Raw genomic sequence first — 144179 nt, 5'->3', positions numbered from 1 at the left:
GCCCCTTCACAATTTCTCATGTCTCAGCTTTATAGAAACCCCCAAATACCATAGTGGCTGGATGTTTATAAAATAACAGTGTGATATAGCACTGAGTGGACCAGATGTTCCAGATAATGTGTTGACAGCAAAATTTTCATCCTTGAAGAAAATTTTCTGAGTGGTCATGACCCACTTGGTCATGGCAAGATTTTTTTTAAAAAAATTGTTAATTGTTGTTGTTTTTGCTTCTGGCAAGGTACTACATGCCCTAAGACAACTCTTCATATTTGGCTAAGAATCTGCTTCAGAGTCTGTTTGACGCAGCAATACTGCCACTCCTCACAATTTATATGTCAATTATGTGCAGGAATTCAGATAGGAACATTTTTTTCTTTAGTTTCTTCCTCACTGAGAAACTTAGTTAAGACACTGTAGTGAACAATGAGGTGTCATTTTTGAGCCATTTGTGAAGCATCTGCTCAAAACAACTAATCACTAATTACAAAATGTCTGGTCCGTTACATCTGAGACAGCCACGACGTTGAGAAAGACTGAAATACAGATTCCCCCATTCACAAAGCAGGCATGTTTTGAATCAGTGAATGTCTATTCTAAAGTACAGCAGAGCCTCTTAGAGTCCATTTTTGTAGTCTTAACTCTGTTAGACTGACAAATGTTTTCCCTGTGTAGTGATATCTTGCCTACGAGAGAAAAAAAGACGCAATAATTGACTCCATATTTAATCTCTTATTTTATGGCCTTGAGGACAGATCAACCTAACTTCCTGATGTTGAACTTCCAAATGCCTGCAGAATTTACTGTTTGCACCTGTCTAGGACACTATAATCAATACTTGTTTTGACCCTGTGTTCTGAAATGTTTAATTTCTCAAAATTCCAATTTGGGGTGGGTGGGTGGCATTGTGGGAAAGGGGGGGGGAGGCTGCTTTCAGTCACTCACTGTTAATTGTATTGTTGCTATGACTACCAAAGCTCATGAGTAGAAGATTGTATTACCTATATTGATTTATTAAATCATATGTCTTTCCATCACAAATGGCATTCAGAGTAGCTATCCATGACAAATCTAGGCTCCTTAAATGCAACATTTTATAGAAGTATACAGGTAAATCAATTTTAAAAACCCGTATATGAAGATCACTTGTTGATTAAGCAGCAGTCCATTAGTTTTCTGTCTTAGTTTTACTATGACTTGACTTTATACTATTTAATTTTTTTAAAAAATAATCACTCTGCCTCATTACAATGCAAGACTTAAGGTGCACTTGTGAATGGTTAACATAACTTATTTCCAAAAAGTCATCCATTGTAGATAAACTATTTTATCATTGCTATTTGTTTCCTCACCTTGTCAAGGTGGCAATTAATCCCATTCTGCTTTTGGGTAATTGCACCTTGATTAGAGAATGGATCGTGACCTTTCCTTGAAGTATACTTTAAGAAAATAAACCTGAAGATATATTCTAATAAATACATTTTATTATAAAGAAGTAAAAACATCTTACTAGCTATTAATTACATCTTGGCAGCGTTCCTGCTGGACCTCTCTTGGCCGGAGAACAAAGAAAGATAGAATAAGGTGAAGGAATGCGGACATGCGCAGTTAGCTTAGAGATAAGAACTTGGCAAGCTACGGTAAGTCTGAAAGTTCAAAAATAAGAGCTCATCTGGTAAATACAAAAATGCAGTGACACGCCTATCCCAGGAGTGTCAAAGTCAAGGCCCATGGGCCAGATCTGACCCGTGGGGTGCTTAGATCTGGCCCACGAAGCTGCCCTGGGAAAGGGCAAAGGACTGGCCCACAGTGCCTCTGCCAGCAAAAACGGAGCTCAGGAGGGCTGCGTGCGGCCCTCCCAAGCTCCATTTTCACTGTCAGAGCATTCGAGCCACCACAGGTGCCCCAACATAAGTGATGTCAAGCTGGCCATGCCCCCTGGCTACACCTCCCCTTCCAAGGTCAAACACAACCCTGATGCAGCCCTCAATGAAATCAAGTTTGATACCCCTGGCCTATCCTATTGTTTCCTATGTGCCAATGTGGTTTTTATTGGCTGTCAAAAGACTTAGGTAATAAACAGAATCAGTAAAGGGCACAGCATGAACATGCAAGAGGTGGAGATTAGAGATTCTAGGAAAATTAATATTTTAGTAAAAGCTTTCTAATTCCCTTTATAGCCTGTAGAGTTGGAGGTAACTTTTGCCTGCCAAACAAGGACGATCTGGCCAGCTTTTGAAAGGTAGCTAATTGGAAAGAAACTATGCCAAAGAATAACAGTCTTATTTTGATCAGGAGCAACTGACACGTAGATATTTTAGAGCGTGTGGAAGTTTTGCCTTATTGATGCCATATGGCAAGTCTGATCAATGTCCAATTTTCCTATAATGAGTATCGCAGATGTCTGCATGCATGGTGATGCTTTCCAACCACAACTCTTTCTGAGCTATATAAAATGAAAGGATTGTTAATATACTACTCAGTTATCTACATTATACCTTTTCATGTTCAACTTCTGAGAGCCAACAGAGCACTAGGCATATTTTGTTTAGAAATATATGACCACTTTCTAGCCTGGTCATATTAATCTTGATGACTCATGTTCTCCTCCACAATACTTCACTCTATTACTCCTCCCACCCACTCTTCTGCTTTCAGTGACTACTGAGCTTGTTCAGTTTGAATTATATGGCATGTTGAAATTTCCATTCCCTTAGGATTTTTCTGCTAAAGAGTTTTGGCTATTGGATAACTTTGGAGTTTCTCCAACTCTGGTTTACCTCCCACCTCTGGTGGTGTTTTGACTTTATAATCAATTATAGCACTTATATCTTCACTGCAGAAATAGAGAGAATGATTAGAATTTTGCAAGCACAATCCAGTGGTCAAATTCCTGTTGTCATATGGGAGATACCCACTGATTTATTTCTGGGAAAGCCGGGATGGGTGCTTTTATTTAGAAGGTGTACAAATAGGGATCAAGTTAGAAGTCAGAAATAAGGATTCTGTCCAGGGGTGGGCTTCAAAAATTTTAGCAAAGGGTTCTCTGCCCAGCTGCTGGGTGGACATGGCCATGGTGGGCGTGGCCTAGTCGGCCTCCTGCACCACGGCCGGGAGGGGAGAGGTATTTTTTTTGCCCTCCCTGGGCTCCAGAGGTTTTCCTCAAGCCTCTGGGAGAGCGAAAACAGCCTCTCCAGGCTCCAGGCCCGTTTCCGGCCTTCCCGAAGTTCCGGTAGGCCCCTTTTTTGCCCTCCACGAGCCTCCCCGTGTGCACTTACCTGCATCCAAAACTGGCCACGTGGGGACTCCTGGGAGGGGCGGGGCGGAGTGGGTGGGACCAGACAGGAGTGGGATTTGAGGGTTCTCTGAACTGCACAGAATTTTAGCTAGAGGTTCTCCCAAACCCCTGCGAACCCCCAGCAGCCCACCCCTGATTCTGTCCCTCTCCATGGACCTTCCCATTTGTGAAATTCTGGGCTCTGTTTAGAATTTCCATTATTGTTCAAAATATTTTTCAGGCAGTAATATATGCTCCAGAGTCCACTGAAGTTGAGCAGCCATTAAATACTAATAATAATGCAGAGAATTGTAGAATGGTTTTACCCAGGGATGGGATCTCTCTCTCTCTCTCTCTCTCTCTCTCTCTCTCTCTCTCTCTCTCTCTCTCTCTCTCTTTTGTGACCACCTCAGGCCTTAACTGCTAAAACTCACTGCCATGAAATTTTGCTACAGTATCATAAACGCTAAAATAGATTTGAGAGGTTTTTTAAAAAATAAGATTTCCTCCCCCTCCCCCAATTAGGCTTACTACCTATTATGATTAGGTTTGCAAATTGCCATAAGACCAATTGTGTTTATCTTAATCATGGTTTGTTGAATAAGTCAGAAGAGATGAGTGCACACATAACACTAAAGCACAAATTATAATAGCTGGGCTTAAAGAATGCTCATTCATTCTTCATTCATTCTTCATTCATTCATTCATTCTATACTCACCTATCTCACATATATGATGTAAAACAAACCGAGCAAAGCATATTTTTCCTTCATATGACATTTAAAATTAGCTATTATCTAAGATATTTCTTTGGATATTTTTTTACAGCCTTCCCCAATCTAGCTTCCTGTGGTTGAATTTAACTTATATTTTTAGCCTGTATTTTTTGCAGTCATCATAAAAAATGTAAAGAAGGAACAACAATCTTGCTACCAATCTGCCTTCCATTGAGAGGACCTGTATACTCAAAAAGAGGGCTGTGAAAATATCTACAAGCCTCACATCCTGGACATAAATTGTTTCAACTTCTGCCCTCAGAACAGTGCTATAAGGCACTGCACATCAGAACAACTAGACACAAGGACAGTTTTTTCCCGAATGTCATCACTCTGCTTAACAACTAATTCCCACAACACTGTCAAATAATTTACTAAGACTGTATTACTATTCTTCTTCTCTTCCTTCCTAGTATCTATCTCTTCCCAATTATGACTATAACCATGTTGCTTTTATCTTTCAATTTATATTGTTTTATTTGTTTACTAGTACGATTTGAGAGCTTATTAGTAACCTTGACTATCACTAAGTGTTGTATCTTTTTATTCTTGATGAATGTATTTTATTCTCCTTATGTACACTGAGAGCATATACACCAAAGACAAATCCCATGTGCGTCCAATCACACTTGGCCAATAAAGAATTCTATCTATCTATCTATCTACAAGAAAAATAAGTTATTTTTCTCAGTTCTCTGATATAGGATGATTACGCCTTTAGAAAAGTGTTGGATGCTGTATGTTTCTCTCCCCTTCCCCATTTCAAACCAGAAAAAAAAGGATACCATTGGCCAATCAGAGTAATTGTTAAGGGAAGCAGGTTGAACCCGGTATATGGTTTAATAATTGCTTGTTAGACCTTAAGACAGAGGAGCTAGGAAAGGGTGAGGGTGCCTGGGGCTTGAAGCCAATACTGTACTTTAGGAGGGAAGTTTTGGCTGCAGAAAACTAGTTCAACTCCGTTTCAACACTTTGTTGGAAAATGTCTGTTTATCTTTGACAGAACTGAAACCAAATGAAAAGAAGCTTTAAAAAAAAACTTTTTCATTTAAAACCTAGCCTTTGGGAATGTGTGCTTGTGTGTAAAAAAATGTATGTCTATGATCTGCAAAACTAGACAAGATGTACTGGATTTTCTTAACATCTTTTCCCAAAGCAGTTACAACTGATGCTGAGCAGTAAATCAAATGGTACTCAAAGGCTCACCAAAGGATGCACTGATCCTATCATTTGACTTTGCTTGACTTCATTGAGACTTTCCCAAATAACCCAAAAGGACAGATTCATCCCCAAACCCTGAAGGCTATCAATCTAGGTCACAATACATTTGTATTAATTTGAGAATAGTAAAATGAAAACTGAAGCCTGCTCTGAAGGAAGGCGGGGAAAGCAGTGTACTCTTAAGATAGTTCATTATAGCTGTATTATAATTTCTTAGTTGACTGCAGTTGATACCAAAGTGGCATCTTTTTTATTTGTTCCAGTTTCCTTGGTTGCTGGACTACAACTCCTGTCATCTTCAGCCACCATCAGATAAGGATAGACTGAATTTAATAAGTGATAAGTCTCACCTGGCGATTGGCTGTATGGAAGCACTTTCAAAATGTATATCTAAAAGTCACATTAAACATAACTAGTTTAGAATCATTCTGGGGCAAAATATGAATCATTCTTAATTTTCTCATATCCAGATTACAACATGATCTTTACTGGTTCATATGCCTGGTTGTTCTTGTCTGGGCTTTGAAGCAAAGCAAGTTTGGACCAAAGGAATTCAGGGCTATCGACTAACCTGGAAAAATGAAAAAAGGTATTCTGGGAGACAGAATAGCAAATAGCAAAGAACTTCCATACTCTTGCCAAGAAAACTTGATTGCAGAAAATACGACTTCAGCAATAGAGTAGTAAATGTCTGGAACACGTTACCCGATCCTATTGTTAGTTTCTCTAACCCCCATACCTTTTACCTTAAACTGTCTACCATGGACCTTACACGTTTCTTAAGAGGTCCCTAAGGGGGCATGCACCAGCGTACCTACTGTCCCTGTCCTACTGTCCCCATTTACGGAATGGGACTTTTCGGCTCGGTCTCTTCGCTTTGCCTGTTTTGCCTTGAGGTTTTTGCCTCTGGGTTATTAGCCACAAACTTTTCTCCTCGGCTGGCCCTCCGCCAGTCTTTCGCCCCAGCACAATGGCCACGGCCACTCCCTCGAAAAAAAAGGCAGAGGTGGAAGTCCCCTCCCTCCTTCTCCCTCCCATTTCATAAGGCTGTTCCTTCCTTCCTTTCCCCTCTAGGACAACACCTCCTTCTGTGTATGGGCTGCAGTGAAGCGCCTGGGAGGGAGTGGCTGTGGCCATTGTGCCATTGTGCCAGCCAAGGAGAAAAGTTTGTGGCTAATAACCCAGAGGCAAAAACCTCAAGGCAAAACAGGCAAGGCGAAGAGACTGAGCCGAAAAGTCCTAGACCCCCCCCCCCCATTTATATGTAATCATTTTATGTGTTTATGGCTATGTTTTGCCTATTTATATCCATTTATTTGTGCCATTTTTTTTTCATGTGTCCATGTCTATGTCTATACTGATACTTGTTTCTTTGTACTTGTTGGCAAACAATTAAATAAATAAATAAATAAATAAATAAATAAATAAATAAATAAATACAATAAAATAAAACGATACAATATGATTATATCGATACAGTCATTAGCAGTCACACTCAATTTGAGAGTGCACTTAAAGTGCACTTAAAGTGCAATTAAACTTTACTGAAGGAAGGCAGTAGCCATGGCAACTTTGGGATTAGAGATTTTTGAATTTTAATACTTCTTTTAAGGTTGCTTTTAAAAAATGGGCTGCTTTCTAGCTCTGGCCATATTTTCTTCTAGGCCATATTTCATTCCTTGCCATATACACAATGAAAAGGCAATGACTGTATTGGTTGAACATCTCTATAACTGGAATCGAATAAATGAGGGATGGAAAAACCAGTGCTAGATTATTTCTCCTACTAAGGCAGGCATTTTACTGCTGAACAATTCTTTCTTGTCCAAAGCCACAAAAGATCTGAAGTGAGAGCCAGGATTAGAACCCAGGAGTTGCTGGCTCCTTCTGTTCTATTTAGACAAAGAGAACATGCTGCAGTAAAACAACATTTTCCAAACATTAATAAGAACCATTTGAAATGACCTGAGTAAATCATTATTTGTTGCTAAGATACCTTTGGTGGTTTGGACCAGCCTCATGGATCTGCAAGAGCTCATGGGAACGTATCTTCTCATCCATCAGCAGTTCTTTATTTTGATTGTTTTAAAGGGCAGAGCTTATAAAACCATGACACAGTCATACCTTATTTCATCTAGTAATTCTAAAACTATTGACTCTTGCAATGGCAAGCATCCCATTTAGCTGTTAAAATGCCAATGGTGACTTATGAATTTGAGGAAGAAAGGTTGGCAGTCATCATGTGTGCAAAACAGAAAAAATGCACTATATAGGCTTGGCTTTTAGTCTCACCTCAGTTTGGAACTATTACTTATACATCGACAAAAGCAGGGGTGAAATGCTCTGAAGTCTGCTACCAGTTCACTTTGCTACTGGTTCGCTTTGCGTGTGCATGCGTGGTGCACACCAAATGTGCACTTCGCATGAATGCGCACCGCCGCGCTGAAAAAAGAGGATTAATTTCCCCTCCTCTCCCTTTCTTCCTCTCCTTTTCCCTTTCTTCTGTTCTGAGTGGAGGAAAGGAAGGGGAAGGAGAGGAGGGGAAGGAGAGGAGGAAAGAAGAAAGTAGAAGAGGATAGAAGAAGGGAGGGAAGGGAAAGAGAGGAGAAGGAAAAGAAGGATTGCTGTAAAATAAGGGAGATGAATGGTAGAAGAGCAACCCCGAGTAGACTCAAATTTTTAGGATGAAGAATGAACTAATATGAAAGTTAAAGAGAATATGTATGATTAACAATGGATAAGAGACTGTATGTTTAAGACATGTTTACGAGAAATAAAAATTCAAAAAAAAAATTAAAAAAAAGAAAAAGGAGGATTAAGAAACCTTTTCTGAGTCTGCAAAGGTAAGTAGAATTGCGAGGGTGGGGGAACAGCTGTGCCCCGCTAGAAAGCAGGATTTCCTGCTTTCTAGCGAATATAAATTGCGCAGCATGGCTGATCATCGGAAATACCGGTTCACCTGAACCGGTAGCAATTTTTTTTACTACTGGTTCACCTGAACTGGTAGCATATTTTACTACCGGTTTGGGTGAACTGGTCCGAACTGGTACCATTTCACCCCTAGATGAAAGACAAGTAAATAAGGCATAATCTGTTCAAATGGGATGAAACATATTTGGGTTTCTTTATCTATGTCAATGTGCTGCATCAGAACCCAAGGAATTTTCATGTATGCTTTGGTTGTTATGGTTGGTTGCAAAGTCAGCTAGATGTTAGACTGGATTTGGCATTATATCCACCTATTGAATCTTTCCCAGAAGCTGGGATAGGCAGATGTTACTGTTTGATGGTGTTAAAGGTATTGTTGCACAGGATGTAAGCTGTTCCAATTACAGCAGCTTTTTACTACTGACCGATGGTCTTCCTATCCAGGGCTTTTATTTTAATTTTTTTAAAATTATTTTTTATTTTTATTTCATCAATAATTTTATGTACTATGCTTAGGTCGGACCGAAGACAGTGAAGTTCTAAGTTGTCTAAGCCCAAAATTAAGGGCTCGCTTCGCTCGCATGCGTGCCAAACTTGCACTCCACGCAAGCGTGTTGCGAATCAGTCTAGCTGAGGTGTGGCAATCCACTCTGCCGCACCTCTCAGCTGGGCAAAAAAAGATGAAATAAAAGGTAGGAATACCGCGGGGGTGGGCGGGACGGCCCAGCTCCCGAAGAAAAGGAACCGGTTTGGTGAAGTAATAACGTCACCGCTACCAGCTCAGCTGAACCGGGCCGAACCGGGAGGAACCCACCACTGGTTACCACACATCTAAACAAGAGGAAGAACACTACCCTGCTAAACTTTCTTTTCCTTTGGAAAAAAAATTCTAAAACAAATTATTCTTCATCAAGATGAATGGAAATTGGTAGGCAATTCAGGGGTATTTCTCTGCTGAGAGTAATATGAAATGAATGTTCATCAAGCTAGAATAGATTCCATCAGCCTTTGCACAATCGTAGGGGCTTTAGGAGTAAATCTATAAATATGAAAAATTTTCTGAAACCGGAAATGCTGAAAGCTGCCAATCTCAACCATGTGATTATTTTCCATTAAACAGAAAGTTCTGAAAGCAATACTATTAAACAAAACTGCAACATTCTCTGAAGCTCAATGAAGCGAAATCTTCAATGAAGTTGTGATTGTTCATCTCAAACTGTATCCAGGCAAAGATCTCTATGGAAGGCTGCCCATTCATTATCTACTCACTACTCACCCAACAGAAGGGAACTCCTCCACTGAGGGCAGGTTTAAGAATAGTAGCTCATGTAAAAAAAGAGTCTTATTTCAGACAGTTGAGGGTGAGTTAAGGACATCTTTTCTAACCTCAGCTATAAATTTCTAGCTTTTGTGGGCTTTAAGCTATCCTCTTAATGTTGTCTGAATATTTTTCAGTGTGGTTGTATACTAGAATTTGTTCTTTTGTAACAAAAGGATTTATCCTGGCTTTTTTTTTTTTTTTTTTGCAATACAACTCAAATCTGGAAGCAGTCTCAGGAGTGTGTGGGCTTTTTTTTCCCTTAAAGATTTTAAATGTGCAGCCACCATTTCTGAGCAAGTTTGGAGTCGCAGTGACAATATTCATAAGTAAAACGTGTGCATTAATCTGAAAGATGCTAATTTTGTGGATTGCACAAATCACCCATTATACAATGACTGAAGAAATATTATTGTCAGGGTTCCAAGTAATACACCCATAGCAAACAGAACTCCGAGCCAAGCAGTTTCCTCAAAGAACAAATGTATTGGATATATCATATTGGCACAGGCTGGTGAAAACCGACTCTAAAAGTTCCCACGGTTTTCACCAAATTAAAATTAAAAGTTCCACCCCCCTTTCCCAAACAATCAGTCACATGGTCCAATCAAGGTGCTGTCCGGTTGCTTGGAAACCTATCGGAATGTTCTTAGATCTCAGGGGAAGCTACTTTGTTTTGGCTACAAAACCCCAGCTATCTCTATTCCACCCCCCTCCCTATCCCTCAGCACCATTGTGGCAACACTGAAACCTCAAAGATGGCCTTGGTCAGGCCAGCTTCAGAGTTGACAATTATTTTGTGTGTGTGTGTTTTATAATATGATCAGATTATGATTTGTACATACATCTACAGTATACACAGAGATGCATAGTTTGCATACTGGAAATATTAATTTTTTAAAAATAAGTCATTTCAAAGTATTTTCTTCTCCTAACTAACTTTATTGTACAATCTAAAAAACAGCACCTCTATGGTGTCTGAATTGTTACCAAGGTTACGGAGTACTACTTTTTTCATAAAGATATGAGTATGAGACAGTGGTGAAATGTAAAATTTGTTACTACCGGTTCTGTGGGCATGACCTGATTGGGGGGGGGGTGTAATGTCACTGGGTGGGTGTGGCCAATTTTTTTTTTTTTTACTTTTAAAACCATTTTTTCTACAACCTCTTCGGCCAAAGAGGTTGTAAAACAAAATGCTTTTAAAAGCCTCTGACGATACCTGCTGAGTTGCCTGATCGTCAGAGGCTTTTTTTTCTTTTAAAAACATTTTTTTTACAACCTCTTTGGCTGAAAAAAAATTGCTTTTAAAAGCATCTGATGATCCCAGCTGAGCCGCGTGATCATCAGAGGCCTTTTTTTTTACTTTTAAAAGCATTTTTTCGGCCGAAGAAGTTGTAGAAAAAAATGCTTTTAAAAATAAAATAAAAAAGCCTCTGATGATTGCATGGTTCAGCTGGTCATGGGGGGGTGGGCAGTGATTTTTGCTACCAGTTCTCCAAACCACCCGCCGCCATCGCTACTAGATCAGGCAATCCAGTCCGAACCGGGAGCATTCTACCCCTGCTATGAGACTTTTTAATCAACAGCCTTTATAATATTGGCTGGACTAATGTCACACTGAGCCAAAATGTAGGGGTTTTTTTTATTTTTTATTTTGGCTTAGAATGATGTGTGATCTAGCTATTATGGATCTAACCCATTATTTATGGCTTAGCATTATGGGCAAAACTAGCCATTGTGGTGTAGTTAACTGTCTATGGCTGAAACAATAAACAAAAGCTTAGTATGATGCATAAATCCAGCTGTTATAAGGCAGACGTCTCTAACCTGATACTCTCCAGATGTGGTAAACCAACTTTTTGAATCTCTAACTAATGTAACTGGGGGTTGACTTCTGGAGGCTTTGACATGGAAAAAAAGGTGTAAGTGATTCTGAGACATGCATCTTTAAATGAATATATTTTGATGTTAATGAACTCCTGAAAATGTTTTCTACTGAATTGGAGTAATCTAGAATACTCTGCATCTTCCTTCCCTAACCTAGATTCTAGAAACCTTTAGATTCTTTTTAGAACATAGAACATCAGTGGCTATTCAGTCTCTTCTTAAAAGCCTCCAGCGATGGGGTACCCACAACTTCTGAAGGCAAGCTGTTCCAATGGTTGATTGTTCATACTGTTGGGAAATTAAAGATTACAATTAGAAAACATAAAACTAATACAAACTAAAAAAAATAAGAATAAAAAGAAAAAAAGAAAAAGTGAAGAAAAGAAAAGAAGAAACCATATAAAGAAGCAACTTTCCCCTTCATAAGAAATACAAATATGTTTCTCTGTGTATGTTTATCACCAGCTCTTAAAATACAACAAATATTCTGTTCATCCCATATCTCATCTCTTTATTATAAGCAAAATCCAAAAGCCTAGTCATTCAGTCCTTATCAGTAAAAGTCCATTAAGGATTACCATAAGTAACTACAAATCTGTTTTAACTTTGATCATATAAGCCAACTCTTAAGTTGCAACCATAAACTAAAACATAAATATATAATTGTGCCTATAAATGCTGTAAAGCTATTTCTTTGTAATTTTTTTCATCTTTTCTATTTTTCTTTTGCTGTACTTTTAGCTTTCTCTTTGATTTCTTTCTTTTTCTTTTTTCTTACTTTATGTAAGTTTATATTAGCTTTTATCCTCCTTAAATTTTTTAAATAAAAATTATATATTAAAAATGTATATTCGGGTCCAGCCATATATAGGTAGGACAGGATTTGTACTGATCACGTTGAAACAATACAAATATTGCATTATGTTTTGGATAAAAATGAAAGCAGCAGTATAAAAATCAAATGATTTATAAACTTTATCCAATGTACTTATTTCTTCATATTTCCACTCCAAGGATGTTCCAACATTCCAGTGATACTCTTTATAGGACACACTTACAACTGCTAAATTGTGATTCTTTTCTGGAATACAACAAAGAAAGTTTAGCAACAAAGCATCCACCACAAAAATACCCTGGTTTGTCAGAGTAGCTTAATTACATGCACAAATTATAATGACACCCTACTTGCATTGCACACTCTCTTTCTTTCTCTCACACACATGTATTGAAAAATTCATACAGATATTTACAACTGCTTCCATGTGGATGGAATTATGCCTCTTGGACATTTGCGCAACTGAAAATCATATAATCTGTGCCAACCATGGGGACGTTTTCATATCACCACCTCTACTCCCATTTTTGGCACTGCTTGTCTAATTTGAGAATTTCCTACATGAGTCATCTCTCAAATTTGCTCCAGCTATCAAATATTTCTTAGATATGTGACAGTAACTAAAGAACTTCTTATGCCATACTAATAAATCATGTTCTGAAGAAAATTAGTACAGGCAGGTGATAAAAAAAAGAAAGAAAGGAGATGGTTAGCAGATTTTTAAATAAATCTGGAAAACGGAAGGTAGAGAAAATTAAAGCCAAGTGAGTAAGGATTTAATATTGTTGGAGCAATAAGTTGACATAAGTGTCACTTATACCAGAAACTCTCAGATCCTTGATAGTAGCTGTAGTATTTATGTGGTCCACACATGGTCTGCTTCAGAGTAACAGCAGAACGAGTTATTACTTAGTGTAGGTGTAGAGGAATATAGACATGGCCTTGAAGAAGGAATTCAACAACCATTAGTAACCATTGGTTTAGCCACAGGAAGGAGAATGAAGTAAAAAGAAACTCAAGATTTCCCCTCCTTGATTCTCTTTGGTATAAGAGTAGGGAGAGATAGTCTGGTTTTCAACTCTGTTGTACACCAATAAATTAAAGTTCCAATGGTTCTTACAGTGCCTGCTTCCTGATCTGGCTTACCTCAAAGGGCTGACATGAAGTTACAGAAAAATATAACTAGTGAAAAATTGTAGAAAGAACACAGTAGCTCCATCATATTTGCAGTAATTCGGTATGTATATAAACCTTCATTACAATTCCAATGTATGAAACTCTGGGCTGGATGCAGTGGTGAAATTCAAAAATTTTCCCTACCGGTTCTGTGGGCATGGCTTGGTGGTCATGTGACTGGGTGGGTGTGGCTTTGTGGCCATATGACAGGGTGGGCATGGCTGCACAACTGACACACACACAATGCAAAGGCAACTGGACTTCACACAAAATGGCCCCTGCAACAAGCAGGAACCTCACAGAGTCACAAAGAGCTCAAAAACCAAGTATCACACTTTACACAAAAGTAACAAAAGCTACAAAAAATTGAAAATGATTTGACAAACATTCAAGACAATAGCCCAGAAGAAAAACCTAAAATGGAGGTTGAACAAAAGTTTTGTAATGCAGAAAATTTACAACAATGGATTGAAAGAGAGGTCCTAATGGTGCATTACAATTTTACAGAATATGCGATCAGACTCAGAGGTTTGCAGGAAAATAACAGAGATGATTTAAGGAAAATATCTTCTGAAATTCTGGCTGGGATTTTAAAGGTTCAACCTGAGGAAGTGTTTTGTAGGATCGACAGAGTCTACAGAATAAACTCCTGGATTGCAAAGCAAAGGCAATTGCCTAGAGATGTGGTGATTTATTTTACAGATAAAGAAATTAGGAATAATATCGTGCAAAATTCCTTCAATTCTACTTTGCAATTGTATGGAAGAAAGATATGGATCTACAAAGAGCTCCCCCCCAAGATGTTAATGGAAAGGAAGAAATTTGGTTTTCTGGTGACTGAGCTAAAATACAGAAATATTCCATTTAGGTGGGATGCCCCAGTTGGCATAATATTGAGATATCAAGGAGAAAGATACCAATTAGATACGGTTGAAAAAGCGGAAGAATTTTATCAAAAAATTTTGAAAATGAACTTAACATCTATAGGCACAATACAGGATAAGCAGAAGGAGTTGGAAATAAAGGGAAAACATCGAATTACAGAGGTTGCGGTAGACAAATTGCCTTTGGATTCTCTCGATACCCCAGCTGGATTACCTACAAATATGAGAGAAGCGGCATCTGATTTCAACGTGATGATTCACCAAGTTAAAGATAAGTATGGAAATCAATTAGCTGATATACAATTGGCAAAAAAGAAATATGAGATACAAAAACAAAACCAACAAGATCAACTTATAAAGCAGAATGAAAACCGATCAGTTGATATACAACTTGTAGAAAGGAAAACAGGATGGAAATTAAACCCACAAAAAGAAAAGAAAAAAAGAAATAGGTCTCATAAAAACAGAAATTTCTAAATTAAGCAACGGTGAAGCCAGTGATTTTAAAAAAATGAATGAATATGTGCCTTAAGAGGTAGAAATAGCTATCTGGGTCTCCCAGGAAGCAACACAGAGTTGCAGTTTGGCAGCAGAATGGGTCTCCCAGGAAGCAACACAGAGTTGCAGTTTGGCAGCAGAAAAAGGGCCCAAGAACTTGTGAATGAGATTTCACAGAACCTAGGGCTGAAGAACAACTAAGTTTACATAGGTAAAACCTGGCTAGAAAGAATATGCACATAAAAGCCTATGAAAAAAGAAAAAAGATACATTATGCCTTTTACAGGGAGGATAATTGGGAAGTGGGTGTGGCCCACTGATGACGCCTTAAGAGGTAGAAATAGCTATCTGGGTCTCCCAGGAAGCAACACAGAGTTGCAGTTTGGCAGCAGAATGGGTCTCCCAGGAAGCAACACAGAGTTGCAGTTTGGCAGCAGAAAAAGGGCCCAAGAACTTGTGAATGAGATTTCACAGAACCTAGGGCTGAAGAACAACTAAGTTTACATAGGTAAAACCTGGCTAGAAAGAATATGCACATAAAAGCCTATGAAAAAAGAAAAAAGATACATTATGCCTTTTACAGGGAGGATAATTGGGAAGTGGGTGTGGCCCACTGATGACGCCTTAAGAGGTAGAAATAGCTATCTGGGTCTCCCAGGAAGCAACACAGAGTTGCAGTTTGGCAGCAGAATGGGTCTCCCAGGAAGCAACACAGAGTTGCAGTTTGGCAGCAGAAAAAGGGCCCAAGAACTTGTGAATGAGATTTCACAGAACCTAGGGCTGAAGAACAACTAAGTTTACATAGGTAAAACCTAGCTAGAAAGAATATGCACATAAAAGCCTATGAAAAAAGAAAAAAGATACATTATGCCTTTTACAGGGAGGATAATTGGGAAGTGGGTGTGGCCCACTGATGACGCCTTAAGAGGTAGAAATAGCTATCTGGGTCTCCCAGGAAGCAACACAGAGTTGCAGTTTGGCAGCAGAATGGGTCTCCCAGGAAGCAACACAGAGTTGCAGTTTGGCAGCAGAAAAAGGGCCCAAGAACTTGTGAATGAGATTTCACAGAACCTAGGGCTGAAGAACAACTAAGTTTACATAGGTAAAACCTGGCTAGAAAGAATATGCACATAAAAGCCTATGAAAAAAGAAAAAAGATACATTATGCCTTTTACAGGGAGGATAATTGGGAAGTGGGTGTGGCCCACTGATGACGCCTTAAGAGGTAGAAATAGCTATCTGGGTCTCCCAGGAAGCAACACAGAGTTGCAGTTTGGCAGCAGAATGGGTCTCCCAGGAAGCAACACAGAGTTGCAGTTTGGCAGCAGAAAAAGGGCCCAAGAACTTGTGAATGAGATTTCACAGAACCTAGGGCTGAAGAACAACTAAGTTTACATAGGTAAAACCTGGCTAGAAAGAATATGCACATAAAAGCCTATGAAAAAAGAAAAAAGATACATTATGCCTTTTACAGGGAGGATAATTGGGAAGTGGGTGTGGCCCACTGATGACGCCTTAAGAGGTAGAAATAGCTATCTGGGTCTCCCAGGAAGCAACACAGAGTTGCAGTTTGGCAGCAGAATGGGTCCCCCAGGAAGCAACACAGAGTTGCAGTTTGGCAGCAGAAAAAGGGCCCAAGAACTTGTGAATGAGATTTCACAGAACCTAGGGCTGAAGAACAACTAAGTTTACATAGGTAAAACCTGGCTAGAAAGAATATGCACATAAAAGCCTATGAAAAAAGAAAAAAGATACATTATGCCTTTTACAGGGAGGATAATTGGGAAGTGGGTGTGGCCCACTGATGACGCCTTAAGAGGTAGAAATAGCTATCTGGGTCTCCCAGGAAGCAACACAGAGTTGCAGTTTGGCAGCAGAATGGGTCTCCCAGGAAGCAACACAGAGTTGCAGTTTGGCAGCAGAAAAAGGGCCCAAGAACTTGTGAATGAGATTTCACAGAACCTAGGGCTGAAGAACAACTAAGTTTACATAGGTAAAACCTGGCTAGAAAGAATATGCATATATATATATATATATATATATATATATATATATATATATATATATATATATATATATTCTAGCAGAGTGGGCAGTGGATTAAAGATATCAAGAATTGTTGTGCATGGTAATTTTGTAGGAAAGTGGGTGGAAATATGTTAGTCTACTGATTGATTAGTTTAAGAAAAGGGATGTTTAAGTGACATATTTAGGGCAGTGGAGGAAATGGATAGAGTTGAATAAATGTTAAATTAGGATTTATGGGGAAGGCTGCTTTGAAATGTTATATTAATATATATAAAGAATAAATGTTAAAGTAGGATTTATTATATAGTCTTAAAGTGGAAGGTTGCTTTGAAATGTTGTAATAATATATAGATATAAGTTTTGGGGAGGACAAAAAGGGCAGATTATTGCTAAATTGGGAGTTATAATAATATTATGCTAAACTAGAAGTTATCATACAATGTTATAGCAGACTGCTTTTTTTTTTGAAAAGTATGGTAAAAGGGGAAAGTAACAATACTAATAATATATTTAGTAAGTAAGGGTCAGTATATAGAGGAGGGAGTAAGGCGATGGTAAAATATTATGTAATCTGTTATGAATTAGGTTTTTGGTGTGAAGAAGTCACGGGGGGATGGGTGGCGAGGGGGGGTTAGGGAGGAGGGGGGGAAGGAAAAAAGGGGGAAAAATTTGTATTTGAAAACTTTTTCAATAAAAAAAAAAAAAGTAACAAAAGCTACACAACTGATTCACACACAATGCAAAAGCAGCTTGACTTCATGCAAAATGGCCCCTGAAACAAGCAGGAACCTCACAGACAATCAGGCATAGCTGATTGTCGCATAGCTGATGGTCGGAACTTTTTTTTACTTTTTAAAGCATTTTTTTACTACTGGTTCTGGCCAATAGGTAGTAAAAATGCTATAAAAAAGTAAAAAAAATGTTCCAACGATCATGCGGCACAGCTGATTGTCGTACTTTTTACTACCGGTTCAGGCGAACAGTAGCAATTATTACTACCGGTTCAGGCAAACTGGCCTGAACCGATAGCATTTCACCCCTGGCTGGATGTCATCAAGCTTTTCTTTTTAGCCCTTGTCAATTCATGCTATCATGTTGCCGGACAAAGGCATGACTTCTAGAATACACATACATACCATAAAATATAAAATCCCAGCCTTATCCATTTTTTATCATGTCTGTACATATAATCTTGCTCTCATTCTTCTACACTGCTGAAGCCAGCCACCAAACCCTGACATGAAGATAGTCCATCTGATTCCTGCTTCTGTGATGGAGGGAAAGTAAACCGTTGTTTGAATTTGTATATTTGTGTGCCTAGGCAAGATCTTAAAGTTTAAACTAAAATGTCAAGGTGTTCATATTATCAATGGAAAATATTAATCTTTGCTAGGATCCCCTGAAAAGCATGGTTTTAAACAAAATGTTCTGGAAGTGTACAGTTATAGATATTTCAATTACCAGAGCAAATGGAGAGAGTGGTAACAGGAAGAATGACTTGAAAACAACGGAAAACATATGTCACTTTGTCATTGGCAACTTAAAGTGTATTTATAACATCACTCAAGTGATACAAAGACATTACTGTTACATTGACACAATAGTGGTTGGATGTCTATGGAGAGATTCTCAGTCATCCAGGTCATGGTTGTCCCAACGGTGCTTTTCCAAAAGGCAATTGGACTTTTTTTTTCCCTTGAAGATGTTTCGCGTCTCATCCAAGAAGCTTCTTCAGTTGTGAACAATCACATTGGATGAACTGGAGAAGCTTCTTGGATGAGAAGCAAAACATCTTCAAGGAAAAACAAAGAAAGTCCAGTTGCTTTTTGAAAAAGCACCTTTGGGATACTGATTGGATGATTCTACAAGACAGCTAAAACTATCAGTAGTGTTGAAAGTAAAAGAAGGAGGAGATACAACCAGAAACAAATAGAGGTTTATAACAGAATCATTCTTTATTTCATTCCAAACTTAGGATCATGCAATGAAAGTAATTGGTAGGAAGCTAAAAACAAATGATGTCATTTGATAAGGAATATATGGAAATCATAATTATTGTTATGAATTAATAACAATAATACATTAATACAATCAAGTGAGTCCACAGATATTTCACGAGAATAGTCCTCCACTCCTCTGCTCACAACGGAATACCTTATGCCACCAGGCTTGAAATTTTGGGCTTAGACAATTTAGAACTACTCTGCCTTTGGTCTGACCTAAACATAGTACACAAAATTATCTGCTACAACGTCCTACCTGTCAACGACTTCTTCAGCTTCAACTGCAACAATACACAAGCACATAGTAGATACAAACTTAAGGTAAACTGCTCCAAACTCAATTGCAGAAAATACGATTTCAGCAACAGAGTGGTCAATGCTTGGAATGCACTACCTGACTCTGTGGTTTCATCCCCCAAACCCCAAAACTTTAACCTTAGACTGTCTACTGTTGACCTCACCCCATTCCTACGAGGTCTGTAAGGGGCGTGCATAAGCGCACCAACGTGCCTACCATCCAGTGGTGAAATCCAAATTTTTTTACTACTGGTTCTGTGAGCATGGCTTGGTGGGCGTGGCTTGGTGGGCATGGCAGGGGAAGGATACTGCAAAATCTCCATTACTACCCCACTCTGGGGCCAGCCAGAGATGGTATTTGCCGGTTCTCCGAACTACTCAAAATTTCCACTACTGGTTCTCCGAACTGCTCACAATTTCTGCTATCGGTTCTCCAGAACCTCAGAACCTGCTGGATTTCACCCCTGCTACCATCCCTGTCCTACTGTCCCCATTTATCTGTATCCATTTCCTGTATTCATAATCGTGTTTCTACTTATATCTGTTATCTTATACATGCTTGACAAATAAATAAAATAAATAAATAAAAATAAAAATTGTACAGATGCATTGGTGGATTGTGCAACTATAATTGAGATGACTCTTGAAACACAAGACTCCATCTTTGAGATTAGCATCTCTTGGACTTCAGTACTGTTAAGCATGTAAGCAGAGATGAGGAAAATATCATTGAATATCTATGTGGATTATCTAAGAATGGAGGTTCTATTTTGTATGTTTATTCAAGCTTTCACAACCTTGGATCCCCAGTGCTATCATCCCTAGCTAGAAGACATGATAGCAGATGGAATTGGGGTAGAAAAAAAATTCAACAATCCCTTGAGGCTGGCAAAGACTGACGCATCCTTTTTGTTCTAATTAAGTAGTTGATTCAGAGTTAAAGGAAAAATAAACCCGAGTTGCATTACAACAATGGAAAAACTATGGCTTGTGTTTCAGTTGAGGTGGGGAGAATGTGACTTTCCACATAAATGGGAAGCTACCTGGCTCGTGTGTGTGTATATGGGTTGGAAAATCCCATCCATTTATGACAAGAAGCTTAAAAAGAAAAATATTTAGAATATTGTTATAGCACATGCTATTTTTGCCTAGTGCTGATATAACACAGAACTACTCTGTAATCCAAAAACTGAAATTGGCGGCATCGCTCCTCCTAAACCACCAAATCAATCACTAGATTTCTTTAGCATAAATTAAAAGTAGTACTGTTCATCCCATTCTTACTTACTATAAACCTTGGGGATCCAGAACAACGTAGGTTTATTGCTGTTATACTTCAAGAAAGTAATAGGATACCAAGGTGAGTTCTTAAAATAAGCAAGGCTTATTATTCATGTGGTCTCTTGGATTCAGAAGAGCTCCGTGCAAGTCCAATCTGACAAGAACCCTTAACTCAAGGAGGTATAAGAATAATAAAAGTAAACTTTTATCATAGTTTTAAAAAACTGGTATTCCCAATGATTAAATCATTTTAAATCTGGAGCAGCATTAAAAAGTTATTTTAAATAATCACCTAATCATCTAATTTTCTAGAATCATAGCACTAGAAGTGGGCATTGAGGCCAATCTTCGTTTCAAATTAAAATATTGCAGCCAAATGATTATTTACTTCCACTTAATGCATATTTAAATAAAAAACACCTACCTTTTTTCCATCCTGTAGTAATATATATAACTCCCAATAAAAGGGAGCTATCATCTTTTCAGGTATCGGTAATTTGTCTCCTTCAAACTTCTAACTGGCCTAATATGAATTTTAAATGGGTGTATGCGTGTTTTAAATTGAAGGCCAAATTTTATATATCTAATTTTAATTGGTTTAAAATTTTATAAATTCATGTGTTTTAATATGGCTGTACACCGCCCTGAGTCCCTCGGGAGAAGGGCAGTATAGAAATTTAATAAAACTTAAACTTAAACTTAAAACTTAATTTAAATTATTCAATTTAGACATTGTCTGATTTCAACCAACTCTGGGTGGCTTTACAGTAAGAGACACAACATAAAAACAGAATACAAGTTATTATAAAACAATAAAAGAGGCTAAACGTATCCAGTGCTTTCAATATTTCTTCATAAGGTTTAGTTTCTGATCCTATCTCCCAATTTCTCTAATTTCTTTTTAAACTGTGGGGCTCAGAATTCGTCCAGAATGTCTGGAATCATATAGATTCAAAAGGGCAAATATATAATACATTACTAAAACCTTAATTTTATCTTAATTTCCTTATATTGTAAATAAGTGTTTTCTAATCTTGTTAATTTTTAAGATGTGTGGACTTCAACTCCCAGAATATGCTGGCTGAGGAAACATCTTAAAGATGACAACGTTAAGAAGATAATGAATTTTATGACTCCGTATCCTTTCTGTATTTTTTTCTTTCGGTGTTTCAAAACATTCCAACTTTCAGCAATAAGAAAGTCCTCATCTGAAGTCCTTACATCTGTTACAGGATTAATTTTAAAGCCCACCTAATGAATTTCTCAATGCTTCAGCTAAGTCCATTTTTATTAGTCCTTATGAAGGCCAATTACCTCATGTCACAGCCCATCATCTCGGTGACTCAGACCAGGAGCTCAGAAAATTAAATTTGTCTTATTGAAATCATTTGTAAAGCCAGCATTGACTTAAAGTGTTCTTGTTTCTCTTTCTGATTTTCTTCTGCTCTCTAAAAGAATGGATAAGAATATCACTTGTGCAGTCAGGGCCCTGTGCTGTCTTCTGATATTTTGATATTACTGTTATATTGGTTCTCTGCAATATTATTCGTCCTGTGTATTAGCAAAAACGGGATAATTATTGCTGGACAGGATAAGCTGTTTTGTCTCATACTTGGTTCTTGGGCTTTGACGCAACATATTTCACAGCTTGATGGCTTTGATTAACATATCCATGTTTCAAGTTTGGTAATGCTGAAAAATTCTCTTTGTCTTCTTAGAGGACATAGCAATGGCAACAGCATTTAGACTTATATTCTATTTCACAATGCTTTACAGCCCTTTTTAAGCAGTTTACAGAGTCAGCATATTGTCCTCAACAATCTGAGTCCTCATTTTACTGAGTTTGGAAAGATGGAAGGCTGAGTCAACCTTGAGCCGGTCAAGATTGAAGTGCTGGCAGCCTGCAATACTGCATTCTAATCTAATCACTGCACCAATATGACTTATTGACATAAGTGCTCTCACTCTCTGCCATTTTCACCATCCTGTTTGCCATTCTACAATGCTCTTTTTCTCTCCCTGAATACTCTTGGCCTGCAATCTGTTTCTGAGTTCTAGCATTGCAGAACACCATTGACATTTCTGGCCTTAGTTACAGTGCATTTGCTCCTTTGTTTGCCTGTCTTTGTTGTAGAAAATAATTCTCCCACTCTCTATTTCTGTTTTCAAAGCCTCATCTGTTCTCATCAACAGAAACACGGCCACATGCTGCTCTGATCCTTCGGTGTTTTCTTCAAATACTCCTGTGGTATTGCATTTGCTGCAAACATAAGCCTGGGTATTTTTTAGAAAGGAAGACAAGCATGCAATAAACATTATAGACCACAATTGCAAAAGCCTATCTATTTTCACTTCTCTTCTTAGAACACCAGCTTTTACTCAGGGGTGGGCTTCAAAATTTTAGCAAGGGGTTCTCTGCCCGTTTGCTGGGTGGGTGTGGCCATGGTGGGCATGGCCTAGTCGGCTCCTGTACCACGGGCAGGAGTTTTTGCCCTCCTTGGGCTCTGGAGGCTTTCCTCGAGCCTCCAGGATGGCGATAACGGCTTCCTCAAGCTTCGGAGGCCCTCTGGAGTTCTTCCCAAACTTCCAGTAGGCCCGTTTTTTGCCCTCCCTGCACTTATCTGCATCCAAAATGGGCCGCGTGGGGACTCCTGGGAGGGGCAGGGTGGGGTGGGCGGGGCCAGCCAGGAGTGGGATTTGGGGGTTCTCTGAACTGCACAGAATCTTAGCTAGAGGTTCTCCCAAACCCCTGCGAACCCCCAGCAGCCCACCCCTGCTTTTACTCCTTTCCTGATTTTGAAAGGAAGTTTGTTAGGAATTCCCTCCTTAAAGTTCCCCACTGAAATCTACTGAAAAAAAAATCCTGTTTCTGATTGCTCTACTATTCATAAGCTCAATTCTAACTCTAACAGACTGGTTTTTATTTCTCTTACAACCTTGGTTTACTCAGCAGGAATTGGTCACCCAACAGTCCCACAATGGACAATCAAGAGGTCTCAAGACATATCCATTGCTATCAGCAGTTGTTAGGAACATGGCATTTTAATCCCCCTAGTTCAGGGATGTCAAACTTGTGGTGTCACATTGTTGTCACATGATGTATTGCAACTTTCCCCCCCTTCGTTAAACCGGAGGTGAGAGTAGCCAGCACATGACGCATCCGGCCTGTGGCCCGTGAGTTTGACTCCCCTGGTCTAGTTCAACAAACAGCCTCTCAGAACATACAGCTTCCCAGGTCACTCTTCTCTCTTCCACCTGTTCAATTCCCCAGGCAAAATCCTAGCGCTTGCTCAGTATGACTTTTTCCCTTCTAAAAGCAATCCAGAATCTTTCATATATTTTCTGAAGAAGCGATTCTCATGTCTCGCATTTTAGTAACTACAGAAAGGATTCCACTGTGAAATTATGTGACTTTTAGTGCAGCTAAAATCTAAAATAGGCAAGATTCAATGAAGGAGAATATTTGTAGCTCAGGGTTGGAGTGAGGTGTCTTTGGTGCTCTCTGAATTTGCTTGTTTTCTTACAGACATTACATTACCCAAACTAGGTAACACCATCAGTGTTAATCCTAGTTTGAATAATGAAACATTATCCAAAGCAAGCTCTGAGAGTACCAAAGACCCCACATAGGCAAGTTTAGTTTAGCAGTTCAGAAAAGAGGTATTAATGTTTACTTCATTTTTTCCCTCTTTAATTATGTTCTGGCTCCAAGAATGGTGTATTTTTTTGTTTTTGTTTACTAATCTAGAAATATTTTTGAGGTAGGGGTTTGCATCTTATGAATATAAAGCAGTGATGTGCCATATTTTATGGGCTGAATGTAGATGTTCAGGACAAAGATTAAATTTGCTTTCATCTCCATACATGTGCATTTAACAAAAAAACAAAAAACAAATCTAGTTAAGATAACAACTGTATTTTCTCTCCAGTCTACATAATTTGGTGTCTGTTAAAGTCTGTATGTTTTGTTGCCCTGGAAACTTAAGATGAATCTCTTCAAATAAAAACATTTCCGACTCTCTTTTCCTTCTCCAATGTTATACAAATGAGAGATTGGGATTGGAATGGATAATCAAATGTAGATATCCCTGTCTAACGCCCCTTCCTTCCTTCCTTCTTTGTATGTTTCATTGATATTTTGTCATGCATAGCATTTCTTTTAGAGATTGTAATAATAAATAGCATCAACAAATATGTTGTTGAAAGGAATATATTCAAGCAAACATGACATTGTTAAACTTTGGTTATATCTGGCAATAAAGTCTGAATGAGATAAACAAAAAATGAATTAAACAGAGATCATTATGAGAGATATTGCTTTATTGATATGCAAAGGAACTAATGGAGAAATAGAATGCATCATTTAAGGAAAAAGTATACTTCTGAGTACGGTATACTTTAAAGTTGTGAATCACACTACAAAAACATGAAAAGTGCAGATTTTCATTTCCCTGTAGATTTAAAAAGTACAAATGTGATAAATATAGCTAGAACAATAGAATTTCTCAGCATTTCCTAATATCACTTCTTTGAGATATAAGATGCACTTATGCATCTTATATCTCAAACCAAAAAGCGTTCATGAAAGCTAGTTCTGGTCTACTATTCTGAATCCTAAATATGAAACATAGATGCTAGGGGAGGGCAAAAGGTTTAATTTAATTTAATTTAAATTAATTGTTTTGTTTTAAACCAGAATATTTGTGTGTGTGAGAAACAGCCAGCAAGCAAATTCAATCTGGCCGCTAAGAATAAACAGGTGATGAAGCGGTAAATTCTGGCAGCAGACGGAAAATACTTTGGAACTTGCAATGCTGACATGCCATTGAATATGATCTTAAACAAAAGCAGTGGGAGCATCAGACTGGGTCACTGAAGGGGAGCTCAAACTTCAGAAGAAAGGCTGAGACTGAAACATCTGCAAGCAGCACCAGTGAAGAGAAGCAGGAGAAACCCACCCGCCCAGCCTTGCCAAACAGTCTGCACTGAAAGCCAGAATTCCCCCCCCTCCATCCTTCTTATTCCATTCTCCCCCTCATCCTCCCTAATGCTTCCTTCTCCTGCTTCAGATCAAAAAGACAGCAACAGCAAAGCAGTTTGCCAAGGCAAAGATCCTGGAGCATCTGTTCTAAGGAGCCACTTTAAAAAAATAATAATAATTGCATGATCGCAATGGGGAAAACATCTGGTCAGCGTGCAAAGGACCACCAGTAACACAGGGGTGGAAGATGGGATAGGAAAGAGGAGGGAAAGGAGAAAGCCAGAATTGGGGATGGTGGGAGGGAGATAGCAGAAGAGAGCAAGATGCCCTGTGGGGTGGCATGACCTTAAGAGAGGAACTGCTTATTTGGTGTCTTCAATTTTGAATCCTACACCAAAGGGAGAGAGATTTCTCGCCTGCTGAGCTGTGTATATTGGCAGGTATTAGCCAACATGTGTGACTTTGAAAAATCCCTAAGGAAGATTGCCTTCCAAACTATGTAACAAAAAGGGTTTTGACTAAACTTGGATTCTACTTCCCACCAATACATTACAGGCGGGAGTGAATTTGAGAAAGTCCACCATGATGGAGAGAATATTTAGGAGTAAGAAAGCAGACTGCCATTATCAATGCACTAGTCAGAATTGCATTGGGTTTCTAGATGATCCATGCTAGCCAGATAAGGGAGTTGACAAATTCACAAGCAGAGGCTGCTTCAATCTGTCTATACTTGTAGGCAAAATGAAGCAGTTCCTTCAGGTAGTATATCCAAGACGAATGGTAGATAGGGCAAAGCCAGTGGTGAAATGTAAAATTTGTTACTACCGGTTCTGTGGGCGTGGCTTGGTGGTGGTGGTGGTAATATGACTGAGTGGGCGTGGCCAACTTTTTTTTTTTACTTTTAAAACCATTTTTTCTACAACCTCTTTAGCTGAAGAGGTTTTTAAAAAAATGCTTTTAAAGCCTCTGACGATCCCAGCTGACTTGCTTGATTGGCAGAGGCTTTCTTTTTTTTTTAAAAGCCTCTGACGATCCCAGCTGACTTGCCTGATCAGCAGAGGCTTTTTTTCTTTTTAAAAACATTTTTTCTATAACCTCTTCGGCCGAAGATGTTGTAGAAAAAATGCTTTTAAAAGCCTCTGATGATCCCAACTGAGCAACATGATCATCAGAGGCTTTTTTTTTTTTTACTTTTAAAAGCATTTTTCAGCCAAAGAGGTTGTAGAAAAAATGCTTTTAAAAATAAAAAGAAAGCCTCTGATGATTGTGCGGCTCAGCTGGGCAATGGGGGGTGGGGGCAGGGATTTTTGCTACCGGTTCTCTGAACCACCCGCTGTTCTGTCCCCTCCCACAAGTGCCTTGCAGAGGCTCAAATAGCCCAGCAGTAACAAACTGCCTGGATAGCTCAGCAGACTAATGCATTGTAATTTAACTCCAGCTGTCTGCAATTAGTAAGTTCGAATCTTGCCAGGCTCAAGGTTGACTCAGCCTTCCATCCTTTCTAAGGTAGGTAAATTGAGGACCCAGTTTGTGGGGGCAATAAGCTGACTTTGTAAAAATATACAAAAGTATGAAGACTATTGCTTAACGCATTGTAAGCCGCCCTGAGTCTCCAGAGAAGGGCGGCATATAAATCAAATTAAAACAAAAAACAAAAAACGCAGGCTAGAGAGACTGAAGCTGGCCCTTTAATAAATAGTTCTCTTCCAAAACGTATATCAGTCCAATAGTTACCGGGCAATGTTCCAAAGGTCTTGGCAGACCGCCAGCAGGCTAAGGCAGGAATGCAGACTCTTGTCAAAAAAACACCAAACTAACAGTAAATCCACTGCATCCAAAATGCCAACAAATTGTTCACCATGCCTTTCCAGCCCAGTCACACCCCTCTTATACTTTGCAGGGTGTGGCCCTACATCTCCTGACCACACCTCTTGGGACGTGGCAATAGCTGTTCTCCACGACGTCTCCTACGTCTCTCTCTTGCATCCAATAGGGGCTCCCCCTTGTCGTTACTGTCCTCTGTTTCCTCCTCAATTTGGCTGGGGTCCAGAGGCACGACAGCAACTGTCAGTTCTTGCTGACTCACCAGTGAAGACGGCCCCTCCGGCACATAGCTCGTGACAGCTTCCTCCTCCTCCAGATCACCCTCCTCCTCAGCACGCAAAGATAAATCAGCCTCCGGGGCCGGGGTCACAACACCACCTCCATCGCTACTGGATCGGGTGATCCAGTCTGAACCGGGAGCATTTCACCCCTGGGCAAAGCTTGCAGCAATGACTTGATTGCAGTAAAATATACAGCATTTCCCAGCAGTGGTGGGTTTCTACCAGTTCTCCACCACCCGCCCGGATTTCATCACAGATGCTCTGCGCATGTGCAGACGCACCACGTGCAAGCTCACAGTTCTGAACCGGTAGCGAAGGTAAGTGGAACCCACTACTGTTTCCTAGTCATTGGCTTGATACAATTATAGTTCAAATAATTTTATCAATTGAGGCACATGAGCTATCTGGCTATAGGGAGTAGCAGCTGAGGATAGACATCAGGAATAGCAATAGGAATAGCACTTAGACTTATATATCACTTCACAGTGCTTTTACAGCCCTCTCTAAGCAGTTTACAGAGACAGCATATTGCCCCCAACAATCTGCGTCCTCGGAAGGATGGAAGGCTGAGTCAACCTTGAGCCTTGGTGAGATTCAATCTGCCAAATTGTAGGCAGCCGGCAGTCAGCAGAAGTAGCCTGCAGTACTGCATTCTAACCACTGCATCACCTCGGCTCAATAGAATGGCAGGTCTGCATTTGCAAGTTGTAGCCTTTGCTTACACTTTATAATGTTTCCTCCAAAATAGGGAATTGTTATCATTGTAATGTGCCATATTCCTGGACCTTCCATGGATATTTAAAGGAACAAAATGCTGAAACTGGAATGATTTGAGCACTACCGTTCATATAGTTTACATAAATTAACATTTTAAAATCTTCTTCATGAATCTGATCATTTTCATTGATCCAAACATTTTCAGTGACTAAATGCAATATGCATCTTATTAAAAAACAGAATACAAAATAATAGAGTTGGAAGGGACTTTGGAAGTCTTCTAGTCCAGCCCCCTGTTCAGGCAGGAGACCTTATATCAGGGGTGTCAAACTCGTGGCCCACAGCCCAAGTACATCACGCACTGGCCACACTCACCCCCATGAGTTTGACACCCCTGCCTATATCATTCCAGACAAATGATTATCCAATCTCTTCTTAAAAATCTCCAGGAGCACCCACAACTTCTGAAGACAAGCCATTTTATTGGTTTATTGTTTTCACTGTCAGGAAATTTCTCCTGAGTCCCAGGTTGCTTTTCTCCTTCATTAGTTTCTTGTCTTGCCTTCTGGTGCTTTAGAAAATAAGTTGACACTCCCCCTTTTTTCTGGCAGCCCCTCAAATATTGGAACTATTGATTGCAGTATTAATCAATCAGTAAAACAAACTATTCTATCTCTTACTTTCTTTTTGTTCTAACAAAAGTTTTTGCTAGTTTTTTTGCAGGTGTCCATTTAAAAACCCAGTGTCAGTCCTGGAGGCCATCTTTTCTTTGGAACTTCAGGGCTGCCACATTTTAGTGCCTGGAAAAATGGGAGGGGGGATTTGTAAGGAGTTGGTGAAGATATATAGCCATAACAACATTCTTTTCTCTGAGAGTCAAGGATGTTCAGCCTGCACCTGGGTAGGAGTGACTGGGGGTTGTCTCCAGTTCGGACGGTGGATTGATTGGATCATGTGTCAGACATGTGGGTGCAGGGGATAGGTCTTTTACTTTCTTTTGAGTGGGGAAAACCCGAGAATTTTCAGATTCAGGTTTTCCCAGATGTGCCAATATGACATCTCTAATAAAATGGATCTTTGAGGAATTGCTAGGCTCGGAGTGTTCTTTAGTTGGGCATATTACTTGGAACCCTGACACCCAAATGAATTTGGGGTATTTTTGAACAACCCAAATGAAATTTTACCCTTCTCTGATAATCATATTCTTTTTTTCTTGCCCAATCTTCAAGAAGAGAGACTCTTCTTGAAGTATCTCATGACTTTTGAGGAGAATTTCTTAAAATCAGAGGCTAATCAGATTAATGATGCTATGTATGCATTTTTTGCTTGCCAGTAAATATATTTTGTGGTGGCTGGTTCTTAGAAAGATGGCGGGGGGGGGGAATGGCATGTTTGAAAAATACAATAATTGCAACTCTAAACAGTGGTGCTCTAGAGTGCAAAATATTGCAGTTTCCATTTGTGTAAAGAAATACCCACAACTTAAAAATGAAGTCATTTACATTTAATGATTATTGAATTATGCAGTAAGGCCATCTGGCTAAGCAGACTTTTTCAGGTGAATATTTTTTTCTGGCTGATTCTTATTTTATTTAAATCATTTCCTGAAAATTGTTTCATGTGATTGCTGTCCCCATCCAGACAGAAAACTTGTTCTTTTGCTGTTTGGTTTTGAAGAGAGATAAGTTGAAGGTCTGAGGGGCCTTTTTTGTAGCTAATGCTGAGAATGACAATCCAAAGAGGGACTCAATAAGAGGTATGACTTCAGTACAGTATACAAGCACCAATATTATGAGGTAGAAGAGACATCTTGGAAAAAGAGAATCTTTTTCTTAGAGCAGTAATAAACCTCTATTACTCTTTTATCAACAGGTTACCATGGCAATGCAGACAATAAGACCACTTATGTCCAGCCAGCATTGCAAGCTAATTTGAGCATCATGCTGGATTTTGTGTAGGGCTCGATACCATTACATTTGAAGCAGTCACCTTTGTCAGATCTGTGACCTTCTGCAAATATACAGTATCACATAGGAAAATAGGAGCAAATTTAAGTAAACTATGGAATATTAATTTTGCAGGGAAGGATTTCTTCCAAGTGTCCAAGTTACATCATTCATGGTAATGTATGTCATTTGCATAATAATATCATTTTGCAAATGATATAAATTGTCATGAATGGTATAATTATGCCAATGAAGTAAATTTCTACGAATGATGTAAAATTAATGTAAATTTAACTGCCTTGTCCAAATTATTTTGATGAAATACAGACCACTGTATCCACAGTCTGTTAAATGGATGTCCACTAAAATCAAGTTTTCACTGTGTTTATTCTACCTGCTGATTATCAGTTTTATTTCCAAAGCCAACATACTTGCAATATAGTTTGTAAAGTGAATTGCCATGCCTCTGATGGCAGAAGGGATGGAGACAATCTTGACCCAATTCCTTTTGACAGCAGAAGATCATAAGAGATCGAATCTATAGAGTTGAAAAGTTAAAAAAAAGGAAAGCAATGAAGCATTTTCTCAAATCACTTTCACTGAATCTTAAATAAAACAGGTATCTCAGGATTGGCCAATAATCTGAGGAACATAATGACTTTTTCCCTATGTTCCTATACAGAGGCATACTTATCATATTACCATGCAGGAATTCCACAGGAATTACAAACTATTTGTTATATGTGTGCCCCAAAAACTAAATGTGACCTGAATTATCTTGACTATGGCCAAGCCGTGACAACTGACAAACCAGGCTCTTTGTTGGCATTGGCAGCCATTTTGAAACCAACCTCAGAAGGATTGAAGGCTGAGTCAACTTTGAGCCAATCAGGATTGAACACCTGGCTGTGGGCATAGTTAGCCTGCAATACTGTCTGTAACTGTTGCACCACCACAACATCAAGTTGTAGTTTAATGTCAGAGTTTGTCCCCCCCTCTCTCTTTCTCTCCCTCCCTCCCTCCCTCTCTCTCTTCCCCCTCTCTCTGTGTTGTTTTGAACCTAATGATTACATAGACAGTTATATATACATAAGAATTTTAAAAAATATTCCAAGAAATATAAGAAATATTAATAAATGGCTTGATGCTTGCAGTAGTATAATCACAACTGGTCATTTGGAGGTCATCTCTTAGCATCTGACAGGGAAGGGAATTTCTGGCCAAATGAAGGTGTCCATTGCTGTTTTGAACCCTGTAAAGTTAACATTCTGCAGGCCTGAACTAGGGTCAAAGGAATTGAAAAATGTTAAAGGAGTTACCCTTCCCAGAAATAATCTAAATACATTTAGCATAATATTTTCCAACACTGCATCAGGACCAAGGCATAACTATTTTTTATTTTATTTTATTAAATAAATTCTAGTAGTATAATTAATCCCATTGTATCTCACTTTTTTCCCCTTTCTATCCCATTAAACTAAAACATTTGGAGGAGTTCTGGGGCTATATATCTAAATATCTTGGAACTGTAGCTCTTACTTTTTCTTCCCCATCTTCTATTTTCATTTTTTTCCCCATGTATTTTTAAGTTATCAGCATGCGTGCAAGCACTGTCCATTTTGTATTGTTCTCTAGTGCCTTCTGGAAGCCTTCTGGATTGCAGATCAAGTTTTTTTGTCTTAAAACAAGAAGCAAGAAAAAAATTAATCAACATTAAAAGATGATTGCCCCAACCTTGCTTGCATTATTCTGCTGCAGAAGAAAAGCAAATAGGCATCCTTGTTAATCAGTTGCTGAATCTCTTCCGAATTAATGCTTTAATTTTTTGTCTTATTCTTTTAGTTATAGATGATTGACTGATGTTGGAAGAGAACCAAGACAAGGTCTTGTTTGATTTGGACATTATATTTTAAATTATACTTCCTCATTGCATAACAGCCATTAACACTGACCCTGGGAATGTTGCTGAATCCAGCTAGGTGATTTTGGACAGAAAAAGTCATCTAACAAACTCTCTTCATGATTACTAAGGAAATCTCACAACAATTCTGGAAGTTTTCTGTTTGGAATATAATTGATTTTATGGGAAACTTTCAGTGCCACAGTTGTCTATTTCCTCTCACAGGGCTGGCCAGAGCAGCTATGGATTCCTCTAATACCCAGGTAAGTAAAAACCAGCACCGGATAAAAAAATAATTAAGAAATAAATAATATTCCACCCAAAAAACAAGGAAGAAACAATGCCTCAATCCAGGCCAGTGAGACAAGTTATCATATGTCGACCAGCAGAAAAATCCATTGTCCCGTGAGCTTGTCGATTGAAAGGTCGGCAGTTCAGCAGTTCGAATCCCTAGTGCTGCATAATTCCCGTTACTTGTCCCAGCTTCTGCCAACCTAGCAGTTCAAAAGCATGTAAAAAATGCAAGTAGAAAAATAGGGACCACCTTTGGTGGGAAGGTAACAGTGTTCTGTGCTCCTTTGGGGTTTAGTCATGCTGGCCACATGACCACAGAGACGTCTTTGGACAGCGCTGGCTCTTTGGCTTTGAAACAGAGATGACCACCACCCCCTAGAGTCAGGAACGACTAGCACATATGTGCAAGGGGAATATTTACCTTTACCTTTAACTGAAATGTCTGACAAAAAGAGAAACAAGCTCAGAGAACACCAAAAACCCTCCTTTAGCATACATCTTTCTGCAAACATTCCTTGGTGAAATTCACCAGGAGTTTTGCCTGCAACATTGGCAGGTGCTGTTAAGTAGGTAAAGGGAAAAGCTTTCCTTGTCCCGTCATGTCTGAGTCAAGGGTTTGGTGGTTATTTCCATTTCTAGGTCAAGGGAGCCAGTGTTGTCCAAAGACATTTTCTGTGATCATGTAGCCAGCATGGCTATATGCCAAAGGCTGTTGTGGCCCGCCAGTGGCCTGCACGGATCGTGGCTGATCCCGACGACGAGGAGGGTGGTGTGGGGTTGCGCCAGCAGCCTGCGCAGCTGGTGCTCATGTCGGACAGTGAGGAGGCTGAAGAGGATGTGGTGCCAGAGGCAGAGACTCAGCCAGGGCCTTCAGAACCTCCAGAGGCTCCTTCAAGTGGAGAGAGCGAAGTGGAGGAGCCTCTCCTCAATGCTCGAGCACGCAGGGCTGCCAAAAGGGCTACTCAGGAGGAGGAGGTCTCCTTGAGAGTAAGGCTTGAGGATAATTGGCCACTCCCTTAGCCTATTTAAGTCCCACTCAGTTAGTAATTTCTTTCTAGAAACAACTTGAAATTATCATCAGAGCATTTTTGGAAAAGTCTTATTGTATCTTGTTTTCTGGGCTGGTTGCCAACCTTTGCCAGACTTTGGTTTATTCTTGCTACTTAATAAATTTGATAAGGACCTTTGGTGTGTGTCAATATCCTCGGGAATCCAGAGCTGGGGCAGAACAAAGACGCACAGAATTGTTCTGATTTAGGCTTCCCCAAAAAGCACGAAGCAGAATCTGGTCCCAACAAAACCCCTTTTATTAAACAAACAGTCAATTCCTCTCATTCACCTTCAGCAAAGTCTTTCAAGGGTGAATTTACAGTCACAGACCTTCTCTGGCTTAGAGAGCTGCCAGGCCGATATCTTCAAAACTTGGCAAAGAGTCTCAGAGAGTCACAAACCAATTAGGTGAACTAATTGTCTCCTGCAAACTCCACTCCCCTTTCGCTCCTCTTTTATTCCCTCTGGGTGGGGGAATGGTGGGGCCATTCATCGTCCTCCTGTGGCCTTACTCCAAAGTCGACCCTTGTTCTTTAGCTGCTCCCTTCGTCTGGCAACTCTGCGCATGCGCACTCTGGGAACAAGCTCCAGTTGTTCATCTGCCTCACTGATGTCTGACTCTGAAGGCAGCTGATAACTGGCATCTGGCCCTGGCCTCCTCTCTGCCTCTGATGCAGAGGCCTCATCAGAGCCTTCCCCAGACTCCAGGACTAGCCCATGTTCCTCCCCAACCTCCTCACTGTCCAAATCTACTGCCAGCTCCACTGGCGGACCACAACAAGAATGTTACCTTCCCATCATCGTGGTACCTGTTCATCTACTCACATTTGCATGCTTTCAGGTGGGAAGGAGCTGGAGCAGGAACAGGAGCTCACCCCATTGCGCGGCACTCAGGTTTCAAACCCGGGCTGTCAGCTTTCCAGCTGACAACTCAGCACCTTTGACTGTTGAACCATGCGTCCCCTGCTTTTAAGTAGGACAACACAAAAAAGAAAGAAGCAAAGAAAGAAGCAAAGAAAGAAGTTCCTGAAAAATACAGCTGCTGCTGTTGCTGCTGCTATAGAATTTGTTGATAGAACTGGAATGGAGAATGAGATTTTTAATTTAATTGATCTAATTATTCTCTAACAGTTGATCATATCTTATTTTCCCATTGTGGCAAATGTTTAAAAAGGAATGCTGGAAAAAAATAAGGTGGCAAATTATGTAGAACTACATCTCAGTTGGGCTTTTTTTTAAGTAGACATCTCTAGGGCTTTGTTATCAAAATATCCAGACTAATCAGATAAAGATCTGGGGGCATAATTCAGTCATCCTTATCTATATCTATTTGAAGTTTAAAAAGGAAAAAGTACCTTTTTAGCATAATGACATCTATGCCTCTTTCAGACAAAGGATAATAGATTTTTAAATATCCACATCAGTTAACTTTGAATCTGGCAGAACACCAATTAGTTTGGGATATTTGGCAAAATTTTCTGGGAAGAGCAGAGATAAATGACATATAGGACAAACAAATTCCAAGACTATAGTCCAAACAATTTCACAAGACATTATCTCCTGGAAAGTGACACATTTTTAACCATTGTTCAAAAAGTGCTATGCAGTCTCTATTTTGTGAGCCATTTTGTGAGCTATTTTGTGAGCGATCCACAATTTTTTTCACTTCCTAATATGCTTATTGCAAATTACCAACTTATTACTGGTGTAATACAATTGGATCAGAAAAATCAATAAACTCAAAGTATTTCCAGGTTCTGCTTCTAACTTTCTTGTCTTCTTCATCCTGAAAGCATCAGATTTTGCCAGGCTCCTGGTACATTATTTTCCCTGGACCTTGGCCCTAACTCATAAGCTTCTACCCGGCCTTTGTTTCCTGGCCTGCACCCAAAGGAACAGCATTCCGGAACAAAAAAGTTGGCAATCCAACCAATATAAAAATCATTAAATTAGTGGCTCCTTCTGGAGCTAGTTATCTAAGAAACTCCAATAGATAATTCTTTGACGAAGAACATTTTGCTCAGAACATAGCTGGTGTCTCTGAAGCAATGGTACTTCTATGTCTTTTGCCACCCACACCACACTATGTTGCTCTACAGTTGCCCTAACCCTCACTCATCGTCTAAATTCTAGACAGGAATCTTGTAATCCACCAAATGTTGCTGTTAAACTACATTTCCCAGCATTCTCCGCAAACAGCATAGCTGATTGAGGAGAATGCCCAAGAGTTCTGATTTGGCAACCTTATTAATTATATATGTTTCATCTGGCTTTCCAGAAGGCTATTCTGGAGGCTAAATACAGGGTATCCAAAATATTTGGAGAGTTGAAAAATGTATCTGTAGTTAGAATAGAATAGAAATTTTATTGATTTAGTCATTTGACTAGAACTGTAGTTAATTCTAAAAGTTACAGGTGAGCAAAATACTCTGGTTTTAGCCATTAATGCCTGTACTGAATTTTTCCCATAATCTTTGCTTGATAAAATGAAATGTTGGTGAGATACCTCTGGAGAATAAATAATCAGGATCCATACCACTCTGACTAATCTTTTGAGTTACCTGTTCAAACCATATATCTACTGTAGGAAGTTAGCACCCACCCCTTTCCTAGAAGAATGAAATATTTTAGGAAATATTAAAAAGGCAGAATATTATGTTTCCCTGGTTGAGAAATGGGGAAACATGTTTTAAAGACAAAGCAACTCCCACCTTCCTATCTCCCCCCCCCCACTTTGTTAATGGGCCAGAGGCAGAAACTCAATCTTTGTCAATGGACCTTCATCTGCAACACAATGGGACCCATCTAGCAGCAGAAACTCACCACATGGCACCTGGGAAGATTACATCAGCCAGCAAGGCTAGCCAAGACCCCCACCCCCTGGGACAACCAATCAGGATACTCTTTCAGGGCCCCAGGAAGGTCAAAGCCAGGGAGAGCATAAAAACCTGGGGACTCGCTGTATCTCGTCCCTTTTTCTGTTCAGGAACTCAAGCCATGTGATCCTGTCCACCGTTAAACCATCTTTCCAAGCAGTCTCCATGTTTCCAGTGTCTTTTTCCCCACTTGGAGCTGAACCCAGAAGGATATTTCTTCCAACACTACAAAGCATTAATTTGGGATTTTCTGAAGCACTCCTTCTTTACAAAATCTACTATGTCAGCCTTTCTTCAATATTTTTACTGAAAAGGAGGAAGATTTGTTCCTATCAGGCGCAAATAACCAGGAACAGGAGTTTAGTTCAAAAACACTTCAAGTTTATTACATGCTATCTATACACAAAAATCCACTAATGATCAAAGGCAAATTGGTGATAGATAAGAGTCAACAGAAGTTGGGGTATGGGCTGCACTTAGGCTTCTTGTGGGAGCTAAATAAGCTTAGTCTTGGGTATTTGTTGAAGGAGAAGCCACCAGGAAACCCAACAGGTGTGGGATGGACTGAGAAATGCACTTTGACTTTAATATAACAGAAAGAATAAAAAGCTAATTATGTAACTAGAGAGCATTCACGTTAATGGTATTTTATTCTACTTACTGTATTTTTCGGATTATAAGACACACCTAGCTTTTGGGGAGGAAAACCAGAAAAACAAATCTGCCTCTGCCTCTGCCTCTATCTCCCAGCAATTTGTCTCCTTGCAGCAAACAGCAAACAGCCCGGTCAGCTTCAGCACAGCCTGATTTAGCACGAGCAGCTGATTGGTGGTTGGATCTGCCTCCTGGAATACCACCTATCAGTTGTTCCAGGCTGTGAGAACCCTAACCCTATCACCGTCTCCACGCGCCCCATTTTCAGCCTCCATGAGTCCTGTTTTCAGCTGGTTCCAGATGGCAGGGATCGCCACTGACGCCTATCCCCACTGCCTGGAATGGGCCGAAAATGGGGTGCATGGAGGCAGCAATAGGTGGCAGTGGCGATCCCCGCAGCCTGGAACAGCTGATTGGCAGTATTCTGGGAGGCAGATCCAACCGCCAATCAGCTGCTAGTGCTAAATCAGGCTGTGCTGAAGCTGACCAAGCTGTTTGCTGCTGCAAGGATGCAAATTGCTGGGAGGCAGAGGCTGAAGTGTGGGTGCCGGCGGGTGGATGGGACTTCAGGAACATTCGCTCTATAAGATGCACGGACATTTTCACCCACATTTTTGGGTGGGAAAAGTGTGTCTTATACACCGAAAAATATGGTAAATGTAAATGAACGAAGTACAGGTAGTCTTTGACTTACAATAGTTCATTTAATGATCGTTCAAAGTTACAAAGACACTCGAAAAAGTGATTTATGACCATTTTTCACATTTACGGCCTTTGTAGCATCCCCATGATCATGTGATCAAAATTCAGATGCTTGGCAACTGGCTCATATTTATGACTGTTGCTGTGTCCCAAGGATTCAAACCGCTGAACTGCTGACCTTTTGATCAACAAGCTCAGCGTCTTAGCCACTGAGCCACCACGTCCCTTTTTATTTATTTTATTTATTTTTAAGACATGTATAAAATATTTTTATACATGGAGGTTAATGACAAACATGATGAAGGAAAGGTTCTTCCTGCCCTGACTTTTTTGGGATGGGTTGGAAATGACAGAATGACATAATAGAACAGAATAGCAAAAATAAATAAAAAAAAATAAAAAAAAATTGCTATCAGAAAGGTAGAGTTACTGAGATAAATGAGTTCTCAAAACAATCTGTCCTGAACAAGCAAACCAAACTAACCTTGAACCAGTATATACAAAATGTACTTGGTTTCTATCCAAGATGAAACTATGAGAATTTTCTAAAATATACACTCATCTGATTTTTCCAAAATCTGGAAGACTGGTCTAGCTGGTTGGGTGCCATTTTCCATGCTTTATTGCCTATAGTAAAAACTCCAATTCCCCATGCTTTATTTGCAATAAACTTAGCATGGCAATGATTTTGTGCCAGTTCTACTACTAGTGTAGCAATTTTTTCACATCATATGTATGCATGTATCTGTACATATATACTTATATACTGTGTAAAGAAAGAAATGCCGCATTCATACACCAAGGAGAATATGTGTTGGTATTAAATTTGAATTTGCTAATAGAAAAAGTCATGAGTTCTTTAAGTTCTGGGAAAACAGCATCCAGATGATTCTTACCAATGTTTTGTTTACTGTTGTTTCTATTCGTTCCAGTGGTTTTATCTTTATATCAGACTTCGAATGAATTACCTTTAAAATACAGGAATATCTTTTGTTAGGACAGACAGTAAGTCTGAGAATAAATAGAGAAACAGAGGCAACACCCCCCCACACACACCAATTTCTGATTTTCCAACTATCCAAGCACAGGGAAATTAGTTTTATTTATAGGAGCAACCTGTGTAAATAATAAATTCTATTACTTGCCCCAAATCATCTGTGTGAGGTTGATAAACAGATATATTTACACTTTTGTAAGTGTACCTGAGATGAAAAACAATTTATCCCCTAAAGGAAACCAATAGAATGTTTCTTAAATCTCTTTACTATTCTCTATTTTTCCTTCGCATCTCCTCATCACATTGGTCAATTGCTGTGTCTCCTAGAAATCATTCCAGACTGTTTACAATCATTGGTAATGATTCAAACTTCCAGCCACCCATTATTCTGTCACTCTATTATTCTGATTTTGTGTGTTTGTGTGTGTGTGTGTGTGTGTGTGTGTGTGTATGTGTGTGTATGGGTTTTCTATCGAAACAACCTGGTCTGCCCAAGTATGGGAAGGAGCCAGGGGTGAAATGCTCCCGGTTCGGACCGGATCAGCCAATCCAGTAGCGATAGTGACAGGTGGTTCGGAGAACCGGTAGCAAAAATCCCTGCCCCCCCCCAATCACCCGGTCGCCTGCTTGCTGCTTCTTTTAAAAAATGCTTTCAAAAGCTTTTTAAAAAGGCTCTGAAGATTCCAGCTGAGCTGCTTGATCGTCAGAGCCTTTTTTTTTTACTTTTAAAAGCATTTTTTAACAACCTATTCTGCCAAATAAGTTGTAAAAAAAAATGCTTTTAAAAGTAAAAAAAAATCATGTGCCACAGCTGATCACCCCCCCACCCATGCACACTGTTCTACTTACCCCATTTGGCATGCATGGTGTACACTGCACATGCGCGCACGCAGTGCACATGTTCAACCAGCGAACCGGTAGTAAACCGGTTCAGATTTGACCACTGGAAGGAGCATACTGCTTCATTTCGCCTTTCAGCCCCAATCCAGGAGCCCTCAGGCAATCACTTTCATGACAAACTATTTTGTGTTAAATTTATATTTACTGACAAAGAAATAAAGGGGAGACTAATATAGATCTGTTTCAAGCTATTTAGCTCTCATCAGCTAGCCATACCCTTCTGGGATATGAACCTGGGCTTGCTTGTCTTATATATTTTTAAACCTTGAAATAAGCACTTGGCCTTATTGCCATGCACTCAAAAGCCTGATTGGGTTTATTATCAGGGGATGTCTTATTTTGGGGGAAACAGGGTATACAACATTTAGTGTTTCTGAAAATAAGTCTTCAGTGATTTCCTAAATGTCTTAAGATGGTACTATAGGTTCATCTATTATTTTCAGCCATCTTTCTTGGTGTAGTAGCATTCCCTTCTCTGACTGAACTTATGCATTGGTTCATTTTGATGCTGTAGGTGTGCCATCGAATCAGTAGTGATTACGTAAATAGATCTTCTCCAGGATTATGTGTACTCAGCTTGGTCCTTCAAGTGTTCCAGGAGTACACCCACTGGTATTATAATCAAGTCCATCTACCTTGCTTGTCCTCTTCTTGTCTTTCCTTCCATCTTTCTCAACATCAAAGTGTTCTCCAGAGAGCTAAATCTTCACATAACATGTACAAAGTATGATAATATGAACCTGGTCATTTGCACCCAAAGTAAAAACTCTGAGTTGATTTGTTTGATAATCCATTTGTTTAGTTTCTTGACTGTCTATGGTATTCTCAGAAGTTTTCTTCAACACCAATGTTCAAAAATATCAATATTCTTCCTATCCAGTTTTAATGTCACGTGTTTGTGGAAAGGTGGTCCATAAATCCTGGAAATATTTGTTTGCCTGGTAGAAATACCCTTCCCACATTTCCATTTTCTGTTTAATTTTTTTTTTCAAAATTCAGTGGCACAAACCACTGGCAATATTTCTGTTCTAACCAGTCCCTTAGTGGGAAATTAAAGTAATTGGGTTGAATTCAGAGACCCTCTCCCAGTAGAGGAAGCATGTCCAAATGAGCATCCCAAGTAGGGAAGACGAGGCAAATGATGCCCAAATGATGCCCAAATAATCATGACATCATTGCACACATTGTGTGAAGTGTAATGATATGGTGATACTGCTCGTGATATCATTCTAATGGATGTCTATGCATATCTCTTGGGGAAACTGGGTCTGCATCTAATTCATATATGGAATGAAATAAGACAACTTGAGCCCAACAAAAACAGTCACTTCATTTCTCCAATGAGCACTTTAAAATGCCTGAAAGTATCCCAGCCCAGTGAAGCACTTTTTAAAATAATAGAACAGAGGGATGTAACATGAGCTTAATCATTTCCAAATGGATCTTGAAAAATGTTTGGAAATTTACCATTACACAAAATCACAGCATTGCTACTAGAAAGTTACAACAGTTTCCAATGAACTTGAACTTTTAAGTTTCCTCCATGTGGTCAGTTTCAGAACATCCAGTTCTCCTCTTTATTATATGTAAAACTTAGTTATTTCTTTCAAAGTCTTTTTTAAAATATTGGTATTTATCAGAGTGTTGAAACTGGCATTCAAATACAAATTATGTACAAATGTTCCACCTCTGAAAACTCATTGCTAGATGTAAGAGGATTATAGATGCCAAAGCTAGTTTAAGATGCTCTTTTTCTAAAAGGCCACTTGACAATCCATGTTACCAAATCATGACCCAGTCAAAGCTGTTCATGTAAAACTCCTTATTTTCTCTACCAATATGGAAATATTAGGGAAAAGGCCAGTTATGAAGCTGAGCTGGTGTCATTGCTGGAGATTTCCTTCTTGCAGAAAGATTTAGTATCCTTTCATGAAAACCGTCTGTTCTCCATTGGCTGACCACTGTGACTTTACATTGGCAATAAATATACTGCTAGTACAGAAATCCATTGCTGGATTGCAAAAGGAAACTGAGAGGGATGGTCCTGTGCGGCAGGCAAAAAGAGTCCTGAAATTCAACTTAAATGTAGTACTAGAATAACCTGAGAGGCAGAAGGATCTACAGAGACCAGAAATTCTGAATTTCTTGACTGGGCAAAGACTGTGTAAAGCTTAATCACTTATGTGTGGAAAGAAAGTTCTGCAAAAGCATTCATCAGAATGTGTGGCAGTTAGGACAATGTCTGCAGAAGCCCCCTTTTTCCCCCCCGCCTCCACTGATTTACTGGAATATTTGCACAAAAGTGGCAAACTTCCAGCCACTTTCCTTGTAAGAGCCCAAGAAAACAGATAAAGGAGTTGCAGTCATAAATTGTCTATGTGGAGGTGCTTCAAGTACTCATTGGAATTCTTGTGTGGTTGCTACTTTAACCTTCCTTCTAATAAATATTACTAATCTGAGTCTGTGATTTGATTTTTGGATTAAGTATTGTTGGTCCAGGTTGTTAGGAGTAAAATCTAACATTTATTGCAGTTGTGGATTGTTACTCAGCAGTGCTTTATAAAGTGTCTGGAAAAACTTATAGCAGGCTGCTGTGAAAAGGTCACCAAGCACTTTGTATGTAAAATCTCCTATATTTTCCCAGAACTGGGAAAATTGAATTGAGAAAAGTCCTGTGAGGCCTCATCAGATAGACTAGACCAGGAAATCAATTCCACAGGAAGACTAAAATTATTTTTACTGAGATTGGTTATAATATTAGAATATTGCAAATCTGATTATTTACATTACATTTATTTATTGATTAACCTAGTTAGTATAAGCCATATCAATGTACAAGGTTCAAACATATATTACCAATAAAATCCTATAGAAACAATTTAAAATAAGAGTAGGTTAAAATACAATAATTTAATACGTAAATATGTAAAATAGAATAAAATGACATAAAATTAAATAATTATATTAAATATAATAAAATTATATAATGTTATGGCACTTTATTCTAGTTTACATATTTATGTATTAAATTATTGTATTTTATTCCATAACTATTGTATTTTACCCTAATCTTATTTTAAATTATTTGTATAGGTTTTTATTGCTAATACGTGTTTGAACCTTGTACATTGATATGGCCTATAGGCTAATCAATCAATAAATGTAATGATTATATTGCACTTCCTCCTTATAGGTGAGTGAACTAGGAAGGCATCTACTTGAGCTAGTTCCTTGTTTGTTGGCAAAACAAGTCCCAAACTGAATTCTAACTTCATACAAAAGCAATTACAAATTGCTTCATTACCCCGGGATTAGGCCAAATTACCACTTTGGGAATAATTACTCCCAGTTCAAGAATCCCTGGTCTACAGTCTCCTTATCGTTCTGCACATGAGTTGTGAATGTTGGCAAAGGAAATCCTTCAAATGATATGAATAGAATAACAGAGTTAGAAGGGACCTTGGAGGTCTTCTAGTCCAACCCCCTGCCCAGACAGGAAACCCTACACCACTTCAGACAAATGGTTATCCAACATCTTCTTAAAAATTTCTAGTGTTGGGGCATTCACAACTTCTGCAGGCAAGTTATTATTATTGTTATTATTATTAATAATAATTGTTATTATTAATTGTTCTAACTGTCAGAAAATTTCTCCTTAGTTCTAAATCGCTTCTCTCCTTGATTAGTTTCCACCCATTGCTTCTTGTTCTACCCTCAGGTGCTTTGAAGAATAGTTTGACTCCCTCTTCTTTGTGGCAACCCCTGAGATATTGAAACACTGCTATCATGTCTCCCCTAGTCCTTCTCTTCATCAGACTAGACATACCCAGTTCCTGCAACCCTTCTTCATATGTTTTAGCCTCCAGTCCTCTAATCATCTTTGATGCTCTTCTCTGCCTTCTTTCTAGAGTCTCAACATCATTTTGGTAGACAAGTCCCTGAAAACCAACATATCCAAAATTTGCTTGGAAATGTTCTTATAACCTTGGTGTGTTTCTTACAACTGAGAATCTATAGACCAATGCACAGTTTCTTAGCATCAGCAATTTTAAGATTGAACTTCCAGAATTCCCCAACCAGCATGAGAGTTGACGTCCACACATCTTAAACCTGCTGATGTTGAGAAACGCTGCTTTAGTCAATACATTCCTTAATTTGGCTTTGCTTTCATCCAGCCTTGTTTGTTGGAGAACTCTTTGCTTCTCCCAAGTCAGATTTAAAAGTTTGAAAGTGTGCATATTTGGGAGCACGTTCATTTAATGCATAGCACTAAAGTGCCTGGGGATGTATAATTTTTCCTAATATGTGCATTTTTGTACATAAATTTTGTCACAAAAATCCAGAAAAGTGCAGATCTGAAGAAGTGCTATGTTAAACACACATCACTGCACTTGGAATCTAGGTTGCTTACAGCTGAAGCTTGAGCTGGTCTATTTGTTTAACTTTTGGCTTAAATTATTGTTTGCTCCTGCTGGTTTGGCCCATCCAACTTCTCTGGACAGTTTTCAATCTGTCTGGAAGAAGCCATTATCTAAAAAGCCTAGTCATATATGGATTTTCACTGAGATTTTTGGTTTCATTGGGATCTTATAGAATGAAAACAATTCTTGGCTTGCGTGCTTGGATACCAATACACAAAGTTTTAAGGAAAAGTTTTCCTTACTAAGGTTAGATGTTTAGCATTTTAACCAAAAGAGTGGAGGACCTTTATAATGTGGTATCTAGAGAGCTGCTTGAGGGAAGGTGTTGTAGCACCCATTTGCAGGTATTGAAGAAATTTTAGTCTGGAGGCTGCAACTGATTATAGCTTTGAGAAAAAAATAATATGCAATGTAATATGTAATATACATATGTGGCTAATTTGTATGCTATTTAATGACTTCATTTTCTTAGCTATTTAGGTGGATATCAATCAAATTTTGTTACAGAAAATGTTAAGTTTATACTTTGGTCCTGGTGGATGAAATCTTTTTGGCCATTGCTTGCTGATGATGACGTCTTAAATTACAGCATATCACGCTGGGAAGAATCATTTATCTAAAAGAGATTTGTTATCTTTTTTTTTTTTTAAAGAATTGGCAACATTGCTGAAACATGGGTGGAATTTGGCACTTACTTACTGTAGACTAAGAAGTATGCAGAGGATTCAAGCAACATAAGATTGAGAATGCTTTGTTAAAGAGCAGTGGCAAAAGGCAGGAAAGATATTGCTCAGGCTTCTAAGCTATGAGTTTGATTTGCTGACATTGAATTTGGAGAGTCCCTGTGTTTGCATGTTTTTCTACAGACAAAAGAAGACTATTCTGGCCAGCTAGAATGATTATAGAATTTCCATCCTACTGTTAAATCTTCAACTCCATCAATAGATCATATGTGAAAAACAGATTACATGTTAGTCTTTGGATGCATATGGGAACAATCAATCAAAACTGGAAAAAAAAACAACCCTATATGTTAAACACTTCAGATTCAAATTCTAGTATCTTAAGTTTAAAATATCCCACAATTAATGGCATTTGAGAATTACAATGATCTTTGGAGATTATGTAGTCCAATTCTATTCATCTGCTCAAGGAAGAAATCTGCAAGCTCCAGTGACCAAATGGATTAATTACAACTATTTCAAAATGCAGAAGGTACAATTAATATTTTCAGATGCCTCTAAAATCTTTAGACAGAGATACCAGGGTTTTTTCTATGCAAAGCATCTGCTCTTCAACTGAGCTACGTTTCATGTCATTTGAGTAAGGCAAACCTAATCTAAGAACAGCTTTCATCCTTAAAATGTAAATTTTCAAAACTTCAAGAGCGGGACAAGGAAAATGTGTGGCTAGACCCAGCCTTTCCTGGGTTTTATGCAGGGGTGAAATCTAGCAGGTTCTGACAGGTTCTGGAGAACCGGTAGCGAACATTTTGAGTAGTTCGGAGAACCGGCAAATACCACCTCTGGCTGGCCCCAGAGTGGGGTGGGAATGGGGATTTTGCAATATCCTTCCCCCAGGAATGAGGAGGGAATGGGGATTTTGCAGTATCCTTCCCCCAGGAGTAGGGAGGAAATGGGGATTTTGCAGTATCTTTTCCCTGCAATGCCCACCAAGCCACGCCCACAGAACGGTAGTAAAAAAAAAATTGGATTTCACCACTGGTTTTATGCATTTTTAGTATTATTTTAAATTTCCATCCCTGGGTTATTTTGATTAATCTTTCTCCCAACAGCACACTCTTTTTATATTGTTGCTCTACCATTGTTCAATCCAGATGGATTTCATCATGAACACATCTGATGTATTCATGATGAAATCTCCTACACCTTTATTTCAGATTCCCTTTCCCCCTCATTCAATATAGCCTGTATGATAATACATGAAGCACTAAATATGCACTATTTAGTGAATTTAGTGAATGCAATATTCACTAAATGTGAAAATATATCTTTTTAAAAATAGTAGAGGTGCGTGTGAAGGAAGGAATGAAAGAAGGAAGGAGGGAAGGAAGGAAGAAAGGAAGGAAAGAAGAAAGGGTTTTCAATATTTTTTGAGATTTATTTTAAAATTATAGTAAACCAGCAATTATAAAAAGATCAAGAATATAAGAATGAAATTAAGCTGTACTGGCCAGCCACAGACAACGTGAATTTCAACAAAGACAAGATGCAGACATGAATGCACAAGGGAGTTTTGATAACAAAGGCGGCATTTAAGAGTGCCAGTGTGGTTTTGACCAGAGTTTTTAATGTCGGCAAATAAAGTACATTTCAATACCCTTATAACAGTCTCTGTTTATATGGTTTTGTGCCAGGAGTGGGGCTAATAATAACTGGCTATGGAGATACTTTGGAAGACATCTGCTAAAGTTATTTTTCTTCATCATTGGATCATCCTTCTTTACATTAATAAACCAACTTTGTCAGTTGCTCGATTGATTTCAAGATAACCAAAGAAAGAAATATAGGAACAAAGGAACTTTATAAAGCAGTAGGATTCTCTTTCAAACCTAAAATAGTAGAAATGTTGCTCTTTCTGAATTGACTAAAGCAGAGCAATGCAACAGGAGGGAAATGCTCAGTAATCACAATAGAGATGAAAATAGCAGAACCTGGATATTTCAAACATAAAAAAAAAAATCACACAGTTTGGATGTAGGCAATGAAAGATGAAAGGAAAGTCTCAAGAAGTGAATGAATTTTGTGTATCCACAGATATAAATATTAATACAAACATTAATATTTAATGGGACAAGTACACAGATCAATGTTCGCAAGAAAAAGGGAAAGCAAACTATAATTCCATATTTTTTTTATTTGTTGGTGGGAGATCACAGTGATCTTTAAATGTTATTTCCTGATGATCCTGATTAAGATACACTGCAGAATAATCTGATGATTATTCTAATGGGCAGGGCAAAAAAGGACGTGGCTCTGTGATTGTCCTGTTGCATTTCCTTGTTCATGAATGACACACAACATCTACTATCTTGCCTTCTTCTTCTTCCTCCCACATGTTCCTTAGTTTGGTTTTAATCGTATACTCCAATGAAAATCTGTGAGAGGTTTTTGAAATAAATCTTGCATCTTTATATTGTAACCAGTGTATGCCTAAATCATGAGTACTAGTATTTTGGTATCCCTGCCTACTAAGAACCTGACCTTTGACAGGGAAAAGTAGTAAGGACACTATTTATGCCTTCAGTTCCTACATTTTCTAACCCTGGACTTGTCTTTGAAATTCCATTCAATGCTTCCTCTCGCTGATTCCCATTTGGCATTTTAGAATAATACTGGGTTTAATGATTTCTGGCAGTATCTTTTGTCGTGGCTTGAATACTGACTAGCAATAGCACTTAGACTTATATACCACTTCATAGTACTTTACAGCCCTCTATAAGCGGTTTAAAGAGTCAGCATATTGCCTCCAACAATCTGGGTCCTCATTTTACTAACCTTGGAAGGATGGAAGGATGAGTCAACCTTGAGCCAGTCAGGATCGAACTGCTAGCAGCCCACAGACAGCAGAAGTAGCCTGTTGTACTGTGCCATGACTACCTAAAATGATAGTCTAGTTTGCATATACTTGCCTCCTTCTTAGTAGGGAGTCTCCAACCTCCACTGCATGACTCTTTCTCCAAGAGTCATCCAAGAGCATGGGATGGTCTCAGTGGTAGAATTCAATTTTTTTTACTACTGGTTCTGTGGGCGTGGCTTGGAGGGCATGGTGTGACTTGCTGGGCATGGCAGGGGAAGGATACTGCAAAATCTCCATTCCCACCCCACTCCAGGGAAAGGATACTGCAAAATCTCCATTCCCACCCCACTTTGGGGCCAGCCAGAGGTGGTATTTGCCGGTTCTTCAAACTACCCAAAATTTCCGCTAGTAGTTCTCCAGAACTTGTCAGAACCTGCTGAATAGCACCCCTGGATGGTCTCATCTGCAGATGTCCCCAAATCACTCTCAAAAATAATAGCCTAGCATTTATAAGAGTATACATTGTGTAATTCTACAGTCACAGAATGATTTCTTGATGTTGTTAGACCAGTGGGGAAAGTTCTACTTGCCTGTCTTTTGTCTATCAACATTAAGACAAATCCCAGGCAAGATGCATCTCTAGGCATCCCAGGCGTAGGTACAGGCACAGCAGCCTTCTTGGTGTCTCTGTTTTCTGTAAGATACATTTACCTAACCAAAACCTGTTGCAGCTCTTTCAGCTTCTGCCACTGGGATGGATCACTGCAAAAACTGGCTTCAACTTTAAGTGTAACAGAAACCCAGGAACTCTTCTGTATGTGCTGGCCACTGTTTCTGCTTTTCCAGCCAGGACATTTATGCTTTGGCATTTGCATACACATCACAGCTGTCCAGCTGATACTGACGCACTCTGGGTGGCCCATTTGCCTCCTGAGATTTCACAACTGCTGCTGTTGCTGCTGAGAAGTGAACCTGAAGATTTCCAAACTCTCCTACAAGCAGATGAACTCGCACACAAACCGAGTGTCGATTTCTCAGCACTTCCACAGAATATTATTATTATTTTCTTCAACTATTGCTCCATCGGCTGCTTAATTAGACAATTAGACTGCTAACAGTCCAATCTGACCCAAGGCCTCCTTGCATGAACGTATGTCTGTAGAGATAATCTTCTCATAAAGGTATAACTGTTTGCCAAGATCTTCAGTGTGTGTTCTAAACCACATTCTCATATTCATCTTTATTGTGTGGGATTTATATTTTGGTAACTATTCTTTTCTGGGGGATTGAAAGACCTAATAAGAAAATTCACAACTGGAAGCTAAAGGCTTCATTGAAACTCTGGAGAAGTTTCCAGCTGGTATGACTATTACTCAAATTGAAAGCTTGCTTTCCCCTAGGATGCAGAAATAACTTCCATAGTTGATTATACCCAAAATCTCGAACACCTCCAAGTAGCAAAAACTAGGGCTGGGTCTCTCCCCCTCCCATTTCCTCGAGAAGAATTAAACATTCAGATAACTAGATAAGACTGCCCCCCAGTCATCTCCAAAGAACCACCCAAGCTGGAGTTCCACTTCAAGTGGATTTAAGTCACTTTGTCCACCAGATGCTAGGTATAGCACAATCCTCACAATGACCCTGCTAGTAATCCACCAACTCCTTCATTCTTGGAGAAATCAAATCATGGCAAGGTGACTGGGAAACTATCTGTGGACACCTTAAAGCAAAGAAATAAGCATGTTTTGCTGCCTTTATTACCACAAGCTACTCCTCAATGAAAGCTCTTATTAGTGCTCAGTTGGACATATGCTTTGTCTTCTAGGCATCTCTTGCAGCCACTTCATTTCCTCATGATATCCACATGATACAATTAAAAAGATTTGTTTATCCCTGAATCTTTCTGACATGTATATGAAACCAGTAGGAATAGTAATCTTGGAATCAATGAGTAACAGAAGAAATAAAGCTGTTCTATGGTCATCTGATGATGGCCACAGTGGACAGATATGTAATCAGATGATCATCATATAGAAACAAAAAATGAAGAAGTTTCTTACAGCTCTGAATATACAGTATAACCCTGATCAATTGCTCACCACAATGTAAAGTGACATTCCTCTATCTAGTTACACTATGTTTAATTTATTTTTCCTGTGAAAGAGGCAGGATGCCTGTTTTATTCAATTTTTTTTACTACCAATTCTGTGGGCATGGCTCGGTGGGCGTGGTGTGACTTTTTTTTTTTAATTTGATTTATATGCCGCCCTTCTCCGGAGACTCAGGGCGGCTTACAATGTGTTAAGCAATAGCCTTCATACTTTTGTATATTTATACAAAGTCAGCTTATTGCCCCCACAAACTGGGTCCTCAATTTACCCACCTTAGAAAGGATGGAAGGCTGAGTCGACCTTGAGCCTGGGGAGAATTGAACTCGCAGTAATTGCAGGCAGCTGGATGTTAAATGCTGCCTTAGGAGGCATTAGCCTCCTACGCCACTCAGGCTCCTTGGTGGGCATGGCAGGGGAAGGATATTGCAAAATCTCCATTCCCACCCCACTCTGGGACCAGCCAGAGGTGGTATTTGCCGGTTCTCTGAACTACTCAAAATTTCCGCTACCGGTTCTCCAAATTACTTAAAAAGTTCCGCTACCGGTTCTCTGAACTACTCAAAATTTCCGCTACCGGTTCTCTAGAATCTGTTAGAACCTGCTGGATTTCACCCCTGGCATACATATGCAAGTGATAATAACTCTCATGAATGTTGACACCAGTTTGGGCCAATATTCTAAATACAGGTAGTTCTTATTTATTTATTAGTTCAATTTATATGCCGCCCTTCTCCGTAGACTCAGGGCGACTTACAATGCATTATAGCAATAGCCTGCATACTTTTTTTGAATATACCTGTTTATTAGGGCTTTCGCCCCCCCCCCAAAGCGGTGTTGTTCTATACAAAGTTGGCTTATTGCCCCCACAATCCGGGTCCTCAATTTACCTACCTCAAAAGGATGGAAGGCTGAGTCAGCCTTGAGCCTGGTGAGATTCAAACTTGCACTAATTGCAGGCAGCTGGCAGCTAAGTGCTAGCACTTAATAGCACTTTAGTCTGCTGCACCACCGAGGCTCTATTGATTCTTGATTTATAGCAAAAAGAATTGTTTAGTGACCATTCAAAGTTACAATGGCACTGAAAAAAGTGACTTATGACCGTTTTCCACAGTTATATTGCAGCATCCCTATGGTCAAAATTCAGAGGCTTGGCAACTGGTTCATACTTACGATCGTTGCTACCGTATGTCTGGGGGTCAGAAGATTTTGTGACCTTCCAATAAGCGAAGTCAATGAGAAAGCCAGGTTCATTTAACAACCGTGTCATTAACTTAACAACTGCAGTGATTCACATAACAACAGTGGCAAGAAAGGTCATAAAATGAGGCAAACTCGCTTAACAAATGTTTCACTTAACAACTTGGGCTCAATTGGGGTCGTAACTCGAGGACTACCTGTACCTCTTTTGCCTACATGGTATCTAAATCACTCGGGCTGCAGAATAACTATTTTTTTCCCCTAAAGTCAGTAAGGGGATCACACTGAAATGCAGCCTTGATAAAAAAATGTCCAGAAATTTGGTGTTTTCTGTTCATTTCTCTATTTGGAATTTAACCATTTAAAAATATATATATATTTTAACTTCTGGTTTTAATGATCCATTCTGGATACACAAACCTCTATGTATACAGAAAAAGAGAATAGAATGTCCTAATCAAGCAAGCAGGCAAAGAACACAGGAGGAGATTTCACTGAAATTAGTGTAAATATAAGAAGGCTTAGAGTATAAATTTAGTTCATTGATTGATTTTTGTTTGTCAAGTTCTTTTTTAAGTATATGCTTTCTTCTAAAATCAAGGTATCTAATAACAGATGTGCACATATATGTAGATTTACTCAGGGGTGGGCTTCAAAAATTTTAGCAAGGGGTTCTCTGCCCAGTTGCTGGGTGGGCATGGCCATGGTGGGCGTGGCGCAGTTGGCCTCCTGCACCACAGCGGGGGTGGGGTGTCTTTGCCCTCCCCAGGCTCCGGAGGCTTTCCCTGCACCTCCAGGAGGGCGAAAACTTCCGGTAGGCCCGTTATTTGCCTTTCCCGAGCCTCCAGGCACACCCTGCACTTATCTGCATCCAAAATGGGCCACGTGGGGACTCCTGGGAGGAGAGGGATAGACAGGGCCAGCCAGGAGTGGGGTTTGAGGGTTCTCCGAACTGCACAGAATCTTAGCTATAGGTTCTTCCACACCCCTGAGAACCCCCAGTTGCCCATCCCTGGGTTTACTCAATTATTCAACTGATTAATTAATTGATGAATGCAATCAAATGGCAAAAAAAAATGATGATAAATCTTCAACTGTAGTAGTAATGTTTTGGTCCATTTTTATTTCCTTACAGCTGAGAGTGGAAGCTCTTAAGGAAAGGACTAATTGATGGTAATATTCAAGAGCAGGGCCTGACTTCAGAAAGCATAGGGCCAAGATTTAACTGAGTGCCTACTTAAAAATACACTTGACTCAGACCTTTCCATGAGAATTTAATTCTCAGGAATTGCTGAGAACTGGGTGCTGATTTGAGCAAGCCTCTTACATTACTGGAGGTGATGACAACAGCTTACTAAAGAAATGAACAGCACTTTAATTTTAATTTCCCATAATGCTTGTGGGTTACGTTATTTACTCTTGAATGTCACCCTGGCACTCAGCAGGGAAAACATGATCTACCTCCTAAGTTCCAAGAGGAAATGAGGACATTATCTTTCTGTTTGGTAACAATACTTGGCTTGAGGTTAACTTTTTGGCTAATAAGCAAGGCCAAAATCTGAAATATAAACAAATTGGTTTGCTTGGAAAGTGCTTTTTGTTTATTCACAACTCATTGCCAGACTGTTCCTTATAAAGTAAAGGATATTTCCACGAAAAGGACCTCTGTTGTGGAGGTGACACCACCCAGAGTCACCCTTTCAGGGCGATTTATATATATATAAATATATATATTGCGTATGTGTATGCATGTACATGTGTAGGGGTCTGTCTGTCTATCTATCTATCTATCTATCTATCTATCTATCTATCTATCTATCTATTAACAGATTAACAAAGTTGGAAGGGACCTTCTGAATAGTTTTTATCTCAGAGCTATAATTGCACTCAACAATGAACTAAAGGGCCACCATCAGTGAGCTGTTGGACAGTATTACTTGGTCTGTTGTGTGGATGTTTGGGTGGCTTAGGGGAGGGGAATTGTGGTGGGTGGGAGTATGTTTGGGGATTATTATGTGTGTTGGACCTGGTCTTTGGGTGTTAAGTGAATTTCGTTGTGTGGGTATACTGTGTATACACGTACTATGACAATAAAGTTATTATTCATTCATTCATTCATTCATTCATTCATTCATTCATTCATTCATTTATTTATTTGTTTATTTATAGGTCATCTAGTCCAACCCCCCACTCAAGCAGGAGACCCTATACCATTTCTGACAAATGGCAGTCCAATCTCTTCTTGAAAATCTCCAGTGATGAAGCTCTCACAACTTCCGAAGGCAAGCTGTTCCATTGGTTGATTGTTCTCACTGTCAGCAAATTTCTCCTTATTTCCAGGTTAAATCTCTCCTTGTTCAGTTTCCATCCATTGTTCCTTGTCTGGCCTTCAGGTGCTTTGGAAAATAGTTTGACCCCCTCCTCTCTGTGACAGCCCCTCAAATATTGGAAGACTGCTATAATGTCTCCCCTGGTCCTTCTCTTCACTAAACTAGCCATGCCCAGTTCCTGTAACTGTTCTTCATATGTTTTAGTCTCCAGTCCCCTAATCATCCTGGTTGCTCTTCTCTGCACTTTTTTTAGAATCTCAACATCTTTTTTTATAGTGTGGTGACCAAAACTGGATGCAGTACTCTAGGTGTAGTCTTACTAGGGCTTTATAGAGTGGTATTAGTACTTCACTTGATCTTGATTGTATCCCTCTGTTAATGCAATTTAAGATTGCATTGGCTTTTAAAGCTGCCGCTGCACACTGCTGGCTCGTATTTAGCTGATTGTCCGCTAAGACTTCAAGATCGCTCTCACAGTCACTGCTTTTAAGCCTGGTTTCCCCCCTGTTTATATGTGTGCTTTTCGTTTTTCTTACCTAAGTGTAAGACTTTACTTTTCTCTACATTGAATTTCATTTTGTTAGATAGGGCCCAGTGTTCAAGTCTGTCAAGATCCATCTGGATCTTGAGCCTATCTTCTAGAGTGTTAGCTATTCCTGCCAGCTTAGTATCATCTGCAAATTTGGTGAGTTCCCCTTCTATTCCCTCATCTAAGTCATTTATGAAGATATTGAAGAGTACTGGGCCTAAGACAGAACCTTGTGGCACCCCACTGCTTACTTCTCTCCATGTAGACTTAGACCCATTAAGGACTACTCGTTGAGTATGGTTTGTCAGCCAGTTGCGAATCCATCTGGTGGTGAAGCTATCTATCCCACTTTTTTCTAGCTTACAAAGAAGTAGGTTGTAGTCTACTTTGTTGAATGCCTTGCTGAAGTTTAAGTATATTATGTAGACAGTATTTCGCTGGTCTACTAATTTAGTCATTATGTTGAAGAATGAAATAAGATTGGTTTGGCATGATCTGTTTTTAACAAACCCGTGCTGACTGCTAGGTATTACTTTACTTGTTTCTAGGTGTTGGCAGATCTGTTTTTTTATTATCTTTTCCAGTATCTTCTCAGGTATTGATGTTAGACTGATTGGTCTGTAGTTTCCTGGGTCTGTTTTTTCCCCCTTTTTTGAAAATGGGAACCACATCATCATGTGATATCATCATGTGATATTGGAATGAACTTATTTTGGCTAAAAGAGTACTGAAATATTTTCTTTGTAATTCTGATCTTACATACAAATACAACCGAGAGGGTATTGTATGAATGCAACCAATTGTGATTCAGTCAACAAACCATCAGAGGTGGTTTTTCAGCTGGTTTGTACCAATTCGGCCGAATTGGTAGCAGAGATCGTGGGTGGGCCCAGCCACCCGGCCACACACCCTGGCTCTATGCTATCCTATTTAGGCACGGTTTTGAGGCTGAGCACATGCGCGGAAGATGCACACGTGAGCAAAGCACATGCACGGAAGGCCGGCCCATGTGCAGAAAGCTGGGTGCATGTGTGGAAGGTGCATACGTGCAGTGAACCAGTAGCAACAAAATGTGAAACCCACTGCTGCAAATCATGATTTAAAATGGTGGCCAAAAACAGAATGGCAGTCTTCACTTTTATTAAACTCCCTCTCAGGTTTGTGTATTTTAAATTTCATCTCCAACCTGATTTCCTGCAGATGTGAGGCTTTATGACTTCCATCATCTTACATTAGCCTGCACAGAGATCATAATCATAACCATAAGTTTATTTGTCAAGCATATATAAGATAACAGGTAAAAGTATAAACATAATTTGAATACATGTAAAGAGTAAGTAAAAAAGGAATATTAGGACAGGGATGGTAGGCACGCTGGTGCACTTATGCACACCCCTTACAGACCTCTTAGGTGAGGACAACAGTAGACAGTTTAAGGTTAAAGTTTTGGGGGTTTGGGGAAGAAACTACAGAGTCAGGTAGTGCATTCCAGGCATTGACCACTCTGTTACTTCTTAAGAAAGGCTACCCTAACAACTTCTCTTCATGGCTGTTTTCATCCACAAGGCAATTCTTTGCCCTATCTTAGTTCTTCTTCTTTCTCTACCATCAGAGTACAGAGAACAGATTCCTTTTTCTAACACTTTGACTGGAATTACAGCAGATCTTCAAAGGCACTAACTGTTCATTTTTCTTTGTTCCCATTAAAGATGAAAATCCCCTGCCAAAGTAACAAGGATTCCCATTTAATTCTGAGAGTTGGACCTGAGTTAGACAAAAACCACCCAAAGGTAAATGGAATAAAGGCAGCAGAGGGTGGTTTGTGGGTTGTTTTTTTTTTTTTTTTTTTTTTTTGCTCTGTGGGTCAGTGACTCCTAAATCTTTCTTTGGCAGGCAAATCAAAAACCTCTTTCCAAAGTCAATCTGTGTTGAGGATGATTATGAGCTAATTTTGGACAGCAAAATTAAGCATTGCTGATGCTGTGTTCAGGAGAGGATTTTGAAAACTTGATCAAATATACATCCCAATAATATCTTTAAGTCCAGCCTCTAAAAGGTAAAGATTCCCCTCGCACATATGTCCTAGTCATTCCCGACTCTAGGGGGCGGTGCTCATCTCCGTTTCAAAGCCAAAGAGCCAGCACTGTCCGAAGACGTCTCTGTGGTCATGTGGCCGGCATGACTAAATGCCAAAGGTGCACGGAACGCTGTTACCTTCCCATCAAAGGTGGTCCCTATTTTTCTACTTGCTTTTTTTACGTGCTTTCGAACTGCTAGGTTGGCAGAAGCTGACACCAGTAATGGGAGCTCACAGTTTGTGCAATACTTTCATCTGTTTTATTTTGTCAGTGTATTTCTTGGTCTGTCTTTCCAGCCTGGCAGTGTTGTAAACCTTACATAGATCTACCATATAGAGCAGGGGTCTCCAACCTTGGCAACTTTAAGACTTGTGGACTTCAATTCCCAGAATTCCTCAGCCAGCAAAGCTGAGTTGAAATCCCCAAGTCTTAAAGTTGCCAAGGTTGGAGACCCCTGATATAAAATATCAGATTGCCATATAGAATCACACTATTCTAAATTAACCGTATCACTTAGGGATCTCCACCAATGAGATCAAGGTGAGTCCTTGGAATCCATGCTCTTTCAAAGCTTTCCCCCTCCTTCTGAGATCTTTTGCTTTTTATAAAACAAAATGCAAAAATCAGCCAATATCAAGTCTGTGAAATTTTCCCATTCACTAAGGGTTAATTTTGAAAAATATATATTCTGTCCATTTATGTTGCAAGTAGTTGCATTCAAAAAAATAGTTATTTTACAGGTGTAAAAAGATGCCCACATAGTTTTTTATTTGTAATTCATTCTACAATACTGTCCACATCTACTCAGAACTACCTATAATTATATTTAATGAAACTCATTGTGTACAGCAGTCTGTTCCACTCTTGTGCCTTGAGCAACATTCAATTGTCTGAGAATTCAAAAGTTATATCCAACATATCAGGAAGATAGAAAGTTGGCAAGAAAGCCATATTCAGATTACTTCAATATATAGTTTGTTCAAAGAGCATTAAGATAATTAAAATATCATAGAAATGCCTATGATGAAAACATGGGCGACATGTTGATTTATGAGACCGTCAAGCACATTTACCAAAAGAATGCCAGATGTTGGGATTCCTTATCTACCAGAATTTTCAACTGTGTCACCAGAACTTATTGTTAGCAGGGTAAACCTTCCATTTTATGATGTTTTTAAACTGTATTCAGTTGCATGAATTCCTTTCCCTCTACTTTGCTTCTTTTCTTTCTTATCCTACCAGCAAGCAAGCAAGCAAACAAAAAAACAAAAAAAATAAAAAATAAAAATGCCCCGAATGTATCCATTTCCTTTTTTGGTGATATGAACGTGTGTTTGCTGTGGAACCAACAAAACACTAAGTAATATATTTAACATGTTTTGACATTTACCCTGTTGTTACTGTTGTTATTTTAATTTATGTAGTATGAAAATCTCCCATTTGAGGAAGTTCCACAACATTAATTGTTAATTGTTAATTAATTAATTAATTGTTGAACCAACAACATCTAGTTGATTTTTGGTGTCTTGGAGTCAGTGTTGGCTCCTGGCAACTGCCTGGACAAGTCCCTGAAGTTTTCTTGCCAAGGTTTTTTTTGGAAGTGGTTTGTCATTACCTGTTTCTTGGGGTTCAGACGATTTGACCAGCCCAAGGTCACCCAGCTGGCTTTGTGCCTAAGCAGGGCTAGAAGTTATGGTCTCCCAGCTTCTACTCTGATGTCTTAACTGTAACAGTATGTCAAATGTTAAATTGAATAATTCAATTTAATTTCACTTCCTCTGCTAAGCACATTGGTCTACAAATGTACTCCACAGTTGAATATTGGGCTGCAATAATTAGCAAATTATTATGGTTCTTAAAACTTGCTTTTTTAATTAAAAAAAATCAGAAAGCAAAGATCTGTGTTAGGGTGATACTATCGAATTTGACTTAAAGGTAAGCAAGAACTGGTCAAGTTTGCACATGATACTATACAGACTAGCAAAAAAGGTGATATTATTCAGGGTAGTAAAAACCATACCAAATATGGAGTGTCTGTTAAGTATCACTCAAATAGTAAATTCAGTTTAACTAATGTACATTAAGGCAAAAACCCTTTACTTCAGATACACATTGAGCTCTCTGAAACTAATACATTTTTAAAAAATCCTTGGAGACATAATGAATCAGACAATAAAGATGTCAGTTCAGTGCAGAGCTACTGTAAAAAAAAAAAGGCAAATTCTATGTTGTAAATCTTTAGGAAGAGAGCTGGAAATAAAAATGAATTTGTTTATACAATCTCAGGATCTGAGATATTCAGAAGTGGGTTTCAGCAGGTTATGACCAATTCTGGAGAACCGGTATGGAAATTTTGAGTAGTTTGGAGAACCAGTAAATACCACCTCTGACTGGCCACACCCCCATCTATTCTTTGCCTCCAGAGTCCCAGCTGATTGGGAGGAAATGGGGATTTTGCAGTAACTTTCCCCTGGAGTGGGGAGGGAATGGAGATTTTACAGTATCCTTCCCCTGCCACGCCCACCAAGCCACACCCACAGAACTGGTAGTAAAAAAAATTGAAACCCACCACTGGAGAGATTGCATACAGTTCTGATTCTTGTGCTTTAAAGGTTTAAAACAGAGCTGGAAAAACTGCAGAATGGAGCCCACCAAATTGATCAAGGAGCTTGAACATCTTCCTGTGGTGAGAATCACGTATCTTATGACTGCTGAAGTTTCAAATATATGAGAATGTAGTTTTACAGGCTTTGTTCCTCCATCTCATCAATCAATCATTTGTAAATGAAACAAAGCTCATTTCTTTTGGCTTTGTACTACAGTAGACTATAAGCTCTTTTTCAATATGCAAGGAATATGAAAACTAAAGTAAACCAAGGTCATAATGGGACTGACCTCACAATCATTAAAGTGGCTTTTTGTCTGTTCCCTTTCTTTCTGTAGTGTCCTATAGAAGTTGTGCAAAAGTTTTATAGTTTGTTATTGGGAATTAACACTAAAGAAAAGTGTTTTCTTTGAAAGAAAAGAATGCCAAGGTGAAATGGAGGTGGTGGAAAATATCGATGTAATGCTGTCATCTAGTGGACAAAGAAAAATTATTATTGCAATACTAAAATATTACACAGTTGCAACCACTTGCCTTAATTAAGGTTGTTTGCAGATGCACCCACCACCATAGGTGCCATTCAGGATATTATGATCAGAGTAATACCACTACTTGTGGTCTCACAACACATTAAGGCAGAGGTCTTCAAACTTGACAACTTTAAGACTTGTGGACTTCAACTCCCAGAATTCTCCAACCAGCTTAGCTAAACTGGCTGGAAAATTCTGGGTGTTGAAGTCCACAAGTCTTAAAGCTGCCAAGTTTGAAGACCTCTGTATTAAGGTATGGTTTGTACTCATATAATACACTTGTAACTCACATAATATACTTGTAGTAAAGCATGCTTCAGAAACCACACTGGCTGAGCTCGCACATCTTAAGCCAAAATACTGTATAGTCTTGTTAAGTTTTCAACTTTGAATATAGTGCCAATTCAGCCTTTTGGTTTGGTTTGGGTTTCAATCCATATATTCCGAGTAACAAAGTTTCCTATGCACAGTAGAGTTTCTGTCCTTTGACATCATTATTCTACCAAATGTTCTTCTTCTTTTTTTTTTTAAAAAAAAATCATGAACAGAAAAAAAAATGTGTTTAACAGAGCATACGAAAACAATTACATATTTGATCCAGTTAATAAATGTGTTTTTTTTATTTTACTGATAATGTAAACTTTAAAGTTGATTTTTAAAAATCATTTTATTAGATGTTGAGACTACAGAATAGATATAAACCCAGGTGGAGCCCGAAAACACTTCTGTGGATCTCAGCATAACAAACATTTCTTAGAAGAGAAGCAGCAGGCAAACAGCAGGAATTATTGGAAAATCCTCAAGGGGAATATAATATTAAATCAAGAGATTTAACAGCAGAAGGATACAGTTGTCAAATGGTCTTCCTATTTACAGTCAACAGAATGAGTCATAATAGATTTTTTAAAACCCCTTATGGAACAAAATAAGTCATAGTTTGACGTACAATATGCACCTATAATGAACATCTAATTGCTAAACTATTTAAACTTTTGCTGATATTTTAAACAGAGGAAGAACAGTTTAAAGAATGTATGATAAAATGGGCCAAGAATTTTAGTTGTACTATACAGATGGATCAGTGGGAAAACATGCAGTTAAAAGGGTTGAAATTTACATTATGTTGTGATCTTAAAAATAATGCAACTTGGACTTTAATAATAATGCAGTTCTGGGTGATGTATTTATTTACTGTCAGACATTTATTTACAATAAAAAATAAATAACCATGCAGTGTTACTAGACAAACTGGCAAGACAAATCACCCTGGTTTAGAAACCAACTGACTAGACAACTAATCTCAACAAAAGAATGGATAACTAGGTAGATACAATGAATTTGGCTTGCAGCTAGAAGACACTATTCCAGAAAAGAGAAAAGATAATCAGAGCTACTTTAATTATCCACTATTGAATTAATGGAGTATAATAACTGAGTCAGGTACAGATGAATCAGATAAATTCATGAAGGACAGTTTTGCCAATCATTATATAGTCATGAACTGTCAAGTTCAGAAAGCCTTTTTCTTGGTGGCAAATTTTAATAAACACGATTATTTAATCGTTTGTGCTTTCCCATTTTACTGTGGCATTTTATATAAAATATTCATGTTTACAATGATATATTCTTCTTGTTTTAAAACTTTGTCACCTAAAATCTCTCCAGAGATCCCTATTGTTCTTTGCAGGATGTAAAGGATGATGATATTAATAATAACACTGGTAAAAAAAACAAGATATAAATCCTAAGAAGGAGTCTTCTTCTTAACCCAATTCCTGAAGAACATTGATTTGTGGACATTGCACAGACATTTAACACTCAGTGATTGAGGGCCTTTGATCTAGTCAGGAAGATCAAAAAATCAAGACAATAAAGAAAAATAAATGACTTGTTTACAAGGAGTAAACTTGTTTTCCAAGAAAATGTAATGCAAGAATCGTTCTTGTATTACAATAAAGAATACAAGAATGCAAACAAATTGACATTGAACATTCCCCCCCCCCCCAAAAAAAATGTTTGATTTGCAATTCACAAGTCATCTTGTTCTTGTTTGGCAAAACTTTTCATTGATTTTCTACATTTAAATGGACTGATTGCCTATTCATTTTTTTCTCCAGCGTTGCAGACAACTTACTTAAATAAGGAAAGATCCTCACTGTAATGATTATCTTCTACCTACTATAAATTAGGACCATTATTTTACAAATGCTTTTCCAAAACACGGCAGAGAGTGGTCAGTTCCTCTTTCAAGTGAGTGGCAATTTCCGATACTTTCTGTGGTGAATCAAGAACTTCCATGCTGCAGGTAATAGGATTGTAGTGAAGAGGGAAAGTCTTCTTGATTGTAAGAGCATATTTCCTACAGAGCAAGGAACAAAGGATGTATCTCTGGTCTGAAGAGAAAAATAGTCTTTCCCAATTGCATGACAAGATAATAGCACTTAGTACCGCTTCACAGCCCTCTCTAAGCGGTTTACAGAGTCAGCATATTGCCCCCAACAATCTGGGTCCTCACTTTACCCACCTCGGAAGGATGGAAGGCTGAGTTAACCTCGAGCCTGGTGAGATTCGATCTGCCAAACTGCTGACAGCTGGTGATCAGCAGAAGTAGCCTGCAGTGCTGCACTCTAACCACTGCGCCACCGCAGCTCTTGTACCATTACCGCTAACACTAAAGCAATATTGGCTTTAACAATTACCATGAATCTACTCCTTGTGAGTTTGGTTTGTTTGAAGATGGGTATGCTATCCAAAATATGAGTGGAACCTCATATTTCTTCCCCTACCTTTGATCCATGTACAGATACATCATTAGAGTTTTTAATAACAATCTTCAAATATTTTTTAAAAAATATGGGAAGGCCCTAGTATAACCTTTATTCCCAAGAAGACATCAGGGACCCCTTTCTTGGAAAATAAAATAGATGAGTAGCTGCACCCCAGTATGTCTAATTGCCCAGAAAAGGGACATGTAAACATAGATAGCACAGAATTTTCGAAGGGAACGAGTGGCTAGTACAATTGTCATAAGTGCTTTGTAAGTGGCTATGTCCACCATGGGAATCATTCTCTCAATGGGTCTCACCCAGGGGTGAGCTGCTGGGGGTTTGCAGAGGTTCGGGAGAATCTCTAGCTACGATTCTGTGCAGTTGGGTGAATCCCCAAATCCCACTCCTGGCTGGCTCCACCCATCCTGCCCCTTCCTTCCAAGGTGTCCCCACGCAGCCCATTTTGGATGCAGATAAGTGCAGGGCATTTGCGGAGGCTCAGTGAGGTGAAAAACAGGCCTACTGGAAGTTTAGGAGGGCCTCCGGAGCCTGGGGAAGCTGTTTTTGTCGTCCCAGAGGCTCGATGAAAACCTCCAGAGCCTGGGGAGGACAAAAACATGGTGCAGGAGGCCAACTAGGCCATGCCCACCATGGCCACACCCACCCAGCAACCGGGCAGAGAACCCCTTGCTAAAATTTTTGAAGCCCATCCCTGGTCTCACCAGTAAATAATTTATAATTGCATCCTTAGTATGTGTACACACTCTAAAGGTACTAATGTCAACTGCCTATAAAGACCAGGAATCCCTGCTAATGTTAATGAAAGAAGTTCTAAACCAAGATTGCCCAACTTTTTAAACTTTGAAAGTCTTCCCCCGGATTGAAAATCATAACTCAGCATTAGCTTCACAAGAACTCTACAGAACACATTTGATCATGGACATCTAGAGATTGCAACTTTTGGACTTCTGATATAAATCCAGATCAACCTAATCTGGTGATATAAATTTACCATCTTTATACTTACTGTAGTTGAGACTTTGCATCTTCAAAACAGTCTGCTACGAAGTAAATGGGCTGGAAGGTCTGGTCATGATAAGGTTGGACCACCATCACATTTGGATCAAAGGCTTTATATTCTGGCTTTTCTGATAAAGCATACTTTTAGTGAAGAACAACAGAAGAAGTGATTTTAGATTGAAGTCAACTCAGTTGACAACACAATAGATAATTGGGAGCATCCAAGGAGCTGAAATGAATGGATGGATGGATGGATGGATAGGATGGTAGAGTGAAATTTCTATTAAATCCATGGAGCTTCAAGAAAAGATTTTAAATTTTGCTTTCCCACATCATAGAAATAGTTTTCTGTGCAAACCATTTAATTCAGCTTTTTCTGAATTCAGCTTTATTTGATTTGCACATTTCTAATTTTTTGTACATTTTTAAAGGCAGGTGAGATGGAGTAAGGTTAAGCAAAACCTATTTCTCATCAAAACTGTAAAGTGTTCAGTTTTAATTTTTAAACTCTACATGGAACTATTTAAACTGTGAATTGGAAATCCTATTACATTTGTGTTTGTTTTTTGGGGGGGGGGGGGGTTGGTCCATTCTAGTCAGTTTTGACTCCTGGTGACAGCCTGGATGAATCCCTGCAGTTTTCTTGGCAAAATTGGTTTGCTATTGCTGCTTTCCAAGAACTGGAGAGAGTGACTGGCCCAAGGTCACCCAGCTGCCTGCATGCCTAAAGAGAGACTAGAACTCACAGTCTCTGGGATTCTAACTGATGTTTTAAGAACTACACCAAACTGCCTGTTACACTAACCATCATGATGAAGAATCAAACAATATCTATTCCCAACCAGCTATTCAACTAATCAACTCATAAAACAAATACATTTTTAGTCTTGCATACAGAAATGTCGTGGCTGCTTTAATTGATAGTAGAGAGGTGCTATCTCATGCCCAGGTATTTTCAAAGGACATGTTTCCAGCAAAGTATGTTGGCCAGGCTATTTGGTACCTGGAGCACTGTTGTTACTGTATTATTACTTTTTAATAATAACTTTATGAAAGTTTATAAGTACAAAGATAAAAGACTAATATGAACTAAGAAAAATATAAAAAGCAAAGTAAAGAAAAAGAGAAGTGCAAAGACACTTTAAAAAGGAAAAAAGAAAAAAGAAAAATTGCTAAAAGATAACTTCCCTTCTCTCCAGTCACTTCTCCAGGTGTTAAAACATAACACCTTCTCTAATATTTTTTTAAAAACTCTTCCTCCGATATCTCATCCCCAAATCAAATTGTAAAAAGTCATCACTTGATATTAATCAACAAAAATTTATAAAAGCTATTAGAATTAGTAAAACACCCCATACACGCTAACACCGTGATGGCGAACCTATGGCATGCGTGCCACAGGTAGCATACGTAACCATATCAGTGGGCATGCCAGCTCAGCTCTGGCGCACATGCGCGCACCAGCCAGTTAATTTTGGGCCTTCTGGGCCCAGCAGAAGTAGTGAAACAGGCTGTTTCCTGCCTCCGGAGGGTCTGTGGGGAGTGGGAGGTGGGGAAGACCCATTTTTCTTTCTCACCTGGCTCCAGATCCTCTCTATGCATCTGGGAAGGGTGAAAACAGCCTTTCTCACCCCCTTGGAGGCCCTCCAGAGGCCTAAAATGGCCCATTTCCCAACTCCCGGTGGGACAGGAAGTGACGTTTTTTGCTGTCCCCAGTCTCCAGAGACTCCCGGAGGGCCTCCGAGGGAGTGGGAAAGGGTTTATTCGCCCTTCCCAGATGCATAGAGAGGATCTGGAGCCAGGTGACAAAGAAAAACAGGCCTACCAGGCGATCGCGTGCCAGGAGCGGGGGGGGGAGGGGGGTTGCGCGTGCATGCGCAGGGCAGGGTGCATAGAATTATGGGTGTGGGCACACACACATGCGAAACTGCCCCCATCCTGGCATGCGATGGCAAAAAGGTTAGCCACCACTGCACTAACACATTAACTTTAATCAAATAAATCCACTATATAAACTGATCACTTTCTTTAAGAAATAAAACAAAATAAATATCTCCCCACTTATAAACAGATCTTTAAAGTTTCATTGTTCAGTTTTAGTAAAAAAAAAAGAAAATCCATTTATAGCTATCACAAACTGGTATATATTATTTGGTCTTGGTCAAATAAGTATACTTTATAATCCCTCTGTTTACTTTTTTAAAGTTTGATTTTTAATCCTTTAAAATAACATCCCACAGGTTGATTTCTTATCATTTTTTCTTTGTCTCCTTTCAGGAATCATTTCAGTAGTTTAATACATCCCTTTTGTAAAGCCAAAATAAAAAAGTTTTCAAAACAATTGTTCTGAGTTATTATTCGTAATTATTCTTACTTATTAAGATATCAACTGGTTTTCTTTGTAAATCCATTGTAAATCCATGTCATATTCTGACATTTTAAAATTTATTTTCAGACCCACAGTGTCTTTTTTCCATGTCACTTTTGTAATCTTACATTTTTTTAAAAAAAAGTCCAAATCCACATTCCATCAGTCTCGTTCTCTTTGTTACCCAATAAAATCTGTGATTCTTCTATATCCTCTGTTATAGCATCAGTGTACAGTGTTCGGAGTAATAATATCGGAGTACAGTGTTCCCTAACAGCCTTAATTTCTTCTATAGTCAAATAGTATTGCTCCATTGGATCTTTTTTCCTTTAATTATACTTAATTTTTTCAAATTCCCTCTAGTCAATCTTCAAAATCCCCTATCATCTGTTTATTTTCCAGTCAGCAAACCTTTCTGTTTTCCAAAAAGTAAAATTTTTCTTTTTAATTCTTAAACTTACATGGAACTTCTTTCATCCAGAGCAGAAGGAGAATCTCTCAGTATAATAAATCATATGCTTTAGAACAGTAGTGGGATTAAAATAATTTAATAACCAGTTCTCTGCCCTAATGACTGGCTGGGTGGGCGTGGTCATGGTGGGCGTGGCTGGGGTGTGTGACAGGCAGCATTCAGCCTCCTGCACCCCCCAGGAGCAAAAACAGGCCACGGGGGGTGCACCACCACCCCACACCCCATTTTGGGCCTAGTAGGACTCCCTGCAGCCTCCTGAGCAAAAATGGGCCACGGGGGCCCCGTGCCACACCCCCATGCCCCATTTTGGGCCTAGTAGGCCTCCCTGCAGCCTCCTGGGAGCAAAATTGGGGTGTGTGGGGACTCCTGGAAGGGGCAGGGAGGGGAGGGGACAGGCCAGTCAACAATTTAACAACCAGTTAGTCTAAACTGGCCTGAACCAGCACGAACCTGCTAAATCCCACCACTGCTTTGGAAGGTTCTTAACTTCTAGTAAATTAATAATGAGCAACTTCCTAGATTACTTAAGAGAGGAAGTAGGCGAACCCAATGTCTCTTTGAAGATGCTTGCCCATGCCTTAGGCAAGATGGCTTTCTCCCTGGCTTCCAGAACTATCAAATCTGCTGGAGGTGGCTATTTTATTATCTCTTCGTTGGGAGATTCTGCATGGTGTGAATGTGTGGGTGATCATTGTTCTCTCCTTGATCCAGAGAAGAGTTCCAAGAAGCTGATCAATTCACCATTTCCTCTATTCAAGACTGTTGTTGACTCCACAAAAGTAGAGCTGTCGTCAGTCTGCCATTACAACTATGGTAGTCCTTGCTACTGTATTTCTTAATTTCCAAAAAGAGTGGGGAAAAGAGCCTTCAAAACAGTTTTACCCAGCCTTGGCACTCTCCAGATATATGAGTTTTCAGTTCCCAGGAGTCTCAGGCAGAATAACTATTGCTGAGATTTGATTTTGGCAGCTGACATCCATGAATCTGGATGGTGTCCAGGTTATGAAAAGCTGTTCCAGAGATACATCCCTGCCTTTGTCCTCATATTATGACTCTTATTGGAAGTGTCACAAAAAGAAAGAAAGAAAGAAGGAAGGAAGGAAGGAAGGAAGGAAGGAAGGAAGGAAGGAAGGAAGGAAGGAAGGGGATGTCTTTCCAGAAATGTTGATGGCATTGTAATATGACTCAACAAAGCCCAAATTCAGTTTTTGTTGTGTCAAAACTGTTGGTTTCTAATTTGACCCCTGCCTAATCTTTTCCATGCTCAAAAGTTATTCAGAATCAGATCTAACTGAAGCTGGATGGATATCGCTAAGAAATTCCAAAAGGGTAAATTAAACTGGGAAATTAAAAAAAATATATTCCCTAATGAAGGCAATGGGAGGCTGCTGCCAAGAAGCCCTGCCTTTGGTCATGTATAGCAATCACAAGGAGTTAAACTAGCCCGAGGACATCTCTATCTTTTGAAACTTATAATATCTCCCAAAGTCGGCGAAAAAGCAGCCTTAATTCTCTTCCAAATGTTGAATTTTAGCTCAATTATTTCATTTGCAATTGCATGATGTTGAGTCAATTCTCCCTGTGAATATTCCTTAAATTTAAACCAGATCCACTTGTAATAATATACAGATATATAATGCTCAAGGCTTACGAATACATGCTGAAAAGTTTTTATAATCTCAGACCCAGCTTTTCTTTCTGAACCTTTCATTCGTGCAGTGGGAAGATATGCTTAAAAGTGCTTGATGACCCCACATAACCTTTCACAATGAAGGGAGGTTTGTTTTTCAGCAAACGAAGCATGCAGAGGAAAAACGCCTGCCAGCTGGGAACTATGGGCCATTAAATTTTATTGTACATGGGCTCAACTCCAGCCTGGGTGTTAACATAAAATTCATTGTATATAATGCAGAACAGCTGAACATACAGTAAAAACATATAGCGCAAAACTGAGTGTGTTGGTCAGTTTTTTAAAGTTCAAGAGACATCGCATTCACTGGCATGGTAAGTGATGGGTTCAGATCAGAGGTGGGTTTCAGCCGGTTCTGACCATTTCTGGAGATCCAGTAGCAGAAATATTGAGTAGTTCGGAGAACCGGTAAATACCACCTCTGACTGGCCCCATCCTCATCTATTCTCTGCCTCCTGAGTCCCAGCTGATCGGGAGGAAATGGGAATTTTGCAGTAACCTTCCCCTGCCATACCCACTAAGCCACACCCACCAAGCCATGCCATGCCCACCAAGCCACACCCACAGAACTGGTAGTAAAAATATTTGAAACCTACCACTCGTTCAGATAGAGTATGTTTAAATGTCACCTCCCATTTGAAGGGCAAAACCGAGTTTCTAGGGAAAATGAACTCTAAAATTGGCCTTCTTTTAAAAACACTGGCTATCCATTGCTTTATAAACAGATAGTATATTTAACAGCAATGTTACAACTGGAATCATTTCGGATAACTTCAGCTAAGGCAGCCAAGTGAACCCAAAGTGGTGCCTTAAAGATACGTTGGACTACATCTTCCGTAATTCTCAGCTATGATAGCTGGCATAGCATCCAGCAATGGCCAGCAGTATATGCATTTCACGCACTTTATGTCTCTGTAAAAATACATCGAATTTAAAACAGGTCCAATAAAAACAACAGGATTTAAAATAGGCATGACTTACTGTAAATCTCATCTATTCAATTGAATTACTGTAAGTTTTGCTAATTTGGGGAAAGTTTGTTTTGTTTGTTTTTGTTTTATTTGATTTGTATACCGCCCTACTCCCGAAGGACTCAGGGCGGTGAACAGCCAAGCAATAAAATACATAAATACAAAAATTTAAAAAACCAGTTAAAATCAAATTAAATCATTTTGACCCAGACAAATTAAAACACCCCAATAATTTAAGAACAGATTTAAAATGTATATATTAAAAGAGGGAGGAGATTAGGCCAAGCCTGCTTGATGGAATAAAAGAGTCTTCACAGCGCGGCGGAAGGTGCGCAGGTCAGTTTAACCTCAGTATGCCTGTATGCTAAGTCCCCTAATAACAGTTAAATCACAACTAACTTAATTCGAGGGCATCCATGGGGTGGGACAGAGGGACATCAAAGAAATCAAGATGACAACTGAGGTCCCACTCCTTTCTCCTGGTGTTGCATATTTTTATGCATATCTATATAAATAAAAATGTAAATGTCCGTTTGTACATAACCGCACATCTCTGAAAGTTCTTCACCAATTGCTTTCAAATTTTGACACAACGTTGCATTCGACTACAGGTGTGTTTATATATACCTATATTATATATATGTCACACCTGTGACAGGTAAAAACATGAAAAACATTGGAAAACATTGAAAGACATTGACAAACATTGAAAAACAGAGCCATCTGCTGGACCTAAAACCAACATGGCAGCCTCCCAGCCCTGATTACACTCAACAGATTTCTGCTCCTTATATTTAGACTCTCCATATTGCTTCCAAGAAACTGCGCATTTGGAAGGCAGAGACGCCCGAGGGCCATATCCTGCCACCAGGCTCAGCAGGTAGGCAGCCGGCTCCCCGCCGGGAAGCCCTTGCAGCTGGCGCTTCTATGGCTGGGTGGGGCCCGCCTGACCCTGGCTCTGACCTCCCCCTCCCCCGGCCTCCCCGCAAACTAGCCTCGCCCGCCACTGCTGCCCATCCCCCTCACCAGCCACTCTCGGGGCTCCCTCCAAAGAACACCTGACAACAAGGCTGCCTGGGTCCGCCGAGCGGGAACCCTCTGTCCCTCACCTAGCCTGAATCGTGCCTGGCCCAGCGCTGCCATGGGCCCCGAGGTCAGAAAGACCAGCCACTAACCGGCGCTATGCGAATCCGGTCAGTGAGCAGGAGATGGAGGCAACTGGAGCCTCGGGGTCACCTTTGACCACCGCCGCCTTTGATTCCCAGGTGGGCGCTCTGGCAGTTTACGGAGCCTACACAAAAATTTTGGCCTCTGGCAGAAAAGGGGCTCCGGGGAGGCTCCAAGGGGTGGAAACGGCCAGGAGGGAGGATGGCCGGCCCTCCTTTGTTTCGCCTGGAAGAGCAGGGGATTTAATCATTCCCCTGCCCTTGGCAGGCGGGGGAGGAGAACTGCGCAGCAGGGATCCAGTGGGGTGTGTGTGGCTCCTGGCTTTGGCACTTTCTTCCTTCAGGCGGGAAGCCCCAAATCAGCCTCGAACCCCCACCGCACCCCCTCCCTCCCTCCCTTCCCTTCCCTTCCCTGCTATGCGTCTCCCCGTCGAGCCCCCAGAGAACATCTGTGTAGGGAGGACGGAGGGGGGCCCCGAATTTCTGCTGTGGTGCGGAGAGCTGTGAAGGCCTGGCCTGAAAAGGTAAGGACAATGGCGGGGGATGCAGAAGAGGCCAGGCCAGAGACAGAGATAAACAGAGAGAGAGGGAGAGAGAGACATAGAGAAATACAGAGGATGGGGTGGGGGAGAGAGACACATACAGAGATACAGAGAGAGAGGGTGGGAGAGAGAGAGTGATACAGAGATGGAAGGGGGAGAGAGAGAGAGAGAGAGAGAGAGATACAGAGAGGGAAGGGGAGAGAGAGACATAGAGATACAGAGAGGGGGGAGAGAGACACATAGAGAGATACAGAGGGGGGGAGAGAGAGACATATAGAGATACGGAGGGGGAGAGAGACATAGAGAGATACAGAGAGAGGGGGAGAGAGAGACATAGAGAGATACAGAGGGGGGAGAGAGAGACAGAGAGAGATACAGAGAGAGGGGGAGAGAGAGACATAGAGATACAGAGAGAGGGGGAGAGAAAGACACATAGAGAGATACAGAGGAGGGAGAGAGAGAGACATAGAGAGACATAGAGAGATACAGACAGGGGAGAGAGAGAGAGAGACATAGAGAGATACAAAGAGAGAGGGGGAGACAGAGAGGGAGGTTCCCATTGTTTTTTAGCAACCGGTTCTCTGCCCTAATCACCAGCTGGCTAGGCATGGCTCGGGGGCTGTCATGTGACTGATGAAAGTGAATGACGTCGAGTTGGCCACGCCCACCAAATGTTTGTGGAGAGTTTGGAACTTCAGCCTCGCTCTTTTAGCCCAGCGGAAACACCAGACTGGGCCACAGCAATGCGTGGCCGGGTACAGCTAGTTGTAAATAAAAAAGGTTGTCATAAAAACACTCCACTGGATACTTCTGGTTCCCTTTATTTTAATGGATCTATTCCACTTATGACTAGGTTTGAATCCAAGCCACACATTTTAAATACAGATAGTCCTTGGTTTATGACTACAATTGAGCCCCAAATTTTCCATTGCTAAGCAAGACACTGGTTAAATAATTTTGCCACATTTTATAACCTTTCTTGCCACAGTTGTTAAGCGAATCACTGCATTAGTGAGGCTAATAACACGGTTGTTAAATGAATCTGGCTTCTCCCTTGACTTTGCTTATCAGAAGGGGATCACATGACCACATGACCCCCACATGACACTGCAACCATCATAAATACAAGCCAGTTCCCAAACATCTGAATTTTGATCATGTGACCACAGAGATGTTACAATAGTAATGGTGGGTTTCTACCAGTTCGGGACGGTTCGGGCGAGCCGATAGGAGTGATGGTGAGCTGAGAGCAAACTGGTTCTCTCTGACAGTTAGCTTGGCCCTCCCACCCGCCCCTGTGTTATACATACCTTATATTCTGTCATTTTTAGCCCAGCTGAAAGGCGTGGCAGAGCGGATTGCTGCGTCTCAGCTGTTACATAATACACTGCACTTGCGCGGAGCACAAGTTTGGCGTGCATGCACGAAGCACATGCATGAAACAAACCGGTGGTAACACCAGTTGAAACCCACCATTGTACAATAGTCATAAGTATGAATACTAGTCATAAGTCATGCTTTTTGCTCTTGTAACTTTGAATGGTCAACTAAACAAATGAGTCTAAGTCAAGGGTTACTTATATTTAAAACAATGACCAATCTGAGTTTTCATTACAGTGGGTTGATGAGAAGTATCTTGTTCATCATTAAGACCCTGTGAAGAGTTTTATTTCATGTTAAAATACCATATTTTTTGGAGTATAAGTCGCTCTGGAGTATAAGACGCACATTAAATTATGGGGAGGGGAAAAAATTGCCTCTATCGGTATTCACCTGGCTAGCATCCTTGTAACAAATAGCAAACAGCCTGGTCAGCTTCAGCATATTATCGCAGCCTGATTCAGCAGGAGCAGCTGATTGGCGGGTGGATTGGCCACCCAGAATACCCCCAATCAGCTGTTCCAGGCTGCAGGGATTGCCACAGACCATGGCGTCGTGTTTTCGGCCTCCGCGCATCGCATTTTCTGCCTCCACATGCCCCATTTTTGGCCTCTGTGTGTCGCATTTTCGGGCAGTTCCAGGCAATGGGGATCGCCCCGCCACTGATCCCTGCCAGCTGGAATAAAACGCAACGTGTGGAGGCCAAAAACAGCCAAAGGGTGGGGTCTGGCGGGTGCGCAGGGCTACATTCGGTATATAAAATGCACCCAAATTTTCATGCTCTTTTGGGGGGGGAGTGCATCTTATACTCCAAAAAGTACGATAAATCTATAAACATTTGCCTCTGCGTTACCTTCCAGTGTTCCCTGCTGGTAATGCCCATCTGTTGCTAAATATTGCAGATTCCTAAGTTGTTGATGTTTCTAGGGAAGACATATATCAGACAAAAATATTTTTGAAAACTTACTATCAGTTCTCCATAGGAAGAGAGGAGGCCTGCTCCATAGGCTTTGATAGATTCATTTTGTTTGCAGAGGCCAAACTCAACTGTAAACCAATAGAACTAAGAAGAAGAGAAGGGGGAAAAATAGATTATGAGAACTCATCTGGAGTAAAAAAAAAAACCTTTCCAATTCTTAATCCAGCATTTGTTCATCTCCCTTGATACTTGATACTTCTTTTTGTTGGGATGAGAGAGTATAGTGTTGAAAATAGTGTTTTCTCACTGTATCTCTACTTGATACCATATTTGATGCATTCTGGGAAAACAACAACAGCACAATAGCTACAAGCTGAATCAAGGCCACCAAAGTTCAGTTCTGTAAAGAAGAAGGGGACATACAAATATGTCCCAATGGGAATTACACCTATCTAACTACTTTTTCCAATTTTGCACCTTCCAGGTGTATTAGAAAACAGTTCCTATTTCGATGGCCAATATGCTGAAGGACAGTAAGTTGGAAAAAGCCATGCTATTGGTGCTTAGATCCTGGATGGTTGGATATGGGGAAGGATCCTATGTTGTAAGAAGTAAACATGATGATAGAAACTCTCCGTCTCTGTCTCTGTCTCTGTCTCTGTCTCTGTCTCTGTCTCTGTCTCTGTCTCTCTCTCTCTCTCTCTCTCTCTCCCTCCCTCCCTCCCTCCCTCCCCACCTCTCTCTCCATGTATGATTTTCTTGCAGAAAATAAGCATTATGTCCTGGCTGTTTGGGAAGCATAGAATATTTATGATATGTTCCATTCATGTGTGTTATTGCATACATGTGGCTCTTTGGCATTATATTTCTGCTATGAAAATGTATGTAGGAGACCAGGCTGAGCCTAAGAGAGGGACCAAATGTGTTATAAGTCACGAGTCCTTGCGCAACTCACCTTGAATGCCTTTCTTACAGTATCTCCCGCTCATTTCCCTTGACCATTAGTTGACCAGATTCATGTACAGAGCTTAAGCTTGCAATAACTCATTTGAACTGCCTGAATCTCCTGATTTACCCACTGCTTGACAATGTGATTTCTACTCACTGTTGATAATTTTTCAATATCCTCATCAGATGCTCCAAGAGAAGCCAGCCCAATATCCTAAACCAAGCATATTGATTTTTATTAAAATTACAAGCCAATTTCCATTCCATTCCATAAAAGCCTTTCAGAAAAGAAATAGCAAAATTATATTATTTTTCAGTAGTATCTTCAGTATGTCACAACTTCTTCCCCTTTGTGTGCTGTGTGGGCAATCTCCCATTACACATACACAAGGAACAAGGCTTACACTGCAATGCTGCAACATGTATATGTATATGTATATTTAAATTTTTATGCCATCTCCTCTGCAAAGTAACTCTGGTTGGCTTACAAATAATAAAACAAATTAAAAAATAATTCAAATATTAAATTCATGTTATTTAATACTTCATGATTTAATATTTCAAATATTTTACTTTACAATAATGAATACATTAATTAAATTAATTAATGTTATTTAATTATTACATAACAATTAATTAAATAAATTAAACAAGAAATATGTAATTAGTAGTTGTTAAAAATAATTATTAATTTAATTGTAGCAATGATTATTGGTATTATAGTTAAAATATTAAAACATTGCTTTATCATTCTGTGTCCCTACTCCTCCCCTTTAGGACCTAGCAGCACAACACACTAGTCAAGGAGAAAGAATTAAGCAACATGCTATAAAAAGTCCTTCTGCCTTTAACTTAATAAGGGGAAATAAATTAGGAATATATCAGACTATGTAGACCAGGGGTCTCCAACCTTGGCAACTTTAAGCCTGGAGGACTTCAACTCCCAGAATTCTCCTGGCTGGGGAATTCTGGGAGTTGAAGTCCTCCAGGCTTAAAGTTGCCAAGGTTGGAGACCCTGATATAGACCATTGTCATTTGAACTAATCCCAAGTAAATAGTCAGTTCAGAATCTGTCTCCATTTAATCCAGCATATTTTTTCTGACAGTGGTCACTGAAGTTAACTGCAGGAAGCCAAAATATCTCTCACAATCTTGTCCTTCAACTGATCAGAGATACTGTATAGTTCCCTAAAACATTGAGGTCTAATAGCAATTGCTGGACACATTCTCCATGAATTTGCTTATGGGAATACAGAGTCTTTTTCCAGAAATATTTACATTCTAAGCAAGATTGTCATCTTTAGGATAAACATCTGTATGGTTTGTTCTGCTTGCAACTTCCCTTAGGTCAATTTATTATTTCATGATTATAGAGCCAGTACTTCATCTTTGGATTCTTGTTTAGCCAAGAAGAAGAATATATGGAAGTGGCGCATATACTTTCTAATATGAGATAATCCACCCCATGTGATTTGAACATATGGCAACATCAGTGCAGAGCTGTAAATCAAATTGCTTATCCTAAAGCAATTTAACCCAGCATTGCTCAGCCAATCCAGGCAACAGCTGCTTACTGAAAATGACCATGGCCTGTGCAACATTTGAAAGAAGGTATAACAGGAGACAGTTTGCCATTATCAGTTGCTGCTGCTACTGTCGTTCTCCAGAAAGTTATGGAACAATCAGCTGGTCCAAAATGCAATGCCACAGGCAGCGTGAGAATATTTCAATATTCCCATGTAATTCCACCGCACTGAAAGCTGCACTGGCTACCGGTGAGCTTCTAAGTATGATTCAAGTGCTGGTTGTCATCTATAAAGTCCATCATGACATGGAGTCAGGTTATTTGAGGGATTACCTATACCCCATGTTCATCCATTAATATCAAGCAGAGTTGGTACACTTCAGATCTTCAAATAAGCTATGCCAACTATCAAGATCTAGGAAGAGGCCTTCTCTGCCATGGCACCTGTCCACTGAATTGACTTCCCCCTCAGAATTCTCAGAAATCCATGTGACTTCCACCATAATGTCCCAAAAGTGCTTTTTCATAGCCACATTTTTGAAGACCACCAGAATATCATTATGGTGGAATGTCTACGGTGGAATGTCTTCTCAATCATCCAGGACTTTCTGGTTTTTCTTTGAAGACATTTCGCTTTTCATCCAAGAAGCTTCTTAATGGAGCAGAGCTGGAGAAACTTCTTGGATGAGAAGTGAAATGTCTTCAAAGAAAAACCAGAAAGTCATGTTGCCTCTTGAAAAGCACCTTTGGGACAACCATGACCTGGATGACTGAGAATCTCCATAGACATTCCACCGTAATGATATGCTGGTGGTCTCAAAAAATGTGGGTATTGTCCCAGGTCTTGGAATAGAGTGTCTTACTTGGTTGGAGGTGTTACTTGGAACCCTGACATAGAGCAGCTATGGATTTTTTTTTTAAATATGGGATATGGTAATTTTTTTTTCTATCAGCTGTGATCTATCTTCCTCTTCTTCCTTCTTCTCCTCCTCCTCATTATTGATGTTGCTATTATTATCATCATTATTTCCCATTTCTTGACGGAAACACTTTTAGTTGATATTGGTACTTTACTACGTATTTTTAATTTTCTACATCATCCTACTTTAAAATCTTAATTATATTTTGCTTTTATGCTTTATAAATTCCTCTAGAAATATATTTTAAAAATAAATACAAATGTACAATCAGTCTAGATGAACGTAGCCTTTTGTTTACACTTAAGAACTACACTGGCCCCTTCTGGTTTCATGAGGAATGTTCAGAATCCACATAGCTGCCTAGCAAAATTTACCTCCTCTATTAAATTTCCAAGCATTCCTCCAATTTCTGCTGTGCTTTGCAAAACTTTGCCTTAATTCTGCTTTGAGTAGGTAGCATTAGACAGAAATTTTGGTTGTCTCCTATCTAGCCTAAATTGCCAAATACGGAGTCAGATATGACACTGTCTAATACTAGGTCAAGCTTCTTTGTCTAACTCAATAGTAACTATACTCTCTGGCAGAGTTAAACAAAAGAAAGATTTTTGCAGATGTTAATAAGAATTCCAGAGGAGGAAATAATTTTTGTAGAAGATGTAAATGGAGTGCTAGAGCCAAGCTTAGACAAATCATCCCAAAGGGAAAAAAGGAAGACGGCTTCCAAGAAAAGAAAGACAGCTTCCAAGTATACACACACACACACACACACACACACACACACACACACACATAAACAAACACACACACACACACATATAGGCTTTGACTGATGCTTGCAGAGTTGGTAACTTCCCACTCTGATATTCGCATGGCATGCTAAAGTTAATTCCTTTAACTTTAATCATGATTGTTGTTTGTTTTCATTTGTTTGCTGTGTTGTGCTGTGTTAGTTAATGGTTCAGAGAATTATACGAACTCAAAACGTGGGTTACTGATTTAATTACACAAGTATATTCCATGAACACAATCAATATGTGAATCATCGCCGTGTCAGGGGCATTCCTTCCATCAGAATAAGAAGAACAAAATTACCTGTGAAAACTGAGCAAAGTCCTTATCAGCTAACATGGGAACATGGCCCAGCAGTTCGTGGCAACAATCCCTGCCAAAATAAACAGGTTAAAAATTGCCATAATGGTATCCCTGACTTTAGTTTAAACTCTTCATTGCCTGACTTTTAGTGAAAACTCTTCATTGCCCCATTAAACTACAGAAATCCTATGATCTATATATGTACCGACTTGCTGCTGTTTCAGCCGTCTCTTCTGCTATATTGAAAAACCTTGACATAGCCTTGACGTCTCCGGATGTGGATTTCAAAAGCTATACAGGAGTCAATTTCCCACCTATTTCGCAAGTTTACCGAAGGAGTACATTGAGCAGATACAATCCAAATTCAAACCAAATGGAGCATCCGTAAATCAGTTCCTAAGATGGCCCAAAACTACTGCAGCCTACACATGACATACTCAGTCATCTATCAGTTGAGGAAGTGATCAGAAATGTTCAAGGACAGGTATCCAAACACCAGAATGAAAGCTTTTAATTTGGAAAGGTCTCCAAATGATCCTACAGCCAGCCATGCTGAAATGGATACAGTGGCCGGCCAGATGAAGGTGCAGCTCCATTATGAGATATTTTTAAATATATCTTATTCTCTAACATAAGACTTAGATGAATGAATCAGTCAGTGTTTTGGGCCAGTGAGAGTTCTGGATGGAATCTTTTGTCACAATAATGCCTTCGCTAGTTGCACATCCCCAGAGAAGCAACTAATTAATTCAGCTCACCACAATGCTTGGATATATATTATATAACATGCTTCATATGTACACGCGCAGCTACAGTCTCAACTGGCTGGTTGGCATATTACACTGGCAGGCAGCATTGAGGAAGAGGAGGGCAGGAGGTTGGTGATCATGGAACCATGGTTGCACATTTTCTTTTTAAAAAAGGGGGCAGAAGCACAAATATGGAAAAACACACTAATTCCCACAATATAAGAGTCGATAGTAAAAGGTGATGGAATTTGCAGAGGTGTCAAAACTGATTGTTTTAATCGTTCCATGCGCCTAGGAGTATAGTCATGCTGGCTGCATGAAAATGGAAGCGTCTTCAGACACTTGGCTATGTAAGGTGAAAATAATGGGGATCCCCTTCTAACACAGTAAAGTTTGGGGGGCCTGAGATGGGTTCAATATTGACATTAATTGCCTGATGCAAGTATAAAGGGAAATTTGTAATCAGCATGTGCATCTGATGAGATTGTAGCTGACATGAACACCATGGTTCCTTATATGCCGAAATAAAAGGGGCCAACGAAAAAGGCCTTCCTTATCTACAGAAAGGCAGTCAGGCTCAGATGCTTGTTGTTACACTGATGTTCAGACAGTTGTGGTTATACTAGCATCCCACAACCAGTCATGCATGCTGCAAACTAGTTATTTTGTCCATCTCTGGCTGTTTCCCTCGCGGGAGGACAGAACCAAAACAGAGTTGAGCAGTGCCCCCTAGAGTTGGACATGACTGGACAGGGAAAACTTTTAACCTTTACATTTTATCTAGTTTTGTTTCTATTTGGAAGCTACTTCTGGATTTTTGCTTGAAACTGGGGGGGGGGGCACATCAGAACTTTGATTTTAGATGTTGATATTAGAATGAATTAGTTATTATAGACATGGCTTGAAATGTTGTGAGATGTAAAGCAAAAAGTTGAGGTTGTAATTATTATTAATTTTTTGTATTTTATTGCATTGAAAAAAGTTTGAAGTCACCACTGATTTTTTTTTCTTTGCACTCCTCTCCCTCCCTCCCTCCCTCTCTCCCTGACTCTCTCTCTTTCTCTCAGTTCTCTAACTTTTGTTTCTTTTTGTATGTTTATCTTATTATGAAACTCAATAAAATCTATTAAAATGTTAAAAAGAAAGGTAATAGTAATGGGGTAGCAGCCAATAAAAAATATTTCCTGACATTTAGAACTATTAATCAGCGGAACAACTTGCTTCCAGAAATTGTGAATGCTCCAACACTGGAAGTTTTTAAGAAGAGATTGGACAACCATTTGCCTGAAGTGGTGTGGGGTTTTCTGCCTGAGCAGGGGGTTGGACTAGAAAACCTCCAAGGTCCCTTCCAACTCTGTTATTCTATTCTATTCTATTCTATTCTATTCTATTCTATTCTATTCTATGCTACGCTACGCTACGCTACGCTACGCTACGCTACGCCACGCCACGCCACGCCACGCCACGCCACTCCACTCCACTCCACTCCACTCCACTCCACTCCACTCTACTCCTTTCTTTTCTTTTCTTTTCTTTTCTTTTCTTTTCTTTTCTAAAAAAGACCTTGGAGATTCAATGATTGCTCAGGACCCTCCCAAACCAAAATGCCAATACCGTTCATTAGTACATAGAAGATGTAAAAATACATTTCATAAGAAATTCAGAATGAGTTTTATGACCTGTATGCAAGTCCGTGTCTTTGTAAAATTACATTTAGGAAGAGGGGTTTTTTTAAGACTAGGCTTACACTACAAATTATTCCTTTCCATCTTCTCTTTGGCAGCTGCCCAGACTACCATCTGAGGCTGTAAAAAAAATACTGATTTCTTTTCCACTTTGAAAAACTAGAAAACAAACTCCAAAGCAAAGAAGGAAGAATACCTGTCCCTTCCCATATTGGTCTCCTATCAGAGAATGCAGCTGGAAGAAAGGAAAGAGAATGAGAAGTAGAAAGTATGAATGGGTGGGACTACACATGAAAAGCCCCGTGTGTAGTTTAAATTTCAGAGAAGCTTATACAAACTTTTTTTTTTTAAAGGATAGAATTTGGCAGTGCATATGCTGGTATTGGATTCTGATGTCAAAAGTTGAAAAGAAGCAGAATGTAATAAAATACGGCTGAAAACAAAACTGGTGGATAAAAGAAATGAGTGTGTGGCCAGAAAAGAGCGTTGGGTGTGAACACATCATAAATGATTGAGGCTGACAGTGAAAACTGTTGTGAGTGCCAAGTGAGCAAGAATCTTAAATGCTTCCTACCTTTCCCCCCCCCCAATCTCCAAACTACTTTTTAAGAATTACATCCCTTGTGCCCCAGTTCTGGAAACACTGCAATGCTGGTTTTGCCTTCTTCAGACTGGAATCACCCAACCTTTTGGGACCATGGTTGGCAATTCCAGGGCATGGCACAAGGAGCAGGTTTAGCAGTCTAAAATGCAGCCTTCAGGGACACACTGAGAAAATCAGGACATTTATCAGCTCACTTCTACTTACGGTTCTGGGGAATGCATGGGGGATGACCAGTGCCTTATGTACTGAGTACTCTGAAAGACACGAAATGCCAGGGCAGCAAGGAAATCCCGTGGAGATAGTAGCCCTGCAGCTGGTCTCAAGCTAAAGCCCGTTCTTTCTATAAGAGAAATTGACACTGCAGTTCAATTCATGGTGAAAATATACTTATATCTTCCGGAATGATGCAATTTACCAAGCTTTGCTGTTATGTTATTATTCCATTTTCACGTCCATTGTCCTGTCATGAAAATGTCTCTCTTTCACACAGGCATTTCATATGAATGAATTCTTCCCTTTTGGTCTCTATCCTTCTGGAGGGTTGTAATTTCCCATCTAATCATGGAACCTTGGATAAATGATTTTGGAACCTTCTCAGAGTATTGGCCCTTTACAGAGCAACACACAAAATTGTAAGAAAAATAAACAAGTTCACAGTGATATCCCCAATGGAAGTTGGGAGGAGGAAGATCTGAAAACGAACTCTGCTATTAAAAGAAAGGTGATTCCTGCTCAGAAATACCAAGGATGAAGCATGAGTTGTTCCCACAGTCTTGGAGCCAGAAGCCCAGCTGGAAACTATCCTTGAAGACACTGATCCTTTTACCCGGCTCTTATCTGTTGAGGAACCATTTGTGGTCTCTTTTAGATAAAACTCCCCACAGATCTTTCTGGGTTCCTTGAATGGATTGGTATCTTTGTCCTCTTCTATTATCTTATCAAAGTTCAGGAACTCAAGGCAACTCCCTGTGAAGTCGGTTGGTCTAAGAAAGAATAGTAACAGTAACAGAGTTGGAAGGGACCTTGGAGGTCATCTAGTCCAACCCCCTGCTCACGCAGGAGACCTGTACTAGGGATTCAAACCGCCAAACTGCTGACCTGATTGACAAGCTCAGTGTCTTAGCCGCTGAACCACCTAGTCATCCACTGATTTATCACTGATCCAAACATTCAAAGTGAGTCTCCTTATTGCCAGTTCTCAGCCATTAAACATAATGCTCTCTAAATGGGAACCATTAGACTAAAAGCTAAAGGAGAGAAGGGAAACTATCAGGCCAGGCCTGTCAAACTGGCGGCCCACAGGCCAGATGCGTCACACACAGGCCATGCCCACCTAGACTCCACAAAGGCAAAAAAACATCATGGTACGTCATGATATGTCACATGACGTGATCGAGTTTGACACCCGTGCATTAGGCTATAAGCTCAAAGTCAACAAATGTCATCAACTGTGTCCTTGAGATGTTGCCATGAAACAAGAAGCTTCTTGTTTCTTTGGAGGGGCCATCTGCAGCCAGCAACAGCTGCCCATCGCCGGGTGCGTTCCCACAGAGACGGCCTCCTCAGGGTGCTGTCGGCCAGACAGTGTTGGCTGGCAACCCCCAGGGAGAGAGCTTTCTCTGTGGGCGCACCTACCCTTTGGAATCAACTGCCCCTGGAGCTCCGGGTGGCCCCCGACCTCCGCTCTTTCCGTCGCAACCTGAAAACATGGCTGTTTTGTTTGGCTGGCCTGGACTGATGGGGTTTTAATTTTTAACTTGTTAGTCTTAATTGCACTTTTAACTGTTAAATTATGAGATTTGGATTTAATTTCTTTTTAACTTTTTCCTTAGATGTTTTTTACTGTTGTGAGCCGCCCTGAGTCCGGCTGGAGATAGGGCGGCATATAAATCTCATTAATAAATAATAAATAATAAATAAATAAACAAATAAATAAATAAATAATAATTCTCGGTATAATTGATTTCATCAGGTTTATGTCTCTTGATGGAACCTGTGATTCCACAAATGCTGCGATCATCATCTGCTTCTTGTGTTTCCTTTGAGGTCAATTAAAGCCCTGCTGAATCCCAGAGGATCGGTTTAAGAAGGAAGAATGACAAATGGTGCATTTCAACCAGTGATGGGTTTCAAAAAATTTTACTACCGGTTCTGTGGGTGTGACTTGGTGGGCGTGGCTTGGTGGGCGTGGCAAAGGAAGGATACTATAAAATCTCCATTCCCTCCCCACTCCAGGGGAAGGTTACTGCAAAATCACATTTCCTCCCAATCAGCTGGGACTTGGGAGGCAGAAAATAGATGGGGGTGGGGCCAATCAGAGGTGATATTACCGGTTCTTCAAACTGCTCTAAATTTCCGCTACTGGTTCTCCAGAACTGGTCAGAACCTGCTGAAACCCACCTCTGATTTCAACTCTAACATTTAAAGCGAGCACCTTTTGCAGCACATGGATGGGAGCTAATAAGGACAGAAGCAGCACCCAGTTGAGACATGCATGGAGAGTATTTATGGGCCTTTTTTCCTTCTGAGGCTTAAAAGCATAGGTTACATCACTCTTGACAACTTCAAAGATGGTAGAAATGCCCCATCGGATAGCAGCTTGCAGGATTCATTCTATCCTGTGCCCACTCGGCCAAAAAAATAGATGAAATAAATCTTTATCTAAATGCCTTAAAATGTTGCCTACATTTTTATAACTGTTTGGTGTACATCCCTCAAATAGTGTAGGGATTTCTTCGTGTTCTATCATCCATAAACAAAATGAAAGCCAGTGGTCAATATTATGCTTGAAATGGTATCCAATATAACTTTAAAAAAAAATTAACAGGTAGAAAGGAAGCTCTGGAGTTCTGCTGCTTATTGGCCTTTGGCAAATTTCAAAAACTGGACATCTTCCCAGAATCATAAGATTCTTCAGCTGCATAAACCCTTCAGAGTAGAAAGCTAATTATTGGGCTAGGAAGAAGTACTACTGAGCCATGCCCAAGGGTGAAATGCTCCCGGTTCGGACCGGATCGCCCGATCTGGTAACGATGGCGGTGGGTGGTTCGGAGAACCGGTAGCAAAAATCCCTGTGCCCCCCCCCACCATGCTCAGCTGAGTCACACGATCATCAGAGGCTTTTTTTTTTACTTTTCAAAGCATTTTTTCTACAACCTCTTCCCACGAAAAAATGCTTTTAAAAGTAAAAAAAAAAACCCTCTGATGATCGCACGGCTCAGCTGGGATCCTCAGAGGCTTTTTAAAGCATTTTTTTCTGCAATCTCTTGGCCGAAGAGGTGGTAAAAAAAATGCTTTGAAAAGTCTCTGACAATCCCAGCTGAGTTGCTTCATCGTCAGAGAGGCTTTTCAAAGCATTTTTTAAAATGCTTCTCTGACGATCCCAGCTGAGTTGCCTGATCGCCAGAGGCTTTTCAAAGCATTAGAAAAAAATGCTTTGAAAAGTTTAAAAAAACAAAAAAGTTGGCCACGCCCACCCAATCACATTACCCCACCACCACCAAGCTACGCCCACAGAACCGGTAGTAACACATTTTACATTTCACCCCTGGCCATGCCACATTGCTTGGCCTGGAGGCTCCTTGAAGTTTGCTTCTACACCAGCAGTCCTACAATTGCTCTAACCTTTTAGAAAAGCAGAGACATCTTGGAGTTGAGGGATACAGTCCGCTTGGTAGCCACAGTATTTTTTTAGTTGACGAAAGGCTTCCAGGTATTGCTTACAGGCATGGGTGGGGTAGAGGTCACTCAGCTTCTGGTAAATTTCTTTCCTACAAATAATAATTGTTAACTAGCAAAAAAGTTCACATAAAAGAAAAAAAAAGAGCCTTGGTAGTACAGTGGTCTAAGGCACCCTGTTATTAAGCTGGTTATTAAGACCAGCTGCCTGCAATTACTGCAGGTTCGAATCTCGCCAAGGCTCAAGGTTGACTCAGCCTTCCATCCTTTCTAAGGTAGGTAAATTGAGGACCCAGTTGCGGGGGCAATAAGCTGACTTTGTATAAATATACAAAAGGATGAAGGCTATTGCTGAGCACATTGTAAGCCGCCCTGAGTCTCCGGAGAAGGGCGGCATATAAATCAAATAAAAAAAAATAAAAATACAAATCAGAGTCGTACTATCTAAGCAGTGGCAGGCTGCAGCCGATTGAACAAACGGTTCTGTGACCGCGTGCTTTGTGCATGCATGCAGGTTTTGTATGTGCGTGCATGCAGGTTTCATGTGAGCGTGTGCCTAATGCCCTTACACACAGCATTCAAAATACAGCAATTTGAAGTTCAGCTTCTTAGGCAGCCCCGGTAAGTAGAACAGCGGAGGCGCGGAAATCAGCTGTGCCGCGCGAATCACTGAGCCAGAAAAAAGGAAATATAGAACAGGATAGGGCAGGGGCGGCTGGGCGGGGCCAGCTGATTGTTGGAACTACCGGTTCGCCTGAACCGGTCAGAACTGGCAGCAGCCCACCACTGTATCTAAGGTGTTCAAAAGTCTTGTGGCAGCACTCCAAACAAGCAACATCCATACAAGAGTTGTCGGAAAAGGCAAGATGGCGGTCACAGTAGTATAAACAAAGTCTGTATTTTGTGTCCACTGAGTCTATAAATGTACTACCCTGATCACCATTTTCTTGTTTTGATCCTTCCTTCCTCATGGATGCTTCTGCTCCAAAGATTCTTACTGTAATGTTTTATGAGGGGACCTTGGTGCTCTCTGAGCTTGCCTGTTTTCTTGAAGACATTTCATTACCCAAATATCATCACTAATATCATCAGTGCTAGTAAGGAGTGGGGTGTGCTCTCCATTTATATTCTACTGTCTTTCCCCCTCATTGTTGGTGGAGATGCAATGTTTTCATATGATAGAATAGGACATTATTAAATGTAAGAATGGACAGGAATAATAGCAGATATATTTTATTCTAATTACCTGCAAACGAAATGAAAGGATTTTTGGTTGGTGTTCTGGACTTCTCCATTAGTGTGAAGAATTTAGTCTAAATCAAATGCAGACTCTGAATAGAACCAGTTGCATATGAGGGTGGAGGTTTGTTCTCCAAGCTTGTGGGTTGGTTTCCAAATGTTTCTTTACCAGACTAGGTAACATCTTCAGCAAAATTTAGGGGATGTCAGTGTCAGTGTTCTTCTGCTTATAAGGGCTTTGTGTGGTCAGTAGGTCTTGTGATGGTAAGGTCATATCAGGAGAGGGCAGGGGTGGGTTCTACAGTACTTATCTTTACTACCGGTTTGCAATGGGATTGTGCGTGCACGCAAGCAAAGCAAGCATGCATGCCTTGCTTCTGTGCATGTGCAGATCGCTTCTGATGACATCAGGGTCAGTGGGCGGAGCCTCCCACCGGTTTTACTACCGGTTATATAGAACCAGTCTGAACTGGGGGGCAACTCACCACTGGGCGAGGGTCACCTCAGGTCAGGGTCTTGTGATGGGTCTTGTGTTGGATCAGGTGTGGGTGTGTCAAGTGAGGGTCTTGTGGTAGGTTTTGTGATGGTTCAGGTATGCATCATCAGTGAGAGTCTTGTGATGGGTCTTACGATGGAGAGGTCACATCAGGCAAGGGTCATTGGGAGGTGAAGTGCTGGTTGGGGTCGTTGTGTGGGTTGATTGAGGGTCGGTGTTATTTCTGGTTGGCTGTGTGGTTGATTTCAATTCTGAGGGTTTTTTTTTTTCTTCCAAGCAGAATAACACCGACACTGACATCCCCTAAACTCCGCTGAAGATGTTACCTAACCTGGTACCAAAACATTTGGAAACCAATTCACAAGCTCGGAGGCTGAACCTCCATCTTCATCCTACAACTCGAGCTACATATATTCGCCACTATCACAAACCAGTTGCATATCTCCAGTTTGAAATGGAACATTATACTGGCACTTTTAGACCATAGCTTTTCCTACTTTGCTGCTGTCTAGATCCAATGTACTGTGACTTTTGTCATCCCCAGTAAGTGAGGGTATTTCAAGTTGCATTTCTAGCACATTGGAAAGGTAACAGTCTGGAGAATTCGGCCGTGTGAACAGCTGAACATTTAAAATAAAATAAATATAGACAAGTCAGTTCGTTTCCTTAAGTAATATGACTGTTCTTCTTTTTTAAGGACAGATAGGCAAAGACATGTATTTTTTTTTTATTTTTAAGATACTGTAGTACACAAAAGTTCCATAAGTCACTATTTATCAAAACTGCAGTACAAGCAGAGCTAAATGAGATTAAATACTATTACAGGTAGTCCTCAATTTACAACCAGAAGTGGGATCAGAATATCCACTGTTAAGCAAGGCAGTTGTTAAATGAGTCACACCTGATTTTATGACTTTTTGTCACAGTTGTTAAGCGAATCCAGCTTCCCCCATTGACTTTGCTTGTTGGAAGCCAATTGGCAAGATTGCAAATGGGGAACTCATGACCCCAGGATGCTGCAACCATCATAATACGTGCTGGTTGCCAAGCACCCAGATTTTGATCATATGACTGTGAAGATGCTCTGATGGTCATAAGTGCAAGGATCAGTTAAAAGTCAGTTTTCTGGAACGCTTTTTTCATGCCCATTGCAGCTTTGAACGGTTGCTAAACAACCAATTATAAGTTGAAGACTACCCGTACTGTACATGAACATGAAAATTGCAAGATGGGGAAGACAGTGGCACTATCAACTCCTATGGGCAACAATCCCTGTAGGTTCAAGTCATACACTCACCAAGTAGCAGTCTCTTCAGCAGTGTACTCAACTCTTGGCAAAGGGTCACCCCTGGAAAGGCAAAGAGAATCAAAAGAGCCTCGTGGTGCAGTGGTTAGAGTGCAGTACTGCAGGCTACTTCTGCTGACTGCCAGCTGCTTGCAATTTGGCAGTTCAAATCCCAACAAGCTCAAGGTGGACTCATCCTTCCATCCTTCCAAGGTGGGTAAAATGAGGAGCCAAATTATTGGGGGCAATATGCTAACTCTGTAAACCACTTAGGGAGAGACGTAAAGCACTATAAAGCAGTAGATAAGTGCTATTGCTATTGCTAAACAGATTCCATTTTTGAGCTTTTCATATTTCATTTATATGATCCATAATGTCAAGCTTCACACAGCCAGGCAAAATTAAGAAAGCAGATTTCAGTAGGCTATCTTTCATGCTAAGCTGGGGTAAATACAGGAACCTGGAAATTACACTAGGATTTTCCTAGCCTCATTTATAGGAGCTAATTAAGGCAGAGTCTCTGAATATGTTCAAATGCATTTTCCTAGATTTTTCTGCCCTTGGACTGAGTTGACATTTGTGAGATAAGCTGTCATCTGATTCCCCCAATGATTCCCACACACATTTTTTGATGTATGTGTTTTCTTGCATTTATCTCTTGGTCTCCCCACAACCTCTCACAAATACTAGTTCTTGTGGGTTTTTCTTAAGGTATTTTGTCAAGGGAGGCTGAACAAGTAGGAAGTCACAGATCTTTAATGAAGCAACCCATTGCTCAAATTATAAGGCAGAACTGCACAACTCTTGGCTTGAGGGCCACATCAGGCTTTGGATGACATATCAGGGCTGCACTCCGAAAATGTGTGGCACCATGTCCTATTTTGAGTACCTTAAACATTTAGAAATAGAAATAGAATAACAGAGTTGGAGGTCTTCTAGTCCAACCCCCTGCCTAGGCAGGAAACCCTACCCCACTTCAGACAAATGGTTATTCAACATCTTCTTAAAAACTTCCAGTGTTGGAGCATTTACAACTTCTGGATGCAAGTCGTTCCACTGATAAATTGTTCTAACTGTCAGGAAATTTCTCCTTAGTTCTAAGTTGCTTCTCTCCTTGATTAAGTTTCCACCCATCACTTCTTATCCTACCCTCAGGTGCTTTGGAGAATAGCTTGACTCCCTCTTCTTTGTGGAAGCCCCTGAGATATTGGAACACTGCTTTCATGTCTCCCCTAACCCTTCTTTTCATTAAACTAGACATACCCAGTTCCTGCAACCGTTCTTCATATTTTCCAGTCCCCTAATCATCTTCTCTGCACTCTTTCTAGAGTCTCCACATCTTTTTTACATCATGGTGACCTAAATTGAATGCAGCATTCCAAGTGTGGCCTTACCAAGGCATTATAAAGTGTTATTAACACTTCACGTGATCTTGATTCTATCCCTCTGTTGATGAAGGTACTTAGATTACATAAATCAATTTATGTTTTGTTCAGTTATTAATTTGATGCACTTACTGTCTATGGTTAAATGCCAGGTCAGCAATAAAAGCTCTCCTTTTCCTATATTCTGGATCAGCATAACCCTAGAAGAAGAAAAATGCTGCTTTCCAAAGTCCAAACAATTCCATTCCAAAGCTTCATGCTTGGATTTAATTGTGACAACGAGAAGAGAATTTTTTAAAATCTGAAATGTTAGTTGAACATCGGGACAAGAGATTTCAGAGTTTTTATGGTGCCCTTAAAAAGGCGAGAAACAGAGACATGATAAGTGATTTACTGACTTGCTTTGTGTGAATGGGTTTGCCCTGCCTTTCAACTTTAACATGGAGGCAGCGTGTAAAACTAAACTCACATAAAATTGGGAGTTTGTTGTAGTCCTTGCTATAAAAGGGGAAGAAAGAACCAAGTAAAAGAGAAGGGACTCTGGAGGGACTCCAGAGGCCCTCAGGAGTTGGGCGGCATAGAATTGCGATAAATTAAATTAAATTAAATTAAATTAAATATTTGTAGCTGAAGGTTGAAATGAGGGGTCCTTGGTGCTCTCTGAGGTTGGTTGTTTTCTTGCAGATTTTTCATTCCCCAAACTAGGTAACATCATCAATCACTAGCACTAGTGACTTGTACTGATTATGTTACCTAATTTGGATAATGAAACATCTGCAAGAAAGCAACCAAGGTCAGAAAGCATCAAAGACTTCTCAAAAAGCCAAGTGACAATTGACACATAGGAAAAGCTCTACCTTAATTTTGACCTATATGGCTCATCTAGAATTCTGATGAGCCATATATGGTTCATATATGAGCCATATATATATATATTATGAGCCAAGATGGAGCAGTTACTGCAGCTACTTCAGCTGACTGCTAGTTCAGCAGATCAGCAGATCAAATCTCACTGGCTCAAGGTTGACTCAGCCTTCCATCCTTCCGAGATGGGTAAAATGAGGATCCAGATTGTTGGGGGCAATATGCTAATGCAATATGTTAATATGCAATATGCTATATGCTAACTTTGTAAACCGCTTAGAGAGGGCTGTAAAGCACTTTGAAGCGGTATAGAAGTCTAATTAATAAATAATAAATTCCATACAATGTTTTCATTTTTTGTTCACTTGGTCCAATAGCTACAAGCAAAACCCAATTTGTCAATATTTGGGACTAAACGAGTCTTGTCCAGTTCTCATTTTGCCTTCACTAGAATATGCATAGATCTATTTGGATTTCAACAAGCACATGTTGTTTCCGTTTCATCTCTCTTCCACATAATCCCATCACAATAATCCCCCTTCATTAAAAAAAATTAGTTTAATTTTTACACAACATCAGCATGGACATCCAGTGTTCAATCTATATTCTGAACAGTGGTTGCAAGAAGAGTAATTATGTCAGGAAAAATAAAAAGAGCAACTATCTTCAACTGGATGGTTAAATATTGTACCCAGAAGTCTCTGTTTTATTATTGGTACAAGATTTGATAGGGATGTTGGTAACTCCAAGCCAAAATAATTTGGAAAGACACAAACTTAACTTACCGGGTGGTCAAAATTCAGATCAGGGTCAAACTTGGTGATCAGGTGATGGCAATAGTCGAGATCTCTTATTTTCTTTGGGAACCATGGAACTGTTGACAAAAGTATCAATTGCACATTGTAAGAATGTGACATCTAGAGGTTCTATGAGAGTAGTAAGAGTAATTTACTCGTTCAGTGGTATCACATAGACAATTTTTCTTCAACGTGGTACCTTCAGAGATGTTGACCCTACAAAGCCCCAAATCCAAACAGTCTAGAAATTCTGGTAGTTGTAGATTCAACATTTATGTAGATAGGCTCAAGATATACAGTCAGACAAAGAAGTTGATCAATGACATCATTATGAAAATAATCTTGACTTTACCAGCTGTTTAGGAGTTGATGGATATAATGCCAATGTTCCTATGTAATCAATTGAAAGACCTCTGCTTATCAACATGACATTTTGCTACAATAATAAATAGAATCTAAACCTCTACAGAGAAATTATTGTACAGACAAAACATGGCTCTTGAATCACATATTATTTTTAAAATTCTGGCTAATGGCCTTTAAAATCTCAGCGTGTTGGTTTAATTATAGCTAGGAATTCCTGATGTACACTGAAGAGGTATATTAGAAAGAAAGAAGGTAAAAGCCTTTTGTGACATACCTTTTTCTTCTCTGATAGCTTCCACATCCTCTGCCACTCCCTTCAAGGAATTTAAAAGACTGCTAACCTCACAGTCCTGAACTTCACATCTTACAAACAATTCAAGGTTGCCATCCGTGTTCTTTGACTTTCTAGCAGTTCTGCTTTCAAAATGTTGTATTTTAGCTTCAAACATCTATAAAAGCCCAACACAGGAGGACATATTTTTACCATTTTAGCTTGTGAAAGAAAATGAAGTGCAAACCTGCTTCTTCTTCTTCTAAGAATATTTCCCTTTAATACTCGAAACATAGGCACCGATCAAACACTCCCCAAAAATATTAAATTGCTCCCCTAATAAACAATTCCCAAGATTTCTTATTTATTTTCACACAGAGAAGATACAACCACAAAACTCTCCAATAGATCTGAATTATGCTTTGAATTCTATCTTTGAAAGATGCTTCAGAGTGTGCAAAGTTTGAACCAAACCTTAAGCCAGCTATATCTTTTGCCTGTAGATGTACAATAGTTCAGGAAAAAAAGTAGTTACTCCTGAGAAATAGAATTATTGTTGTTGTTCTCTACTTCTCCTTTAAGTTGAAGAGTGCTGTTATAAGGTAAAAGATAAAAATGGGTTTAAATCTGGCAGATACCTCATGAGAAAGAGTACAAGAACAGTCATGAGCCGGCAGAGATGCAGTAGGAGGTATGCCATTACAATTAAAACAACTAGCACTAGATTTAAATTCCCATCCAGCTCCAAAGAAATCTTGGACTAGTTAGTTTGTCTGTTAAAGTCATCCCACAGAACTGTCATTAGGATAACACAACTAGGAAGGAAGAAACAGTATCTCTGCTACCTTGAACTTTTTGGAAGAAACCCATGATGGGAATTTGATGAAATTAGTAGCACGAATAGTACTGAATGAATGTGCATGAAACATCCAAACAGCATGGTTGCAAAAATAAATAAATAAATCCAAATACCCGTGTGAAATATATTAATGCAGTTTCCCCTTATCATTTGCTTTCTAAACGGGCTGGGTATCTATTGATTTAATAATTTCACACAGCAGGAAATCCAGCCGATCTTGAACTATGAAATTCAGGTAAAGTGTGCAGTGTCAGCTTTCTACAGCCTATTTCCTTCCAACTATCACTTCCATTCATCCGGCTCTTAGACTGGAGAAGTTCCCTCCCTTTCTTTTTTCCTTTCAAACCGGGAAGCACCGAACCCCAAGCTTGAAGGGCTTTTCAGAAGACACAAGGTGCGAACCTGTGGGGAGAAGACAGAACTTTCAACAGATGTACCTCGAAAACTCGAAGTGTCTTGGAGATGCTGCTTTTCTTCTCGTGGCTCAGGGCGAAGGTGAAGATCACCGTAGCGCTCCGCTCTTCTCTTTTCCCAGCCAGGTCCCGAGACCGCTGCGCCTCCATCTCTCTCGACTTTGCGAGCGATCCTAAAGCGCTCCTGGCCGGCAAGATCTCTCGCGAAGGAGACGGCGGTGTCCCCGACAGGATCTATCTACTCAGCTGCCCAAACGCGTCTTCTAGGAGCGCGGCGGTGGAGTTGTGTACTTGCTGCGGGCCGGGGAGAACTGGGACGGGATCCTCCAGTACGGGGAAGGAGGTGAGTTCCCGTAATGCTTCCTTCTTCTTTCAAATGAATGCCTTCCAATCGCATCAAAGTGAGGCCGTCTGGGGATGGGGGGGGGAGAGGAATCCAATACATCCGGAAGGTACCAGATTGGGGGAGTCTTTGGCACGCGATCGACCCACACTGTCTTAACCATCATAGGGACTCTGTTTCCGAGGGAAATAACTCTCCCCCTTAAAATGGTTTGACAGTAACTTTTTGCGGTTCTTGCATTGTAGTGTAATGCTGGGCTCCCGCGCGCGCACGCACGCACACACACACACACACACACACCGGCTATGTGCCAATTTTGCCTATTTTTTAACTGACTGCTAGCTGCTTTGAGAACCATATGTGTTCAGAGACGTCTAGAAACGACTCCCCTTCCCTCCCACCTACCCACCCACCCAAAAAATAGGGTAAGGAGAAAATTCGATCGCTGTCCTCAGAATGCTTAGGCTCAAAACATTTAAATAGCTTTATTCTGATTGTGTGAACATCACTCCTTTCCCTACCCCCCCTCCTCCTCCGGTACAAGAAAGATGCTGTTGGCTGTCAATTAGATTGACCTGCTGTAGTGGGTAAAAGAAGCCCATTCAGTCGCATTCGCACCGCAATCTGGGTTTGCCTGGAATTACAAATTGTTGTAACAAATTGTTCCCCGACGTTGTAGGGAAACCTAGATATTATTATTATTATTATTATTATTATTATTATTATTATTATTATTATTATTATTATTATTATTTGATATTCTGTGATTCCGAGCATCATATAATTTGTTTGAGAAAGCGGATAATAGGAACGCAGCAGTTTGTTTGTTTGTTTAATTTGATTTATATGCCGCCCTTCTCCGGAGACTCAGGGCGGCTTACAGTGCGTTAAGCAACAGCCTTCATACTTTTGTATATTTTATACAAAGTCAGCTTATTGCCCCCACAAACTGGGTCCTCAATTTACCTACCTTAGAAAGGATGGAAGGCTGAGTCAACCTTGAGCCTGGGGAGATTCGAACTTGCAGTAATTGCAGGCAGCTGGTGTTAAATTACAGTGCTTAGTCTGCAGAGCTATCCAGTTGTGCTTCTTTGTTGGGGGTTTATGGATAAACGTGACCTCTAAGTGTGGGTTCTTCAGTTGACTTGGTAGGAATTCCACGGAATTCCGTGGGATTTTACCACAAGGCAGATGGTGGCATCAGGGAAGCAACCTTGGCTCAAAAGGCTCTGAGGAAGATTTGCAGCCTAAAATAATTCGAATTTAAGTATCAAGCAAATGAAATGAAATCAGACGCTATTTCTGCTTTTTGGCTTTCTGTCAAAGGCATCTACAAATTGTTTTATTAAATGCATCTTAAAATCAATTGCATTAATAGACTCCTTAATAAATGTGATCCCCCTAACCCCTTCCTCAACAATATCTATTTTCTTATGTCATTTCATTTACCTCTCTAAACTAATCTCAGCCCTGCCGGTTTTTTTTTTTTTTTTTTTTAAACCACCCTTCGTCTGTTCTTTATATGGAGAGGGATAATCTGGGTGAGAGATGCCCAATTCCTTGATATTGTCTTGGCAAATAAATACAAAAATATCACGGAGAAAATCAATACAGACTTGTCACATTGCACGAAGAGAATCTTACTTGAAACCTTCAAGCAATAAACTCTTCAATGCAAACAACACCTGCACGATTTTTGCAAAGCCTATGAACCTACAGTAAATTTTATTTCACCTAAACCCAGATCCCAAACATGTGTGTAAGGTACTGAAGAGCCCTCTTAATACCCCGTTGCCCAAGACTGAAACACTTCAATACCAATTCAAAGCGGTTGGGCACCATTTCATCCTTCACCCTATAGGGCAATCGCAAAATTCGTAGCGGCACCACGGTGCTGTCCTCGGTGCTGAAAAATGCTCATTGACAGCTGAATCCACACCGGTGGATTAAATTGGCAGAGTTCTCTTTGGTATTTATGATTGGCTTCTCCAGTTAGTTTTCATTTAAGAGGCGATAAATGTGTTTGTGTATCTCTGTATATCATTGTGAAGCACAATTTCTTCAAGATAGTACACAAATCTGGTTCTGAGGAGGGCTGCTAATTATTATTTTTTGGTTATTAAATCCTTGATTTGAATGCAATTTAATTTAAATTTGAATGCAATGTAACTTAAGCTGTAATATATAGTATGCATATATTAATGTGCCATAATTTTTAAAACTTGACGTATATTAACCAATTTATGGGGAAACCGAAATGTTATTTCTAAAAGTATTTTAGAAGGAAAATAAATATTTTATTGATAATTGTTATTTTGTTTATATTGTTATTTACTTGGAAATCCAGGAAACCTAAAGGGATCTAATTGGCTTAAGTAACATAGTAATAACAATATAAAATTTTATCATCAAAATTTCAAGAGTGTAACTGATAGATGATAGTGCTATAATTTTAGTAGTGGAATATAATCATAATAAAAATGTTAATCAAATAATATATAGGCACATTTATGATTTATGGATATTTATAATACTAGTTGGAGCTTTAAACATTAGTTCAATTAATTGCAATTTTATTGAGAAAAGCATGTTCAAGAAAATCCCAGAAAGTAGAAGGAGAATTCCAAGAATTTCTCTATGGGAGACAGATTTTAAAATATTGATAAAATAAATAAAGGTATAAATTTCCCGTATTGAAAGAAATTGGTTGGTTGTATGCTGAACAAAAATTGTTTCATGACATACAAGGAATATAAGTCTATCTCATAAAATATGAATTAGTCATTTTCTCAATAGGTTTAATGAAATTAAAGTATTAAGTAATTATATTTGGAAATTTATTCTTGTATTCATGCCTATGTTGGCTAGCATTACAACAGCCCTAATCCCAGGTGATTTTTTTTCAGATACCTCTGAGCTTTAGTGATCGTTATAATTAAGGAGAACATCCAATCTTAATTAATTTGCTCTTTTTTGCCACAACCTTGGAAAACATGGACATAATTCAGCCATGAAAAGCAATGTTTTATGAGCTGAAATAATACTTATTAAGAGCCTAGCAATTGCATTTCATATTGCTACTAGGCAATGAAATCTTAAACATCCAATTAAATGTAATCCCATAATAAAGAAAGTAAAGGCTGCAGACTGCATTGATTTAAAAAGTTAATTAGATCATTAGTTGAATCATATGAAATGAAAATCATGTGGCTTCTCATATATTTATTCAGTTTATCTTCATAATTCCTTTTTTCTTATTAGATATATAATGCCAATAGAAAATCCCATTTTCCAGTAACTTCAAACTAGTTCACAACATAACTCCATGATGGCGAATCTATGGCACGTGTGCCCGAAGTGGCATGCAAAGCCATGTTGCCTGGCATTTGCAGCGTCACCCATTCCTCTTCTGGGTTTCTGGTGCATATACGCACGCGAAAATCAGCTGGCCTTTGTGTGTGTGGCAGTGTTGAAAACTGGAAGAGCTGGTCTTCCATTTTCTGGCATGAACATGCGCACCGGCCAGCTGATCAGTGCATGCGCATGCGTGGCAGTAACCAGAAGACTTGCTGGCTGGTGCGCATGCACACGCAGGAAACCAGAAGTACCTTATCCGGCACGCGCATGCCCCCTGGGCAGCTCCTCTTCCTGGTACCTGCCCTGATGAGTGTGTGCATGCGTGTGAAGCAAGCGTGCATGTGCGAAGTGCTCCCTTTTTGGCATTAGTGCCATGCGCACACATGCGCTCCCTTTTTGGCACTCAGTGCCAAAAAAATTTACCATCACTGACATAGCCTCTCCTTCACTTGTGGACTACCAGATTATATTCCATCATAAAATCACTTATACATATACTTTGACAAATCTTTTTATTAACTCAGTTACATCTATTCCTACTTTAACATGAACCATCAAAATTTCACTGAAAATGAATTTAAAATATAAGACAATTGTAATGAATATATTAATTTTAGAGAATAACTATTATGAAAACCCTTAGGTTCCATGCACAAAAATAGCAAAGGTATTGCATTTAATTGAAACAATTATACATTTTAAATATTGGTTTAAGAAAAATGTGATAAACATTTGGATTAATTTTTTTTCTACAAATTAGCTAGCAATAAAGAACTTAAATGTAAGTATAGTTGTTTAAAATGTTTAGCTTTACATTAGCCAGTGTTTGAATCATTTGAATAAGGGTATCAATGTACATTTTTCTTCAGATGATCAATGTAAATAATCTATATACATTTAAAGATAGCAGTAAAAATTGGATTTTCCCCTGCAAACCATGAATTTGCAGACATATGCAGCACAGATATATTCTGCCGGTGAAATGGTTCTACCAGCAAAAATACATCCGTAGAATGTGCTAACTGGGACAGACTTGTAGGTGGGACATGAGTATTAAAAGAAAAAATATATATTTGCACAGCATGCTGGACTTTTGCATGTCACCATTATCTCCTTCCCGATAGGTTACATATGGAACTTTACATCAATCCCAGTGGATCAATTTAAAATATTTATCTTTAACATGTTGGACATTATTATACAATTGTACATGATACCTAACATCAACATAATCTTCACACCTGATTCATAGATAATTAGCACTGTAAGAAAGTAAAAGTAAAATTAATAAAGACTTCAAAAGGTATGGATACAATGTAGCTTCCTGAATTCTTTCCAGAGATGCATCGCAATTTTTTTTTTTAAAAAAAATGTGCTCAGGCATGTTTTCTGCAACCTTTCAATTTCACTCTTTCTTTTGCCAATTCTCCTACACCAACTTTGGTCCCCTTCCATAACATTTTCAGAGAGCTGCCCTGCTGATAGAGTCTTGATCACCTTCACAAGGTTATATTGGATTGGAAAGAATAAAAGCACTTGATTAAATGCACTTCCAAAATGCAAAGCTCTTATATAAAATATGAATTAAATCTTTTCTACTATTTTCCTACTATTTTCCTTTTTTAATTATATACGCTGCATTGGTTTATATCAGGACTTAGTGTAACAATATAAACACTATCCTATAGAAATCATGTTTGAAAGGCCTAGTTCCTAGCTAAAGAGTTATTTATATTAATTTTGTAGAGATTTATATGATCATATCAAAATCTGGAGAGGGATTTATGTATAGATATACATATAAACATATTATATATTAGATTTTGTTACTTTTCTGCAATATATGTTAATTATGAGCAAACTGTCTTGGTTAAAAGAAAAAAAAAGTTTCACTTGATCTTCTGGAGAGCATTGCGAAGAAGTTCCATTTCATCTGCAAAGAAATCAAGAAAAATGCAAGTTTCACTTTGCTTTATATGTGCTACATCTGCATGTTAACTTTTTCTTCATGGAGTAGAAGTCAGTGCATATGAAGCTATGCATAATTTATCTTGTCAGTAGAGATAATGATGCAGAGATTACTGGGCAAACAAAAGAAAACATAGTACAGTCCAGAGGTGGGTTTCAGCAGGTTCTGACCAGTTCTGGAGAACCGGTAGCAGAAATTTTGAGTAGTTTGGAGAACCAGTAGTAAAAATTTTACTGGCCCCACCCCCATCTATTCTCTGCCTCCCAAGTCCCAGCTGATCGGGAGGAAATGGGGATTTTGCAGTATCCTTCCCCTGGATTGGGGAGGGAATGGAGATTTTATAGTATCCTTCCCTTGCCACACCCACCAAGCCATGCCACGCCCACCAAGCCACATCCACAGAACCGGTAGTAAAAAATTTTGAAACCCACCACTGGTACAATCTTATGGGGAGAATGCAAAGTGGACAATACAGGTAGTCCTCAACTTACAACAGTTCATTTACTGACCGTTCAAAGTTGAACAGCATTGAAAAAAGTGACTTATGATCGTTTTTCACATTTATGACAGTTGCAGCATCCTTGTGGTCATGGGCTCAAAATTCAGATGCTTGGGAACTGGTTCCTATTTATGACAGTTGAAGTATCCCAGGGCCACGTGATCCCCTTTTGGTGACCTTCTGACAAGCAAAGCCAATGGGAAAGCCAGATTCACTTAACAACCGTGTTACTAATTTAACAACTGCAGTGATTCACTTAACAAATATGGCAAGAAAAGTCGTGAGGCGGGACAAAGCTCACTTAACAAATTTCTCACTTAGCAACATAAATTCTGGGCTCAAATGTGGTTATAAGTCCAGGACTACCTACATATGTGTTTGGAGGAAATGTATTGAATGACTTATGAAGAAGAAAATCAACTGTGCTACAACTGTAAATTTATAGTCTATAGATTCCATATAACATAAAAGCTCCCACTCACACAAGAATCTTTTTTGTGCACAAACAACCATTAGTAAACACTTTTTCAGATCTTCAGATCTTTAATAGGAAACTATTAAAAATACGTTGTTGAGGCTGATAAACAGCAAAAAATGCATACGGTCTACAAAAATACATTCATTATGAAACTCCTCTGAATTCCAGGAGAAAATGAATATATCTGTCATTGCAATCTAAACACAAAAACGTTTATTTTAAATATGCTACTAGAATTGGAATAAAAATAATATGTTTTTCAATTTGTTATGAACCTGAAAGTCATGATACATGATTCCATCTATCTTATATAGTGTTTGAAGTTTCAAAATGCATCCAAAGTCAAACATCCATTTCTTTGTACACAAGGAACTATTAGTTGAATAAAATGAAAAGGCAAATCAGACATATAAAAGATTCTTGGCTGGCATCCGAGCAAACCCATCCAAGGTTCTAAAATTAAGTACTTACTGCCAATAGCATCTGCTAAATTCTTTAATTGCTTGATATTGTCCAAAACCTCAATTCTTTCAGTATATGGATTATAACGGACTGAAAACGGACGTGAAATCGTTGAGGTGTATTTTCTGTAAATGCAGAGCAAACATTTAAAGGCAGCCATATGTTCAGGGTTTTTTTTGGTGAAATGTCCTTCTTTATAGCTAGGAACTGAATGATTTGTTTGAAATGGAAAGATGAACGATAAAGCTGAGATCTTGTGCAATAAATAAAAACTATTATGCATATCTTACTGATGGAATATAAGCTATGTCTTTCCTTTGATATGGGGACAAAATGGGGACCGTTTCGTTTGTTTTTGCTCTTTCATGTATTTCTTACAGTATCAATTTCTCAGTCTTCTCTTGCAGTGTATCCCTTGGTCCAACTTCTCTGGGTTATCATTTACCTCACAGGTGAGCTTTTATTAATAACTTTGAAATTCCTCTTTCAAATTAAAGATTTTTAAGGTAGCTGGCAGTAAACCTACAGTAGTGGGCAAAATTGTGGAAACCTTCTGGGAAAAGTCTATTTTCTAAAACTAGCTAATAACACCACTTTCTTTTGGAGTAGTACCATAAAATTATATATCAAGGAAAAGATAATTTAATCAAGAATGTAATGCAATAACTTTTATGAAGGATTTGCTATTAGAATAGTAGTTACAGTATAAAGAAAAGTGAAACATGTAGAAAAAATAAGATATACAGAAATTACCATCATAGAAAAAAATGAGATATACAAAAACTATCACCATGTCAGTTAATACTTAGTTGGGTAACCTTTAGCATGAATTACAGCCTTACAATGTCTGCCCATGGAATGACCAAGTCTTTCAGTTCTGCAGCTGTTATAATGTGAAACCAAGATTGAATGATTGCTTCTATTAACTGGGTTTTATTGTTGGATTGCTTCTGACTAACACGTTTCTTTAGTCGGCTCCATAGATTTTCAATTGGGTTAAGGTCTGGACTATTCCCAGGCCATTCCAGCAGTGGAATATGATTATCTTGAAACTCCAAAAAAAAAGAAAAAGAAAAAGAAAAAGAAAAAGTGGTGTTATTAGCCATCAAACCTCAAAAATATACTTTTCCCAAAAGGTTTCCACAATTTTGGCCACTACTGTATGGTTTTGATAGTAATCTAAGCAGATCCTACCTTAACTTTTGTTTTGCGTCTTCAAAACTTTCAGCTACATAGTAAACAGGCTGGAATTCAGTAACTGGATATTTTTGAACTGCAGTCTTTTCCAAGATGAGAGGTTCAGTGACAGGTTTATCTGACAGAGAGTACTAAAGGAAAAGAACGGAAGGGTTTTAAATAGAAATTATTGTTGCTGCCACAGTTTAAGCTTAGTAAGGTCTAATAATTCTTTCCAGTATTGAACATGAATGGGGAGTGTCATTGTAGAGAGCCACGGTGGCGGAGTGGTTAGAGTGCAGTACTGCAGGCTACTTCTGCTGATCACCGGCTGCCAGCAGTTTGGCAGATTGAATCTCACCAGGCTCAAGGTTGACTTAGCCTTCCATCCTTCCAAGGTGGGTAAAATGAGGACCCAGATTGTTGGGGGGCAATAGGCTGACTCTGTAAACCGCTTAGAGAGAGCTGGAAAGCACTGTGAAGCAGTATATAATTCTAAGTGCTATTGCTATTGTATTATAGTCAAGTATACAGAGAAGAAGAGAGAGCAGTACATGATGTCACAGTGACTTTTTTCCCAGGAAACAGAATAGCTTATATTTGAAAATTGGGAGAATAAGCCTTTCGAGGATCAAGAAGAAGACAATAAGAATTCGGGAAAAAAGCTACCAAATTTAAACTGGGTTACATTTGAAACAAAGCTACATAAACATCACCGTGCCAAATTTTATTTTGCAGAAAGATTCATCAACTTCATTTGCAGAAATCATGAATTCATACCTGCAGTTCCCCATAGGATGACAACAGTCCAGCACCATAAGCCTTAACTGCGTTGCCTTCTTTACAGAGGCCAAATTCCACAGTGAACCAGTAAACCTGAAATAAAATAGTGCAGAGTTTATTGTTACTGTTGCCTACAGAGTTTCTGATGATGCTGAAACAGAGCTATGAAATAAATAAAAGAAATAAAATGATTTATAGTAATGAAAATTTTGTTCTATAAATAGTTCATGAATGGATACTTTCTTGATGATTTTATTGTCAATTAATAATGGTTAGTTGTTTATTTGGGTAAGAGCCTGACTCTTTGCATATAACTAACCTTCAAAAATGCTATGATTTGTTTTACTGTATATAAAATGCCAATGTATTAATGATTATAATCTTTTGGTAAACATTTCAAGCTTATAAAAGTATTACAATAGGTAATGAGTTTTTAATGATTAGCTACATTAATATAATGTACATATTGTGTAAAAATGAATTATTTTTCAAGGAGGAGTTTCAAGATAATTCTGAAACCAATCAGCCAAGAACTTTCACTCCATATTAATTGCAGGATATGACTGAAGCTATTATCAAAATTCAACACTGACCGTTGCAAGTTTCTCAATATAATCATCTGGAGCTCCTAGAGAAGCCAACCCAATCTCCTGTAAAAGCAACACATTTTCAGTTTCTTATTTTTATTGTCATCTACACAATCCCTGCACACACATAGATACACAACTTTTTTAAATCTGAAAATGAAAGAAAGGAGAGAAATTATCAAGAAAATATTTCTGCTTGTAAATTATATTTCTTTCCAACAGAGGGAATCACAGATATTTTTATGTATGTAACGTGTAGAGGAAAAATAAAAGTGCACGTGTGTAACATGCTAAAAAGGATGTGCCTTCACTTCCATGTTAGCAACTCCCCCCCCCTCTTTAAAATAAGCCCTAACAGTTTTGATTTAGGATAAAGTAAGATTGGACATTTCAATAAAAATAACAGAAAACATTAAATCAAAAAGGTAGTCCAGATTAAAATGATCTAATTAACAATAGAATCAATAGAGCAAAGTTGCAGAAGCGACTGTCCGGGAAGGCTCCTGGATTGGGGCTGAAAGGTGAAAGCAGAAGCCGTATGTTCCATCCCATATTTGGGTCTATCAGGTTGCCCTGATAGACCAGTCTTACCAGAAAAACACCAACAGAGCTGAGCCAAGCCGAGCCAAGCCAAGCCGAGCCGAGCCGAGCCGAGCCAAGCCAAGCCAAGCCAAGCCAAGCCAAGCCAAGCCAAGCCAAGCCAAGCAAAGCCAAGCCAAGCCAAAGACAAGACAAGACAAGACAAGACAAGACAAGACAAGACAAGACAAGACAAGACAAGACAAGACAAGACAAGACAAGACAAGACAAGACAAGACAAGACATAAGCATCAATCTCAGGCCTGGGACCAAAGTCAGGTTTTTCAAAGTTTTCTGGATCCCTTGGACAGATAATGGATTATCTTCTGCCTGTGTGAACCTCCTGCTAGTCAACTGTTAACATTAAAATTTAGCTTTTACTTACTTGAGAAAACTGAGCAAAACTAGGGTCAGCAAATAGAGGGACGTGTCCTAGGAGTTCATGGCAAACATCACTAAAAGAAAATATAAATCAGTATGAAAACATTCAGATGAGATGTGTTTCTGAGAGGGACTAATACATTAGAAGAATCCTGTTATTTCAATAAACTATTGCTAGGAGAAACAATGTGATTTGCTACATATGTTTTGGACTTCTTTCAAGTTTAGCGAGCCAAAAGCAAGAGATTGCAAGAATTTTGACCAAAAATATCTGGAATATACCAGATTACCTGATTTACCTTGCTAAACGTATATATGTGTAATCAGATAGAATTAACACTTCCCTACCATGGCTTCCTTCCCTTTCTTCCTTATTCTTTATTGTGCCAACTTATAGATGCATGACCTCTAAACAAAAATCAATAATCTCTGGAGAATATTCATACATATTCTATAAAGTTTTATGCACATTTCTGTACTGTCTTGGTCCACTTCCCCTTTGATTATGCATAATATTCTAGGCTTCCAAGCATAATACATAATACTTTACAAGACGAAATACGTACGGTTCAGGTGTATACATTGGTTTTGATGAATGGCGAATGTACTGCGTAGAGTGAAATACTCTAAAAGCCAAGCCACCCAAAAAATCTCGAGATGAAAGAAGACCAGCCACAGGTCGTAAGCGAAATCCAGTGCAGCCTTGAAAGAACAGAAAAGTTCTAAATTGTGACTTCAGATTTAGCTATGTTCTAAAGTTCAGTTCAACATTTCTTATTCAGAAATCATTGAGTTACTTACTTCTAGAAACAGAATTGCAGTCTGATTGCGTCTGATACACAAGCCACATTTATATCGGATTTTCAAGCACTATTTACTTACTTCTCAAAAAGTTTGAGACATCTTCAAGCTGGGGGATGTTATCCTCTTGGTAGCCGCAGTATTTTTCCAGAAGTGGAAACACATGATTGTGTTCATAGCAAGCATGAGTAGGGTAGAGAGTCTTCAGCTCCCTAAAGACTATCCCCCATGTCTTCTTCTCTTCCTCAGTGTAAGTCACCCTGGGTATAGGTTGCCCACTGAAAGGGAAGTAAAAAAAAAATACCTACATTCCCATCTTATCAACATCAACTCTGATTCAATTCATTCAATCTGATGTGCTGTGGCAGATCTTTACAGGTGAGGCGGGGAAAGTAATCATGTTGATGAACTTTTTGCTACAGTGTATTCATACGTGTGTCCTTTGATTCTTCCATTGTACATTTAAGCAACTTTATGCCAATATTCAACACACATCCCATCACCAAATCTACAATTGCTTATAGGTCAAACAGATATAAGACAGGTTAATGTATGCTAAAATTCTCCTTACTGATAAACACTATATTCTGGTTCAAACAGCCCTGACAGTTTGATTACTGCTATGAGTTTATCATGAGCCACAGTGGCACAGTGCTTAAAATGCAGTACTGCAGGCTACTTCTGCTGACTGCTGGCTGCCTGAAATTTGGCAGTTCAAATCTCACCAGGCTCGAGGTTGACTCAGCCTTCCATCCTTCTGAGGTGGGTAAAATGAGAACCCAGATTGTTGGGGGCAATGTGCTGGCTCTGTAAATCGCTTAGAGAGGGCTGTACAAGCACTGTAAAGTGGTATATAAGTCTAAGTGATATTGCTATTGCTATCATGTTTTTCACATATTAAACTTGTTGTGGAATAATCAGAGTCCTGTTCATTTTATCCCAGTCTGCTATATCCATATGAAGTTGTCTTCTATTGGATCAAAATGATATTATGCTGAACTTGCAATTTCTGAAAACATTTTTCCATGGACAGAAGGTTGCTTGTTAGGCTTATTATCAAATATTTTGGGGCTTTCTTCACTGTGAAGCAGTAGAGGGTGTTACTACTGGGATTTCTGTTTCCCACTAAGCCATCTTTCCATTTCTCTGAGCCTTCTGTAGTTACCCAAATCCTTCCATTTTCCACCATTCAGTGGAACTGAGGAAGCTTCTTGGATGAGAAGCAAAACATCTTCAAGGAAAAACAAAGCCCGGTTGCCTTTTTGAAAATGCACCTTCCCAAACTTGCCAAAATAAAACAGGCTGATAGGATCTTCCATCAAGTTTGAAGAGAAGTGCAGAAAGTCAGGACAGATACAACTCTCCAAAGAGACAGTTGTATAATAAGACAGGGCATTCCTTGGCCATCTTATAATGCAGCAAATCAAGAACATCATGCTCCATCCATCAAAATATTATGGAAAAAATCTCTCCTCCATCGAAATAAATTTTGAAAAGAAATTATCTTTCTTCTGAATGACAGGAGAAAAAATGTAACAGAATGTTTCAGCACAGCATTAGGTTGAATTATTTACCCATGTCAGTAGTTTTTATTGCAATCTTCCCCAATCTGATGCAGTTCTGAGAACTTCCAGAATTCCCAGTCAGCAGGTAGATCAGGTAAATAAGTGCACAAAGCAACAATAGAAAATTCAAACCTACTTTTATTATAAGAAGAACAGGTGGTGTTCTTTCAACAATTTCTCTTTGCTCCTTGCAGAAGAGATGAACATTTACAGTCATCTCTTTTGCCCCACCAAGAGGTTTAAAAAATGCTTCGTAATGAGGTCCTTCTTGTGATGGACTTTTAAAAAGCTGCAGCAAACAAGCAATTGCTCCACACACAGTTGGGTCCTAATTCCCAAAATGTTCCAGCATGAGACCATCTGGGGTAACATGAGCAATTTTAATATTTGAGAAGATGCAGAAAAGGAGACAGTAAAGAACACTGCTGGAATCCCAGAAGGATATGATAGTCTCTTATCCACTCTATTATTTAGGATTGAATTACATGGATTTAGGAAAACAAAAACACCTGTTGGGGATTAATTCTTAAGAAACATCAGCACCATTCCCAACTTCCTTACTTCCTCACTATGCAGTAACAGTTTGGCCTAATTTCTCCCATGCTGTTCTTGCTTTGCAGCTTTAATGATCCGAAGACGAAATAATCTGATGTACATGTGATTGACACTGAAAACCAGGCCGGTGTACAAAGCAGATGGCTTAACTAAACAATGCCTCCAATCTCTCCTGGCCTTAAAACTGGGGTGCTAAAAGTCGACCCTGGTAATGGCTCAGCAGGACTAGCAGATCTGTCTCTTCCCTAAAGATAAGTCCCCAACAGTCAGCCTGGCTCTGTCTTGAACCCAAAAGGAATCTTTTGACTTGCTCGACTTGTTGCCTTGACATTAAAACTGGGGGAGCGGGGGGAGGGGGGGAGGTCTGCTGCTCAGAAAATAATTTTAAACATGGACAGGCAACTTATCTAAGCCTTTTCTCTCATCCTGCCCCAAATCAAAGCTCCCCCCCCTCCGCACCCCAGCAATTGAATAGGGTTTGTGGCACCGTGGGGATAATAGGAGGGATTTCTAAAGTGGCAGCTCTTTGTCAGAAGATGAGTGATACCCCCACCATTCCTGGTCCCTTCACTTCAGCCTGATCCTAGGGGCAGCCCCCCCCCCAAATAATTGTGCAATTTTCTGTGTCTCTGCACCAGTCCTCCTTGATCTTTGGAGCCTTAAACATGATTTTGAATGAGATGGAGGTGCGTGTGATGAAACTACTGTGGTTTCTATAGCATTGACATTTCTCATTAATCCTTAGGCCACCTTCGTGGGCCTAAGAAAAGAGGAGAGGTTTAAGGCTCTGTCAGACACCAATTTGAAAGCTGCTGAGATCAATAGACCAAGGCTCAGGGTGGCAGGTGAGAAGGAAGAACTGAAGAGACGGGGGTGTTAAGTGTGGGCATACATAAAGGGGGGGGGGCAAAAAGATGAATGACCGAGGGTCTTAAAAATGAGCCACACAACAACATCCTAAATTGTCCCTCCTGCTCCACAGATTGTCCTTGAAAGGCCTGTAATTTCATGTCCACAGCTCCTATTGTTTGCATGTTTATTGTTTTCCTATACATATACACATGTTTTCCTATACATGTACACATGCAGTAAATGCTACACCTTTCCTGATTTCCTGTTTATCTTACTCTTTTTCAAAGGATATGCATTTCATCTTCATAGCAATTTCAGGAAGTGGGCTTGGTGGGGGGAAAAATTTCACCCACTGGCTTTGTGACTTCATTTGAACCTATTAAAACTCTCATCATTACAACTCTTTGTCATGAATCCATGCCGACTCAAGGATTTTTAAAGCATGGTTTTATCCATACATTACAGCATAAATCACAACGGCTAGTTTCAGATAGGTTGACAAAGCAAAGCCATCTAAACCAGAAGGATCAACCGCTTGCTCTAAAATTCCAAATTACTACACCCCAAATCTGAATTAGCAAAGTGTAGTGTTTGTGCTATGCTGTCCATCCAAAGAACGGACCCTTTCTCAGCTCAACATGCAAGTGTGGTTCCCACAACATCCAAAGACAATGGCTAGGCTCCAATTACATATTTGCCAAATCTATTTTAGCCCCTTCTCCATAACCCCATTTCTTGGAGCTGCTGATATCCGTGTCTATCTTTAACAGTGAACACTATAAAAATCAAGCCTGTTTTTGTTAAAAAGTTTTCCCTGTTCTATCATTAAGGTTGAATTTGGATTCCAAACCCTTTATTTTTCTTTTATATTTTGGGTGGGCCCTTGACACCTTTTCTATCATGTTGTCAGTTTTGAAGCAGAAAACACTAATGCCCAAAATAGGCTTAAATAATTGTTTAACAAGGACTCTGTCAAATGAGGATCTGGAAGATGACATTCCAAGGAACGAAGGAAGGAAGGAAGGAAGGAAGGAAGGAAGGAAGGAAGGAAGGAAGGAAGGAAGGAAACTCCTTGGCCATCCCATACTCATTTGCTTTATTAGCTATTAAAGATTGAGGACTCTATAAATAGAGTCCTATTTGATATAGACAATAAATAAATGAATCATCCATAGTTTGGCAAGAGAGGCAGGGAGGGGAGGGAGGGAGGGAGAGAGGTGGGGGAAGAGTCTGTACTTCCTATTAGTTGATAATAGGATTTAATTATCAAATTGGACCATGCATAAAATCACTACTACACTATCTCTTCAGTCCCACAGTCCAGAAAATAGTGTGAAGACTAACCAGCTCATTGAACATTTTATCATGCAGCTGGAACAGTGACGATAGACACAATTAGATCAAGAACATACGCAATGCATTATTTTAATCTTGCTCATAGTCCTTGCTATAATGCAAATTATACACACTTCTTTCCTCTCCCCTGTTTAATGTGAAGCGTATGAGATGCTGTTTCATTTGGTGCCTGGTGCTTTGTAGTCGCCTCTGATGCCGCAGCACAATTAGATAACAAAGCTTTGTGGGGGATGGAGCATGATCCTCGTCTGAATGCCATTTATTACCAGAAGGCTGTAATTGGGGGATAAATGCAGTCAAAGGAGGATCTAAGAACAGAGGAAGAAGAAAGCAAGCAAGAGAAAATAAACATTTTATGGAAAATTTGACTGGAGGAATATTTGGTCTCTTGGTCCGTTTTATTTGGACTCTCAGTGAATTCAGGTGGGCCCTGTATGAATGACTCTAGAATTCACATGAGACTTTCTACCTTCATTTGGTTTGGTTTGCCTTTTCTTATTTAATTTGATAACAAACTATTCATTTAAACTTTTCCTCCTTCCGTTCCTTTGATTTCAAAATGCTTAGGTTTCCTCTCTGTTCAAAGGCTTCCAGATCTGCTACAGATAATGCTAACAATGAAAATAAGCTTTTTTTTAAATCCGTCATGATGCTTCTTTTTGATAGAATGGATCTTAATTTAACATTCTAAAGCACAATTATCCAAATGTAAAAGGATCCATACGTACTCTTACAATTCCATGAATTTAAATTCAGATGAACAACAAAAGAAATGTTTTGATGGTCAAGATAGTTCAACAACCAAATTAAGTACTTCAGGAAGAGTGAGGTAATCCTCATTGGAGATCTTTGGCCAAAGATTGAGGAATAAAGCAATGGATTCTCCAGCTATGGGAGACACTGCTCTATTGTTCTCTAAGCATCTATAGATAGCCTGCCTGCTTGTAGTCTGGAATTCATTCTTATTCTATTATTTCATGCTGTATCCAATCCAACCTGCTCTACACAGAATAAATTTGTCTCATTTTTCTTCTTCCTCCTTCAGGGCCATAATTTGCATCATCCCTCTCACTGACCAAATGACCAATGCCATTTCCACATCCATCTCAGCCATGTGGCCAGTTCCCCAACATCTTCATTGAAGCAGTACTGTTGCAAAGAATACATAGGGAAAAGCTAACCTTGATTTATAATGTGTCTAATATGCTCCTGATCACTTCTGGATAATTCAAGATGCACATTTCTACTGTACCTTCTGCAGTGTTCCTCAAACTTCTTTACTGATTACTAAATAAACATTCAGCTGACTGGTGGTTGAAGAGGCAGAGGTCCTTACTAAGGCAGTGAAGGGTCCTGGCCAGGTAATTGATGGTGAATATTTGAATGCTGTTGTGGGCCATCATCTTCACTCTGTAGACCAGGGATCTCCAACCTTGGCAACTTTAAGACTTGCGGACTTCAACTCCCAGAGTTCCTCAGCCAGCAAAGCTGGTTGAAGTCCGCAAGTCTTAAAGTTGCCAAAGTTGGAGACCCCTGCTGTAGACCACTGTTTGATCAAAAAGAACACCTATTTTGTGCCAAAGAAGTTATTTTAGGAGGTAGTTTCTTCTTTCTAATCTGCATACTTACTGCCTGTAGTTGTATGCTATATCTGCAAATTCCTTTCTTCTGGCCCGATAAGCTGGATCTTTGAAACCCTAGAAACAGATAACAAAAAAAGATTGCTTTGTGAGCGTTTAAAAATGTGGGTACAATTTAAAGAAAACGGATGTCTTGCAAGTTGATTTAAGGCAAATCATGCTCTAGAAGGGATTTGGAGGATCACAATTCTCCAAATCAAGATTCAAGATTCACCAAAAGGTTCAAAGATTTGACCTAGGTAAGTTTAATAAAAATATGCAATAGTACAGCCCTGGGAAAACATAGTTACTTTATGTATTGTTTTTAAAACACCGATACAGCTCCATCCTGTCCCTCATTGGAATATCCTTCCTGAATAGCATTGATCAATTGATTTGTATTGATTTTAATCCTATGTTTGCAACCCAGATGAGACCCAGATGAGGCCCCAGATTGTTGGGGGCAATGCTGACTCTGTAAACAGCTTAAAGAGGGCTGTAAACTGTGAACTGTGAAGCACTATATAAGTCTAAATACTATTGCTATCTGCAATTTCAGTGGTCCTATAAATTGAATTAAATAAATAATAAATATATTTTTCAATATTTGTGACCACACAGCAGATTTTATTTATTTGCTCTGAAAACTTAAATGCTCCCCATCTTAATGAAATAACTGCAGATATCTAACAAGCGTAAAAAAACAGAAACACTGATATAAAAACAGCCATATAAAAAGGCGACAAGGGTAGGATCAGGCCACCCTAAATCAGGAGGGAAGGTGTTCTGCAGGGTAGGCATCAGAACAGATCCCAAATTATTTTGGCACTTATGGAAATACACTACTTCATTGTATTAGTATTCTAAGCCTGGATTTTATAAGTCAAGCAATAATAAACATACTGTAGGAAGTTAGTACCGACCCCTCTCCTAGAAGAATGAAATATTTTAGGAAATATTAAAAAGGCAGAATATTATATTTCCCTGGATGAGAGAAGGAGAAACATGTTTTTTAAAACATAACAGCTCCCTGGAGCTCCCTGCCCCCACCTTCAGTTCCAGGGTGATGGGATTAAGACATGGCCCTCAGGACATGATAGGATTAGCCCTCTACCCGTCTAGCAACTGATCTCACCACATGGCACCTGGGGATATTACATCACCCAGCAAGATTCAACCAAGCTTGGGACTCAAGACACTACAAAGTTACCCCAGCATGGCCCCATAGGAGTCTGACAACCAATCAGAATACAGGACCCAAAAAAAAAAACATGTGGTCCTGTCCACCATTAAACCATCTTTCCAAGCAGTCTCCATGTTTCCAGTGCCTTTCTTCCCACTTGGAATTGAACCCAGATGGACATTTCTTCCAACAATACTATAGACAAATGGCTGGAAGGAAAATGCCTACTGTTTAATTATCTAAAAATGAAAATAAAAACAATTCATATAAAATGACAGCACATCATAATTAAATACAATAATGGTGATGATGATGATGATAAATTGTATCAAAAAAGAGAAATACTGTGATAACTGTCAATCAACCTGCCTATTTTAAAATCCTGCTTTTCTTAGCAGACCCCATGCCTTTCTTTAATTTAAAAAAGGGAGATATCACTGGCAGATAAGACTTTGGAAAATATGTAAGGGAACTTCCCGTTATTCAAAGTCAAGAAGATATACAATTTTCAATGTCCAAAACAAAGCATTGGTTTCAGATAAAAAATGGAAACCAGTGCAGCTGTATTAGAAATGACTTCCTCAATAGAAGAATAGCATCAGGATCACAAGAAGTGATAGTGCCATTCTATACTGCACTAATGAGGCCAATGCTTGGAATATTTCATCTAGTTCTATGATACAAAAAAGATACTGAGACACTAAAAGAGTACAGAGAAGAGCAACAAAGGCTGGAGAATTCTGGGAGTTGAAGTCCACAAGTCTTAAAGCTGCCAAGTTTGAAGATCTCTGAGTTAAGGGAACTATATATGTCTGTTCCAAGATAGAGAAGTTTTAGGAATATACATGATAGCTGGTTTCCAGTACTTGAGGGGCTATCACAGAGGTGAGGGGATTGACTTATTGTCCAAAGCGCCTGAGGGTATGTCAAGAAGCAATGGGTGGAAACTCATTAAAGAGACATCCAGTGGTGGGTTTCTACCGGTTTGGACCATTTCAGGTGAACCGGTAGCTCCGACAATCAGCTGGGAGTGAACTGGTTCGCTCCGACGATCAGCTGGCCCCACCCACCCACCCCTGAGCTTTACTTACCTATATCTTCACAGCTGATTAGCACGGCAGAGCGGATTGCTGTGCCTCAGCTGTTTTAATTCCCCAGCACTAACGCTGAAGGTGATTTTTTGTTCAATTGTGCGTGCGTGCAAAGCGCGCGATCACCAAACCGGTTGTTAAACCGGTAGGATCCCACCACTGGAGACAACCAACCTGGAACTAATGAGAAATTCCTGACAGTGAGAACTATTAACTAACGGAACAGCTTACCTACCAGAATTATGGATTCTCCTTTGCTGGAGTTTTTCAAGAAAAGATTTGTCTGGAATGGGCAGGGAATTGGGTTAGAAAACCTCCAAGGTCACTTCCAGTCCTATGATTCTATGACACCTTAGCAATCGCTGTACTGTTAAACAGTTGGGTGATAGCATAATTATATACTAGGATCTGATAGCTTCACTAATCTTACATAGGGCAGATTGTCCAAGATGAAGCTAAGATCTAAGTGGACGGTAGCAAATTTAATATACAGTAGATATACTGAAGAAATTTCAGATAATACTTCCAGTTTGACTTATTATTGGAAATATCTAGATGTACCTTTGTTTCCCTATTCCAAACAACAGCAAACCCTACAAGAAAAAGGCCATTGATTAACTGTTTCTAGGAGCTGGATTTGAGACGAGTCCTTCATTTGGATGCATTATCTTTTGTTAATAGTTTCATCTTGCCTTTGGTTACTGTGCTTCTGTATCTATAATATTATTCACTTGTTCTTCAGTACAATGACCCCCATTCACCTTATTTTGTTCTAGGATTCGACCAAATATTGTGTGTGCCAAATAATTATATGGGGTGCATTATTCATTTTAGATTAAACTAGTGAGCTAGTGAAAGGCTAATCACTCTTCCTCAATTAGTGTAATAGCAGTACTTTTTGCTGCGTTCTGTATAATTTATTTACAAGTACCCAGCTTCAGTTAAATTAATAGTGATAATTACTGGCTACACTACATCTTCTGACATCAGAAAGATACAGAATGTTGTTTTCCTTGATCAGTGGTAAGCAATTATGTGGTCATTTATCCAAAATTTTATTGTGTTCACAAAGTGTTGTGAACATCTCCCTACCTAGCGCCTAAAAAATGTTAAAATCACCACAAGCTGATCGTTGCTTTAAAATTTTTCCTCATCTCTCTCCCTCCTCCTCTCTCTCTCTCTCTCTCTCACACACACACACACACACACCAGTCATTATTTTGGATTTTTACTAGAAATCCCAAAATACATAATTTATCAATACTCTGAAAAACACTGGAACCAAATATTTAGAATTTTAAAAAAGGAATTATTTAGAGGAAGAGTTAAAATGGAGAAGAAAAGAAGGCAGAATAAAGAAGATATCACATCGTTCACAGAGATATAACAACTCTATGTGTTGCTTGTTGTCTACTGAGTATTTCAGTAGACGACAATATGCAAGATTCTTTGCAATACGGGAGCTTATTTGATCTCCCATTAAGATATTTCCCGCATTCAGAGCTTAATTATCTTTGCTTAATTATAGGAGCCTGAAGTCAATTAAAAAATGCCCCTCATTTTTTTCCCAATGAAGTGATAGCATGAATTCTAATATCAGCATCGTAACTAATCAGATACACAAAAACTAGATCCACCACTCTTAATTACTCTGAATTCACAGTTTAAAAAAAAAAAATCCAGAGTAAAGTTTTTGCGATGTTTCTCAATCTCACAAACCCTAGATGGCAGTGTTGAGCTACAATAGAATTTTCCCCCTCTTCCAATGTGGATATTTTTACCTAGAGTTCTTTAAATGGTGACACTGCATAAAGAGTAATTCTGAAAGTTATAGTTATTATACCTCACTATGTTAGGGATTGATGACAGATCTACAGAATAGTAAATTAGTAAGAAATACATTCTTGGAAACATAGATTTTTTTTGTTTAGTTATCTATGCACGTTTTCATCTGCGCCATTCAGATTATAAGAAATTCTCTATTTATATGATTCTGACTATTTCTTTTAAATATGCCCCTAACTTCACAAGGATGACACTTCATGCCAATAGCCACAAATGAAGATCATAATTCAGGCTTTTGTCTGTCTTATGGCAACCATCCTCAAAATGTTGTTTTGGGCTCAGTTCCCAAAATCCTCAATTCTAGAATGGTAAAATCTGAACAATGCTTCCATTTTAAAATGTAAAATTACATATGAGTTTAGAAACAGATTTTTTTTCTTTAAAAGGGAATGGATTGTTGTTGCTGTTGTTGTTTTGTCTTTAACAAATTTTTGTCCTTTCTTACAGGATGGTCAGCATCCAGTTCTGCTCCATAGCTGAGGATCTGATTTGCAAATCTGTCCAGTTCTTGAATAGATCTTGGGAACCATGGAACTAGAAAGCAGAAAAGAAGCATCAGTTATAATTAGTTCCTTGCTACTTCATAAGAGCATATGGAATATGAAGTTATATTCCTGTTATTTTATTCAGCATTTGCTTGAAATTTACACCAAAATATAAATAATAGATAATTTAATATATACTGGTCCTTCTGTACTCATTGTTAATTGGTTCCAGGAGGAGCGATGAGTACCAAAAACAGTGAATACTAAACAAATTTTCCCCATAAGGAATAATGTAGTGAGTCACAAGGCAGCTGAAAATGACAAGTTCTAGCTGAGTATCAAACAAGCAATGAGTAACGGAACAAAACTTGACTGTAAAAAATATGATTTCTATAATAGACTTGTCAAAGTCTGGAATGCGCTACCTGATTCAGTTGTTTCAGCTACAAATTTTCACAGTTTCAGTCACAAATTGACTTCCGTGGACCTTACATCATACTTAAGTGGTCAGTAGAGGGGGCGTACATAAGTGCACTAATGTGCCTATTGTCCCTGTCATTGTATTTTTATTCTTTTATTCTTGTTTGTTTTTGTTTGACAAATTCTAATAAATAAATAAAAATCTTCACGTCTTTTCATGCATTGAGTACTAAATTCAATAAGTTTCAAAGCAGTTGAGTAGCAAGGAACCACTGTATAATGTTGGGTTAAAGACTGGTATTTCTAGACTTGTTCAGTAAATTTTGTCCCGGTGGCTAAGAAAGATCTCAGTGGCTTCCTCAATTAACTTGAAAAATACATGAATATAAAGGTAAAGGTAAAGGTTCCCCTCGCACATATGTGCTAGTCGTTCCCAACTCTAGCGGACAGTGCTCATCTCTGTTTCAAAGCCAAAGAGCCAGTACTGTTCGAAGATGTCTCTGTGGCCATGTGGCTGGCATGACTGAATGCCAAAGGCGCACGGAATGCTGTTACCTTCCCACCAAAGGTGGTTCCTATTTTTCTACTTGCATTTTTTATGTGCTTTCTAACTGCTAGGTTGGCAGAAGCTTGGACAAGTAACAGGAGCTCACCCCATTACACAGCATTAGGAATTCAAACCGCTGAACTGTCGACCTTTTGATCGACAAGCTCAGGGTCTTAACCACTGAGCCACCACGTCCCTGAATATACTGAAAGTCATTTTCTAAGCCAATGGCCCCCCAACCTTTTGGGCACCAGGTACCAGTTTTGTGGAGAGAGGTTTTTCCATGGACCTTTGTGGCTTGGAGGCCCAGCAGGGAGGAGAGAGGGGTTAGTTCCTTGTGAATGGTAGGTGGGGCCCATGTGAGCAAGTCTGTGTGAGCAGTGGGCACATGCATCCGCTGCTCTCACAAAGGGAGCTTTGTGTGTGAGTGTTAGCTCGGGTGAGGGAAGTTTCACGCGGAGCACAAGCCGCCGCCGCTTGTGTAAGGGGAGCTTCGCAAGCAAGTGCAAGTTGCCTCTGCTCACACAAAGGGAGCATCGCACATCAGAGCAATCCACTGCCACTTATGCGAGAGAAGATTCGTGCTTGAGTGCAAGTCATCGCCACTTGTGCAAGCGAAGCTTTGCGCTCGAGCGGCAGCCATTTTGTGCTTGCTCAAGAGGAGCTTTCATACATGTGCCCGTGCTCACCCGCCACATGCCCAGCAGTGGTGGGTTGCCCCCAGTTTGCACCGATTCTATAGAACCGGTAGTAAAACCGGCGGAAGGCTCCACCCACTGACCCTGACATCATCGAAACACTTCTGCACATGTGCTTGCTCAGAAGAGCGCGCGTGCAGCCCTGTTGCAAACCGGTAGTAAAGGTAAGTAGAACCCACCCCTGCTGCATAGCCTGGTTCCACCCAGGCCATGGCCAGGTAATGGACCACAGCCTGGAGGTTGAGGACCCCTGCATTACAGAATATTAAAATAACAGTCTATATTGTATATATAATATCCATTTTGTGTTATGCTTTGAATGTTTGGTGTGATTACTGAACCAGGATCTTAGTAAGGAACATAAGCCATCTCTGAATTGTGTTCATTTTTCACATACTGGTAGTAAGTTAATTTTATTTCTTTTTTATTTGCAGAACTCAGGTCATCCTTCTGAAAGTTAGTCACAATTTAAATAAACACTGCTGGGGTGGGTTTTTTTTTTTTGAGCCACTAGATGGCAGCAATAGCAAATATTATAGGTTTGAGCCTATTTGTGCATGGAAACCTCGAATTTAAAGACCTCCAAACTCTTTGGAGAAATAATTGTGCCCTGAAGGTTTTTAACAAAATAATTGAAGCAAGACACCCAGTTGGATCCATGTCTGTTATGATCCTCACCCACAATAACACTCTCAAACACTGAGGTTTCTCTTATGAAACTGGATGCTTCTAAGCCCCACAGTTATTAACTTGAGCCATTCAGGATTTTAAGAGTTAATTTCTTGGCTCAAATTCTAAAAATTTACACACAGATCTAAAAAAAAAACAAACACCTTATTTCATCTTTAAAATTCTTTTTTACCTATTGCATTCATGCAATCCTACTCACATTGTTGTAATTAATAGTGACATGTTTAATAGCATCATATTCATATAAGGAACCAACTTGTTGACTAAGAACCCTGATTGGGACTTTGAGGGAAAAAGTCCTGCTCAAATGTAGGTATCCTGGGAAGAGGCACAGTTATAAGAAGAAGAAGGCACAGATTCCCCCAAAAGAGCATTTTTAGAAAGTTTTAAATTTCTTTGTTTTGCATAATATATTAAATTTAAAGTAGATCCTATTGAGAATAAAGACAATTCAAATTTTGTTACACTTGCAGATAACTCTGACAGGGTTGTTTCAATAAAAAGTAGTCTGGTTAGTCAGATCAAAAAACTCTCCAAAGTAGCATTGTTTCCTACAATAGTCAAAAAAGTGCCTATGGAAAGCCCATAACAGCAAGCACAATATTGTGCTTTGTTATTTATTTCCCAATAACTCTAATTTCAAGGCACTGGCTTATATCCATCAAGGATGGTAAATATGATTTAATCCAAGGGTGGGACTTGTGGACTTCAACTCCCAGAATTCCTGAGTCAGCATGCCTGGCTCAGGAATTCTGGGAGTTGAAGTCCACAAGTCATAAAAGAGCCATAATTCCCCACCTCTGGTCTAATCCTTCATGAGCTTACCCAATCAAAAAGCAGGTTGCATATAGCCAATGAATATCCTTGTTTAGACCTTTCTACAAATTCCTATGCATTAGATAGGACATGCAACTTTCCCAGTGGTGGGTTGCCCCCAGTTTGCATCGGTTCTATAGAACCGGTAGTAAAACCGGCAGGAGGCTCTGCCCACTGACCCTGACATCATCAAAACGCTTCTGTGCATGCGCAGAAGAGCGCACGCGGCCCCGTTGCGAAATGATAATAAAGGTAAGTAGAATCCACCCCTGCACTTTCCCCCCTAAATGTTTGGCTTTTTATAATGTTATTTGAATACATTTTTAATCTTTTCCTGGAATATTGTCATTACCTCCATTGTAGTTTTTTGTTATTTTCATACTTAGCTTTATTATTCTGATTCTATCCTGAGAGTGTATTTCAGAAAATTAGGATGTGCATAAATGTCCATCATCTTTCCTCATCCTGGTTCTCCCCAGATATGTTAAACTGTAGCTCCTTCACTGTCATTGTACAATTACAAGAACATTGGTTTGGAATGGTTGGGTTTACAGTGCAACATTTATGGAAGATGAGAGCCAGTTTGATGTAGTGGTTAAGGCAACAGGCTAGAAACTAGGAGAGAGGGAGTTCTAGTCCTGCCTTAGGCATGAAGCAATCTGGGTGACTATGAGCCGATTATTTTCTCTCAAGAAGAAAGCAGCGACAAGCCACTTCTGAAATGTTAGCAAAAATCCTGCAGGGACAGTCTATCTACTTGACAGTAGTCAAGATAGTCAAGATTGACTCAGTTAAGAAAGAGATAAAATATAACACCCAGCAGATACACACACACACACACACACACACACACACACACAGAGGGGGGGGAGCTAACCCCAGTTTAATTTATATTATTTTATCCCATATAAACACGTGAAGGAGCCCTTTAAAAATAGAACATTTTAGTACATGCTGTTTCTTTCCTGAGGCTGTTAATGAATGCCCAGCAGTTGCAACACTGACCCGCCATGGACCTCTGTAGGGCCCATGCAAGTTGTTTAGTAATAAATATTGATTTGTCTGCAGGAGGAATAGCAGCATTTTATGGGCCTGCTGTGGACACCCAAGTGGTGACCAATTTGCTAGAGGTCAGATGCTTAATGGGATGCTAATCAGCTATTTATATGAGAGCAAGGAAACCAAAGAGATTCAGAGATTCTCCAGAACTTTGTCCATTTTGGGGAGGGGGGAATCAATGACAGGAGTTCAATATTTATTGCCATTTTCAGTTCAGGTTGGAGCCTTCTTTAAACATGGCCAACTGTTCTGGTGAGCCCCAGGGCCCCAAGCTAACAAGGCTTCTACAGACCCTCAGCTTCCAGCTTGTCTCCAAACTGCAATAAATTATTTCTGTTTTCTGACTGAAACTGAATCATATTTAATTATTTCGTTCAGGACTCCAAGGGATCTAAGCACATTGAAAGCACTACATTGTGTCTTCACGACAATTCATTTGAACCCTTAAGAGCAGTTTGATTGTCAACTATGCAGCTAGACGAGAACTCCGTGATCAACCATAATTTACTATAGATGTTCTGAAACTTTTGGGGCCAGTTGGCAAATTTAGGGTTTTGAGAAATTGTTATGGGCATCGTTACAACAAAATGTGGTTAACCTGGCAAACCACAAAAGTCCTTTTCATTAGAAGATAACTTAGCTCCAAGCCTTCTAGAGTAGGCAACTATACTAAATGTAAATAAATAAATATTCCCTTTAACGTGGAAGGATCTGTCTGATGCATAGCTTTCTTCTGACTTTTTTCAGTCTCATCATTTTAGTTCTCTAAAAATGTCTCTGAGGTTTTCCAAAGCCCTGAACCATTTTTAAGATCAAAAAATGATTAGATGGGGCAATTCATACTTGAAGCTGGTGCTTTGTTTTGTACTACAGTAAAATAAAGTCTCCTTTGACCTGTTAATGGCTAGATTCTTACAGCACACCTACTCAGATCTATCTCAATCTCACTGTAGAGTGTGACACAAACTCAGCCGAAGTGTGAATACTCAAATGTTAAATGTGGGTGTAAAAATTCTGGTCATAATAGAGATAGATTTCTGGTTTATAAACAGACAGTTCTCTTAAAAGCAGGTGGGTGGGAAAGTCTTCCCTGCTGTGTGATTGAGGAAAGTGTACCACAAACAAATGTTAACAATTCTATGATATTCTTTAGATTATGTTCCATGTTCTTAGTGATGGGCAAGATACCTATCCATCACTATCAATTTGTCACCAAGACTGCATGTATTTCACCATCTGCCTAGCTCTTGTGCAGTTGCTGTCTTGCCATCAGAAGCCAATTGGGCTAAAATAGTTCAAACCTGGGCCATTACCCAGTTCTATTTACTGGTATGTGTGTGTGTTTATTGCATGCTGTTCATTTTTTAATGAAAATCATTCCAGTTTCACAAATATATGCTTATTCATTTAAATTTAGTCTCTGATTATACATTTATGAATGTAGACCACACACAGAGAGAGACACATATGTACAAACCTAGTAGAATGTGTTTACAGACATCTATATATACATCAACAGATCTTTAGATCTGGAAACATATCAGGGGTGAAATGCTCCCAGTTTAGATCGGTTCGGCCGAACCGGTAGCAATGGTTGTTGGTGGTTTGGAGAACCGGTAGCGATGGCAGCGCAGGGCTCCACCTACCCGCCCAGTCATCGTTACTTCCTGGTTTTAACCATGAGGTAACCAGTTTTTTACCCCCTGTGCATGCACAGAAGGGTTTGCGCATGTGCAGAGGGTCCCCGCCAGTGGTAGGTTCCAACCAGTGTTACCACCGGTTCTCTTTGCACATGCGCTTTGCGCGCGATCGCTGCTCCACGCAAGCATGTTAGGTTTCTAGCCAGCTGAAGTGCGGCAATCCACTCTGCCGCACCTATCAGCTGGGCTAAAAAACAAGAAATAAAGGTAGGAATAAAGCAGGGGTGGGGGGGAGGGCCCAGCTCCCAGTCAAAGAGAACTGGTTCGGTGATGTCACATCGTCACCACTACTGGCTCGGCTGAACCGGGCCGAACCAGGAGCAACCCACCACTGGTCCCCGCATGGACTTCCGAACCAGTTGGGAAGGTAAGTAGATTTCACCCCTGAAACATATTGATCAAGCTGGCTATTAGCAAATCATTTGAATGGTCTTACTCTGTGGATTGGAAGTTTTTTGTTAGTGGTACACAAGGATTAGAAACAGAAAAGAATATTCCTTCCGGATTGTCAGACCCACTGTACCTTTATCTGTGTGAACCTCAGCTTTGACTGTAACATTACCATGTATTAAATCAGGGTTGTACACTTCTGTGTAGTCTGGTGAGGATGTGTCTATGTACACACACATTTGTTAGTATTTCTTAAATACTAATCCTAACCTCCAAAGGCTACAAGGGACCTAAGGATGATCCAGTAATATCGCTGGAGCAGTAATAGTTTTTGCCTCTTTTTGCATTTTCAGAGTTCATAAGTTCATAAGACTGTTCCATAAAATCGGAGGCATATGTTGTTCTATATGCATATGTTGTTCTATATGTGGGAGAGGGAGGGATTTCAAAAAAGTACAGCTGTGTATCTGGCCACCCAATAGATCGGGATAACCTATAAAATCAACAAATAAACAAAACTCAATACTTTTATATTTTGGTTTTATAGACCATCCTGATTTGTTGGGTGGATGGTGACACTATGAGTTCAAGGACTGCAGAAAAGTGGACCATGTATATCCCCTGGGTAGTATATCCTGGGTATTTTTGTTGTTGCTACTGTTGTTTTAAATCATGATATTGATCTGCCCACAATGCTGTTTCATCTTAACAGACTTATCTGAAAATACAATTAACTTATTTCAATGGATCGTACTAAGATGAGTTGCATAATTGCCTCCTAGTAGAACCCTCCCCCTTTTTTCTTTCCTTCCTTATTCTTTATGCCAGAATTATGATAAAGAGGGAAGACCCAAAATATTCCTTTAGCCTCCAAAAGTAATTAAACTTTCAATTTTAACTTATTGTGGCTCCCTGACAAGCCATAACATTTTGCCTGTCATGTTCCTTTCCTTTTTTCCCTTTACAATGTCATGGGTAGGACACAAAAGAGAGGCTAAGAAGATTATAAGGATTCATTTCAGGAAGATATTATTCCCCTTTCATGTTGCTCCCAGGAAGGAAAAAGACACAGCAGACCTAAAGCATTTTAAACCAACCTTTCCTGAAATCCTATTAGGATCACACCTGCCATCTAAAGAAACCATGATCAGAAGATTTGGATGAATGTACATGAAACAAATGCTTACTAAACATGTAAGTCCCTCTGACTATATTTTCTTCTAGATTCTATCTAGTGAATACAGGTAAGTCATAGATGAATAATTATGTGCATGAATGTAATCTTATTCTAATTCTTTGACTCGGACCTATTAGAATTAGGAAGTTATACACATTTTTGACTTTTTATGTTTTCTTCTTATGAATGTGGCATGTAATAAGTTGTCTGGATAAAATAACTGGGATAAAATGATAACCAATAGCCCGGCCAATAAAAAAATAAGTGTAATTGGTACTAGAAATCAGGACCAATTGATCTTTTGTGTCTATATCTGTCTTGTTTGCAATCATTCATGAATCTGTTTGATATTGTTTCTGTATCAGTCAGCAGGACAGAATGTAATCATTGTTAATATATTTTAATAACTAAAATGGTTTTTTTTTTCTAAATAACTCATCCGAATATGCATTTTAACATGTTTATTTGCAGTATGCACATTTCAGGATATCACAAAGGAATATCACAAAAGATTAAAAGCGAAAATGTATCCTCCATCATTTCTTCGTCTGAAAAACATGAATCAGGCTGGCAGATCTTACAAATGCAAGCCAACTAAAATTCTTGGACATCCCTTGGTAAAACCAGAGAAAGCTTCCTTTTACAAAAATTGGTTATGCTGAAACCTTTTCTCTTACCTGCATCTTTCCTCTTTTCACGTGAAAGTTCATGGACATTTGCTCTGATGTCATCTCTCAAGGTCTTGATGATATCTGGAAGGGCAGAAATATTCTTGCTCTCCAAATTAATGAAAAATTCATATTCATCTTTATTCAGCCGGGAAGGTCTGGATTCTATATGAGTCAAGTTTATCCCCTTTTCCTAAAAGACAATGAAATAAATAATACCTGTTGTTGTTGTTGTTTTTTGCAGGTGCCCTAGAAAGTGATCTGTGCAAAATATGGTGCGTAAAAAAATATTAGGGTGTAGAAAAAACCTTTGTTTGTTTATAAAATTTTCTAGCTATTTTTTAAAATAAAATGGGTGTATTTAAAATGTTGAGCCCCACACAAAAGAAATTGATAACTGACTTATACAACTATAACTGTATACCGTTATAGGCCTGCAAATGCTATTATAATAAACATTAAGTTGATACCTCTGCAAGATCTGAATGTAATGAATGTACTACCTTTCTTTATTGCCTACTATTAGACAATAGTAGGCATTATTAGTGGTCATTAACCTCAATGGCTATTTGGTATCATTCAGCTCAGAGACATCATGATTCTCAATAGCAAGTACTAGGGTACATCAATGCAAGATAACCACTGTTTTCATCTTTTGTCAGGTGCTTTTTGTAAGCATCTCATTGGCTACTGGGTAAAAGGATGTTGCATCAGGTGGATTCTTTAATGTTCTCCTATGAAGTATTTTTGAGGAAAGTTTATTTACAGTTATAACCAGTGGTGGTATTCAGCCTGTTTTATCCAGTTTGAGCGAACCAGTAGGGGCGACTGCGGGATGCCCCGCCCACCCATGTGGACGTCATGACGGCCCATTTTTCCACATTTTCAAGGCTCTGCGCATGCACAGAAGATGGCATGTGCGAGCGGAGCAAGTGTGTGTGCGCACACATATTTGCAAACCGGTAGGGAAGGTAAGTGAATATACCACCCCTGGTTACAACCCTTACTATTACATGTTGGAGGCATCAGAGGGCCAGATAATGACCTCCCAAAACGAATAATGTATGGAGACTGAATCTACCTTTCCCTCACAAAATGCGTACACTCAGATTGTTCCAGGTAATACAATAGAAGGCCCAAATGTAGCACAGATATGTGACATAGTATTAGTTACTATCCCAGGAATAGTTCCAACCAGTGGTGAAATCCAAATTTTTTTACTACCGGTTCTGTGGGCGTGGCTTGGTGGGCATGGTGTGGCTTGGTGGGCGTGGCAGGGGAAGGATACTGCAAAATCTCCATTCCCACCCCACTCCAGGGGAAGGATACTGCAAAATCCCCATTCCCTCCCCACTCTGGGGCCAGCCAGAGGTGGCATTTGCCAGTTCTCCGAACTATTCAAAATTTCCGCTACCGGTTCTCCAGAACCTGACAGAAACTGCTGGATTTCACCCCTGATTCCAACCTCTTGGGCAGTATGAAAGATGGCAAGTAGCTCCATTTCAGTAGCTGTTTTGACATACAGTCTTGTCACATATATGATGACTAATGGCAGGAATATGTCATTGCAGTTTCTCATTAGTTTATTTTTAATTAAAAGAACTTAACAATATTAAAGATCAGGTGGGGCAGGTCTGAAGAAGGTGGGGCAGGTCAAAGAAGGTACACCCAGGAATAAAGACCCAGAAGAAATCTATACTCACTCTATGCCAAAGTTACATTTTTTTATAGTTGTGATCATGAAAAATGTCTATTTGAAAGACAGCTACAAAAATGAATCAAGCCATTAGTGATGTGTGGTTTAAAATATCATGAATACATAACATCACCAATAAATATAGGCTGGTGGTGATTTCCCCACCCCCAGAGCTGAATATTAAATATATTCAAGAGCAGAGAGAGGCAGAGAAAGAAATTCAAAAGGACCATCTGCTCAGAAACAATATACACTATTGGATCTGTCTTTTCTGAAGTTCTAAGCAATGAGCACCAAAGATGGGCTAAACTGTTTGGCCAGATACCAACACAAGAAGTTGAAAAGGTCAGAAGTGCATTCAAATCCCCTGGCACAGGAAAGAGATCCTCCTAACAGGGATGGCCTCAATGCAAAGACCTCTATTAACCAAGCTGAGCCCTGAGGTCAAGTTGTTTTAGCTCTCCAAAGATCTGTACTGGTCACAGACAATGCTTTGTATTTGCTATTTAATTAGGTGCTCGCAAATCATTAGAGGGCTCCAGAGCCAGGGAAGGGTGAAGTTTAAATTACTCTATGTAAGATTTATTATGATCAAGACCAGACCCTAAAACTCACAGTCTGCTCTAAGCAAGAATGCTACAATTTGCTCTAAGCAAGAATACTACGTTTAATTATAATTCCAATAATTCCATCTTTGGAATTAAGATTTGGGATTTATAGTGAGATAGCAAGATTCTTTCTTTCAAGAAGTAATGATATTTTATGAAATTAATGACCTGAATAGAGAACGCTAGATGGAAATGTGAAAATTTTATCTTCATCTCTGCTATTCTTCCACTGACCATGGAATCAGTTGTAAAAAAAATTGTGCTGGAGAAAAGTTGCTGTCTCCATCATTTTTTTAAAATAACTGGCAGAAGCCAATGATCAAGGGGTCATCGAAGGTGCCTGCATCTTGAAATCTATACTTACCTAGTCATATAATCTGAAGACAGGTTGCAGGAACAACACAACACATTTCCTACCAACTGGATCTGTAGTTTCTTTATTGTGTTCCAATGGTGGGTTTCTACCGGTTTGTCCCAGTTCGGGCAAACCGGTAGTGGAGGTGGCGGGAGGCTCCGCCCACCCACCCGGATGTCATTACAGACACTCTGTGCATGTACAGAAGTGTACGCAAGCGAAGTGAGTGCGCACACATGCGCGCTCACAGTTCTGAACCAGTAGCGAAGGTAAGTGGAACCCACCACTGTTGTGTTCTGATGTGGTGGATCAGATGGGAAAGGTCTATCAAATTTATGATAGTCAAAGGAATTGTGGGAAATATAAATAGATAGCCAGATCCTTTCATTTTTAAAGTAGCCAGCTGGGAAAAACTGTTGCAAGCATCAACCAGTCAACTATCTGCATTACAGAGCACTGGGGATCAATGATCTAAACAGATAAGAAGCAGCTTTCTGTCTTCAATTTTTTCTGCTTTTATGGGACAACAAAGTTAGGATGGCCACATGTGCATTTCTCATTTTGAACAGCAACTAGAGGATAGTTATCTCAATAGAAGAGAATCTTTGCAGCTCAGGATTGAACTGTGGGGTCCTTAGTGTTCTCTGAGCTTGGTTGTTGTCTTGCAGATGTTTCATTACCAAACTAGATAACATCATCAGTGGTAGTAGGGAGTGTGGTTTGCTCTCGTGTTAGCTTGTTTGAGTAAACGAACAAGCTAACTGTGACACTCAAACATTCAAAACACTCAGACAATCTAGCTAATAGTAAAGAACAGTCCAATCAAGGAACCACTCCTATCAACATTGACAAGGTAAGCCACTACTATATAAAATGAGAGCAAACCATACTCCCTACTATCACTGATGATGTTACCTAGATTGGCAATGAAATGTCTGCAAGAAAACAAGCTCAAATGGCACCAAGGATCCCGCAAGGTACTTAATTTGAAATTTAAGCCTAGATTCCATGCTAGATTTTCCCACTTATTCACTCTCCCCATAAAGAAAGAAAATCAAGGAGCTTCATGCACAATTCAAATCCCATCCATCTGTCATGGTTTGGAGGGAGATGGATTTTATTATCACTTCCGGTAAAGTCTGTTATACTGTTTATTTATTTTTTTAATCAGTTTATGATGTACATTTAGGCCTAAAGGCCATGAGAAGAGTTTGAGAAGAGCTCACGCTCTCCGCATTTCTCACTTCCATATATTTTTTGCAATTTTTTTTAGTCTCTTGTCAAGAAATCAAGTAGTAACTTTGGGGTGTATCTAATTTATTTGCAATATCAATGGTATTTCTGATAAAATATTGATGATCAGCAAGATAAACAAATACATTTACTTTTGTGTGCTGATATATAATCTTTTCTTCCACTGTGCTTCTCAGCCCCTATCCCTATGAATTCAATAAATATCAAGTTCTGAAAAAAACATAAATATTAAATTATCTTCTTATCAAATTGTCTGTGCTGATTTCATAATGTTTGTGCCCATGTAGAAAAAAGTATCAGATTTGGGTTTTTTTTAATGCAGATATACTATCTAAATTGAATTGTAAAATTTGACTCTGATATTAGAGTTTATGAATCCAGCAGATATATAATACACACACACACACAGAGAGACAGATATATATATATATCTTTTTTCTTTTTCGTAGGCTTTTATGTGCATATTCTTTCTAGCCAGGTTTTACCTACGTAAACTTAGTTGTTCTACAGACCTAGGTTCTGTGAAATCTCATTCACAAGTTTCTGGGCCTTTTTTCTGCTGACAAACTGCAACTCTGAGTCTCCCAGAGAGCAACACAGAGTTACAGTTTGTCAGCAGAAAAAAGGCCCAGAAACTTTCCTAACCATTCCCTTTTTTAATCTCTTGTGGAAAATTCTGCATTATCTTTGAAGGTACATAATAGTTTTGCATTTCCCACAGCAGAGGAAGAGGTGGTTAATTTTTAACTGGTCCAAACAAATACATTTGATCTTGGAGTTGCTCTGAAATTCATGTACAAACACCACTTCCCTATCAAGAGGCTCAGCACATGATCACCACTTTCTCTGTTGCTAAATTATGCTGCAAACATGAGTATTTCAGCTAAACCAAACATTGCTGGGTTCATCTGATATGCTGACAGATAGTTACTGCTTTGATACTTATGTAATGAAGGGAAGACAGGGCAGCCATCTTTCTTAAATGTCCCCTAATTTTCTGCATGTTTTTATAACAGAGGTGCAAAACAAGATCTCCCCCAGAGACTCCCTTCAGAAATCAGTGGCTCTTTTTGCATTTTTGGAAACACATCAGAGGAAAAGCAACTACGTTGGGCAAAGTCTTAAGTCAAGGGTGTCAAACTCGTGGCCCACGACTGGATGTGTCACATGCTGGCCACACCCACATCCGGTTTAACGAAGGGAAAAAAAGTCACGATACATCACGTGACGACGTTGTGACAATGCGAGTTTGACACCCCTGCCTTAAGTTAAAAACATTTATCCCACATCAAGAATAAGGATCCCTTTTTTCAGTTGAGGATGCAGATAATCTAAATAATCTAAAAAAGGCTGCTTGCTAGTGGTAGGTGGGCCAATGATGGGTGTGGCTGGGTCCAAAATGGAAGGAGGAGCTAACCTTTATTTTCACTTTCTTTCCCAACCCTTTTATCTTCCTGCTAGTAGTCTAAGCCAGTGGTCTCCAAACTTGGCAACTTTAAGACTTGTAGACTTCAACTCCCAAAATTCAGCTGGCTAAAGATTCTGGGAGTTGAAGCCCACAAGTTTTAAAGTTGCCAAGGTTGGAGGTCCCTGGTCCAAGTTATCACCTTTACCTGAGGATTTGAACGGCATTTAAAATTAACTGAGGGGCAATTGTAACAATTTCACAGAACACATCTTATTTTAATGGGCCTGCATTTGTGAAAAACTTTCTTCCCACCCTTCTGTAACAGGTTTTCAAACGTTACTTTTAAAAAACCTTTCCTTTTTGGAAAGATTTTGGTTTTCAAAGGCCTGATTTAGGTAACTAATTTTTAACGGTGACTGGCTTAATTATTTCTAAAGCGACGGTTTTGTGGGCATGCTGTTGTTCGTTAAAACTGAAATTTTTAATGTCATTTCAACTTTTTAAACAATAAAAGCAGGGTAGAAAAACTTTCAATAAATATTGTTACACATGGTATTGTGAAAATGTGTAACACAAGTACATAAATAATTCTATCTGTAAAAAAAAATCCCCTCTCTGCCTTCTCTACAATCCTGAGAGAAAAACTAAATGGCACCAGTGGAAATTTTCAATCCAGAAACTTCCAGAAGGTGGAAAAAATATCCTCCCAGTTAAATGTTCTGCTCCTTGTTCCATGATAACCATTGTTTTTAAAAATTAAATCTATGCCAAGTGATGGCTTCCTTCCAATAAACACAGTATATATTTTGACCCTTATTTTGTTGACATCATGGAGGCACAATACCTCAGCGACTAAAGAGCTTGTTAACTGAAAAGCTGACAGCCTGGGTTCGAGACCTGAGGGCTGGTGCAATGAGGTGAGCTCCCATTACTTGCCTCAGCTCCTGCTCACCTAGCAATTTGAAAGCATGCAAATGTGAGTAGATAAATAGGTTCCACTTTGGTGGGAAGATAATAGCATTCCATCCATCTCAGTGTATAATCATGCTGGCCACATGACCACGGAAGTGTCTTTGGACAATGCTGGCTGCCTTGGCTAACAAATGGAGATAAGTGTGTGTGTGTGTGTGTGTGTGTGTGTGCGCGCACACACACACACACACACACACACAGAGTTGGAAATGACTGGAAAAGAGAAACCTTTACTTCTGTTAATATCAGTTGATAATACTAATACGAGGCAAGTAGGTTATGAATACACACATATATACATATACATACATACATACATACATACATACATACATACATACATACATATACATGCATACATAAACAAAGAACCCTGTGCGTTGCCTATGATTTTGTTGTAAATTATCCAGAATCTCTGGGAGCTATGTAGTCTATAAATTTAATATTAATATAAATGTATTATAATATACACAACTGTGTGAAATTCATAGCTGCCAGTTCTTGAACTTGTATTGGCCTTCCTCATTCTTATGATTGGTTATACAATCAGCCAGATGTTTGGATTTGGAAGTTTTATCCCCCTACTGAGTTTTAGCCACCTATCAAGTCCCTTCCCAAGGACCTGGGAAAATTATTATTTTGCTACAAGCGCCTGTGGCTGGAAGCTAAAACAAGTGAGCTTGCCTTATTGACTGCTGTGAAATGAAATAGGGTTGAGTCACATGAGGGATAAATAAATCTGTAAAACTTTAATCTGTAAAACTTTACTTTAAAAATCGAAGGCCATATTTTCAAGCCTATAGAATGCCCTTGATCAGTTAGCCCAAATTGGTCCCTTTAAACATTTCCCATAATCTCTAGTCAGCACAAACAATGAAAGATCAAAACATTGGAAGGATACCAGCTGAAATATATAACATTCAACAAATGATGAAATGAACTCTTTATAATTAGTGCAAAGAAAATTACATAAATGTACATATTTGTGTATTTAGCCCAGATTTGATGTTTCAACTTTCTAGTATTAAATCAGGGCTGTTTTACATTGAGTTCCACATTATACCATTCAGACATAGGACTGTATTTTTCCCCCCAATGCCCAGAATAATTTCTTGACAATCTCTCATTTGGCCCAAATTAATTAAATGGACATTCAATATGACAAACAGGAAGCAAGAAAAGCTATTACAGAATGGAGAACAATATAATACAATATAGTACTATATTGTAATATAATACTGTACTGAGAAGGAATTGTATCCTACAAAATTCAGGCTGTCAGCTAGAAGAGGACAAATATTTGCTGAGCCAAAGGTTAGGATTAACTGTAATGATCTACATGTTAAAGGAAGAACATTGCTGATTTTGTGCCTGATGTTAAGAGATATTTAAAAGCGAAACAATTTTTGGAAGGGGAATAATCAAGCATTCTTTTCTAAAATACTAAAGTCTCCTTTAAGTTGAGCTAGATTCCTGCTGATTTTATGGAGACATACGTTTAGTTACCTTGGCAACAATTGGGAAATAATTTGCCATTTCCTTCTTCCAGGAAGGTTTTTTATTTTATTTTTTTTAAATCCCAGTTTAGCCTATAACCCTAGAATTCCTTGAAGACCTCACATATAGATGCTAACAAGCTGCTTTGCTGCTGAGCCCAGACAATGCCTGTCTCCACCACTAGACATCTTCAGACAAGACTAGCTTGTCATCTATGAGGTACTCTAACTCTGAATTTTCATGTGTCAAGCTGATTCTATGAGATGAATGAAGAACAGAGCTGCACACTCATCACAGCTTCGCAAGAGCTCTGCAGGGGAAGGCCAACGTGTCTGTGGAGGCTGAGCCACCTCAGGAGAAAGAGGTTAAAGGAATATTGTTTCTCCACTCTTATACATGACTAAGAAGTGCAGCCAAGCTCTCCATCAGATTGAAGAACAGAATTTCAACCTCCTTTCAAGTTAATGTCAAGAGAATCCATCTGATTAACATCCTGAGGAGAAAAAAAAACAAAAACCAAGAACATATACTGTTTCTCTGGATACTATTCCATAAGCCAAGTAGCACATCAACAAAGTATATTATTACAAGAATATTTGTAATGTTTTTGTTGCTATCAATAAGTGATTTTTTTTATCAGTAATCAGTAAGCAACCTGATCTACATGCAAGTTTTTGTTTGTTTGGACCCTGAGGTTCTCTCTAGATCTGATTACAGAAACTCACATTGTACAACATGATTTTGCTTTCTTTTTATTTATTTGCTAAAATATTAAGCAATATAGTTAGTTGACACTACCAGGATTAATACATCTTTTTGATTTTAAAGCAATCCTCAAGGGATGGGCTTCATCAAAAGGATGAAAATCTTGACAGAGACTCTTTGGTAACATCATTGTATCACTTCAGTGCCCTCTGTGTAATTCAGAAACAGGTTGTTGCTTTCTTCTTTTTAATGCAGCCTCCAGCTACAAACATTTGCCTGCCCCCCGATTCAAATGACATCTCAAGGCTTGAACAGAGCCATTTTGTTATGTAAAATGTCTTGTTTCCACCCCACATACTGTGTATGCATGAGGGATGCTGAAGGATTTTCAATCAATGTATCTAATTCAAACTTTCTGTACATCTTTTGAGCAAAGTTTGAGTTAGATGCATTGATTGAAAATCCATTCTGAAATCACTGAACACAGAAAGAGAAGTTTTACACATCTCATTCTGGGTAATCATTGATTTCCCCCCCCCCACCTTCAGTTATGAAACAGAAGCTTCAGGAAGAAGAAAAACAATCTATCTGTTTTTCACCCTGCATTTCCTCTCCATTTGCAGCTCAATTGTTATTTTCCTAAATAAAAAAATTGATGGGACTCTGTACATTACACAATTTGTGTTTCTATATAACTTTTTTCCTAGACATACAGTGCATTTAAAGCCCATACTATATCTTCTTTAAAGAAAGAAAGAAAGAAAACCACAAACCACAAAAATTTCAAAAGGGAAGCTAGGTACTAGAAAGCAAGAAGAGGTATTATCATACTATCATTATCTTTATGGGCCTTACATGGGGGGGCGGGCAGTGGTAGGATTCAAATTTTTATACTACCGGTTCTGTGGGCGTGGCTTGGTCAGCGTGGCAGGGGAAGGATACTGTAAAATCTCCATTCCCTCCCCACTCTAGAGTAAGGTTACTGCAAAATCCCCATTTCCTCCTGATCAGCTGGGACTCAGGAGGCAGAGAATAGATGGGGGCGGGGCCAGGTGGTATTTACCAGTTCTCCGAACTACTCAAAATTTCCGCTACCGGTTCTCCAGAACTGGTCAGAACCTGCTGAATACCACCTGGGTGGGGGAAGAGAAAGAGTATCTGTGCTCTCTGTAGAACGTTTCTGCATAATTCAGAACATGTGGAAATATATCTGACAATGAAAACAACTAGTGTTGCTGTCATAATTTCTTTTTCTGTTCCCATCACCACCGTTCTCATTCAGTTTGATTAGAAACAGCTGTGTTTGAGCCTCCCCACCCAGAACATTCAATGAAATTTTCAAGACTGAAGTCAGGAATACTTACAAAGGGTTTAAAAAGTGTACATCTTTCATTGTACATTCATTTCATTGTACAGTCATTTCTGGGTTCTCAGACTTAAATCCCAAAGGAGGATATCACATGGAAATTCCTTTTGTTAGGGTTGTGGGATTGTTTCCATTTTTATTTTTATTTTCCAGACTGGGAAATGAGGATAATCAGGCAGTTTTCAGAATGATGGAAAGATATGCAACTGGAAACAACCCCAGTTGTGGCAGATTTTATCACTTCTTAGAATAAAATGAGATAAAAATTAACACCGAGAGAAATTTTAAATTATGAAACACTTGATGGAAAAGAGGGGAAAAAAAGCTTCTTTTGCAGGGGAAGAAAACTTCTAAGAAATCACTTTAAGGTAGTTTCTTATGACCATATCAAGAGACAGATTTAAGAGGGTTCCAAATATGATCAATGCAATTATATTAATTATATATTATGCCTGAAATTGAGGGCAGACTTCTTTAAACAAACCATCTTAAGTTGAATTATATGAATTAGGTATAATTCATATTCTATAGTAAAGAGAATGTTAGTGTAAGTTGCCCTTGAAATGTCTTGTTTGCTTTTCATGTATGAGCTGTTTAATGAGACTTTCTGGCTGCAGAAAGACACAAAGTTCTATTAAGTACAATAGGAAGGAATGTTAAAACATGTTTAAACGAAAACATCATCAGGATGCTTGCTTGCATCATGTAAGATCAAATCAACTAGATGGTGAAGATGAAGATTGATGGTGATGATGATGATGATGATGATGATGATGATGATGATGATGATGTGTCATCAAGTCAATGTCAACTCTTATCCATACAGATTTTTCTCCAGGATGAAATTTTAATGAATACATCTTGTAAATATTTCACCATGTCAAATGTTGTGGCGATAAACAGAAATGCATAACTGATTCTCCTGTAGCTTTGAGCTCATTCCCCCACCCCACTGTTCCAGAAAGATAATCTCTCTTTAGATTATATTAGAGAACAAAACAAAATGTGGGGGATGCCTTTTTCAAATTAGCAAAACAGGCAGTGAAGCTACAGTGTGATAATTACTGAAGAAGAACCAACAGCACTTCCATCTTATAACAGTAAGATATGTTTAGAAGAAACACTGTAAAAATAATCTAACGAAATTAGTAAAAAAAAAAAAAAGTGAGGGGTAAAGGAGTCATGGCCAAATAGGCATCTGTGCTCATTTCTGTTTCAAGGCCTTTAAGCCAGTACTGTTCAAAAATATTTGGACATGTCATCACTGAGCATTGTTACCTTCCCATCAGTGTGGTACTTATTTATATACTTGCATTTGCATGCTTTCAAATTGCTAGGTTGGCAGGAGCTGGGGCGAGGACGGGAGCTCACCCCCATTGCGTTGTACTCAGGTCTTGAACCTGAGCTGTCAACTTTCCAGCCAACAAGCGCAGAGTCATAATTCCTGAACCACCAAATTAGTGTGATAGACAAAAAAGATAGAAGTATTTTTTGCAGGTGAAGAACGGCTGAGGGAAATTGGATAACAGATTTTGGTAAACCATTAATATAACATCCAGCTTATTTGGAGTTGATGCTTTCTGCAATTTCTCACCATTTTCTCTAGCCAAACAGCCAATATCATAGAATACTGTAGGAGCAAGGGAGCAAAAGACAGGCAGGTTTGGAAGGTGATGACAACTTTGGGATGCCATCTGAGATTAACCACAAAGACGATGATATCTGGGAACTGCATCCATGATGGCTGGATTGTCATTTTGCAGCCTTGGTGGGATTTCTCTTCCTACAACTGCTTTTGTAAAATACATACCTCAAATATGCGAAGGACTTTAGCCAAGGCTCCAACTTCTTCTTTAAGGGAAAAAATCAGAGAGATTGCGTCTTTCTGGGAAGTGTTCTCTTCAATGTACCTGGATTCCTATAGAATAAATATGAAATTATTTACAAGGCTTTGGTGTCTGGAAACTAATTACATCAACTCTTAAGTTCTAAAATTGAATCTAACTGTTTTACACCCTATTTTTCCAAGTTGTTTTACAACTTACATCCACCTTAGCTCGCATATAAACTGACAGGGAAAAAAAGGTTTTAAAAGTTAAACATGTTTAAAATGACAGTCCTTGCCATTGGTTTGTTTCCTTGAGGATGAAGAGGGTAGCCTCTACAGCAGCAAGCTTCATAAAATTTGAATTGCACAGTCAATCAGAGTAGAGCTGGAAGGAACTGGAGATCTTCTAGTCCAACCCCCTGCTCAAGCAGGAGACCCTATACCCATCATGGCAAACCTATGGCACGCATGCCACAGGTGGCATACAGTGCCCTCTCTATGGGCACGCGAGCCATCACCCCAGTTCAGTTCCACCATGCCTGTGCTCGCCCCTCCCACCAGCCAGCTGGTCTTCGGGTCTCTGCTGCTCATGTGCAGAGGGGCGGGGCACGTGTGGGGGCCTGCCTGTGCATGCGGGGGGTGCTTGCAGAGGGGGCGCATGTGGAGGGCACATGCGGGGGGGGGCACATGCGGGGAGGCACGTGCTTTGGGCACTCGGTTCAGTAAAGGTTAGCCATCACTGCCTTATACCATTTCAGACAGATGGCTGTCCAGTCTTTTCTTTAAAAACTCGAGTGATGAAGCACCCACAACTTCTGAAGGCAAGCTGTTCCACTGGTTACTTGTCCTCACTGTTAGGAAGTTTCTTCTTAATTCCAGGTTGTTTCTCTCTTTGATTAGTTTCCATCCATTGTTTCTTGTTTTGCCTTCTGATGCTTTGGAAAGTTGATGCCCTCTTTATGGCAGCTCCCCCAAATATTGGAATACTGCTGTTACATCCTCCCTAGTCCTTCTTTTCTTTAGACTAGCTATACCCAATTCCTGCAACCGTTCTTCATATGTTTCTGTCTATTTATTGGGCTGAAGACTATATATTGGCTGGAATGGGAGGAGGATGTTGTGAAGCAATGGATTGAATTTCTTTATTTGCAAGATGTTCCTCTGTTCTTAAATTTGGCAAATGAAGTTTTTACAGCAATGATGATTAGAAGCTTGCTTTCTTAAAATTTATAAAACCCAAAATCTGATGTCCACCTTCTCCTTCTCAGTTTTATTAGTATTGCCAGTCTTTCTTGCTGCTATTTCTTCAGTGTCTGAAGCTGTACGTGTTGAGTCTGAGACAAGAGAACTTCTTGTTAAATAGCCTATACTTGTTCCAGTGCATATCATTTGTGACATTAATCCACTGGCCCAGAACAAGCCTGTGAAGCTCATGAGGAGTATTTATTAAATGTCAGGCAAAGGTTCAGCTAGAACCAGTCAGTGGCTCTTGGTAAACAGAAATGTCTGTTTCCAGTAAATGTTTGTTACAAAAAGGAGGGGAAAATATATCAACTCAAAGCATTTTGGTTAAACTCTTCATGTTGGAGAACAAATTGAATGGTCAATATATTTTAGGATGAGGGTGAGAAAAATGTCTGGATGCAAAAATAAAGCTCTTTGTTGCTCCGTTGCTACAAGCAATCTTCCTAATTAAGGAGTTGTGAGGAAATTAAGCACATCCTAAGACTGAGAGGAGTGGGGTGGGGGGTGGGGTGATACCCTTTTATGAGGAAAATCTTGAACAAATCCAGAATTGCTAAGCTTATCCCAGCAGGGTACATTTGATGTTGTGTACATCCTTTATTTTTATTCTGGGAAAGTTAGGAATTCATTAGTGGATTTCACTGTGGTATTTGTTCAGCTCCACTTTGGTTAATATGGAAAAACAGCTTTTTAAAAAGAAGCCCTAGCAAAGTGCTAGAGTCCCATCCACAAACGCCATGGAACTGCTAAACTGTTTGAAGAATAAGAAACAGCAGCAGCTAAAAAGTCCATTAATATTAAATATTTCAGTTCAGAGATTATACGAGCTGAAGGAATCCTCTGAAATAGGGACAGCTCAGTGCAATTGAAAGATGAATCTGCCATTTGTTTCCATAGACTAGATACATAGGAAGAGGCTGAAGCACCTTCAGTGGTTTCTCTGCTTTCAAATGCATCCAACTGTTAGATAAATCTTGATCTATCTAGTTTATAACTCCAAAGACCAGAATTATGCAAGCTATAGTATTCCCTGTGATACATTATGAAAACAAAAGTTGGATTTGAAGAAGGACAGTAGGAAGAGTATTGAAGCCTTCAAACTTGCTGTTGGAGAAGACCAGTGGTGGGATTCAGCCAGTTCGCACCACTTCGGGAGAACCGGTTGTTAACTTTCTGAGCAGTTTGGTGAACTGGTTGTTGGAAGAAATCATTAGGGCAGAGAACCGGTTGTTAAATTATTTGAATCCCACCACTGGAGAAGACTCTTGAGAATATTGTGGGCAGCCAAGAAAACAAATGATCATTAAACAATTCAATCTGGAGTTCTCACTTGGGACACAGATTACCAGGCTGAAATTATTCTATTTTGGACACAGTATGCAAAGAGCTAAGTTTTTGGGAAATGTTGAAATGCTAGGAAAGACGGGAAGAAAGAAAAGAAGATAGCCAGTAACAAGGTGCATTGTGCTCAGTTACAATAATGATCAGTGCACCTTTGGAAGACCTGAAAGACCAAGTTAGAGATCATTTGTCATGGAAAAAAAATCTATATGTTCATTATGAGTTGAAAACAACTTGTTATAATCACTGGTCTAATTTTCCCATTACACTGATGCAGGAATTCACCAGATTTCAGATATGTTCAACCATTGGTGATAAGCAAATACATTTGATGACATTATTTTCCTTTCCCAAATTCCTTTGCTCACAAATTCAAGGATCTGAGGTTTCTAATTGTAGATAACTTTTGATGTCTGTGGTCAGCATATTTCTATCTATCACATAATTCATCAAAAGTATCATTCACCAGGATTCATCTCCAGATTCTAAGAAAGCTACATGAGATATTAGAATGGTGTTTAACTGCAGTTACTTAACATGAACATGTATTTTAAATCTCAATGTATAGATAGAAACTATGTAGGTCAGACTTACCATACACTTATATAACTGTGTGCAAAACCAACACCTTATTTATTTGTTGCTGGAAACATTCTCATAAATACCTAACTTTCTCCACAGTAGCTCAAGTAAACATATATTTATTGTAATACAAATTATTCATAGGAAAATCTATGCAGAAAAAAATGCTATGCCTGCAAGTTTATTCCTCCTTTCCCTGTTCCAGAACAATCGAAATAAAATAATATAATAAAATAATAAAAGTAGACATAGGATTGTCAGATTCTGACAATCTGACATTTTATGTCAGAAAAACAAGCATTTATGCATTAAAGAGCCAGTTAATATGCAAGAATAGAAAGATAATGACTTATATCTGCCTATAATTACCTTGCTGTTGAAGGCATAGAATTGAAAGTTAATTGTCAATTGTATAACTAATAACTGCAACATTATGCATTCTTTAAAAATACATGTTAGTGTTTATTTATAATATTTAAATACCTTCATAAAACATCCTCTTAATATAGTGGACTTACTTGGAAAAGATCTCCATTCATGTTGCTGACTTTTTATTTGTTTTTTTCCACAAGCACTAATGAACAGTATTTTTCCTAGAACGATTTTACAATGTTTGCAGGATCTTCTGCAAACTATGAACACACATATTTAAAGCCGAGTTTACAACTGAAGGCTCGGCCCCTTTTGATCTCAATTCTTTGGCAGAGTTTGGACAAAGGTGGGGTTTTCTTCACACACCCCTCTGCTCCACCCCTTCAACTCAAAAGGCACCATGGTTTGGCCGTAAGTAATGAAAGTCAAAATTGGGCTCCTTTATCCTTCTATCCATGTGCTTTCTATTTGGATGACCACATGAATTATTTCTTGCCTTCTTACGGTTTGCATTGTGCAATTCTGTAATTTCAGTTCTGGATATATTCCTTCCCTACCCACATGAACCAACAATAACAATGCTGCTTGCTTGTAGCAACACCAGAGAGACTTCTGAAGATACTCTTTAGATCCTAGTTCTGGTTCTAACCATAATTGGTTAACTATGAGAGATCTCTATAGTCCTTCTAAAGACAGTTGCTAGGTTCCCATGAGTGGCTACAAGTGGGGCCAGCTGGACTTGAAAGCCATATGAAATCTCTGTCCTGGAATTTCCTCCTCCTACTTGTGGTATGCAGTGCTTCGAATGCAATATTGCAGGCAAACTCTGCCCACAGTCAGGAGTTCAATCCTGACCGGCTCAAGGTTGAATCAGCCTTCCATCCTTCCGACCCAGATTGTTGGAGGCAATATGCTGACTCTGTAAACTGCTTGCAGAGGGCTGTAAAGCACTGTGAAGCGATATATAAGTCTAAGTGTTATTGATACCCTCTCGCAGAAAACCTCCCCTGCCAATCTCAATGGAGAGCTGCTCAATAGTAGTAACTGTGGGAGGGATCTTGGAGTCCTAGCGGTCAATCATTTAAATATGAGCCAGCAGTGTGCTGCAGCTGCCAAAAAAGCCCACACAGTTCTAGACTGCACAAACAGAGGGATAGAATCAAGATCATGTGAAGTGTTAATACTACTTTAAAATGCTGTAGTAAGGCCACACTTGGAATACTGCATCCAGTTTTGGTTGCCACCATGTAAAAAAGATGTTGAGACTCTAGAAAGAGTGCAGAGAAGAGCAACAAAGATGATTAGGGGACTGGAGGCTAAAACATATAGAGAACGGTTGCTGGACCTGGGTATGTCTAGTCTGATAAAAAGAAGGACTAGAGGTGACATGATAGCAGTCTTCCAATATCTCAGGGGCTGCCACAAAGAAGAGGGAGTCAAACCATTCTTCAAAGCACCTGAGAGCAGGTAAGAAGCAATGGGTGGAAACTAATCAAGGAGAGAAGCAACTTAGAACTAAGGAGAAGTTCTTGACAGTTAGAACAATTAATCAGTGGGACAACTTGCCTCCAGAAGTTGTAAATACTCCAACACTGGAAGTTTTTAAGAAGATAAACATTTGTCTGAAATGATGTAGGGTTTCCTGCCTAAGCAGGGGGCTGGACTAGAAGACCTCTAAGATCCCTTCCAATTCTGTTATTCTATCCTAAATGGATGATCCAACCAAACAGGAGTTCCAAATAATAGTTTATTCATATTTATTTCATTAAGTTTATATTAGAGGGAGAGAATCTTTTATTGCCCAATCCTGAGGAATGCATTCAATTTTAAATGGGGGCAAATTTCCTGTGAATAAAACCACAAAATAAGCAAGAACATAAATTATATTCATCCTCATCCTGTCCTGTCTGTCTGCACAGAAGAGCATCAGATTGCTATATTTCACAAGATTCCTGTCACTTATTTTCAGGTAATCAAACATAAAACTGTAGCCAACTGACATGAAGGTACTTTCAATTCTCCCCCATGTTTTCCATCTGTTTGTATAAATTGCTGTCTGAATCACGCAGCTCTGCAAGAAACCCAAATGAGTTCAGTGAAACTTATAATGGGCCTGGGCAACTGTAAAAACAGGCTGATTTTAATACAAAAGGCAATGTGTGGATGTTATATTCAGGGAATGAGAAGAGATAAAGCCAATATAATACATAATAAAAAAGGCCAAGAGAAAGAAAAAAATCGAAAGAAAGTTCAATTTCCTGTGTAAAAAATACAAGTGATTACAAATTTATCTTTTGCTCTATGGTTACAAAAAGGCTGTCTTTTTTCTATTATCTAACATTTTCTAATCATCAAAACCATAAATCAAAAGTTCATTTTTTCCATTTCATGCAAAAAATCCTTAAGAAGTTTATAGTCGGCAAAAATATATTGTAGATATTGTCTTCTCTATAATCGAAGAAGTCAATTTAGCTATCTCTGCAACTTCCATCATTCTCACCAACCATTCTTCCATTGTGACTAGTCCCAAACCTTTCCTCTTTCGAGCATATAATAATCTTGTTGCAGTTATTATATATAAAAATTCAAAGTTCCATTACTTTTTCCTAGTTGCTTATCCATTAATCCCAAAATATAGGTCTCTGGTTTCAATTGTAAATTAGTCTTGAAAATCTTCTGAATTAGTGCATGTACTGAATCCAACATTTTCTGGGTTGTTTTTTTTTACACTTCCACCAAACATGATAAAATGTCCCTTTAGGAAAGACAGAATCAATTGATTCTGGCACAAAAAAAGAGTTTGCTAGGGCATATTTTTATTTACACGATTGGGTGCAAGTAGGAAGAGGCTCCCAAGCCTTAAAACAAACTGTGAAAAGGGACAGCAATTCCAAATTGTATTCACTGGTAGTTTCACTCTGCATGTAGATACTGGATTGCTATATCATATGATGCTAGAGTGACAGTATGTTCTATTAGTACAATTTGGGGTGTTTATAGATTTACAGTTCCTGTTCAGAAAGTGGGTGGCAACTCTGACCAGGAAGGCCTTCACACCAATTCATCTGTGATTTATTGTGTATTTATCAAATTTTAAAACCACCCATGACTCTCACTGTGGAATTGGGATCGTAGAAATACCCAGGAGCATAGAAGAGTTCAGAGGCAGATGCATAAATAAATGTCTTAAATGTATTTATTCATATGATAAATCATATTAACTATGTACAACAGAGATCAAGTCTCATGAGGAACAAACATGAAAAGAGAGAGATGGAGAGCGAGAGAGAGCAAGGTGGAAAAGGTTGGAGGGGGTTTTATACTCAGGGTAAGCCCCTCCTTTCCACATAGGGGTGGAGACACTCTCTGCCTCCACTGGTGTCTATATGACACATGTGCCAATGGCTTGCAAATACTTGACACTCACAGAGGAACTACCTGGAACAGGTGGCTTAGGATAGTTGTTCATCATGTATTTGAATTATTGCAGTATGCTTTATATGGAGCTCCCCTTGAAAACCACTCAGAAGTTATGACTTTTCCACAACTGTGACACTAACTGTTAAGAGCATGCTATGGCATGTGCACATCACCTCTACTTTGTGAACTGTACTGGTTACCAGTAGGCTTCCCAGTGCAATTCAAGGTGATGGTTACTGGTTATAAAGCCCTTCATGGTATAGCCTGGTGATTTGAATGGCCATCTGTCTTCCATAACTTCTGTCCTTCCTAAATGATGATGCAGAGTCAGCAAGCTTTGGATACCATCGAATAGACAGTGTCAGCTGTTGGGGCCAAGGAAATCTCTTTTGCAACTCTACCTGCCCTCTGTAAAAAGGCCTCCAAGATTTGCCTAGCCCCCACTTTGACCCTATTTAAATGACCCCCTAAAACCTGGTTCTTCTCACAGGCCTAGGATTAGAGTACTTGGTGAACTTCTCTGTTTTGATGGTGCTGGTATTCTTTTTATGGATACTTCTTTTATATGCTTTCTATAGTATTTTATTTTTAACTATTTCACGTAAAGGTAGTATTGGAGATTTTAATAATTAATTTAATAAGTAAGTAACATAAAACAATCTTTTTGAAGGCATCCCCTGTTTGAAAAAGTAGTTGAGCTGTCCAAATTGAAAAGAGAAATAACATCAGACAAAGTCTTCCAGTTATGCATCTAGGTGTCTGCCTTTTGCAAGTGTGGGGGCACAGTATGATTGTCCGGCAGGAGAGCTGAATGCTTGCAACGGTTCATACATTTGATCTTCTTCCTTAAAATGATTGTTTGTCAGCAGATGGCACTCTGTCTACATGAGTTTACAGGAATCCCACTCTGGCATTTTCTTTGCTTAAACTACATCATAGAGCAGGAACCGATGCAAATAAACAGCATCAGACAGGGCATTAATACAAGGATCTGCAATCCCTCTGCACCTGGATAAGCACCTGCCTCTCTCTTCACTCTAGTTAATTGAGTCAATATGGATTGACTCACAGCAACATACAAGTGCCACTATTTTTCAGGCTTTTTGATCAGTACGCAAACAAGCGACACTTAGCACGGCTTTTGGTCAAAGTTATAAACACAAGAGGTTAGTTAATGCTGAATAATTTGTACGTGGTGCTCAGTTTTATCTACACTGGCTAGCAGTGGTCCCTTTCTAGAGTATCAGCCATATTTTCCAAACCACCTTGAAGGTGCAAGGACTGTTCTTCAGACCTGTTGTGTGAAAAATATGAGGAGGGCACAGCAATTACTGTACTGAATGCAAAGGTTCCCATACGTTTGACAGACACAAATATGCAGCTTTGGATAATTCTCCTCAATAAACAAAGGAACAGGTATAATGTTTTTAGCTCATTTATTTAACTGGATTCTATTTATCTAAGTTTAGGTCTTGTGTGGAGAACAGATCACATTTTAGGTCATATTGATGCACAAATATTAAACATTCAAAGGAGTTCGCAACTTTAAAGAACTACTATCAATACCGAGAGTGGGTTCACATAACAGATTAACAAATATAGTGCTTGTTTATATAATACCCAAGCACCTAAACAAAATATTATGGCTTAATATGATAGACTAACATATTAAATAAGCTGTACGCCATATTGTATACCACTTGATTCTTCAGTCTTATGGTACTGCACAATTAAGATACAAAACAAAGTACAATATAATATACCTAAAATTAATCAAATCCCATTTCAATGATAACATTGAAATTAAACTAAAAAGGTATCCAGTGACCACATGCCAACCTCCACATGAGATGGGTGGCTCAAAAAATGTGAAAAACAAAAGAGAAACGAATGCTTTTATGCACAACTTCTTCTTTAAAGTTTTCCTGAATCTCAGACACAAAGGAACCATCCATATCTCTAACAAGAGGTTGTTCAAAGGGGTGGGTGCCAGAGATGATATTCAGCCAGTTTGTACCGGTTCAGGCAAACCGGTAGCGGTGATCAGGGGTGGGGTCTACTTACCTCTGCTACCAGTTCGCAACAAGAGTGCACGTGCAGAAGCTTCTGCACATGTACAGATCATTCATGATGATGTCCGGTTGGTGGGCGGAGCCTCCCATCGCCGTTACTACCAGTTTGCAAGAACCGGACTGAACCGGGAGCAACCCACCACTGGCAGTTATCACAGGTGGGCCCGGATCTGCCACCTGCCCCGGCTCCAAGTCGGCACATTTTTGAGGCCAGGCGCATATGTGGACAGAGCGCAAGGCAAATCAGTAGTAAAGGTAAGTAAAACCCACCCCTGGTGGGTGCTACCATATAAAAGCATTCACTCACTTTCCCATGAAGGAGGAAGCTGCAGTTCTGCCCATCTAAGTCGAACACACCAGCTAGGTCAGGGGTCTCCAACCTTGGCAACTTTAAGACCTGTGGACTTCAACTTCCAGAATTCTGGGAGTTGAAGTCCACCGGTCTTAAAATTGCCAAGGTTGGAGACCTCTGACCTAGGTAGTTTCCACCTGAAAGAACAGGATCCTGTGATGTAATGGAATATGAGAATAATTTTGGGAGACAGGAGGAAGATCCACAGCCTAATCAATGATCTGATAAGAGAGTTCTGAGTCCAAAGATGGAATGGGATTGCAGAAAATGTCTCAGAAGGGACCCTGCATAGTTTCTGGAAAGCAAAAATAAAATGATTTTCACACTTGCAAGATTCTGTTACTGTAACTTTACAATAGAGGTAGTGTTAGTACTCCTGGTTTTAGCGTGCCATCTGGATTACCTTATAAGGCTGACATATAAGTAGCCAAATTCCAAGATATATAGAGCTTTGTAGGTCTATACCAGCCCCTGGAATTGTACCTGCAAACCTATTGGCAGCCAATGCAGCACCCACAGCACAGGTGTTATATGTAAATAGCAACTCTTATCTGCTAGCATGCAGCTGCAGGATCTTGTACTAATACAAGTTTAAATAGACTTTTGAGGTACCCCATGTAGAGACATCGTAGTAATTTAGCCAGGAAACGAAGATCACAAATAGTGTAGCCATTTCCCCAGAAATGGCTATACTAGGGCTCAGCCAAAGCTGGTCATCTGCTCCTCTAGTCACAACCTCTATTAACTGTCAAACAATAGATGGTGAGTCTAGGAGAACTTTCAAGCCATAGATCTGCTACTTCAGGAAGAATGCCACTCCATCCAGATTAGCCCCTGGAGCAATTGGAGCCACATAGTTTCTGGACAAACAATAACCTACCTTTGCTCGGACCAGATTTAAACCTGTTTAAATCTGGCTCAGGGCCAGGCTATCTTCAAGACCGCCTTCTACCACATAGCTCCCAGCGACCGGTAAGATCCCACAGTCAGGTCTCGTCAGCTAAACAAAGCCAGCTGGCGGGCCCGCAGGGGAGGGCCTTCTCTGTGGCTGCCCCGGCTCTCTGGAACCAATTACCTCCTGAGGTCTGGACCGCCCCCACCCTATTGGCCTTCCGCAAAGCGGTGAAGACCTGGCTCTTCCGGCAGGCCTGGGGCCGTTGATCTCGTTATAATGATCTTGCGAGACCCGGCCACAAATTGGAGTGCATGTGTTTTAACGTTTTTAAAGATTTTAATGTTTTAATGTTTTTCTTTTAACACTTTTTATGGGATTGTTCGTATTATTTTATTCTTTGTTGTAAGCCGCCCAGAGTCCCTTGGGAGTTGGGTGGCATAGAAATGTGATAAAATAATAAAATAATAAATAAATAAATAAATAAATAAATAAATAAATAAATAAATAAATAGTTTCTTTTTATCCAAATCCTTATAGCTTCCAGTCACTGGATTAGCAATTTTACCATATCTCACAGGAACCAGGGACAGACCCTAAAATTCTCCAAAACTGAACAAGTCACATCTATGGAGATTCTCAAGTCATCCAAGTCATGGTTGCTCCAAAAGTGCTGTTCAAAAGGCAATTAGACCAGGGGTGGGTTCTACTTACCTTTACTACTGGTTCGCAACGGGAG

The 144179-nt window shown here is 39.3% G+C and overlaps 2 protein-coding genes across 3 annotated transcripts; both read right to left on the bottom strand.

Moving 5' to 3' along the window:
• Positions 1–61071: 61071 nt before the first annotated feature.
• Positions 61072–91494, bottom strand: LOC139319848 (tyrosine 3-monooxygenase-like). Its single transcript, XM_070947897.1, has 12 exons — positions 91369–91494; positions 90076–90250; positions 89424–89512; positions 87907–87974; positions 86402–86452; positions 83316–83461; positions 79896–80031; positions 76654–76723; positions 73274–73330; positions 72217–72312; positions 62668–62801; positions 61072–61231 (listed from the first exon to the last, which is right to left on the bottom strand). The coding sequence occupies exons 1-12, from the start codon at positions 91492–91494 to the stop codon at positions 61072–61074; spliced, it is 1308 nt and encodes a 435-aa protein (XP_070803998.1).
• Positions 91495–95567: 4073 nt separating this feature from the next.
• PAH (phenylalanine hydroxylase) lies at positions 95568–136980 on the bottom strand. Of its 2 annotated transcripts, XM_070946707.1 has the most exons (13): positions 136851–136980; positions 133147–133254; positions 121485–121668; positions 113271–113359; positions 108717–108784; positions 102841–103037; positions 102525–102660; positions 101963–102032; positions 101005–101061; positions 100409–100504; positions 99647–99780; positions 98462–98577; positions 95568–96977 (listed from the first exon to the last, which is right to left on the bottom strand). In XM_070946707.1, exons 1-13 carry the CDS (start codon positions 136869–136871, stop codon positions 96934–96936), a joined length of 1320 nt encoding a protein of 439 aa, XP_070802808.1. In that variant the 5' UTR covers positions 136872–136980; the 3' UTR covers positions 95568–96933. The 2 variants fall into 2 exon arrangements, with proteins under 2 accessions (XP_070802808.1, XP_070802810.1); XM_070946709.1 differs by lacking the exon at positions 98462–98577 and having other exon boundaries at positions 96926–96977.
• Positions 136981–144179: the final 7199 nt, after the last annotated feature.

Source organism: Pituophis catenifer, unplaced genomic scaffold (genome assembly GCF_029215685.1).
Source record: "Pituophis catenifer annectens isolate HBS135680 unplaced genomic scaffold, rPitCat1.0.hap2 SCAF_7, whole genome shotgun sequence".
NCBI classification, from domain to species: domain Eukaryota; kingdom Metazoa; phylum Chordata; class Lepidosauria; order Squamata; family Colubridae; genus Pituophis; species Pituophis catenifer.
Note: the sequence above shows the minus strand (reverse complement) of the source record. Positions and strands in the feature narration are given on the sequence as shown.

Bases quoted from the DNA above. Each gene is read 5' to 3' on its own strand.
- LOC139319848 (XM_070947897.1), bottom strand. From the start codon at position 91,494: ATGGAGGCGCAGCGGTCTCGGGACCTGGCTGGGAAAAGAGAAGAGCGG. The intron at 80,032-83,315 runs GTTAGAGCAATT...TTTCTCTTATAG, and splicing joins TGTCTCTGCTTTTCTAAAAG to AAAGAACGGGCTTTAGCTTG. The intron at 62,802-72,216 runs GTAAGTTTTCAA...CTTCACTAAAAG, and splicing joins CTTCCTATGGAGAACTGATA to TATGCTTTATCAGAAAAGCC.
- PAH (XM_070946707.1), bottom strand. From the start codon at position 136,871: ATGAATGGAGATCTTTTCCAA. The intron at 103,038-108,716 runs GTAAGTATGCAG...CTTCCCTTTCAG, and splicing joins ATAGCATACAACTACAGGCA to TGGGCAACCTATACCCAGGG. The intron at 102,661-102,840 runs GTAAGTAAATAG...TGTTCTTTCAAG, and splicing joins TGTCTCAAACTTTTTGAGAA to GCTGCACTGGATTTCGCTTA.